This window comes from Grampus griseus (genome assembly GCF_964374135.1).
Source record: "Grampus griseus genome assembly, chromosome: 13".
Lineage (NCBI taxonomy): Eukaryota > Metazoa > Chordata > Mammalia > Artiodactyla > Delphinidae > Grampus > Grampus griseus.
The window spans coordinates 41,673,348-41,817,526 of NC_139007.1; the positions used below are offsets into that span (position 1 = coordinate 41,673,348).

General features: G+C 40.6%; 4 protein-coding genes across 4 annotated transcripts in view; 2 read left to right on the top strand and 2 right to left on the bottom strand.

Moving 5' to 3' along the window:
• Positions 1–49,327: 49,327 nt before the first annotated feature.
• CCN6 (cellular communication network factor 6) lies at positions 49,328–74,365 on the top strand (the record flags this gene model as incomplete). The annotated part of the gene is made up of 5 exons (XM_082668925.1): positions 49,328–49,375; positions 65,127–65,424; positions 69,289–69,531; positions 72,772–72,965; positions 74,013–74,365. The coding sequence occupies 5 exons, from the start codon at positions 49,328–49,330 to the stop codon at positions 74,292–74,294; spliced, it is 1,065 nt and encodes a 354-aa protein (XP_082525051.1). The 3' UTR covers positions 74,295–74,365.
• Positions 74,366–74,623: 258 nt separating this feature from the next.
• On the bottom strand, positions 74,624–95,087 carry TUBE1 (tubulin epsilon 1). The gene is made up of 12 exons (XM_082669104.1): positions 95,009–95,087; positions 94,841–94,914; positions 94,155–94,207; positions 91,614–91,671; positions 87,852–87,967; positions 85,149–85,270; positions 81,767–81,954; positions 81,373–81,548; positions 80,409–80,549; positions 77,292–77,432; positions 76,487–76,661; positions 74,624–76,168 (listed from the first exon to the last, which is right to left on the bottom strand). The coding sequence occupies exons 1-12, from the start codon at positions 95,031–95,033 to the stop codon at positions 76,010–76,012; spliced, it is 1,428 nt and encodes a 475-aa protein (XP_082525230.1). The 5' UTR covers positions 95,034–95,087; the 3' UTR covers positions 74,624–76,009.
• On the top strand, positions 95,032–103,916 carry FAM229B (family with sequence similarity 229 member B; the record flags this gene model as incomplete). Its single annotated transcript, XM_082668704.1, has 3 exons — positions 95,032–95,127; positions 102,500–102,615; positions 103,790–103,916. 3 exons carry the CDS (start codon positions 95,032–95,034, stop codon positions 103,914–103,916), a joined length of 339 nt encoding a protein of 112 aa, XP_082524830.1.
• An 8,346-nt stretch (positions 103,917–112,262) lies between these two features.
• Positions 112,263–144,179, bottom strand: part of LAMA4 (laminin subunit alpha 4) — a 151,159-nt gene continuing 119,242 nt past the window's right edge. The window contains exons 22-39 of the mRNA XM_082668705.1: positions 143,464–143,626; positions 142,447–142,580; positions 141,813–141,984; positions 138,622–138,753; positions 136,842–136,984; positions 135,107–135,245; positions 134,514–134,651; positions 132,739–132,872; positions 131,437–131,601; positions 129,446–129,599; positions 124,323–124,510; positions 122,840–123,029; positions 121,943–122,098; positions 120,394–120,553; positions 118,306–118,436; positions 117,155–117,248; positions 116,561–116,680; positions 112,263–112,730 (exon numbers count right to left, since the gene is read on the bottom strand). Coding sequence (XP_082524831.1) covers positions 112,585–112,730; positions 116,561–116,680; positions 117,155–117,248; positions 118,306–118,436; positions 120,394–120,553; positions 121,943–122,098; positions 122,840–123,029; positions 124,323–124,510; positions 129,446–129,599; positions 131,437–131,601; positions 132,739–132,872; positions 134,514–134,651; positions 135,107–135,245; positions 136,842–136,984; positions 138,622–138,753; positions 141,813–141,984; positions 142,447–142,580; positions 143,464–143,626 — 2,659 coding nt within the window. The 3' untranslated portion in view covers positions 112,263–112,584. The remainder of the gene's footprint in view (positions 112,731–116,560; positions 116,681–117,154; positions 117,249–118,305; positions 118,437–120,393; positions 120,554–121,942; positions 122,099–122,839; positions 123,030–124,322; positions 124,511–129,445; positions 129,600–131,436; positions 131,602–132,738; positions 132,873–134,513; positions 134,652–135,106; positions 135,246–136,841; positions 136,985–138,621; positions 138,754–141,812; positions 141,985–142,446; positions 142,581–143,463; positions 143,627–144,179) is intronic.

Genomic DNA, 144,179 nt, shown 5'->3' on the forward strand with positions numbered 1-144,179 from the left:
TTTGCTGCTATGAATATCCTTGGATGAACATCTTGGTGAACTTTCATTCAGATACCCAGAGGGCAAGTTCCTGGCACTAAGGAGTTAAGGGAAATGTATAAGAATCATGACAGGTCATAGCTACCCTTTATTGAACAACTACTTTGAGCTGAGAAAAATTCTAGATATTATTTTTAATCCTCACAATAACCTTGCAAGGTCTTTATTTGTGGTCACAGGGGAGGGTGATCTGAAATTCAGGTAGGAGGAGGGTCCTGCCTTAGGTAACAGAGCTGCCAGTGGCAGAGCTGGAATTCGGTCCCGAGTCCTTCTGACTTGGAACTGACATGGCCATCTAAAGGTTACAGATAACATTCAAGAGGAGATCATGAAACTTTGTCAAAGGCCTTGACAATCTCCTAGCCTAAAGCTTTCAGTTTCATATGTGGCAGGGAGACTTCAAGCTTAGTGTTTTGCCAAAGGCCACGGAGCTAGGTTGGACCCAGGACCTGCCTTCCAGGACAAAGCCCTTTCTAGTTCACTAGTGGGTTTGCATGTTTGGGGCCACAGATGCTCTTCTAAGGAAAAGCGTGTATGAAGCATAGAAATTCAGAGCTGCTCTGTTTGAAGGGAAGAAGGCCCAGTGCCTGTCTCTCCTTTGTTCTCCACCTATTCTGTCTCTGTCTCGGCACCTCTGGGGAGCACGGTTTGAAAACCACCCGTCTATACCACAGCTGCCTTCTGTGGGCAGAGTCGATAATCCGTGTTGTACTGGACAACCTCCAAAGCCCTGACTTGATCCTCCATATGGCTGTGTAGGGCCTGGGGGGGCCATCCTTCGTGCTGCAGTTCCCTTGGCCTCGTCCTCCTGCCTTGGGGAGGCCTTGTGATGGGCCTGTTCGTGCTTCTTGCTCTTGGACAGGCTATTTCAGATGTATTTAGGACTTTACAACCCACAATAGTGGGTTGTAAAAACCCACTATTACTAATCCTAGAAAAAGAGAGTAAAAGTATAAGAAGAAATAATCAAAACATTTTAAAATGTGAAACTGTCTTCTTCTGCCTGGGGTGGCGTCAGCGGAGGAGTACAGCTGCTAAACTGACAAGCGCGGTAAGTTTTCTTGGGCCGGATGCACCACGAGAAGATGGGTAAAAACACCAGGAGCCATGCTTCTATAAAAGAAGACAAACAGGAAATTTGATATGAATCATCAGAAAGCAGACTGTGCAAAGAGGGGCCGTGCGGCTTCATCAGAGTTGAAATGCGTGGTGCTGTGTCGTTTAGGGCAACGGACGGGAGAAAGCACATTCGCCAGGTCTAAGATAGAGACGCGGGGTGGCTGGGTTGACCTGAGCTGAAATTAACAGATTCCGCTGCTGGAGGTGGGACAGTTTAGGAAATTGAAAATGAACTTCAGCTTTGGGCACTGTGAGATGAGGCCATACTGATGCATCAGTAACGTCAGGTGTTCTGTGTCTGAGGTGCTGTGAAAACCTTCTGCAGACCATACGGCCTCAGCTCATTTTCTGGTCATTTATCCACCAATTTCTGTCCCCTGCCACTGTGGGAGCTGGGAGGCAGTTAGCCTTTTCATCCTTGTTGGCAGGCACAGAGTAATCAGAGTTACACAAAGTTAAGCATGGTTCTGATCAGAAAGACCACCATCTGATGTGGGTGAAGCTGCCTGCACTCCTGGGCCCTGTGTGTGGGTCCCATGGGCCCTAGCCTTCTACTCTAACTGGCTTCCCACACGTGTAGGAGGTAAGGGGGAAAGGTGGGAACAGGTCATCTAGGACTGTGATGCCGTCTGAAAGCTGGAGCGCCCCGAACACTGAGAGAGGCCAGGGTTCCTTTTCTCCAAAATGGAATTCTGGAGGCAACACTGCCTTTGGCTCGCACCAGCTTGCCGTCCCAGCCTCAGAACTGACAGCTTTCGCAGGCCCGTGGATGAAAGCTTGTGATGCCAGTAAGAAGAGCTTCAGGTGGTTCTGAAGATGTTCAAGTCATTTCCCACGAAGACATTAACAAATGCCGCAGGCTGAAACGAAGGCAGAGAGGGAAAGTGTGGTAGAAAAGTGGTGTAGCTGCTGTGGAAACCAGTTGGGTAGTTCTTCAAAAAGTTAAACAGGGCTTCCCTGGTGGCGCAGTGGTTGAGAGTCCGCCTGCCGATTCAGGGGACACGGGTTCGTGCCCCGGTCCGGGAGGATCCCACATGCCACGGAGCGGCTGGGCCCGTGAGCCATGGCCGCTGAGCCTGCGCGTCCGGAGCCTGTGCTCTGTAATGGGAGAGGCCACAACAGTGAGAGGCCCGCGTACCGCAAAAAAAAAAAAAAAAAAAGTTAAACACAGAATTACCATATTGATCCAGCAATGCCAATCCTAGGTATATACCCCCAAAGAAGTGAAATCAGGGACCTAAACAGATACTTGTAGAGTAATGTTCATAGTAGCATTACTCACAACAGGCAAAAAAGTGGAAACAACCCAGATATCCATCGACAGATGAATGGATAAACACAATATAGTATATACGTACAATGGAATATTATTCAGCCTTAAAAGGGAATGAGTTTCTGACACGTACTGTAACACGGATGTGCCTTGGAGACATTACACAACATGAAATAAGCCAGACACAAAAGGACAAATATTGTATGATGCCACTTGTATGTGATACCTAGATCGGATGAGGTCGTAGAGAAAGTAGATGACAGGTTCTCAGGGGCTGAGGGAGGAGGGGATGGGGGGTTATTGTTTAACGGGTACAGAGTTTCTGTTTGAGATGATAAAAAAAAGTCCTGGAGGTGGGTAGTGGTGACGGTTGCACAACAATGTGGATATGCTAATGGCACTGAATTGTACACTTAAAATGAGGAAAATGGTAAATTTTACGTTGTGGATAGTTTACCACGATAAAGGAAAAGAAGTGTACAGCCAGACTGCTCATCATGACACACATCGTGCCCCTCCTGCTCTGGCACTGTTGGTGGTTCCCTTCTTCCCCTCCAACTCAGATACAGCACCTCAGCCTGGGACAAGAGCGCCAGCTGGGCTGCAGGCGGCCTGCCTCCTCAGGAAAGCCATGCTCCCGTTTACTTCTCTGGCCCTGCTGTGCTGCTCCCAGCCCCATGTGCTCCCACCTCTGCTCGCAGCCTGCAGGCAGAAGGGTCTAAGCCCCACTCTTCACCAAGAGATCTTTGCCGTCTACATCAGTGCTTTGGGCTATATCTTTTAGGAATTTCTCTGAGAGTTGGAGCCTGTGCTACGATCTTAACGCTGAATTATACATTGTCTTGTAGCAGTGTCTGCCTGTGTAACGACTGTGGGTCACCATCTAGATTTTACTTTGGATCTAGAGTAAAGGACAGAAGTGGAAATGCAGCAAACAATAAAGAAATGCTTTGTGACTTGCCTGGAAACAATAACGCCGCTGATTTTTATGTCAACTCCGGCCTCTGTATTGCCTTTGGGATTGGTCTGTGTGGAATGAATTGCAGCTTACAAAGTCAGGACTAAAGAAGGGACAGGTGAACATAAATAGGAGAATTAGGAAAGGAATAATAGGAGTCAGCCAGCCTGCACTCTGGTTCATGGGTGATGGCCTTCGACTAGAATAGTATCACTCTTTGAGTAGCAGTTCTAGAAATCTCAGCATCAAGAGAAGCTGTAATTGCTTACAGTGTAATCTGCTTTGTTGTCTTGTCATTTTATTCCTTACCCGTTTTATATTCTGGGCACAGAACCAGCTGGGAAGGATACCAACACGGTGGTGTCAGTAGTGGTGGCTCACTGCAGGTATGATCTGTTTAAACTTTGGCTTTTATTTAGGTCCTTCTTCTTGTACATGATGGGTCACTTGGAAAGAAGTGATTCCATTGGGTAGTTGAGGAAGGGAAGGTGTAGGAACAGGGGAAGTATTTAAAGGTCACCAAGTATGCAGTACTTCACAACCAAATTCAAATTAATTTGAAGCACCTTGGGTAATTTGCTTTTTTCCCTTTTTTACTTCTGTCTGTGTAACGAAGGGCAACGTACTTGCAGGCCCCTGCATCCTGACATACCTGGCCTGGGTGTGACCAAGCAGATTTCCCTGCCGCCGCAGCCTGCAAGTTGCTTCCCCTACGGTGGAGAGGAGAGGCCGTCAGGCCTTCCCCCGCCCGACTTCGAGATGAGGTTGGAGTGTAACGAACAGCGACCTCCAGTGTGTGGTTCAGGATTTGCGTTTGGCTAAGAGCACAGAATGAAAACAGCAGAGATGGGAATGCTTCTAAAATTCCCTGCAAACAAAGACGAGATAGACGTTTCCTTACTGTTTTCCCTGGTAGAGAAGATCAGGACTGAAGTTTTGTTTCACTTGCATCGCGCACAACCATCAGTGCTGGAGATGCTACTCAAAACGTTGTCTTTTTATTTCTCCAGCAGATTTCCTCCAAAAAGATCACTGGGATTTGTTTTTCCTAAGCCTTATTGGTTACCTTTAGAGTTCACTCCGGATGGCATCAACCTCTCTGACTGTGGGGTGTGTATGCCAGCTGGAGGGAGGGTTGAACGGGAGAGGTTGGAGTGGGGAGCTCAGAAAGGGGCGACGGGCAGTGTCTGTGGGGAAGGTCAGGGGCCCCTGCTCACCCTTCCTTGGTGACAGTGACTCTCAGAAGGTGGCCGGCTCTCCACTTCTTTTTTTTTTTTAAAAGAAGATGTTGGGGGTAGGAGTTTATTAATTAATTAATTTATTTTTGGCTGTGTTGGGTCTTCGTTTCTGTGAAGGGCTTTCTCTAGTTGTGGTGAGCGGGGGCCACTCTTCATCGCGGCGTGCGGTCCTCTCACTGTGGCGGCCTCTCTTGTTGCGGAGCACAGGCTCCAGACGCGCAGGCTCAGTAGTTGTGGCTCACGGGCCTAGTTGCTCCGCGGCATGTGGGATCCTCCCAGACCAGGGCTCGAACCCGTGTCCCCTGCATTAGCAGGCAGATTCTCAACCACTGCGCCACCAGGGAAGCCCCACTTCTTCTCTTGGCTATTGGCTATTGAAGACTTCTTTCCCCTGACCTGGTACTTCAATAACAGTAATCAGCCAGAGAGGGTTCCTGCCCTGTCTCTGTTCTCTCCTTGTCTTCTGCCCCTCCCACTCTTCTGAAGCCAGGTTCTGAGTCTCAAGGGTGATGTTTAGGCCAAGTTAGCTCACACGCTGATGGTGTTCATTCCCTCTGAAAAACGGGGCCAAAGGGTGATCTCCAAACTCTGTCAGGAGCCAGAGGGAGGGTCTTCAGAGAAAGGCTAAAATCACAGTTCCTGGCCCATGACCTTGCTGTTTTTGTGATGGGAATAGGGATTTGGGGGTGGGGGAGGGAATATTTTCCTGTAACTTCAACCCATTGAAGGCTGATACAGTCACAGTACACATTTGCAGTAATAACTGGGCTTGCCCTGCTACTGCCTTTTAACAAAACTTCAGGGTGGAAATGCTGCCTTTTACTGTTGTTTTTAAAGTTGTGAGCACATCCCTGTGCTTGGGCTTCCCTGGTTTCATGAGGGCTTCCTCCACCCTACATGTTTAGATCTAGGACCTAAGCAATTGCTTCAGGTGGAAACCGTCCTTCGAGTTGACAGGCTAGAGCCATAGACTCAGGCCAACCTTGGCCATGTGTTCCCTTAACATCACACTTATCTGCCAGGAGTGGGAGTGACAGATGAGGATGAGCCCGTGAACAAGGTGAAAAGAAGATGAAGGGAGTGGGGGAAATCACATGACCAGGTAGAGCCGGGGAGGCCTGTGTGGGTACTGGATTGGTCCAGCAAGTTTTCCCAGGTGGCCTGGCTGAGCATGTGGTACAGCTTAGGAACAGGTTTGGGGCAAGAAGAAGGTCAGGCCAAGGGGGAGGGACACAATGAAGAGGCAAAGTGGGCAGAGCTCCCTGTCCTTGGATACAAAGGGTCAACACTTTGGCTCTATCTTTGGTGATGTGGAAAGCTGCTAGAATCCCAGCCCAAGATGGGTAAGAAAAGTAAAATAAGAATGCTGATTCAATAAAAAACAATGCCAACAGGGGAAGATAATTCTGGCTGAGGTGGCAAGGGTCAGTGGAGGAGGGTAGTAGATTTAGAGGGAAGGAGTCTGGGGTGGAAGACGGTTCCCATGGGAAATGACCAGTGTCTGTTCTCAGGCTGTGACGGTACAAAAAGAAAGGTAGGAAGGCTAAATATCGAGAGACAAAAGTGACAGCAGGATTTGTGAATGGATTAATAAAGACTAAAAATGAATTAAAGATTTCTCTGAAGTTCTCTGTCATGGAGTTGGCGAAATGGTGTTATTGATGAAGTGGGCACTCAGGAAGGGCCACCTTTTTCTGGAGGTGGATGGTGATCCAGGTAAGGATTGTGCCTTGGAAGCAGAGCCCTGCTGGAGAAAGGCTGGGCTCATTTCCAATTCTCACTCTTCCCCCTTCGACACTCCTTTGCCTCTGCCTGGCATAGCTCCATTCATGCGAAATGCGCGTTCACCCAGCAGATGCTAATGGCAGTTTCAGGGCTTCTCTCCTTCCTCAAACCTCCAAACTGCCTTCTGCATCTCATCCTCCCACCAGTCACCGGCCAGAGCAGGTGAAGGCACAGTTAGTTTTGGTTCTCCCATGACTTGTAAGCTCTTCGGGGGAAATGAACCACATCTCATGTGTCCTTTATTTTTCATAGTCTATTGCTTGGCATGTCACTGAACACCTAGCGTGTTCTTTATGTGCCTGTGTCACTCAGGGTTCTTCAGAGAATACACACAAAGGGATTTACTTTAAGAATTGGCTAACATGATTGTAGGGTTCTGGAAAGTCCTAAATCTGCAGGGCAGGCAGCAGGCAGGAAGCTCAGGCGGAAGTTGATGTTACAGTCTTGAGGCAGAATTTCTTCTTTGAAAACCCTCAGTTTTTGCTCTTAAGGCCTTCAGCTGATTGGATGAGCCTCACCCACATTATCCAGGGTCATCTCCTTTACTTAAAAGTCAACTATTGTAGATGTTAGCCACATTGACCAAATGCCTTCACAGAAGCCCCTAGATTAGCATTTGATTAAATAAGTGGGTACCATAGTCTACCCAAACGGACATATAACACTAACCATCACAGAGCAGCTGATAATAGAGTCACATTGAGGAGTACAGGCACAGCTCATTTTTTGTGTTTTGCTTTACTGTGCTTCACATATACTGCCTTTTTTTTTTTTTTTTTTTTTTTTTTTTACAATTGGAGGTTTGGGGCAACCCTGTATCGAGCAAGTGTATGGTGCTATTTTTCCAGTAACATTTGCTCACTTCATGTCTCTCTCGCACATTTTGGTAATTCTCCACATATTTCAAACTTTTTCATTATTTTTATATATGTTATGGTGATCTGTGATCAGTGATCTTTGATGCTACTACTACGACTTAGCAATAAAGTATTTTTAAGTTAAGGTATGTACATTTTTTAGACATAATGCTATTGCACACTTAAAAGACTACAGGATAGTGTAGACATAACTTTTACATGCACTAGAAAACCAAGAAATCTGAGGTCTACCTACAATTTGTTGTACAGTATTCAACAAGGTGGAGTCTTCAGAATAAGAATGGAGAACGTCACTGAGGGAACTTGATAAGAAGCAGCGAATCTCCAGGGTGTGCAGAGTGGAAGCCACGTGGTGCTTCTGGGCCAGCTGGTTGTCAAGGAGTTTGCAAATCAGGAGGAGCTTGAAGATTCTGGGTTTTTTGAGGGTTAAAAGGAAGAGAGGAGGAGATCACTCTTAGAAGGTACTATGCAAAGAAAGGACTGGGGTGGGGTTGGGGGAGAGATGGGGAGAGAGAGAAAGGGGGGGAGAGAGAGAGAGAGAGAGAAGGAAGGAGAAGGAAGGAAGGAGAGAAGAAAGGGAAGGGAGAGGGGGGGAAAGAGAGAGGAGGACAAGGGAGAGAAGGGGGAGAGACCTAGAGTTTTAAAATCCCAAGTCATCGTTTGTTGTCTATGGTTAAATGAAACTGAGGTAAATTTAAGTGACTTCAAAATTAGAAAGAAATTTTGTTTTCTTATCAGGCAATAGGAAGAAACTAATGAGAGACTTTGGAAATGTGGGAATAAGGTCAATAGGAACCTAAGAAAGGCAAAGCAGATGCCTCTAGTGAGGAGAGAGAGGTTTTGACAGATTTTCAGATGACAAAAGGCCAATTTTTATCTGGAAATTGGTTAATTTCAAATAAATTTGTGTAGATAAGACCTTGAGGGAGTTAAAAAACAACAATAAACAAACAGAAAAGCCAAACAAAACAGCTGACAGCAGAAATCCAGATATTTGCTGCAAAACAATTAGTATTAGCATTGCTGGAGCATTCCCGAAATAGATGAGCTTCACCATTAGCCTTCTGTGAACTCAAGCAAAGAGGCATCATTACCCAAATTACATGCCTGGAGAAGGGGCTTCTGCACCGAGATGAACTTGTGAAAAGAACATTTAAACCAACAGCAATTTTGCCTGTCTGTAGTTTGCGCTCTTCCCTTTGCTATCATTAAAGATATTTATTCTTGAGCAAATTTCTCACTCTCAATCTGATTTCTCCTTTTTCTTAATCCAGCCATGAAGTCATAAAATCCCCTGTTTGGGACAATATGATTTGCTGCCATGGAAACAATTACAATATCATAAATTTATCTTGCCCCATGAGATCAAAGAGGAAAAGCAATGATACTAATATTTTGCAGTTCGATAGTGCCACTCATCTGGCAGTCACTGGCTGGTACATATCATCGATTTGCAGATGGGGAAAACTGAAGCCAAGCTCTCATGCTTTGGTCTAAAGCTCTTGAATTTTAGACTGTGGCAAGAATGTCCAGATCTTTCTAATTCCCACTCAGATAAGCAGCTAAGGCGCCAGACTCTTGGTCTCCATGTCTCTTGTTTTTTAAAATTTATTTATTTAATTAATTTATTTTTGGCTGCATTGGGTCTTCGTTGCTGTGTGTGGGCTTTCTCTAGTTGCTGCGAGCGGGGGCTACTCTTTGTTGCGGTGCGCGGGCTTCTCATTGCAGTGGCTTCTCTTGTTGCGGAGCATGGGCTCTAGGCACACGGGCTTCAGTAGTTGTGGCACACAGGCTCAGTAGTTGTGGCGCATGGGCTTAGTTGCTCCGCACCACGTGGGATCTTCCAGGACCAGGGCTCGAACCTGTGTCCCCCGCATTGGCAGGTGGATTCTTAACCACTGCGCCACCAGGGAAGTCCTCCGTGTCTCTCTTTGGATGAGGATGGAGAGCCAGCTCCCTTCCCAGTGCCTGTACTTCACCAACAATTCCTAATTATGGGAGTATTTGATGGAATCTAGTTTGATAAAATATACAAACAAAAAGTCTTTAGCAATTGCCACAGTAGTGAAAACATTTATATACATAGGAATAGGAAAGAGATTCTGGAAGTGCATTAAAAAGTGAGCACTCATATCCGGTCCAGCCTTGGCCTGACACCACCCCCCCGCACCCCCCGCCTCAAGTCTCACCTAGGTGCTCGTTCTCTTGGCTCCTGGCCATTGATGGATTTACCTAGAAGCTAATGGCACTTGAACTCCAGGGCCCCTCACATGTACAGACTCCTTTCACGGCTCTGGGAGGGGCCCTAGCATTGTGTCCACTGGACAGACTTTAGAAAGATCTACACTCTTACTTCCTCTGTGTTGAGTATTGTTGGAGTGGCCTTTTGGGTTCCTGGTAAAAGAAAGTGAGGTAGGGATGCATTTGGATTAAGTGGTTTGCATTCATTTCTGTTTATGGTTAAGTTATTGCTGGCCATTTCTGAGCAGCGGTGGCTTCCAGGAATACTCTTATTGCCCACTTTCCCCAACCCCCATGCGTGGTGTGAAGTATTAATAAGTCTGAACCAGGTTCCTGGAACCAGGCATTGTTGGCCTTCTTTCTACATGGAGCAATGTGCATGATGCAATAATTTATCTTTTATTTTGGACGGGACACCGTGGCATTCTTCAGATCACTGGAGACCTGAAATTTTTACTGATGTGGTGGATTCCTGAATCTTCATGGGGTTTATCTCCCACCCTCCAGAGCGCATGTGGCTTAGCCAGGCCTGCAACACATTAGCCACTTCTTGCCCATCCAATCTAATTAGCATGATGTTGTTAGTATAATGGATCAGTGTGATATTCTGTGGGCTGTCTAACGACTCCAGGCTTTTATTTTGGACTATATTACGACAGCAGGTGGGAGAGTTAATCTAGCCTTCAAACCACAGTATAAATATACACTGTTATCTGTTTCTGGTCCTCTTTTTTGTATTTGCCAGCTCAGTGGCTACATTCCATGTAACCAAGGCCATGTTCATCTGGTCCAACAAATATACCACATCTGGTGCAGCAGCTGCATTTGGGCTTGGTTGAGTGGTATTATCTACGGTCATCCTTCAGGCCCTGTCTGGTTTTTGCAGAGGCCAGGCTGGTGAAGTAAATGGAGATAAGATGCATCCTTTAGGGTTTTCTTCTGCCATTCCTCCAGGAAGCTTTATTGCTTTTGATTTACTGTTTTGAACTGGGTTTGGGAAGAATGCTGTTTCAGAGTTTTCCACTTGGATTTCCCCACAGATCAAGGCATCAATGTGGGTGTATTTGTACTGAACTGTACATTTAGGAACTGTGGGAATGACCATTGGATGGGCCCATGGATTCGCTGGGCCCACTGTAAGCCAGACCTGGGCCAGGCTACCTCCACTTATTACTTGGAACTGATATGTCCTCACTCTAACAGGAGGGCCATGCTGATGCTTTGAGTCTCCGGTTATCAATATCAAGTCAGATCTTATGTTCAATAGACCTCAGAATGTTTGGGCATTTCCCTTCCTCATTGTATGTGTGGCAAGTGGTCACACCTCTCTCTGGGGGAGGATTGGAGGAATCATTACTGGGTACACTTGCCATGATGTTGCAGGGTCCTTCGTCCCGGGGACCCAACTTCTCCTTCAGTTACTAGGTTCCAAGTCCACAGAACGTGCTCATATCTGGAAACTGGGCAAGGGATCATGGCTTCTTATTGGTACGATAGCCCCCAGCCTCCTGATCATTCGTCCTTGATTTCTTTTTATTTCAGATTGAGTAGCGTCCTTGCCAAGTACCCATTAATTTTGTCCTAGGGATATTAACCCTTAATAGAGAAGTGTGGGATGCTTCTGAAGTCTCAGAGGGTTCAGAACAATCTAGAATTCCAAGATTTTTGAGGGCTTTAGCCTAACTATCCCAATCCGGTGTATCACTTGGACTAGATGGACTCCAAGGTCCATTTTAACCCTGAAACATCTTTCAAGAATGACGTTTTAGATCTAATTCTAACCTTTCCTCAAGAAGCAGCAAGGCACAGCCTCTGGGGGCAGACCACAAATGTTCGAATTGTGGCTCTGCCATTTAACTAAATGTGAGACCTTGAGCAAGTTACTGAATATCTCTAAGCCTCGGTTTCTTCATCTGTAAAATGGCAATAACAAGATACCTCCCTCAGAGAAGGAAATGAGTTAATCTGTGTAAAGCATTGATAACGATGCCTGGTACATGTTAGGTAGTTTTGTATAAGTATTTGCTGTCCTGGCTCCTGCATCCAACAAGCTCATTTTCGGATGTGAGCATTCATTTCTGCCGCCCCTGTGCCCTGCGTGTACCACATGCCGTGTTTACCTTTAGCACAGTGCTGAGCACATTCACTATGGTGACCGGGGCCTGCCTGGTTTTCCTGCCTCACTTTGAGCTCCTCAAGGGCCCAAGTATGCCTTGTTTCCTCTCCGCTCCTGACACAGTGCAGCTGTTTAGTAAATACTCCTGCGAGTGAATAAGTGAGCTTGCAGTCCAGAAATTGGCCTGTCTTCGGCTGGGTCCTGAAATGATTTTAGGACCCAGCTTTTTCTTACCCAGCTGCATGCAGCTGGGTTCTCTGTTAGACATGCACATCCGCATCCCTCGGTCTGAGAGTATCTGCTGCCTGGCTCCTCTGGCAAACAAATCATCCTCCAGGCACTCACACATCCTGATCACTGCTGCTGTCGTTCCTTTCCCCTATTTACCTGCGTCCTGGCCCCTTGATTGTTTTGGCAATTGAGAACCACCTGTTCCTACCTCTTTCCTGGCCTTCCGGTTATCAGTTAGCTTTTAAAAACCAGCACCTCAAGTTCTCTGCTTTAACCTCCATGCTCCTAAGTTTTTTGTTTTTCTCCCCAGGCAAATAACATGAAATCCCTTGTTTCTGTTCTGGCTTCTTGTACTGAGACCCTTCACCTAGCTTCTGGCCTCTCGGTGGCTGAAACACCCTTGATGTTTCCCATCTCCAAACCTGGGTATTTGATTGGTACTGCCTGACCTCCTAGAGCAGGGATGAAACAGTCATGGCCACTCCCCATCCTGTGTTCAGGGCAGACAGAGCTAATCAGTCTCAGCTGTCTTTCCTTCGGGGTGCCCATAAGGTTGCAGATCATGTTCAACTCCCAGCAGCCACTACCAATCAGCATTGGCACATGAGTGCAATCCTGTTTGCCCTCCCTGATTAGATCATGGCCCTTGCCCACATGAATCTATTTTGCTAGTTTCACCTCTGCCTCTCGGGACATGACCTTTCTCCTGCCCATTTGACAGATGCCTACCTACCATTCTTCTTAGTCCCTGGCCCCTACCAGACAGCTCTGGGGCCTGTTGGACTTTAGCTACTAGGACTCTACAGAATTTGGCACAGTTATGCCTTTTAAGGATCAAATATGACTCTTGGCCCACAGTCCCTCTACCACCACCATTACTGCGCTGTACCTGGAAGCAGCATCTCTAACCAAGTGTTTGAAAGAAGCCCAGAGAAATAACAGATCTTTTCTGAAATGTACTAGTTTCTTCTCTGTGCCTATTTATAGGATTTTCTTGGGGACAGAGCCAGGTCCGATTGATTGTGTTTTCCTGAAGATCACTCAGAATTGGGCTTCTGAGTAGGCTCTTTGGGGACCCAACTCTCCCATGCATTCCTGTGTCCTCCACACACGCAAAAAAAACAACCCATACTCCATCCATCTATCCCTGAAGACAGTGGTGCTGATGTGAGTCAGTGAGATCATTGAGCCCTGGTGCTGGGGGTGAAGCTTGTGGCGTGAAAAGCAACAATTTTAAATACTTTGACTTCCACATAATAGTTTGTTCAGTTTCCCCTTTGGGCTACTTGCCACGTGGTGTCATCTCCTGCCCTGGAAAGGCCAAGCAGAACCAGGTTGGGGCCTGGGGCAGGATGCTACACCCCAGAGCCCGGGCTTTAGGGAGAAATGCGCTCTTTCTCTTTCCACTCTTTGCTGAGGCTGGTCTTCCCTCAGCCCTTCTCTCCATTGCAAGGTCAAGATCAGCACGTTATTGGGGGAAGAGGCCCACGGGGCTGGCCAGTGAATATTTCGCAGCTGCTTAGGCTTCCTAATCTCAAGCATCTCAAGTGGCCATGCCCACTGTGGGGCTCCAAGGGGAGCCACATGCCTCACTGAAGAGGTCATAAACTGGCTACCCCGGGGACCCCTACAGCCCACATTTAAGAATTGAGGATTTCACGTGGACTTCCAGATTTCTGCTTTCTCCTGAAAAATAAGATGTACTGTCCATGTTGGACCCATCTTATGACGGCACACGTTAGCAAGAGTCAAGTAATGACTCCTCTTTTAGATGGTGTCAGGGGCTAAACCGTGTCCCCCCGGTTCATATGTTGAAGTCCTAACACCCAGTACCTCAGAATGTGACTAGATTTGGAGATAGGGTCTTTAAAGAGGTAATTAAGTTAAAATGAGGTCTTTGGGCGGGTCCTAATCTAATATGACTGGTGTCCTTATAAGAAGAGGAGATTAGGACACTGGCAGATAGAGAGGAAGAGCATGTGAATACAAAGCAAAATGATAGCCATCCACACAGCAAGGAGAGAGGTGTCAGAAGAAACCAAACCTGCCAGCTCCTTGATCTTGGACTTCTATCCTCCAGAACTAAGAGAAAATAAATGTCTGTTGTTTAAGCCACCCAGTCTGTGACATTTTGTTATGACAGGCCTAGCAGACTAACACAAATGGGCGTGTTCTCCACTGGGCCACGGTTCCCACCACTCCTCTTCCTGGTCCACTTCAGCCATTTCCATCACCTCTCTGAGCCCTGGAGGCATACTGTTTGTGACCCAAGTCTTACCAGAACAGAGAGAGTGCTTTTTCCTGGTTGCGGGGAGGGGACCTCCATCTCCTTCCTTCACATTCTTACAGAGTGGCAGGTTGTGAGATTCTGAATCTGGGCCAAATGTCTATACTTTTCATCTCGATGATGCTTCTAGATACTTAGAATTCATTTATATTCAGAGTGACCTTGGGTAGCATGATCAAGCTTGATACTTCCTAGACTGAGGGTTCCAGGACTTCCGACCTGGCGTGTGGGGAGGTGAGGCTGGCTCTCATACATGCGGTCCCAGGAAATCCAAAAGAAAACACTGAGGCAAAGTCTGAAGTGAGGGCCAAGCAGAGGCAACACAAGAAGCTTTAATCTGAGGAGACAAAGTAGCATGCTTGCAAACTAGGGAAGAGGCAGCAGGACAGAGAATGCAGACACAGAACAGCACAGATATGCCCAGAGTGAGGGACTGAGGTGACAGAGCAGGCCTGAGCTGGAGAGAAGCCATCAGATTTTCTGTAGAGTGCCTATGGCTGTATCCCTGGTGATGTATGGGAGCTTAGACATCCGGAGGAGAGCCATATTGCTCAGCATGCTATGAAAAACCCTCCTTTTGGCTTCTCAGTATAACTTGTACAGGTTTTAGGCCTATACTGGGGAGGCATAAACCAAATTAAAGTGTACCAAGTTCACAGAGGACAGAGATCCCCACTTACTCCAGCACCTGCAGGCCTCAACAAGTCACATGCACAGGAATTACAAGGAACTGGCATTGGTGGTGATCACATACGCCTCTCCACTCTACCATATTGCTTTTTCTGAGAATGTAATACTTTTATTTTGATACCGTCTATGTGAGAGGATAAAGAAATGTTTCCTCCTTCTGAGGTTTCTGTGAGGGTAGATTTTGTTTATGCTATTGGTGGAAAAGCAGGGCTTTTGAGTAATATGTTGACTAAAGGCCAGCCTTTACTTCAAGTGGAGCAGACCATGCCAATGCTTGTCCTCATCGTCTTATGTCATGGGTTTACCAGCGCTCATGAAGCACTGTCGGCACCATGTCTTTATTATTTCAACTCTCCACTGTGTATGGAGAGAATAAATCATTTTTTAAAAAATATACATCAGGCATTTTATAAATTTATTTATTTTATTTTTGGCTGTGTTGGGTCTTCGTTTCTGTGCGAGGGCTTTCTGTAGTCGCAGCGAGCGGGGGCCACTCTTCATTGTGGTGCGCGGGCCTCTCACTATCGTGGCCTCTCTTGTTGCAGAGTACAGGCTCCAGACTTGCAGGCTCAGTAGTTGTGGCTCACGGGCCCAGTTGCTCCGCAGCATGTGGGATCTTCCCAGACCAGGGCTCGAACCCGTGTCCCCTGCATTGGCAGGCAGATTCTCAACCACTGCGCCACCAGGGAAGCCCCTAAATCATTTTTTCAATTGAAGTATAGTTTATTTACAATGTTGTGTTCATTTCTGGTGTACAGCAATGTGATTCAGTTATATATGTATGTATTCTTTTCCATTATGGTTCATCACAGGATATTGAATACAGTTCTCTGTGCTATACAGTAGGACCTTCTTGTTTATCCATTCTATATATAGTAGTTTATATCTGCTAATCTCAAACTCCTAATTTATCCCTCGCCTCCCCCCTTTCTCTCTTTGGTGACCACAACTCTGTTCTCTATGTCTGTGAGTTTGCTTCTGTTTCACAGGTAAGTTCATTTGTGTCATATTTTAGTTTCTATATATAAGTGATATCGTATGGGATTTGTCTTTTTCTTTCTGACTTACTTCACTTAAGAGACTAAATCATTTTTGTCCTCTCTGTAAAGTCACTTTAATCACTTAAAGACTCATGGCTCCCCTTCATCTCTCTCCTTAAAAAACAAACATAGGCCGTTTTTTTGGTATTTTCTCATAAGACTTATCTTTCAAAACTTTTATTATTCTCATTTTCCTCGGAAACTTCTCTGATTGGTCTACATTGGTTTTGAAATTTGGAACTTGAAGAATATACTTAGTATCCCCACCGGGTTTGTACTTAGTGAAGGCCAAATCCAAAGTAATGAACACATGCCTGTTTGACCTTAGAGTAAAATCCCTGCAGCCCAGCCCAACACACCACGGTCTGCTGTTGCCGTGAGGCCCTCTGTGGATTCCAAACCATTTATGACTTGTGCTTAGCTGGACCAACAGTCCCAATTCTCTGCTTCCTCCATATTTGTTCATATGGGAACCACTTTGTTTTTCTTCGTTGAGTCTCATTTGATTGATCTGAGCCCAATCGCTAATAAAACATGTTCTAATGAACATGTTTTATTATCCCCACTCACACAGGAAGCCGTCATTTTCAGTGCCCTGATACTTCATCAAAAATGTTTTGGTCTGGGACTTCCCTGGTGGTGCAGTGGTTAAGAATCCGCCTGCCAATGCAGGGGACACGGGTTCGAGCCCTGGTCTGGGAAGATCCCACATGCAGCGGAGCAACTAAGCCCGTGCACCACAACTACTGAAGCCCATGAGCCACAACTACTGAGCCTGCATGCCCAGAGCCCTGCTCCGCAATGAGAAGCCACCACAATGAGAAGCCCGCACACCGCAACAGAGAATAGCCCCCCGCTCACTGCAGCTAGAGAAAGCCCGTGCGCAGCAACGAAGTCCCAATGCAGCCAAAGTTAAAAATATAAATAAATAAATAAATTTATTAAAAAAAAAAGAAGTAATCCATGCATATGGTAAAAAAAATTCAAAAGGTGTAAGAATACACATTAAAAAGTACGTCTTCAAAAAAAAATGTTTTGGTCTGACAAGAATCACATCTTCCAAAAATTCACATGATAGAATTCCAACCTACAGAATAAATGTACCAGTTGTCTTACAATCCCCTGGTCACATCTATTTTATGAAATGAAGCGTTTACTTCATTAAATAAATATTAAGATATATTATAAAATTTGAAAAAAATCACATCTTTTGAGTATATATTAAGTTGGCTAGAGAGGAATATTCACTAATTTATTCATGCTTTCAGTAACTGTTGATGTTCCATTATGAGCAAGTGTATGGAGGATATAACAGAGAATGAGACATGACTTTTCTGGCTTTAAGGAGGAGGTTCCTCCTCTCAAATGGCCATGAATATAATAGAGCTTGAGGCTATATTTTCTCCCCTCCTTGGACATCATTCAAATTCAGAATGTTCAATAAAGGTTTATTCTGAGCATAGTGAACTGACTGCTTCCAATAAACGACCCCTTCTCCATCCTCTCCCGCAAATGCAGACCACCGCCGTGTTTGCTTCTCATCTAACGCATGGGAATTTTTATTTTGTAACTGGGAGCAAGAAAAGAAGATGAGGGAGATGGAGGAGATACTGTAACATGTGTCCCCACCCAGTCCAAGGAGCAGGTGAGTGCTGTGCTTGGTTGGAACCACTCAGACTGTGGACATAAGCTCAAGTAACAAAGCATGGCCCAGTGGTGAGGGAGAGGGACATTCTCCCAGCCGCACTGGGAGTCTCACACAGTTCTGGAGCTCTGAAGACTGGACATATTGGGACCAGTAGAAAATAATACCCTAGACGTGAGCTTTAGGTTTTCATGATAAGTGAGGCCATTTGGAGTGTATGGGAGAGGCTGATTATTGCTAACTTTGCTCCCCTCCTGAGATTCCTAATAAATGCAGGAAACGGGGGTGTGACAACTAGCTTGGAGACTTAATGGGTTGTATTTGACATAAAAGTTGACGATTGCTAGCTACAGTTGGCATTGCAGGTAGAGGGGAATGGGGAGCAGGAAAAAGGGAAGATGAATATTATCTTGAGTTTATGTGACATATCAGCATATTGGGTACTTGATGTATTTTGTCTTACCTTATCCACACAATAACCCTGTGAGATAGAGATCATCATCTTTATTTTCAGATAATTAAAGTGAGACTAAGAGAGGTTAGGTGACGTGACCAAACCAGGATTTGACTATAAGTCTGCTTGGCTAAAATACTATCTTCTTTCCATTATATCATTGAATTGTTATTATGAATGGGATTGCCTTTTATACTCTTCTACTGTCATGTCATATGACCTAAACACATAAACCTGGTCTACTTTGGGAGTGAGGCCTCACTCTTGTTATTTTGAGATGATAATATGACTCGTCATCACTCTCCTCTTATAGAAAACTTCCAAGGAAACAGTGAGAGAATATGATGCTTTAGTGTACTTCTCTTCTGTAATAGAAAAATTGTTCCAAATCTGGTCTGGAGCAGACTTTTCTATGTGATAAAAATCTATAAATTCCTCCTAGAAAAGAAACGCTTATGCAGTTTTCTGCTGAATTTTAATGAGATGAAGATTGGGTCTAGGAAATTACTTACTTACCCACCCAGTTGACTTCAGCTGGTTATCAGAAAAGAGTTCAGAGACCTTTAACCAGGCGTTCTTTTTCTTTTGTATCTAACAATGATATTTGCCCCATTCTCTTTGCCTTTAGAGTGTCTCTGACTTGGCAAACTATGGGCCTTTTGCCCTTGCAAGCATGATTATAGTGATATTTTGATACTTTCTCATAAATAGATTATCAGAAAATTTTTCTTTAACACAAACAATGGTAACTATTAATAGCATTGATTGAATTCTCACAATATGTTAGGCAAGGTTTTAAGCACACTACATGTATTATCTTATCCTCAAAAAACCTGATAAGGTAGGTATGGCTAGTGCCCTCATCTCACAGATGAAAAAACTGAGACCTAGGGAAGTGAAGTAATTTGTCCAGCATCTCACAGTTAGTTAAGTGGCAGAGCTGGGCTATAAATCCAGACAATCCGACTTCAGTCCTGTGCTTGTTACTTCTTCCCCATAATGCTTCAAGTCTCCTCTCCTTTTATTTTAAAATGTTTGATAGCTTTTGCCTTATGAACCTTTGAAAATCAGTATACTAGTATTCTCTGTTGGGTTTGCACTTTCAACTAGAAACAACCAAAATGTTGCCCTTTGCTTTCATTTCTTTATCTGGCTGAAATGTGTCATAATCATTCTTTGTTCTGACCCTTCAAACTTTGGCTTTTCCTTGGGGAGATGGAGCGGTTTCTAGCCGAGGAGTGACGTGATCTGACTCGTGTTTTCAAAGGCTCACTCTGTGGTCTATAGAAGCAACTGTAGGAGGGCGAGGGTGGAAGCAGGGAGACCAACCAGGAGATGCTCACAGTAACCCATGTGAGGGCTGATGGTGTCCAGGACCTAAGGGGGAGAATAAGCTACGGTCTATATTTTGAAGGTAAAGTCAAAAGGATTGGGTAGATTAGCTCTGGGTAAGGAATCAAAGAGCCTGACTGGAGGCTGTGTCCGTGGAAAGAGAAGAGAATACGGCTCATCTTCTGAGCCTGGCTTCTGAACCATCTGCATGAGGGTAGGAATCATCTACACCAGCTCCTCCCTATAGACTGGAAGATTCCTCCCTGTGGGAATCTTCCTAAACCCTGAGATACAGGATATCAGGTTTTTCATGGTTTCCTCTTCTTTATAAACGGTCGTCTCTCCTGCTTGGAGCAGTTTATAAAAACAGCTTTCTCATTTGCCTGTTTCCAGCAACGTATATTCTCGTAACGTTCATTGTTGATTCTCAATTTTGTTTTAATTTGCCCCTTTTAAACTGCATTTTCCATATTGTATGAAACCTCTTTTGGGGTGTCTTCCCAGGGCAGGATCCCTCCTTCTGAGAAGTGTTTCCCCAATTGCCTTGTCTGCCACGTAATTCTTTCTAGACATCTTATGTAATCCTTAGTTAATAAATTAACTCCCTAAGTTATCACTTGATAAGCCTGGATTTACTTATGTAAGTTTTGCCCATCAGTGGGATAAACCTTCTTACTAATACCCACAAGAAGATTGCCTTCATGTTGGTAATTATCTATATTTGTACATACACCCATATCTATATATGTTTATGCATATTATGCATATTTATGCATATTTACTTATTTAAGCTGTCAAACTTTAAGGTTAGGGGTACCACGAGTAATTCTCAGTTAGGATCTCCAAACCCTCTCAGTTTTAACAATACAAGTTCTCACTCAAGTCCCCCTTGGGAGCTTTAGTATCACAGGTGAGGCTGGAATCATACCAGCGAGATGAGAAGTTGCCCAACTTGGGCTTTGTGATTGCCTAGGCATAGGGTGATAATCTCTCCATCTCTTTTCCTCATAAATTCAAACTCAGGTTTGTTTCTATTACACAGCGATGTAAGCTATCTGAGCGGGAACCACCCGTCCACATGACTGAGTGCTTGGGTGAAAGTGACAGAAACCCAGTTGAAACTGACTTAAGCACAAAAGTGAATTAATGGGCTCGTGTAACTGAAATGTCGAGGTTAGCCTGGCTTCAGGAATGGCTGAACTCAGGCACTCACGCTACACGATTGGGAGGAATCTGGATCTCTCCGTTTCTCGGCTCAGTTCTCCTGTGTTCTCAAGGCAGGATCTCCTGACCGCATGTACCCCAGCAGCTCCAGGCTTACATCCCACCGGCTGGACACTTCAGTGAAAGTAGTGGCAGGCCCAGCAACTGGGTCTCACTGGGACTTGGGTCCCAACTCTGTTCCCATCACTGTGGATGGTGGGACACAATACCATTTGGCTGTATGGCATGGGAGTGGAAAAGGCAGAGTTCCCCAAAGAAAATCACCAGAAGGAGGGAGAGAGATTCCAGACCGCTCCACCAGCAGGTGCCCTATCTTAGATTTAAATTCCATTTCTGCTCCCTTGGGCTCTGGCCTTAGGGGATGTGCATCTTCGTTGGGGTCTGAGTTACCAGTGCCCACTGAATTCCCAACTCAAGACAGAAAGTGCCTTTTTGAAAGTGAAACAATGAGGTTGTTTCTTCAGGAGCTTTAAAAAAATACTTCCTCCCCCACTCCCTGCTTGAATTTAATCTTTTATATTTCCATCAGAAATAATTTCTAGTGTTCTTTCATCTGCAAATAAGCACTGGTGTTGTCTTTGTCTGCATGTATTATTTATCATTCAATTCATGGTGTCTCTGTCGATCAGCCTGTAGGTGTACATGCCTGAATTGAAATGAGAATTTATCTGTGTGGTCAAAGAACTCCTTTAGGAAATCAAAAAAGAGGCTGGGGAGGCAGCAGCTTGGCCCCATGCTGCCCTGGGAGCAGGAAGCCGCCTTTGGAGTCGTTGCCTATACAGATGGCATGGAGCCCTTCTCAGCTCTAAGGTCACCAGGCAAGTGGAGGGCAATTCACAGATCTAATGCCGCCTTGGCTCAGCCCAATGCAGAATTTCTAGAGTACCTAATGGCAGCGATACAGCATAGATGGTTAGCTTGCAGCTCACAACTGTTAAGAACACATTGCCCATTCTCCTGCTTTATCATTTCTACTTTCCCTCAAAAGGCACGACTGCAAGGAAAGGAGCTGAAATGCAATTTATTTGTTCCCTTCTACTCTTAAGTGGTTATAACCACTTTTCAGAGTTTGTTGGTAGAAATGATAGGTGCTATTTGCAAAAAAAAAAAAAGAGAGAGAAAAGAAAAACAATACTAATAATAATGCTTCCCAACATGTAGCCAGCCGCTGAAAATAATAGTTCTCCCGCCAACTAAAGGGCTTCTATCTCCATGGCAACAGGAGAACTACTCCCAAATATAAGGTGGAACGGCAAACACCTTGGAGGCCTTTTACTTGCTCAGTGGACCCTGGGTTTGGTTTTGTCCACTTGGCCAGGAAACGTCCGCAGGGTCAGCAGCTAATAGTTTTGGCTCCTGGAGCTGCAGTCTAAAGGTAGAGCAAGCCCAGACTTTATCCTGATGAATCCCTGGGTGCAGATCTCCTCTTTTGATGCAAATTTAAAGAGATTTTATTAAAAGATGAGATGCTTTTTGAAAAGAATCACAAGTTGGAAAATTTCCTTTAGAGTTATTGAAAAGAAAACTTCAGGCAAATCTCCACAAAGGGTTTTCTTTTCCCCTCCTTCTTTCCTTCCCCTAGTATCAAATGAGTGAATTAAATACGAGGCATATAGCAGCATCCAAACTGGAGAGACAAGACTCGTGCATTAATAAATACAAGTGGGAACATATGCTAAATGCTGCCCTGTGGCACACACAGTAATTCACACAGGTCATTGTGGCCTAATAAACCTGAAGGAACGTCAAACAACAAGAATTCCCTTTGTGAATCTCGTTCAAGAAAGCATTTCAACATCCTACAGGTCCTTAGAGCATTGTGTATTGTGTGTACTATTGGCAAGGCCGTCCCCATAAACGCTGCCAGATCCTGTGCTGCGTGTGAATTACGACTCCAGGACTATTACTCCCTTCCCTCCTCCCTTCTGTTTCCTTTTCCCCTCCTGCCCCACCCTTCTTTCACTAGCACTTTTTATAGAATATCTCTTTAGTCTCTGACTTCATAGTGACCTGTGTTCATTTCTGGTGAGGAACATTGTCCCCTTAAATTTCACAACTTTATAGAAACTTGGACCTTAACTTGCAGATTTGAGAACCACTCACTTCCAGCTGGCCATGTAGAGTTGATATTCTCCCAGTGGAAGTCTCCTCCAGGCTCTTGAATTGCTAATTCTGTTTTCCTTTTGGGGACAGAGTTCACATATAATCTTCTCTTGGCCTCACAAACAACTTTTCTTTGCTATAAGATGGAGTCCAACTTGGTGTGCCTTCGAGAAGCCCTCATCAGGTGCAGCTGAGCTTGGTGGTCCTAGTAAAGAGTGTGAACCCTGGAGCCTGACTACTAGGGTTTGAGCTGTAGCTCCGCCACTTGCATGCTGTGTTGCTTTGGCAAATCGCTTAATCTCTCTGTGCCTTCATTTGCTCCTCTTTCAAATGGGGACAATGTACCTACATTGTAGGACTGTGACAATTAAATGAGTTAACCTACGTTCCAAGCTTTCTTGCTTAGAACAGTGTTCGGCACTGGGTAAACTACACAGTAAGTGTAGCTATTATTATTCAAGCAGTGATGGTACTGTGGCCAACATCTTCTGAATGTTCACTAGAAGCCAAGTGTGGTACTAAGGGTTTCACATGAGCTATCACATCTGATCTGCACAAAGCCCTTTGGGGCATATATTATTACAACCTTGGTCTTGTAGTTGAGGAAAGTTGTTGCCTGATGTCAGTCAGTTATCCTTTAACAAGTAACAGAAACAACAGGAAACTAACCTAGTTCTGTGTGGTAGCGAAGCACAGACACTGAATTACAAGGCTGGGCTGTGTGCATATGAGTTGCTTTTTTGTTTTGTGATGTGGGGGAAGGTTTGAGTAGGAAAAAGCAACCTTTTCAGAGAGTAGTTTTTGTCTTATTAGTATCTCACTTGGATTTGAGAAACTAATTTCTATTAAATAATGATCAGATCTGTGAAGATCATTTTATATAAATGGATCCTCCCCCTGGACCTCTTGCTTAGCACATGCACACCTCTCACATGCTCAATTCACAGCCTGGGAAAGGCGTGGCCAGTTTCGGAGGTGGGTCCAAAGCAGGATAAAGGAAGGTGAGTTGGCAGTGGCTTGAACAGCACCTAAGAGTGCTTTTCCTCCCACGAAAAACCAGCCCTCTGTTCTAATCAGTTTGGTGATCACCTCGGAGGGAGCTCACAAAATTGAGTCCAGGACATGAATTCTGACGAGAGCAAGAAGGGGCAGGAATAGGGGCCTCCATGGGGGAGAGGCCGCTGGGATTACTTGCAGGTAGCAGTCACCTGAGGCTGTCTGGGGTCTCCTAAATGAAGAAGGTGTCGATCAAAAGAACTTTTGAAGATCACTCTTATTTGAAACTTTTGCCTAGATCTGGCCTTCGGTAGCCCATTAAGGCTCTGGAAACCAACAGCTACTGCCTTTATATGCCAAATGTCAGCCTCACACGCACCGTTTACTCTTTGGTGGTATCTAGTACTGGTGTTGTATTAAATTTCACCTTGTTAAAATAACTACCATAATAAAAAAAGAAAAATCTTACTGGGCACATGGGCTGTAGCAAATGGAAGCTGTCTTTTATTCTTTCCCTCTTTGACATGCATGGTCTAGCTGAGCTGATAACCAGACCCCAGCCTCCCTCAATAAACAGCGGACTGCTCTGTCCAGAAATGAATGTCGTATTTACAAGGTTTCTTCTATATAAGGAGCAACCCCCCTGCTCCACACCTTCTAGGCCATTTGTGGCTCTGTCTCAGTTCACAAAGGAAGCATTTCATTTTCTTTCTCTAATGGAGGCTTTTGAAGGATGTTGGCTATTGCCAAAGCATTTTCAGATGCAGGGCAGTGAAGCAGGTTGGTTTCTTCGTGAAGCCCTGGTTCCATCTTCCTTGGTGAACTGCAGGCATCTTACCTCCACAGACCAGGCTCTAACTGTCGTGCTTTGCATAGTCACCTGCGATTCCCATGGGAATGGCACGAAACCGTGAGACTTCACTCAACCTCATTTCCCACCAACTTTAAATTGAGTTTAACAGAAGTAACTACTTCACAAGACTCTTGTGAGGATGAAGCAATAATGCACACAGAGCATCTTGTGCAGTGCTTGTCACAGAGTAAGCGCTCAGTAAATGACAGCTAGTATTACCCCTCCAGCCTTGTTGGAGCCTGGTCTTGTGTCCTCTTAGGTGTCACAGTTATGAAAAGTATGCTATGGTGTCTTCTAGAAACTTGTGAGAGAATCTTATAATTTTCCTTAACTCCTTGCAAGCTGGTGCTCATTTACTCATGTTGCTGTCCATTAGCATTAATGCCTCACACCTTCTCAAACGTAGAACCAAAATCAAAGGCTGCCGTCATTGCCCTCAGTTATATGAGACATAAATAAACTTCTCTGAGAGACTTGGAAACTTGCCTAGTTCAAGGTTAATTAGCTCTCCATCTCCAGAGTGTGTGTACAACAGTGCATTGCTCCCACCAGCTTAGAAACCTTGTTATTTAAAGACATTTCAGTGCCTGGGAGGGAGGCTGCACAATACATCTCTCAGGGTCAAGGCATCCCTGCTTATGTTCGGGGCTTGAGTGAGGGTGTGGTTCATTTGACCACAATGACCGAGGGTTTCAACTTCAGGGACAAGCCTTCTATGGGGAGTTTTCAGAATACAGTCAGCCTTTGTGGTGGTAAGAAGGACGCACAAGGCAGACTTTGGACGAAACAGTCAGGTGAAATCTTCAGCATCCATCCTCTCTTCTTTGGATCCTAGAATTCCAGCTAGAGAAGTTCCAATGGCCATTCTCTCTGCTGTTCTGAAAGTTAAGGCAGGTAAAAGGATGGTTTGGGGTATTGCCTCCCAGGGCAAAGTATCTTGAAAAGTTGTCAGTGCTTTCTCCATTCTCTCCCGAGACCTCTCCCATCAGACTTTTGTCCCCACCTCTGCATTCAAACTGCCCTTGTTGAGATCGATAGTGACCTCCACGTTGCCAAACCCAGGGCTCTCAGATCTCATGTTACTGGACTCATCAGTGCATTTGACTTAGTCGATCACTGCTGTTTCAGAAACATTCTTTGGATGCCTCTCAGAAGCCTCCCAGTTTTCCCAGCCTCTCCAGCTGCTCCTTCTTCGTTTCCTTTTCTAATTTACTCCTCAATATACAGTTTTCTACACAATTCTATGTCTTTGACACTATCAAGATAAGCAACATATATTTGAAAGGATTGGGGGGTCAGGAAGGCACAACGAATCATGGCACTTAAGACTCGGTGGTCGGCAATCCAAAAATGGGCAGAAGACCTAAATAGACATTTCTCCAAAGAAGATATACAGATTGCCCACAAACACATGAAAGGATGCTCAACATCACTAATCATCAGAGAAATGCAAACCAAAACTACAATGAGGTATCACCTCACACCAGTCAGAATGGCCATCATCAAAAAATCTATAAACAATAAATGCTGGAGAGGATGTGGAGAAAAGGGAACCCTCCTACACTGTTGGTGGGAATGTAAATTGATACAGCCACTATGGAGAACAGTATGGAGGTTCCTTAAAAAACTAAAAATATAACTACCATGCGACCCATTAGTCCCACTACTGGGCATATACCCTGAGAAAACTATAATTCAAAAAGAGTCATGTACCACAATGTTCACTCCAGCTCTATTTACAATACAACTACCATATGACCCAGCAATCCCACTACTGGGCATATACCCTGAGAAAACTATAATTCAAAAAGAGTCATGTACCACAATGTTCATTGCAGCTCTATTTACAATAGCCAGGACATGGAAGCAACCTAAGTCTCCATCAACAGATGAATGGATAAAGAAGATGTGACACATATATACAATGGAGTACTACTCAGCCATAGAAAGAAACGAAATTGAGTTATTTGTAGTGAGGTGGATGGACCTAGAGTCTGTCATACAGAGTGAAGTAAGTCAGAAGGAGAAAAACAAATACCGTATGCTAACACATATATATGGAACCAAAAAAAAAAAAAAAAGGTTCTGAGGAACCTAGTGGCAGGACAAGAATAAAGACACATGTAGAGAATGGACTTGAGGACACGGGGAGGGGGAAGGGTAAGCTGGGATGAAGTGAGAGACTGACATTGACATATATACACTACCAAATGTAAAATAGATAGCTAGTGAGAAGCAGCCACATAGCACAGGGAGATCAGCTCTGTGCTTTGTGACCACCTAGAGGAGTGGGATGCGGAGGATGGGAGGGAGGGAGACACAAGAGGGAGGAGGTATGGGAACATATGTATATGTATAGCCGATTCATTTTGTTATAAAGCAGAAAGTAACACACCATTGTAAAGCAATTATACTCCAATAAAGATGTTAAAAAAAAAAAGACTCAGTGGTCGGTCGGTATGGACCATCTTTTGCAGAAGTGGCTGTTGAGCAGGGATGCAGCAGGGGCGATGGTGAAGCTCCTTTCCCAGGCTGCACGTTGCCTGTGGCTGCTCTCCTGGGGCCATTCTTGAGCAGAAGGAGAATTTGGGGATAGCAGTGACTTCTCTTTCACTCATCATCTCTCTGTACTCTTGTCTTTCAGATTTTCCTCTGTATCCAAGTGATCATAGATTCAGGTAGTCAAAAGTCACTGTCTTCAGGAAAAGTATAGCCCTCTGTCCTTCTCTAATCTCAGAATAATTCTACAAAACTGTGAATATCACACAAGTGTTTTGACACAATGTGACACCCAGGACCCAGTGCTTTAGAGGAGATGACTGTGTCCTGGGTCTGGAACAATACGCTCGTTTTAAATCATTCATGCATGGGTATATTCAACAGATTTGGATACTTACTGTGCCACCAGACTTTAGTTAAAGCTTCTGACTTAACTTCCTTCCTCTTTAGGCTTTTTGTGATATGGCCCCGCACCACCTATCTGATGCTGCTTCCCACTCACTTATAACCTCTTTTGCTGAGTACATATACCCACAAGGGTATATCACAAGCGCACTGCTGCAAATTAGCACACAGTACTTGATGCCGGCAGCCTGCTGTCCGCGATACTGTCCATCTGTTCTTATCACAGCCTGCCTCACCATGGTGAGCCCGAGGCTGATCTCCAGTAAATACTTGGCTCATTGATTCATCTGTGAAGCCACCGTCTTTGAACAGCCACAAGCTCATCAGTGAGGAGCATCTTCAGCTGCCCTGGTGCAACAGAAAAGGGAAATTTTGAGAAACAAAGGAAGCTAGGGCAGTTTCTTCCTTGAATTTGGGACTGAAGCTAATTTAAAAGGCTGCCAGAAATCTGGAACCACTTTGCTGGCTGCAAGTTTTTGGTGAAAGCACGAAGAGTGTTTCCTTTTTCCTGAGGCCAGTTTGTAACATCCTGGAAAGGGTCCTTGGACTCCATTAGAGTCTCTGTGCTCTAATGCCTTCATTGGGCCCCACGTCCTTTGTGATGGGCTGTCCTTCCCCCCAGACTGAAATCAACCTCACCCTCATTACTTTCCTTTAAGTCTTGCCTGTCCTCCCTAGCACCCCTATACACACACACATATTTGGACAAGTATTGTTAATCTCCTCCTTTTTTCTGGCTCCTGGAATTCATTAGCATCCTTTTTCCCTTCCCCGACATAACCTGAAATCTTACCAACATCAAAATTACCTTCCTCCAAAGTGTTTATATAGTGACTCTTTGCATGCAGTGCTGGGCTGGGCAAAGCAGCTCGTAAGTTCAGGGATCAAGGTCCATGCCCCTCGGGTGTGTCGTTTTCCTGCCAGCACCAGCTTGGATGGGATGTTCAGAACCTTTGGTCAGTTAATAAATACTTCTTACCCCTTTACTTTTTCTTTGCATTATTTCCTCTTACTTTTCTTTTTGCCTGTAAGATGGAAATAAGATCACTTTGTTTCATGGAGCTATTTAGAGGGATAAATAAGGTAATTTACCCAAAAGCACTTTGACAACAATAAAGTCCCATGTACATGCTTGTTATTATTTTCCATCACCTAGCATAATGCCTGGCACTTTGGCACTTTTTGGTTGAAAGAATGAGTGAATGAATGAATGAATGAAATAAAAACCATAGTCTCTGAACTCTGCTTAAAATCAGGTTGGGAAGAGGCTACACTCACTGAAATACCACCAGAACAGTGTCTAACAACACCTCACTAATCGAGATGCCCTTTTTGGGTAGTGGCAATGATCTAGAACATAGTTGAAAACTAGTGTCCCCAGATCAGCCAGAATAAATGTCCCTGAACTCTTGCACCAAAGCACATGCCCTTTACTCATTAAGGAGGTCTTCAAACATGACCTATTTATTCTAACGATTTTGTTCATTCTTTTAACAAACATGCTTCTCTGGGCTGCCAGCCTCAGAGCAGCATTTTGGAGCAAATGGAAGATGGGAACATCTGACTAAAGGAAACTTGTCATGGGCTCAGAAGGTATCTCAGTGATCCAGCCTTGTGTGATAATTGATGTTTTTAATGATGGCCACTTGTAATCAAGTAAAGCCTCAAGTAGATTTAGTATCTTCTGAAACCATTTAAGTTAAATAATACATTTTAGAAATGTTAAAAAAAACTTTTTCATGCTTAAAACGTTAACTCCAAAGGTTGGAAAAATGCAGGGTAAGTGTAGCGTGACTGTGCCCACAGATGTGGAAGGACACTGTCTAGGTTCAGTGCATAAGTGCTGAGAAGGTCAAGCATAGGCTGTTCACAGTGGGTGTCTCTTCCCAGAGGAGAGGGTTTGAGCAGTAATAGCTGTTGTGGTAGCAGGTGCCTTAATCTGTGCTCTGCAATAATCTAAGTGCTTTTTCTGTATCAACACATTAAATCCTTGAAACAGCTTTATGAGGTAGCCTTGTTATTATCGTCATTTTACAGATGAGACACAGAGAGGTTCAGTAACTTGCCCCAGGCCAGGCCACGCAGTAGTGGAGGTGAGCCTGGCTCCAGACTCTATCATCATTGTGCTAATTGCTTCCCTAGGTTTTAAAAGAGGAGAATAAAATCCACTGATAGGGAGAAGAACCGTAGGAGCAATGCACTGAGTGGGAATGATGAAGGAAAAAGGAATTATTAAAATAGTACTTTAAAAATTGTGAGATCAGAAAAAAGCTGCCATGTAGTTTTGTTGCTGTTGTTAAAGAAACATGTATGAAAATATGTGAGGAGCTGTCTGAAGGATGCATTGAAGAGACCATCACTAAAAAACAGGGCACGTTATATAATAGCAGGGTGACAATGATTTCATAAAGCTCTGGTTTCAGTTGTGCGTGTGCCTGTGTGTGCACGCTGGGATGTGGTGTAAAATATTTTTCTTACTAAGAGTCACAGTCAAGAGACTTTGAAAGCCCTTGCTCTGTAGAGTTTGCTGCTCTACCGGGACAAAGCTGGCTGGAGCGGCCAGCGATCAGGTCCAGATTTGCTGTCTCACTGCTGTACAGTCTCTTGTAACCTAAGAGCTCCGTCCGTGCTGCCCACTCCTATTTCCAGGGGGAGGGGCCATCATTGACTGAGTTGCTTGGGCAGCATCCAGAGTGTGAGTATGTGGGTTTGTTCACAAGGGGCTCTTATTGGAGGTTATTTCCTTAGGTCAATTGTGAAGTGTACAGAAGACCAGTCAGGCAATCAACAAACGTGGATCAAGTGCCTACTATGTGAAGGGCCCTGTGTTAGGCTACTTGGGCTCTGGCATTTTCGATTTAACAGATATAAGTCTGATGTAAATTTAAGAAACGGCAGAGAGAAAAATCTGTTTGGAAATGGGAGAAAGAAAACCAAGTCCTCCCCCTGTGTAGCTCTGTAGCTTGACAAGCTTCAGTTTAAGGGCTGGCTTCAACTCTGTTTTCATTTCCAGTGGGTATGCTTTGAGTTGGCACACAAATTCAATGTGTGAATGGCGTGGGAGTTGAGAAAGTTGCATTGCTGTTTCTCTTCTTAAAATTAACAGTGGAATCCTTGTGAGAGCTGTGTAGGCCCCGGAATGTGCCACACAGGATTCTCTAACTGCATAATTAGGGAGTTCTCCATAATAAAATAGATAAAATAGTCCTCATTCTTGCCGAAATGTGTGCGCCTCCTCTGCAGCCTCCTCTGAGAAGCAGCTGACTGACAAAAGCTCTGCAGGCATCTCCAAGTCCTAGCATCTTGCTGTCAGCATAGTATCCACACCCTAGCCATTAGGACTTGCCTGGTGAGGTTTACAGATGTTCCTGCTTGCCCTGAAGCCCTGTTACCTTGAGCTTCCTGGCTTTTCAGAACCCACAGTGGATGCCTCACTGATCTACGATATGTGTGTACATGTTCCCAGGAGAGGTCAGTCCACAGTGGCTCACGGCTGCCTTCCTACATAAACGTGGTTGGTCATCGTGGGAGCTTGTTAGAACTGAAGACCCTCAGGCCCCGCCTCAGCCCTACTGGATCAGAATCTGCAGTTAATAAGATCTTCAGGTGATCTGTGTGCACATTGAAGTTAGAGGAGCACCGAGTAGACACTTGGGAGCAGCTCGGAGGCAGTCTAGATTTCTATGTGGAGCCTCAACCAACTCTTGGCCTAAAACAGACAGACTGATTGTTATTTCTCCAGCAAAAATGAGTTTATTTGGGGTCAGCAAAGAATTGCAATTGGGGTCTGCAACCACGATGAGCCACACGTTAGTCCCCACACAGCAAAGAGAGGAGAGCTCTTTGAAAGAAGGGAAGAGGAAGGGGCGGGGGAGGGCAGTGGGGTTTACAGTAAACAAAGAGCCCATTAGAGGAACTGACAGTTCAAAGTATAGTGGTTTTTCATTGGCTGAGTGTGACAGCCTCTCATTGGCGGAGCTTTTGCCAGGCAAGAAGAGGAGGTCTTTCTTCTTCCTTTTGAGCTCTGCTATGGTGGTAGGGGGTGAGAGTTCCCCCTTCTGGCCTCTTGGGTCTATTTTAATTGAGGTTTCTGTTTATTGATTTTTACACAACCAACCAACTAACCAGCCAATCAATACCTACATTTCTATAGACCATCTACCATGTTTACTGTGATAACCAATACTCATGATTACCAGTGCAAAGATCGAAGTAATAAAAAAGGGGAGTCCTTGTGTTTCCCAAGTAAAAACTTTCATCACAGTGGTAGCAGGATCAAAGGCAATAACTTGGCCCAGGGCAGTACTAAAGTGGGAGGCATCTGATAAGTCTGTGGTCCCTGCAAAGTCGGAGGTTGGAATGCAGCTTTGGCTAATCGTGATTCCATCACAGTGAGCGGTCAGTGCTGACAATAGAGAAAAAAATCTGGTTTTAGTTTTTTGACAAAAAGCAATTGTTGGAACAGGTGGACAGGGGACATGAAGGTAGGCGCTGTGTCCTGCTGTGGCTTAAAACTTTTCCCAGGAGTCTATCAACCAGAGTCTGTAGTTATACAATGGTTATAAAACCATTCCTCAGGGATACACCAGTTATGTATAGTTTTCCCTCAGCATCCGTGAGGGGTTGGTTCCAGTACCTCTTGTGGATAACAAAATCCACAGATGCTCAAGTCCCTTGTATAAGATGGTGTAGTACTGTTGGCCTCTGTATCTGCGGGAGAGTCTGACATCTGCACATTTTGATCCATGATTGGTTGAATTCACCTACGCGGAACCCATAGATGCAGAGGGTGGACTGTATTTAAAGGATTCTTTTCAAGTTCTTAAGGCCATGTTTGACCCTTCACTTTCCTACTGGCCCAATATCCAGCTGCCTCCAAGGTTACTAATTCTTCTTTGGAAATGCTTTTCCACTCACTTCTCCCCGCTTCTCCCTCCACTTCCGGTGCCATGACTACAGTCCACACTATTTAGCTTCTGATTATAGCAGTTATGAGATGATTTTCTTGTTTCCAAAATATTTCCCCAAACACACCTTGAAAACTTCTTTAGCTGTACAGAGTTTCCTGAGATGATGTGAATCAGGCCACTTCCATGCTCCATAACCAGATGCTATCCCATCTGTGAATGAAAACTGTTACCTGCCATATCAGTAAATGAGGGACATTGCAGTCCTCAGCCACTGCAGCCACCCCCAGCAGTGAGCCCTGAGGGGACACAGGCTGCTGGCCCTAGATAGCTATGGTGCATAGCAAAGGAATGATTTCAGTGAGCCCAGACTCTTGCATCTTTTTTATTTTTTAATTTTTATTGGAGTGTATTTGCTTTACTATCTTGTGTTAGTTTCAGGTGTACATCAAAGTGAATCAGTTATACGTATACCTATATCCACTCTTTTTTAGATTCTTTTCCCATATAGGTCATTACAGAGTATTGAGTAGAGTTCCCTGTGCTATACAGTAGGTCCTCATGTTGCATCTTCCCATACATAGAAAAGCGCTAAATCATTAACTTGAGATATCTGGTTTTCTTTTTATTAATTAATCTTTTGATGTTCCGACTACCTGGTCTTTGAGGCAAAAGCCCCTATATTTCCGGGCTCCTCCCTTACCTCTTCCCTCAGAGCGATCTGACAAGCTGTCTTCCTGGCTTGAGGTCCTCAGAAAGGCCACCGAGTCAAACATAACGCTCCGCTTTGAGGCTGTGCATTTTTTCAGTTGACACATCTAACTTCTCTTCTTGGTCTTCAACGTTTCAGTGACCTGCTCTCACATCACCTGGACAAACTTACCATTTATGCCCAAAATACTAGTGAAGATTTCTTCCCCAATAGCATCCTTCAGAAAAAGAAAAGTCACTTTATATTTGTCTTTACAAAGTTTGATGGCTTTTGTAAAGAGCACCAAAATTTGGGTGTTTCCTGAACTACTTTATTTGGAACACGACTGAGAGGACATAGGATTAGACTAACATCGGTGAGAGTTCGGGGTGTTTATTGAGGCTACTTGCTAGAATCATTTTTTTAAAAGGAAGCAAAGAAACTTAACATGGTTTAGTAATTACTTCTAGGAGTATGACCTCACTTTTAAGATTTTTAAAGTGATTTGTTTTTTAAAGATGACTTAGAAAAATACAGGATGAGGTTACTTTGTGGCGATCATGAATACGTAACCACAAGAAGAAGGTTAAAAAAAAAAATGACCTAATGGGATGGAACTGGTAAATTGCAGCTTGGATAAAATGTTTAGTGACAACTTTGCACACAGATTTAAGTCACGCTGTATGTCCAGCATCTTAGATGAATGTAAAGATGGTGTGCTCTGGAAAATTGTGATGCATAACTCAAAACATAGCTGTAAGTAATGATGATGATGTATATGAAGATACATAAGAAGTGTTTCAAGAACTGGGTTATAAGAAGTGAGAATGGAGAAAAGCAGTGTTTGTATGTATGTCTCTGAGACACGAAGACGTGCTGCCCAGATGGTCTTTGAGGAAGAACTTGCTGTCTCACCATCAGCACCATTGAGCTGCAGACAGCTTCCCAGCCCAAGGTCTCACTCTTGGGGGCAGCCCCTGTCCTGGAACCAAATGAGGTAGAGACACAAGGGCCTGGCCCTGGGGCATCACTTAGGATGTCTCTAGTCAGCACCCTTGGCTCCTGAGCTCCCTGCAGGGCTGGCGGAAGCGCTGTCAGGCCTGTAGCTCAGTTACACGTCTTCCTCTGCGCAATCCTGCTTCCTCCCTCGTCCTTTCACAGGTGTTGATCTCCATTAAACCTTGTGCACCCCAAACTCCCTCTCAGCATCTGCTTCCAGAGAACTCGCCCTGCGTCAGGAGGGTACCACATTAACAAACATTGCAGGAAGACACTGGCTAGTTCATCTATATCCTTGCAAGTTTATACATTCAGGTTGGCGAGTAATATTTTAAAAAAATTGTCTCATTGGGAAAACTGGATATCACCTTACGAGTAAATGTTTTTATTTGCATACCCTCAGTATTCCCATCAGTAGCGTATGCAAACCTGTCCACTTGCTGTCCTTCACACCCATACCCTACTCCCTATATCACATCCCACCCCACTCATTCCTGCTCTTAGGTTTTGTCTTATGCTCTTCCCGCCACTGTAAATGCCTTTCCTTCTGCTCTCTTTCATACCTGTCTAAATCCGACTCATTCAAGGTCTTCAAGGAAGGTACCACTTCTTCCACAAAGGCCTCCTTGCCTTAAGCTGCACTCTTTTATTATTCCTTTATGTTTTAAATTGAATTACATTTTATTGTAGTTTAACAATACAACTCAGTTAAGCACAGTTATTCTCTAATTGTTTCATGTGAAGCAGATACCAAATTCATATTTCCTAGTACTCGATATAGCCCAGAGCATTAGGTGGTTACCTGTAAGACACTAGTGAGTTGACTAAAATACGTGCATGATAACAACAATATTGAAAAGATTAGAAAATGTATCCAGGAAAATTTTAAATTTAAATCATACCCTGGAGCAGTATGTTCCAAAACCTGTTTCCTGAATTTGTGCTTTAAAAAAGTTTTCGTGGTCAAATTAATTGGGACAACTGTGCCTCTAGTGTCTTCCTATAAGGGATGAGCACATTGGTCAATTAAATAGTAACGGATCTGAGAAGTCCTAGAGTAAATAAATCTGGTTGACTTTATTTAACCCAAACTACTGTCATTTTTAAAAATACATGTATTTTCACTTTAAATAGCATCTATGAGCATCCCCGTGGTATTTGTGTAAAACAGACTCTGGGGGCCATACCCCAGCAGACAGCAGAGTGGGTGTCAGCACCGACAGCACAGGTAGGCCTGGAGGCCAGAAAGATGGACTCTCCATGGCAAAACGGGCCATGACCTGTATTCCCAAATTTGGGGAGAGGAACAGGCTCCACAAGCAGGTGGACGATAGCACTATTCCAAGCACAGGAGGCACCATTCCAAGCAGTAGAAGAAGCAGCAAGAGGCAGGGCTGGCAGATCGTACCAATGACTCCTGGGCAAACGCTCTCTTTGGGCAGCTAGTCTCAGCTCCAGCTGCCAACTGGAATCACCTGGGGAGCTTGAAAACATCTGGACGCCTGGGTCTTACCCTGCAAGATGCTGATGCCACTGGTCTGAGGTGAGGCCTAGGCCCTGGGATACTTAAAGCTCCCCAAGTGATTCTAATTGCAGCTCAAGTTGAGAGCCACTGCTTTAGGGGAACAGGAATGGAAATGTTTAAAAGAATGTCTGGGCTTCCCTGGTGGCGCAGTGGTTGAGAGTCTGCCTGCCGATACAGGGGACGCGGGTTCGTGCCCCGGTCCGGGAAGATCCCACGTGCTGTGGAGTGGCTGGGCCTGTGAGCCATGGCCGCTGAGCCTGTGCGTCCGGAGCCTGTGCTCCACAACGGGAGAGGCCACGGCAGTGAGAGGCCCGCGTACAAAAAAAAAAAAATGTCTTCTTCTGCATGCTAGGTTTCCTTTATTGAGTGTATCTGCCATAACAGAAGTTGCTCTGGAAATTGTCAACTCCAGATGGGGTCTGAGGACCGCCAGCACTGACTCCACCTGAGGGCTGGTCCGAAAGGCAGAATTTCAGGCCCCACCCACATCCTGAATCATGATCCCCGGGAGATTTGTATTTGTCCCAGAGGCGCTGAGCTAGAACAGCAGCTCCACTACGTGTAGCACCTGCCATCCAGAGAGTCTGCCTGTGTGGTCTTCATTCATCTTTGTACTGAAGGCACGTCTCTCCCTGTCAGTAGTCATCGGCCTCCTGTACCTCAGGTCTGCTACCCTGGAGGCCAACTGCCTCTCTCGAAGGAGGAGGCTTCAGAGTCCCCAAATTAGATTTTCCAAAGACCAGTCAGTCAATATTTTGAGTTAGGCAATCCCGAACTGGTGGAAATCTGTCCAGCTGCATTCCCCTGATGTGGTCAAAGCAGAAAAAACCAGAAATGTAGTTTGATTTATAGAGATGACAAATGGTGTCCGAAATGGCTCTTTTCCTTCTTTGTTTTGGATTAAAGAATGGGGGAAAATCAGGAATGTAGGTCCTAAGTGACCAGCCAAGTCATCCAGGTGAATCTGGGCCAGGACAGAAGAGTCTGCTGTTCCGGGGGCTCCTGGGGAGCTGAGCTGGACGCGTGAAGAGGGGGCGCTCCGTGGCACCCCTCCCACGACAGAGGCGAGCTCCCTGTGGAGGGTCATGCCAGCCTCACACCACACGTGATCGCACCCTGCCCCGTCAATGACTGTCCTACAGCTTGAGCCCAAGTCTCCCACTGGCTGTGCTTGTTACCTTCACAGAAGGATTTAATTGTCAATTCTCCTCATGACGAAAACCAGACCAAAACAGCCTCATATTTCTGTAATGAGTAGATGTTCTGGATCCTCAGCTGTGCTCTTTCCTTCTCCATTCCCAAGCTCACGGAAGGTCTGTCCTTCCAGGGCGAATGCAAATGGCTGCGCCTCATGCTTCTCCTGCATGCAACTTGCACCTTCACTCGTGAGTTAGCTCCCTCACTCATTGTCCAACAAACATTTATTGTCTAGTGTTCATGGAGAATAGCACTGGGCTCTGGGTACATACGCTCCTGTCTACACACAACTGAGAGCTGAACACATGTGGATAGACTATTGGACAACAAGTTTCTGGGAAGAACTCTATGTTAGAAGGTGAAGCTATAAACACTACTTCATCAAGAGAGAACGCCTTCCTGTAAGGTCGTTATTAGAGGTGTTCTGGCACATCCATTCAAAATAAAAGATGAACAGTTGACTTGTGTATAAATTCAGTCATTCTGAAGACAGCTTACTTTCCTCTCTCCACAATACGACATCAGCCTCAAACCTGATAATGGTAACTTTGGAAGCAATGCAGCATGTCTGGTACCTGCTCAGTCGTTCTGACCTCTTCCATCACACGCTGTGCCGTGGTACAAGAATCAGGCCGAGTGTGGCCAAGCGGCAGTCCACGCACCACAGGATTGTGCACGAGTTGATAGAAACGTGCCCATTTGGGGGGCTGGAGCAGGAATATTCGTTGAAGGTGATGCAGCAAGAGCCCAGGGAGAAAGCTGTGTTTAGTTTTGGTCACTTAATTTCTCAAAGGGGCCAAAGGCCCCCTCCTGGCCAGCTTATGCAGAGGAGGAGTTCATTGGCAACATACTAGGTAGCTCACAGAATGCACAGGAAATTTGCAGAACTAGGCTTGGAAGATGGGAAGCTGGGCAGGGGGAGCCAGTGAGGGTCAGGTCTCGGGAGCCATCGGGTCAGCACATTGGCATCAGTGCCGCCCCCTCCAGAGCAGGGCTCTGGATGTCAGCATCACCGTCACCATGACAACGACAAGTCACATCTGTGTCACTCCTTCCAGAGTCCCCATCACAAGCATTCGATTAGCCCAGCCCAGGTCATGTGTCCACACTGTATCTGCCAAGAGGTGGAGAAGAGCATCATCTGGCAACTTCCAGCTCCTGTAGTAGGAAGTGGGACCCTATCTCCCTCCAAGACACGTATTCTGCAAGGTTTATTCCCAAATAAAATGGTGTGGGTGCTGGGCAGCCAAAAATATGGCCCGTTCCACTAAAAATCATAACTTTAAAGTTGTGTCTATCTGAGCTCTCCTATCCATGCCCCTGCCTGTGGTAAGAGTCTGAGGAAGGTTAGGTCGACCTGGCCATCTGCACAGGGAAGAAGACAAGGTAGCGTTCCAAAAGATGGCCTACAAGTTAACACTCTGCTTGATACAGTTACTAGAAACCCAATCCGAATTCACTGATGCAGAACAGAATATTATTTTAAGAGTAAGGGGAGGAGTGTGTCTCATGGAGCCCAAGGGCTGGTAATTGCTAAGACTTTGGCAATGACACAGTCCAGTGACTTGAGTGCTGTCGGGATTCTGACCCTAATATTATTATAATTAATAATAATATTTGTGAAGCACTTATTATGTCCTTGCATTTATTTGTACAACAACTCTGTGAAATCTGAACTAAAATCACTCCCCTTTTAGAGAAGAGGAAGCCTGGAGAAGTTAGGGCATGTGGCCAACGTCACACAGCTAGTAAGTAAGACAGCAGTTGAACCCGGAGCCTGTGCCCATGACCGTCGCCACACTGTGTTCTCCTGTCTTGGTGCCAGACACCGTCTTCTGTCCCTCAGCTCCACAGACCCCGGGTTTCACACCTGTGTCCATTGGCCTAGGGAGAGATCACACTCTCCTGTGTCCCAAGTCCAGTCTCTCAAGAGGACAACTGTGATTGGCCAGTAGGTGCCAGAGGTAGAGTCACCCCCAGTGGCTCTGCCATAAGTAGATGCAATGGGTGAGGGCTGGGGGCTTCAGAGGCAGGGCAGCCGTTCCCAAACAGATAAGGGTTGCTGGCAGCCAAACGCTTGTTAACTACACATTCCAACGGTGCCTCCTGTGTGACCTTCCATTTTTGCCTTACTTTCCAGCAATTTACAAATAAATTTATTTTCAAAGGCAATGACTAACTCATTCCATGTGTCTGGGAACACTATTTTTCGGCTCTCTTTTACAGAATGACTTTCTCCTTTTATTATGAAATTTTTTTCAATTTTGCCGTTTCACGCTACGCTTGATTTTTTTGGTAATCCGTTTTAGAACTTTTACGAAAGTAGATGAGGTACAAATCATAGATTAAAAGAGAAAAAGACCGCAGAGATGTGCTGTCCAACATGGGAGCCCCTAGCCACGTACAACTATTTAAACTTAAATTAAATTAACCAAAGTTAAGTAAATTTAAAATTCAGTTTCTTGGTTACACTAGCCATATTTTAAGCTCCCAGTAGCAAGCACACTGTAAGAGCAAACTCTGTATTATAGAATCTTTCCATCGTTGCAGAACATTCTACTCTCCAGTGTTGCTGCAGAGGGTTGTCATAATGGCATGGACTGTCTTCTGAAATAATGAGCTCCCTAACGGAAGCGGTTCGCTGACCAGGACCTACCCTTCTGCTCCCAGGGGGCTGTGGGTTCCAGCCTTCTTTCCCATCACTATACTTCCTTCGGATTCCTTTCTGAGTTGCTCCCATATTCGTTTACTCAAAGCCAACACTGGAATCATGTAACTGTGAGTTATTTCTTTTCTATAGTAGAAAAGGTATACAACTATAATAGAAATTTCTTGTGCTGGAGGGACATTTATCGCTGATACTGAAAATTTAATGCACTCGCTTAATTAGAGGTGGGATGGAAGGAATGTATGAGCTGGAGATGCTCGTTAACAAGATGAATTGTCTGCATGTGGAGATGCTTGCAGAGCCCAACAGCAGAGGCTCCGTGTTCTCCATCGTAGGGAAGTATCCATCCCTCCTCTTTTTATAACTGTCCAGAAAAGACAGGCTATTCTTGATGAAAGCTGCTTTGAATCTTTAAAATTGTTTTGTCCACATTAAAACAACTCATTTCCATTCAGCGCCAATCCACAAATTGTTTTTACCGCCCCTTGGGGCCAAGGCGGGTCACAGCTGCTCCTGTTTAAGGTAAATTCTGCCCTAGAGTGGGAGGAGTACCTTTGGAGGCAGCTGGGTGATGCGGGAGAGAGTTCCCCCTGAGACTGGTCAGAGGTCTTGTGAGGGTGGGGCTGCTTGCCATTCCTTGTCTGTGCGCTGAAAAGAGGGCAGGATGTCCCCAGAGTGTCCCTAGCGAGAGAGGTTGGGCCCCAGAGGTGGGACCTTGCAGCTCACCAATGATTCTCATGCCCCAAGCGAGGTCTTTAGACCCCAAGGAACCACAGGGGCTGGGACAGTGTGGCCTGTGAGCTGCAGGAACCTGGAACCCTGATACAAATCAGGACAGAGCAGGTGCCCGGTAATGATAATGATTCAACTGCCCATCAACTCAGTGGAAGGGGGACTTAGAGTCACATTTAACTTGATTTAAGGGATTCTAAAAATATATATTTCTTGTGCACCTGAGTCTCGGGACTAAAATTCTTGCTGCAGTTGGATATACTAAGTTTGGACATAAAATCCGAGGGGCTGGTAAGGACAGTGTCTGTGTGACTGGAAGGGGACACAGATGGCATTCCAGCAGCCAGGACTGAAGAGCTGCTTTCCACACTCTGAAAATTTGACACGGACTCACTGTGGGGAGGCCTTTGTGGATGAACCTCGTCAACTGGCAGCCCCACTGGGGGTGAGAGGAGCTCAGTTTTGTTCTGCCAGGTCTTAAGTTAGGATGGCATGTGATTTCACAAGGACTCAATTACGTTGCATGTGGATTTGGCTAAGTGGTAGATGATTAGTATGTATTTTTTATTTTTATTTTTTTAAAAACAATGACTATTTCCTGAATTCAAGCAGAAGCTTTTGAAAATGACCTCCGTGAAAGTGATGGGCCAGATTAACTACCCATTTTCTTTGTGAAGCATACTGACTGTAATGGGCTGAATGTTTGTGCTCCCCCAAATTCATATGTTGAAATCCAACCTTCAATGTGATGGTGGTAGGGAGCCCAGAGAGCTCTCCCCGTCTTTTCCTCGTGTCAGTGTACAGTGAGAAGACTGCTGTCTTTCAACCAGGAAGTGGGCCCGCACCAGAACCTGACCATGGCCCTGATCTCAGACTTTCAGTCTCCCAAACTATGAGAAATAAATTTCTGTTGCTTGGAAGTCACCCAGTCTATGGTGTTCTTTACAGCAGCCTGAGCTAAGAGGTGGACTGATGTCCACAGCTCATCGAGGGCTGGCGGCTGGCACTGCACAGGCTACTGTTTAGTGGGCCCACAGTGTGTTGTTTGCTTCTTTCCTAACCTGTTAGTTCCAATTGATTGTTTTCCGGTAATTACACAGTTTGACCAGATATTATTAAAACTAGTGATACACCAGTACACAAAGAAAGAGGGATGTGCTACCAATAAAACTTCAGCTTAATGCTTTGGAAAGACTCAGTGAAGGAAAGTCTATTTTAAAAGCATTGCTGAATTATATTTGATGGTTATCAGTACAGCATCTAGAAGGATTCTTGAGTCAAGATGCTTTGTACTGTCTTTAAATTCTCATCTCAGTAAGGAAACCCAGTGAGACAATACAGAGGATGCATTATGTGTGTGTGGTTTGCAAAGAAAGGAAATAATACAGCCCTCTAACCAGCAAACCCAGATTCTAAGAAGAGGCATTGGGTCAATAAAAGGATTGGTGAGTGAAGATAGATTTTTTTTGTGTGTGTGTGAAGATAGATTTTAAGTTCCCTGTTACAATAAAATGTTGGCTGCGTAAAGGTATCGTTTGTGCGCATGATTCTCCTTTTTGTCCGAATGGATTATCGCCCTCTACTGTTAGCAGTGAGGGATGCCAATCGTGACTTGCACGGCGACCCCACCCACGGTTTACTTTCAGAGCACCTCCTTTCAGTTAGAATGTGCAGGTAGGTGTCCGGTTACAATGGGGCTGAAAACGTAGCCGCGCTCACACATCAATATAACGAAATTATTTTACATCCCAAGTATTTTCATCTATTTATTTTCAACTGTTTCATCTATTTATAAAAGAATGTTTTATAATTGAGTGATGAACACCCTCATCCCATCCCCACACGATTTTATTGCCTTTTAATTACACTCGGTAATATTTAAGCGTAGATGTCGATTTAAAAGGCGGTGGTCTTCAAAAAGGACAGCTGCTATTCTTTGGTGCCACTGTTCACAGTGACAGTGTGAATTAAAATAATTCTATGGAGAGGTCCAATCTTCCTATGAATGAGAAAAATAATGTGTGCGACAGACAGCTCTCTCCTCCCACATCAAGGGACTTGGCAGGGAGTGGAAAGCATCTTGAAGGGACATCCCGGATACTGCGGGAGACCTGGCGAGATGGCGGCGGGATCCTCCCACCTCTGCGGCAGCTTTGCAATCAATAACGCAGGGCTCTGCGGCAGCGCTGCGCCTTCTTTCTTACCCGCCTCCCGCAGCGGGGCGGAAGGCCAGTACGTTAGTCCATTGCGCCATCTATCGTCTATCAGTGTTCATTGCAGGTTGGGTCTGGAAAAGTGCAGAACTGCAGTTCTGAACATCAGAATTGAACATCAGAAACTGCAGTCTGAATTGTGCGTGGGGCAACGCTTAGCCTTCAAAAGGCGACCTAATGTTAAAAGGCAAAGAAAAAAATTAATGCCGTGTTTATTCATTTGCCTGTAAAACGAATAACTTGTCTAGAAACTCCAGGTGCCAATCATGTAAGGTAAATAAAGATTATCAAGCACCTGCCGGTCATTTTGTGTGTACCAAGGCTGTATTGATAGGTCTCGTCAGTCTCCACCCTCTTGTGACTCGGTCCAGTAGGGACAATCCATATAAACGTAAGTCCAGCTAAATCTGAGGTTCATGTTAACAACGAATAGATTTTTAATATAAAATATGTCCCATATATACTAAAAAAATAATTGGGCATCCTATCATTATTATTACCCTTCTTTTTATTAGCTAAATCTGGCAACCCTCCAAGGAAACACATGATTGCAATACAGGTTTTACACGGCCATTAGCTGTGCACAAAGGGCTTGAGGACCTTTGTTCAGAGGTGCTGGTTAGGAAGGCTTCTCAGCAGAGAGTCACTAATGCGAATGGTTCACCAAACCGGTGAACAGTGGGCGGGTTTCTCCTGGTAGAACTTCAGAAGCAAAGGCAAGAGTCTGGGGGAACACACAGCACAGCCCACACACAGCATTTCTGTGTTGTGTAAGTGCAGGGGTGAGGAGGGGACAGGCCCGTGGGAAGGCCGCTGCATCCCAGAGCGCTATCTACCATGCTGGCCAGGAGGTGGATTTTATCCCGGGTGCAAGGGGGAGTAAAAGAAAGGTACTGAGTAGGAGAGTGACTTGGTCAAATTTGTGTTGAAGGAAGATAAATCTGCAGCAGTGTCGAGGATGGACTGGAAGGTTAAGAAGCCTAGAGGTGGGGAGACGTGGAGGATATTGTCCAAGGTCAGCGAGCTGGTAAGTAGCAGAACTTGCAGTGTGAACTGGGGTCTGCTGGCTCCAGGTCAGCCCACGGACCTGCCCATCTAATTGGATTATGATTCCCACGTGCAATCATTTTCAGGCTCAGGAATAACACCACATTATGCACATTTTCCTTCCCTGGAAGATGAGCTCCACCCACATTTGGAAATACGGGAAATACGTCGTCCTCCTCTTCTCTCCCTTCCTGCCTCTCAGGAGGCCCCTCAGCTCCTGCATCTGATGAACTCAGCCCTCTTTCCCACACAGGGCTCCCCCTGCAAACCCGTCTAACAGGGCCAAGTGACAAAGTGAGTTAGATCCTCTGAGGTAACCTTGCGGGCCTTGTTTTTCTTGGGCCGCAGCCTGACTTTCTGATGCCCTGGAATGAGGGCACCTGTTCCTTTTCAAGGAGACTCTGCTGTGAGGCCCACGCAGATGGCAGGCCTGGCGTTCTGCGGTCGTCAGGGGCTGCTCGTTCTTGGACCTGGTTCACTAAAAGCTGGACAGGAGGCCAAGCAGAGCCTGGCAACCCTTCCAACCTGCCCTCCGAGGCTGGGGCATTGGCAGCACCTTAGCACGCATGGTGCAGCCCCTCAGAGAGTGCGCAGGTGCTGGTGAACTAGGCTGGTAGGTTAGTGGGGGAAGAAGAGGGAGCAAACTTGCTCTCCCGGACATGTGTCGTGAAATTCATGTCAGGATCTTGAGGCTAGAGCTTTGCAAAAAAAAAAAAAAGGGGGGGAGGCGCATTTAACAGAAGACAAAGATACACATGTAGGAAAAAGGTATGTGAGAAGTGCAACAATTAGTTTAAAAAGGTCACATAAGGATGCAGTGGATAAATTATGCAAGAATAGAGACATGCATAGATTTGGTAGTTTTGGGGCGATTTTAAAAGGAGTGCTTTTAAATAACCAACAAGTTTTTATTGAACACCTGCCATTTGAATGCCCTTCAGCACCGTTGGGCCGGCAGTAGCAAGTTGGTTGGAAGAATCCCTGATTAGAGATCTAGTTGCTGGCCCAGGCAGAGCGGACGGAGAGCCAGAGGAGATGGTACAGAGGTTCCCGGCATTGGTTTTGGTTCTGAGGCCTGTGAATTTTCAGGGGAGAATATGCGCTCTAGGAGAATGGTGATTTTGTGAGACTTACGGTATTCGTAGCAAGCATGAATATGAAGCCACAAACCCAGGCATGTAGGAAATATCCGTTTCTTCATTTTCTTCAAATTCAAATTTTAATTTGATTAACTTAATTTTAATTAAAGTTAAAATTTAAATTAACCCTGGCTCTGAAGCACCCTCCCCCATCTCCATCTGGAGATAAATTTATTATTCGAAGCCGTCATTGGAGGGCTCCTCCCCGTTCCACCACTGCCGCCAGCAGAGGTTGATCAACAATCCAGGAGGCCTAGCTGGTGCCTGGAGAAGAGGCCAGGCCTCTGGTCTTCCCTTGCTGAGCTTCCTGCCCACACCCTGACGGGCCACGTCTGCATAGGCACTGAAGGCTCTGTACGTGCACGGAGGTCCTCGGGGAACTTGTGCGGAGGTGACCCGAGTGTCCAGTCCTTACCGCCCACCCCTCCCCACCGGCCTCCCGAGCTTCCTCCTTCTCTTGGCTGCCTCAGACTCACTCCTCTCTTCTCTCCCAGCAGCACCTCTTCAGTGAGATCCAGTTCCCTAAAAGACGAGAGAAAGCATTGCAGTAGCTTCCTTCTTCTGCTTGGAGGATGGAGAGAGGGACATATAAATGGCCTCTCTAACTTCTTGAAACTAGAGAGGTGAGCAGGAAAGGAAAAAACTTTGAAAATGCGGTGCAAATTAGTTATCTCAATAAATCATCCTGCTGCGGTTTCTGTGTAATTTACAGGCCAGGCAGAGGGGCAGCAGAGCAGGGGATTAAATGCTTGGATTCTTGGTTCTACCTTTTGCTATCCACGTGGCCTTGCCTCAGCTTCCTCAGAGATGGTGATAACTGTACCTCCCCGGCAGTGATGCAGTGAGGGGCAGCGGAGTCCACACGCGTACAGCGCTCGGCACAACGATGAGGTGCCCTGAGCACTTGGTAATTGTTAGCGGCGGTTATTATTTTTTTGGTTTTTTGGTTTTGGTTTTTTTTTTGCGATATGCGGGCCTCTCACTGTTGTGGCCTCTCCCGTTGCGGAGCACAGGCTCCGGACATGCAGGCTCAGCGGCCATGGCTCACGGGCCCAGCTGCTCCGCGGCATGTGGGATCTTCCCAGACCGGGGCACGAACCCGCATCCCCTGCATCGGCAGGCGGACTCTCAACAACTGCGCCACCAGGGAAGCCCAGCGGCGGTTATTATTAAAGCTCTACTTTCACTGACACCCACGTTCAGCGCCCGACTACACCAACAATGTCGGTTCTTTTCTCGGACTAACAATAGCTTCCTCTCCACAACCAATAAGCGAGGAAAAGAAGGACGGGGTGAGGAAAGGGAGACTCATCCCATGCTCAGTGCACTGACGGAGGTGTGGAGGCTGATCTCTGCTTGCCCAGATGACCCAGGAGAAGGGACTATTCTAGTTGTGATGCTGTTAGAACAAGCTCAGGAATCTTACAGGAAGGGCAGTGGCACATGTTCTTCACAGATGGAGCTTGTCACCACCAGAGGTGTGTGTTTTGCCAGTGGAGAGACCACTGGACCAGGAGTCTTCCCGACTCTTCAGCTGGCTTCCTCTCTCAACTCTTCTTTTTTTAGTAAATTTACTTATTTTATTTATTTATTTTTGGCTGTGTTGGGTCTTTGTTGCTGCACACGGGCTTTCTCTAGTTGCGGCGAGCGAGGGCTACTCTTTGTTGCAGTGCGTGGGCTTCTCATTGCGGTGGCTTCTCTTGTTGTGGAGCACGGGCTCTAGGCGCACAGGCTTCAGTAGTTGTGGCACGTGGGCTCAGGAGTTGTGGCTCACGGGCTCTAGAGCGCAGGCTCAGTAGTTGTGGCGCACGGGCTTATTTGCTCTGCGGTGTGTGGGATCTTCCCAGACCAGGGAACGAACCTGTGTCCCCTGCATTGGCAGGCGGATCCTTAACCACTGCGCCACCAGGGAAGTACCTCTCTCTCAACTCTTCGTGTCACTGCCTTACAGGTGTCCTCCCTGCCCCCTGATCTAAATTAGCTCTTACCTATCATTCTCTCTTGCAATTTCTTGTTCTTTATTATTAGCCTTTAGCCTTTATTCAATTTTTAATCATGGATATTTTGCGTGTTTATTTGTTTAGCATCTTCGCTCTCAGTAGATTACATAGCTCTAGAGGGCTGGGATTAAGTGTGTTTTATGGACCAAGTGCAATCACTTAACCTCAACTTTTTAATCTGCTAAATGAGGATGGTAATACTGCTTTTGCATACCTCACTGAGCTGTGAAATTAAAAAAGATAATGCATGTGAACTTCCTTGTAAATCATGAAACATCTTGCAGATATTAGTTATGCTCAATGACATGTCTACTTGAATGTACATCTCAAGCTGAACACTTGTGAAATGAACTCCCAGGCAGATGAGCATTTTGTTCAATGAGATAATGTAGGAAAGTGCTCACAGCAAGACACACACTGTGATGGCTCTTGATGTCTACAGTAGAAGATGGCAGCCCCAACCTCTAGAAATATGATAGTCACTCAGTCCATCTGTAGTGGGCTTGAAATAGTTAAAGAGGAGCACGCCCATGGCTGGAGATGTCTGAACACAAGCCACAGTGAGTAACCCAGAGCCCATCCATCCTGCACACCGGAGGAGGATTCGCAAGTTCATTCTCAACTGAGATGTTCCTTTCCTACCAAGAGGCGAGGATGGGGAGTATGACACCTTCCCCTGCCCTGTGGCAGAGAGACTGCCAAGGGAGGGAAGACACTTCCAGAAGAATGGCTGCTGCTGCCAGCATTTCGCAGAGGGCACACGGGAGGAACATGAATCTCCTTAAGTTCAAACACTGAACAGATAGGTGCAGTATCACACTTGGAAGAGGACGGATGTAGTTGATGAATATGTTAATCCTGGGCGTAGATTTTTCTGCTTTTGATGGACCAGCGAGGAAATGAGAAATGATCCTTTCTCATGGCCGGTGTGGTGCATGAATCACTGAGGCTGGGAACCCAAAGATCAGATGATGTTAAACCAGAGAGACAAAAATAATAGATAAGATTGGACCGACACAGACCCATCTTCCTTCACTAGGCCGTTCTCAGGTGTTACTGAGTCCATGTTGATCCTGCTCATGGCAGGACGGGCAAATCAATCGAGAGACCGAGGTGTTGGGGCAAGGAGTGGCGACTTTATTCAGAAAGCCAGCAGACGGAGAAGATGGGCGGTCCCAAAGAACCATCTTCCCCGAGTTAGAATTCAGGCTTCGTTTATACTAAAAGGGGAGGGGGTGAAGCCTTAGTTCTGATCCAGCTCTGGAGGGGGTGTGTTAGTTTCTTCCTTCCTGCAGCCATTCACAGGTGGGCCTGGTCAGAATGTTTCCTGTGAGCTAAACAAAGGTATTTTAGCTTAACTCTCATTACCTGGGAGGCAGGGTTCCCAGAGATGGGCCATTATGTTAATTTTAGCTTATAGGCAGCATCCCTTTAGTGATTGACTTGTAATAGAATGCAGAGGTTTTTCCCTGTTACACAGGTTTTGTCCTGTTTCTCAGGGAGGAAGGATGAAGAGATGACACCAGAACTATGCTTGGTATTCCTTGTTGTTTGGTGTGTATGTAATTATGGCGTAACTGACTACTTAGTAAATTGTGTAGGGTATGTCTGCACATTTTATGGAGTCCCTGGCTCTCCCAGGACCCCAGATTCCCCGTTGTTGGCAGGCAGCCCAGTTTTTCCCCAGGTCTTGGGCTTGGGACTGAATGCGCGTCAGTCACTGTGTCCTTATACATAGAAACAAAGGTGAGCAGTGAGCCCAGGAGAGGCAACAGGTAAAGGGAGGATAGGTAACAGGTCAAAAGGGATAGAAATCGGCCCTAGGATGGGGGCAGGAAGATGGACCAGACACTGGATCCACAAGAAGTCGAAGCCCCGTCACAGATGCATGTCAAGACACACGGACAAAGACCAAGGTTGAGAAGCTGGGTAAGCCAAGGTCACACACAGCGGGACACAGGAGGACATGGGCTGGTGACCACACATGCCAGAGAGGTGAGAATTAGAAGGAGAGGGGGGTACAAATCTGTAATAAATTTAAAAATAATCTTTATTTGTTAAATGAATGATTGCTACTAGTGTAGTTGTCTTATCTTAGCCCCAAAAGATTGGGGTTAACTTTACTCTCATCTATCATGGGGCTGCAGCCACAGAAAGGGGCTTCTCTCAGGCCCTGCAGGCGTCCACCTGGGTTCAATCTACATTTTTCTTCCAAACCTAACCCACCTGCTATGAGGAACGTGCTGTAACAGAGATAAGTACAGGGCACTGTGAGTAGAAGCTGGGGAGTGAGGGGAGGCCTGTGGGAACCTGTTACCATGTGGAGGGAGAAGCCCAGACGCAGCAGGCTGTGATGGGGTGCTGTGGCCAGAGGCCAGGCTGGTACCCTGTGCTTGAGGACTGGGGAAAGCAAGAAGCTCAGAGAGGGCTTGGAGAGGCAAACCCAGACGAGAGGCTGAGGGCAAGGCGGGTAACTGCGTCTAACTTCACCATTTTGCCCAAGGCGGGCTCTGATCTCTAGAGCAGGTGGGACAGCTCCTCAAACAGAAGTCACCCCTGATCTGCCCTTCTCAGTCCCGAGAGGAGTGCGCTCCAGGCCACCGCAAAGGTAAATATGAGAAGAGTCGCCTGAGAGTAAACAGGGCAGTAAAAGGGATCTGGGAAAGCGAAAGCAGAGTCTGAGAGCGGGAGCACGAAGTCAGGAGCCGGGAGAGGTGGAGGCGTGGGTCCTTTCTCCTGGAGAGACAGGGGAGCTTTGTGCGCTGGCCTCGCATCTCCGGCTGCGCGCGGCCGGGCCGGGGCCATGCGAGGGCCGCTCCTCTCCACGCTTCTCCTGGCTGCTCTGTCACAGGTACGTCCTGGCTCTCCCACCACTCCTTCCCCCAGGGGATGCGGCGACTCCTATTTCCTCAGGTCAGAGATAAAAAGGAAGAGAAGATGGGGGAAGAGGAGAGATGCATTCCTTGTGGAAATACTTGCAGACGAACAGGGAGCCATTTTCTTCTCCAAATCGAGTCCTGTTTAGGTTCATTAGCTTCGGGAAAGAGTGAAAAACATTTCTCCCTTTCGGGGAAGGGCACTTAATCCTGCTTCCGATATGTTTGAACAGCTCCCAGATTTTCATACGGTGTATTTTTTACGGGAGTCTGCTGGCACACGCACTTGGGGAGCGGCAGCCCTGCGGGCGGGGTGGCTGTGGTCCTCTGCGGGCGCCAGCCCGGGCGGAAGGCACAGAGCCGCTGGAAAGAGTGATCCTAATGGCTTTCTTCAGCTAAGCCTGTCCTTGTAGGAAAGAAGCTTTTCAGAGTAAACATTTATATTTTTAAAACATTCTATTTCTTTTTTCTTAACCCATGAGTTTTTCACTTTTCATGAAAAGGAATCAGTCCACGGGATTTTTAAGTATTTCACACAGCAGACCAAAGGGAAGTTTAATTTAATATGAGCAATTCTTTGCTTTAGTAGTTTTTATTAAGATCATTAAAACAGGGTGACTTATTTATGGATTTATTTACATGGTGGAGGTTTTCGCTAGCCCAGAAGACAGAGCTTTTGAAACGTGGTTATTTAGAGTACAGGGATGTGTCTGTGAGTTAATTTGATTGAGGCAGTAAGTAGTAGATGTATTTTAGAAAACAAGGGGTAGAAAATTGTTGTATGTGGAGAGATTGAAGATTTTAAAAGGGTCATAACAAGAATGTCAATGGTACCATTATGTGGAGGGGTGCTTTTCTCCAGTAGGGGTGAGATGGGGCTGCCTATTGCCTATTCCACTGCTCTTGAGAAAAACCCTGTCATTTTTGTTGACTGAGAACTACAGCATCTCCCTAAACAGCAAATATTCCAACAGAGAGAGATGTGCCCAAAGTGAAAACAAACACAAAAACGGGTTATATAGCGAGCAACAAGAAAATATTATGCTTAATGGCAAAGTTAAGGGTCTGATAATACCTACCATTTATAGAAAATCTATGTGCCATGCACTGTGCTATGCACTTTAGTCATTTTCTTAATCCTCAAAATAACCTTGCAAAGTGGATATTATTAGCCCTGTTTTACAGAGGAGGATTGAGGCTCAAAGATCAAATAAATGAAAGTTATCGAAATCCCAGAGTTATACTAAAGCTCAGCTCTGTGGTCAAGACCCCTCATTGTTTCTGTTGTATTATTCTGATGATTCTTTTGTGGTCTTGAGCTTTTGATTTTGAAAACAGTCAAAATGTCTGAAGAAAAAATTATATACAGTTTTTTACATTTACCCACATATTTGCCATTTCTGGGACCCTTGATTTCTTCCTGCATTTCTAAAGTACTATCTATTGTAATTTTCCCTTCAGACTGAAGAGCTTCCTTTAGTATTTCTTGTGAGACAGGTATGCTAGCAACAATTTCTCTCAGCTTTCTGTATCTGGAAATGTCTTTAATTTTACCCTCATTTTTAAAAGATAATTCCACTGGAGAAAGAACCTCAGGTTGACAGTTTTTTTTCTTTCAACATTCTGTCTGGGGGCCTTGTTCGCCTTCTCCACCTCCTCTTTTAAAGACATAGTTTTTTTTGGCGTAGTTTTAGGGTCACAGCAAGTTTGAGAGGAAGGTACAGAGATTTCCTGTGCACTGCCTCCCTTCCACCCGGATTATCTGTGTCCCCCACAAAAGTGGTACACAACTGATGAACCACACTGGCACATCGTAACCATCCAGAGTCCATCACTTACGTTACGGTTCACTCTTGGTGTTGTACCTTCTGAGTTTGGACAGATGTGTAATGACATGTATCCACTATGACAATACTGTACAGAGTATTTTCGCTGCCCTAAAAATCCTCTGTGCGCCACCTGTTTATCCCTTCCCCAACCCCTGGCAACCACTGATCTTTTTACTGTCTCCATAGTTGTGCCCTTTCCAGAATGTCATATGGTTGGAGTCATACAGTATGTAGCCTTTTCAGATTGGCTTCTTTCACTTAGTGATATGCATGTCTTTTCAAGGCTTGATAGCTCATTTCCTTTTAGCACTGAATAATGTTCCACTGTCTGGATGTATCACAGTTTATCCACTCACCTATTGAAGAGCATCTTGGTTTCCTTCTTTTGATGAGAAGTCAGATCTCATACTTATTGTTATTCTCCTGTGTGTAATACTCCCCCTTTCTCAGGCTGATTCCAAGATTTTCTCTTTATCCTTAGTTTTCAACCGTGTTACCTTGTGACCTCGGAGATCATATAGAAATGCTTCCAGACTGGAAAGATAAACAGGTGTCCCCAGGTGGGAAGTTTGGGGAGCGGGCACTTCATTAGAGGGAGCAATGTGAGGAAAAGCCTGACCTCAGAGGAGGAGAAACTGACCTGGTGCCTCTTGTCAGGTGCATGGCATAGGAGGGGAGTGCATTGAGTGCTACCGCTAGAGAGGAAGGCGAGGACCAGCACACAGAGGGTTTAGATACCATGCTCAGAAGTTTGGACCATATACTGTTGACAGTGGGGAGCCACTGGATGGGCTTCAAGGAGATGAGGAGTAAAATCAGATACAGTGGTTTTTTTTAAATTAAAACAATTTTAAATTTTATTTATTTTTTATACAGCAGGTTCTTATTAGTTATCCATTTTATACATATTAGTGTATGCATGTCAATCCCAATCTCCCAATCCATCAAACCACCACCTCCACACCCCCCTTGGTGTCCATACGTTTCTTCTCTACATCTGTGTCTCAATTTCTGCCCTGCAAACAGGTTCATCTGTACCATTTTTCTAGGTTCCACATATGTGCGTTAATATACGATATTTGTTTTTCTCTTTCCGACTTACTTCACTCTGTATGACAGTCTCTAGATCCAACCATGTCTCTACAAATGACCCAATTTCGTTCCTTTTTATGGCTGAGTAATATTCCATTGTATATATGTACCACACCTTCTTTATCCATTCATCTGTCAATGGGCATTTAGGTTGCTTCCATGACCTGGCTATTGTGAATAGTGTTGCAGTGAACACTGGGGTGGATGTGTCTTTTTGAATTATGGTTTTCTCTGGGTATATGCCCAGTAGTCGGATTGCTGGATCATACGGTAATTCTATTTTTAGTTTTTTAAGGAACCTCCATACTGTTCTCCATAGTGGCTGTATCAATTTACATTTCCACCAACAGTGCAAGAGGGTTCCCTTTTCTCCACACCCTCTCCAGCATTTGTTGATTGTAAATTTTCTGATGATGCCCATTCTAACTGGTGTGAGGTGATACCTCATTGTAGTTTTGATTTGCATTTCTCTAATAATTAGTGATGTTCAGCAGCTTTTCATGTGCTTCTTGGCCATCTGTATGTCTTCTTTGGAGAAATGTCTATTTAGGTCTTCTGCCCATTTTTTGATTGGGTTGTTTGTTTTTTTAATATTGAGCTGCATGTGCTGTGTATATATTTTGGAGATTAATTCTTTTTTTTTTTTTTTTTTAGCATTTGAGAACTTTGGTTGATTGAGTATTTATCATATGTCATGCACTATTCTGCCTTAAAATTGCTCACAATTTGCTGTAGGGAGACAGGCAAAAAAGTGCATTCAAATGTTACAGTTTCTGTGATAAAAAATATGTATGGGATACAACAGGGTACAAAGGAAAAATGGTCATTTCAATCTGGACAGAGCTCATTAAGTTTCTTGAATCTGTGGGTTTGTAATTTCCATCAAATTTTGAAAAAATTTCAAACAAAATTTCTCCAAGTATTTTTGGTCTCTTCTATTCCTTCTGTGACTCTAGTTACATGTATGCTTGAGGTTGTCCCATAAGTCACTGAGGTTCTTTTTTTTTTTTTTTGGCTTCTTTCTTTTTTTTTTTAACATCTTTATTGGAGTATAATTGCTTTACAATGGTGTGTTAGTTTCTGCTTTACAACAAAATGAATCAGTTATATATATACATAGGTCCCCATATCTCTTCCCTCTTGTGTCTCCTTCCCTCCCACCCTCCCTATCGCACCCCTCTAGGTGGTCACAAAGCACCTAGCTGATCTCCCTGTAATATGTGGCTGCTTCCCACTAGCAATCTACCTTAAGTTTGGTAGTGTATATATGTCCATGCCTCTCTCTCGCTTTGTCACAGCTTACCCTTCCCCCTCCCCATATCCTCAAGTCCATTCGCTAGTAGGTCTGTGTCTTTATTCCTGTTTTACCCCTAGGTTCTTCATGACCTTTTTTTCCCTTAAATTCCATATATATGTGTTAGCATACGGTATTTGTCTCTCTCTTTCTGACTTATTTCACTCTGTATGACAGACTCTAGGTCTATCCACCTCATTACAAATAGCTCAATTTCGTTTCTTTTTATGGCTGAGTAATATTCCATTGTATATATGTGCCACATCTTCTTTATCCATTCATCCGATGATAGACACTTAGGTTGTTTCCACCTCTGGGCTATTGTAAATAGAGCTGCAATGAACATTTTGGTACATGACTCTTTGAATTATGGTTTTCTCAGGGTATATGCCCAGTAGTGGGATTGCTTTTGTAGTTTTTTAAGGAACCTCCATACTGTTCTCCACAGTGGCTGTATCAATTTACATTCCCACCAACAGTGCAAGAGGGTTCCCTTTTCTCCACACCCTCTCCAGCATTTATTGTTTCTAGATTTTTTGATGATGGCCATTCTGACTGGTGTGAGATGATATCTCATTGTAGTTTTGATTTGCATTTCTCTAATGATTAATGATGTTGAGCATTCTTTCATGTGTTTGTTGGCAGTCTGTATATCTTCTTTGGAGAAATGTCTATTTAGGTCTTCTGCCCATTTTTGGATTGGGTTGTTTGTTTTTTTGTTATTAAGCTGCATGAGCTGCTTATAAATTTCGGAGATTAATCCTTTGTCAGCTGCTTCATTTGCAAATATTTTCTCCCATTCTGAGGGTTGTCTTTTGGTCCTGTTTATGGTTTCCTTTGCTGTGCAAAAGCTTTGCAGTTTCATTAGGTCCCATTTGTTTATTTTTGTTTTTATTTCCATTTCTCTAGGAGGTGGGTCAAAAAGGATCTTGCTGTGATTTATGTCATAGAGTGTCCTGCCTATGTTTTCCTCTAAGAGTTTGATAGTTTCTGGCCTTACATTTAGGTCTTTAATCCATTTTGAGCTTATTTTTGTGTATGGTGTTAGGGATTGATCTAATCTCATAGTTTTACATGTACCTGTCCAGTTTTCTCAGCACTACTTATTGAAGAGGCTGTCCTTTCTCCACTGTACATTCCTGCCTCCTTTATCAAAGATAAGGTGATCATATGTGCATGGGTTTATCTCTGGGCTTTCTATCCTGTTCCATTGATCTATCTTTCTGTTCTTGTGCCAGTACCATACTGTCTTGATTACTGTAGCTTTGTAGTATAGTCTGAAGTCAGGGAGCCTGATTCCTCCAGCTCCGTTGTTCATTCTCAAGATTGCTTTGGCTATTCGGGGTCTTTTGTGTTTCCATACAAGTTGTGAAAATTTTTGTTCTAGTTCTGTGAAAAATGCCAGTGGTAGTTTGATAGGGATTGCATTGAATCTGTAGATTGCTTTGGGTAGTAGAGTCATTTTCACAATGTTGATTCTTCCAGTCCAAGAACATGGTATATCTCTCCATCTATTTGTATCATCTTTAATTTCTTTCATCAGTGTCTCATAATTTTCTGCATACAGGTCTTTTGTCTCCTTAGGTAGGTTTATTCCTAGGTATTTTATTCTTTTTGTTGCAATGGTAAATGGGAGTTTTTTCTTGATTTCACTTTCATATTTTTCATCATTAGTGTATAGGAATGCCAGAGATTTCTGTGCATTAATTTTGTATCCTGCTACTTTACCAATTTCATTATTAGCTCTAGTAGTTTTCTGGTAGCATCTTTAGGATTCTCTATGTATAGTATCATGTCATCTGCAAATAGTGACAGCTTTACTTCTTCTTTTCTGATTTGGATTCCTTTTATTTCCCTTTCTTCTCTGATTGCTGTGGCTAAAACTTCCAAAACTGTGTTGAATAAGAGTGGTGAGAGTGCGCAACCTTGTCTTGTTCTTGATCTTAGTGGAAAAGGTTTCAGTGTTTCACCATTGAGGATGATGTTGGCTGTGGGTTTGTCATATATGGCCTTTATTATGTTGAGGAACGTTCCCTCTATGCCTACTTTCTGCAGGGTTTTTATCATAAATGGGTGTTGAATTTTGTCAAAAGCTTTCTCTGCATCTATTGAGATGATCATATGGTTTTTCTCCTTCAATTTGTTAATATGGTGTATCACGTTGATTGATTTGTGTATATTGAAGAATCCTTGCATTCCTGGAATAAACCCCACTTGATCATGGTGTATGATCCGTTTAATGTGTTGTTGGATTCTGTTTGCTAGTATTTTGTTGAGGAGTTTTGCATCTATGTTCATCAGTGATACTGGCCTGTAGTTTTCTTTCTTTGTGACATCCTTGTCTGGTTTTGGTATCAGGGTGATGGTGGCCTCATAGAATGAGTTTGGGAGTGTTCCTCCCTCTGCTATAGTTTGGAAGAGTTTGAGAAGGATAGGTGTTAGCTCTTCTTTAAATGTTTGATAGAATTCGCCTGTGAAGCCATCTGGTCCTGGGCTTTTGTTTGTTGGAAGATTTTTAATTACAGTTTCAATTTCAGTGCTTGTGATTGGTCTGTTCATATTTTCTATTTTTTCCTGATTCAGTCTTGGCAGGTTGTGCATTTCTAAGAATTTGTCCATTTCTTCCAGGTTGTCCATTTTATTGGCATAGAGTTGCTTTTAGTAATCTCTCATGATCTTTTGTATTTCTGCAGTGTCAGTTGTTACTTCTCCTTTTTCATTTCTAATTCTATTGATTTGAGTCTTCTCCCTTTTTTTCTTGATGAGTCTGGCTAATGGTTTATCAATTTTGTTTATCTTCTCTTGGAACCAGCTTTTAGTTTTACTGATCTTTGCTATCGTTTCCTTCATTTCTTTTTCATTTATTTCTGATCTGATTTTTATGATTTCTTTCCTTCTGCTAACTTTGGGTTTTTTTTGTTCTTCTTTCTCTAATTGCTTTAGGTGCAAGGTTAGCTTGTTTATTCGAGATGTTTCCTGTTTCTTAAGGTAGGATTGTATTGCTATAAACTTGCCTCTTAGAACTGCTTTTGCTGCATCCAATAGATTTTGGGTCGTCGTGTCTCCATTGTCATTTGTTTCTAGGTATTTTTTGATTTCCTCTTTGATTTCTTCAGTGATCACTTCGTTATTAAGTAGTGTATTGTTTAGCCTCCATGTGTTTGTATTTTTTACAGATCTTTTCCTGTAATTGATATCTAGTCTCATAGCGTTGTGGTCGGAAAAGATACTTGATACAATTTCAATTTTCTTAAATTTACCAAGGCTTGATTTGTGACCCAAGATATGATCTATCCTGGAGAATGTTCCATGAGCACTAGAGAAAAATGTGTATTCTGTTGTTTTTGGATGGAATGTCCTATAAATATCAATTAAGTCCATCTTGTTTAATGTATCATTTAAAGCTTGTGTTTCCTTATTTATTTTCATTTTGGATGATCTGTCCATTGGTGAAAATGGGGTGTTAACGTCCCCTACTATGAATGTGTTACTGTCGATTTCCCCCTTTATGGCTGTTAGTATTAGCCTTATGTATTGAGGTGCTCCTATGTTGGGTGCATAAATATTTACAGTTGTTATATCTTCTTCTTGGATCAATCCCTTGATCATTATTTAGTGTCCTTCTTTGTCTCTTCTAATAGTCTTTATTTTAAAGTCTATTTTGTCTGATATGAGAATTGCTACTCCAGCTTTCTTTTGGTTTCCATTTTCATGAAATATCTTTTTCCATCCTCTTACTTTCAGTCTCTATGTGTCTCTAGGTCTGAAGTGGGTCTCTTGTAGACAGCAAATATATGGGTCTTGTTTTTGTATCCATTCAGCCAATCTGCGTCTTTTGGTGGGAGCATTTAGTCCATTTACATTTAAGGTAATTATCGATATGTGTGTTCCTATTCCCATTTTCTTAATTGTTTTGGGTTCGTTATTGTAGGTCTTTTCCTTCTCTTGTGTTTCTTGCCTAGAGAAGTTCCTTTAGCAGTTGTTGTAGAGCTGGTTTGGTGGTGCTGAACTCTCTCAGCTTTTGCTTGTCTGTAAAGGTTTTAATTTCTCCATCCAATCTGAATGAGATCCTTCCTGGGTAGAGTAATCTTATTTGCAGGTTTTTCTCCTTCATCACTTTAAATATGTCCTGCCAGTCCCTTCTGGCTTGCAGAGTTTCTGCTGAAAGATCAGCTGTTAACCTTATGGGGATTCCCTTGTGTGTTATTTTTCCCTTGCTGCTTTTAATATGCTTTCTTTGTATTTAATTTTTCACAGTTCGATTAATATGTGTCTTGGCATATTTCTCCTTGGATTTATCCTGTATGGGACTCTCTGTGCTTCCTGGACTTGATTAACTATTTCCTTTCCCATATTAGGGAAGTTTTCAACTATAATCTCTTCAAATATTTTCTCAGTCCCTTTCTTTTTCTCTTCTTCTGGAACCCCTATAAATCGAATGTTGGTGCGTTTAATGTTGTCCCAGAGGTCTCTGAGACTGTCCTCAGTTCTTTTCATTCTTTTTTCTTTATTCTGCTCTGCAGTAGTTATTTCCACTATTTTATCCTCCAGGTCACTTATCCGTTATTCTGCCTCAGTTATTCTGCTATTGATCCCTTCTAGAGTATTCTTTATTTCATTTATTGTGTTGTTCATCATTGTTTGTTTCATCTTTAGTTCTTCTAGGTCCTTGTTAAATGTTTGTTGCATTTTCTCTATTCTATTTCCAAGATTTTGGATCATCTTTACTATCATTATTCTCAATTGTTTTTCAGGTAGACTGCCTATTTCCTCTTCATTTGTTAGGTCTGGTGGGTTTTTGCCTTGCTCCTTCATCTGCTGTGTGTTTCTCTCTCTTCTCATTTTGCTTATCTTACTATGTTTGGGGTCTCCTTTTTGCAGGCTGCAGGTTCACAGTTCCCATTGTTTTTGGTGTCTGTCACCAGTGGCTAAGGTTGGTTCAGTGGGTTGTGTAGGCTTCCTGGTGGAGGAGACTAGTGCCTGTGTTCTGGTGGATGAGGCTGGATCTTGTCTTTCTGGTGGGTGGGTCCACGTCTGGTGGTGTGTTTTGGGGTGTCTGTGGACTTATTATGATTTAGGGCAGCCTCTCTGCTAATGGGTGGGATTGTGTTCCTGTCTTGCTAGTTGTTTGGCATAGGATGTCCCGCACTGTAGCTGGCTGGTCGTTGAGTGAAGCTGGGTGCTGGTGTTGAGATGGAGATCTCTGGGAGATTTTCACCATTTGATATTATGTGGAGCTGGGAGGTCTCTTGTGGACCAGTGTCCTGAAGTTGGCTCTCCCACCTGAGAGGTACAGCACTAACTCCTGACTGCAGCACCAGGAGCCTTTCATCCACACAGCTCAGAAGAAAAGGGAGAAAAAGTAGAAAGAAAGAGTTAGTAGAAGGAGAAAGAAAGAAAGGAAGGAGGGAGGGAGGAAGGAAGGAAGGGAAGGAAGAAAAAAAGAAGATAAAGTAAAATAAAATAAAGTAAGATAAAATATAATAAAGTTATTAAAAAATAATTATTAGGAGAAAAAAACAACGGACGGATAGAACTCTGGGACAAATGGTGGAAGCAAAGCTATACAGAGAAAATCTCACAGAGAAGCATACACATATACACTCACAAAAAGAGGAAAAGGGGAAAAAATCATAAATCTTGCTCTCAAAGTCCACCTCCTTAATTTGGGATGATTCGTTGTCTATCCATGTATTCCACAGATGCAGGGTACATCAAGTTGATTGTGGAGCTTTAATCCGCTGCTTCTGAGGCTGCTGGGAGAGATTTCCCTTTCTCTTTGTTTTCACAGCTCCCTGGGGCTCAGCTTTGGATTTGGCCCCACCTCTGCATGTAGGTCGCTGGAGGGCGTCTGTTCTTCGCTCAGACAGGATGGGGTTAAAGGAGCCGCTGATTCGGGGGCTCTGGCTCACTCAGGCCGGGAGGAGGGAGGGGCACAGAATGCGGGGCGAGCCTGCGGCAGCAGAGGCCAGCGTGACGTTGCACCAGCCTGAGGCATGCAGTGCGTTCTCCCGGGGTAGTTGTCCCTGGATCCCGGGACCCTGGCAGTGGCGGGCTGCACAGGCTCCCCGGAAGAGGGGTGTGGGTAGTGACCTGTGCTCGCACACAGGCTTCTTGGTGGTGGCAGCAGCAGCCTTAGCGTCTCATGCCTGTCTCTAGGGGTCCGCTCTTTTAGCTGCGGCTCGCGCCCGTCTCTGGAGCTCCTTTAAGCAGCGCTCTTAATCCCCTCTCCTCGCGCACCAGGAAACAAAGAGGGAAGAAAAAGTCTCTTGCCTCTTCGGCAGGTCCAGACTTTTCCCCAGACTCCCTCCGGGCCAGCCGTGGCGCACTAACCCCCTGCAGGCTGTGTTCACGCCACCAACCCCAGTCCTCTCCCTGCGCTCCAACCACAGCCCGAGCCTCATCTCCCAGCCCCACCTGCCCCGGCTGGGGAGCAGACAAGCCTCTCGGGCTGGTGAGTGCCGGTCGGCACCGATCCTCTGTGTGGGAATCTCTCCGCTTTGCCCCACGCCCCCCTGTTGCTGTGCTCTCCTCCGCGGCTCCGAAGCTTCCCCCTCCGCCACCCGTAGTCTCCACCCGCGAAGGGGCTTCCTAGTGTGTGGAAACGTTTCCTCCTTCACGGCTCCCTCCCACTGGTGCAGGTCCCGTCCCTATCTTTTTGTCTCTGTTTATTCTTTTTTCTTTTTCCTACCCAGGTACGTGGGGGGGGTTTCTTGCCTTTTGGGAGGTCTGAGGTCTTCTGCCAGCGTTCAGTAGGTGTTCTGTAGGACTTATTCCACGTGTAGATGTATTTCTGGTGTATCTATGGGGAGGAAGGTGATCTCCACGTCTTACTCTTCCGCCATCTTCCCGGAAGTGATCAAGATTAATTCTTTGTGCATTGATTCGTTTGCAAATATTTTCTCCCATTCTGAGGGTTGTCTTTTCGTCTTGTTTGTAGTTTCCTTTGCTTTGCAAAAGGTTTGAAGTTTCATTAGGTCCCATTTGTTTATTTTTGTTTTTATTTCCATTACTGTAGGAGGTGGATCAAAAAAGATCTTGCTGTGATTTATGTCAAAGAGTGTTCTTCATATGTTTTCCTCTGAGAGTTTTATAGTGTCCAGACTTACATTTAGGTCTCTAATCCATTTTGAGTTTATTTTTGTGTGTGGTGTTAGGGAGTGTTCTAATTTCATTCTTTTACATGTAGCTGTCCAGTTTTCCTAGCACCACTTATTTAAGAGAGTGTCTTTTCTCCATTGTATATCCTTGCCTCCTTTGTGATAGATTTTTTGACGATAGGTGTGTGGGTTTATCTCTGGGCTTTCTATCCTGTTCCATTGATCTATCTTTCTGTTTTTGTGCCAGTACCATATTGTCTTGATTACTGTAGCTTTGTAGTATAGTCTGAAGTTAGGGAGTCTGATTCTTCCAGCTCTTTTTCTTTCCCTCAAGACTGCTTTGGCTATTTGGGGTCTTTTGTGTGTCCATACAAATTTTATTTGTGAATTCTATCAAACATTTAAAGAAGAGGTAACTCTCATCCTTCTCAAGCTCTTCCAAAAAACTGAAGAGGAAGGAACACTCCCAAACTCATTCTATGAGGCCACCATCACCCTGATACCAAAACCAGACAAAGATACTACAAAAAAAGAAAATTACAGACCAATATCATTGATGAATATAGATGCAAAAATCCTCAACAAAATACTAGCAAACAGAATCCAACAACATATTAAAAGGATCATACACAATGATCGAGTGGGATTTATACCAGGGATGCAAGGATTCTTCAATATACACAACTCAATCAATGTGATACACCATAGTAACAAACTGAAGAATAGAAACCATACGATCATCTCAATAGATGCAGAAAAAGCTTTTGACAAAATTCAACACCGATTTATGATAAAAACTCTCCGGAAAGTGGGCATAGAGGGAACCTACCTCAACATAATAGAGTCCATATACAACAAACCCACAGCAAACATCATTCTCAATGGTGAAAAACTGAAAGCATTTCCTCTAAGATCAGGAAGAAGACAAGGATGTCCACTTTCACCACTATTATTCAACATGTTTTGGAAATCCTAGCCACAGCAATCAGAGAAGAAAAAGAAATAAAAGGAATATGAATTGGAAAAGAAGACGTAAAACTGTCACTGTTTGCAGATGACATGATACTATACATAGAGAATCCTAAAGATGCCACCAGAAAACTACTAGAGCTAATCAATGAATTTGGTAAAGTTGCAGGATGCAAAATTAATGCACAGAAATCTCTTGCGTTCCTATATACTAATGATGAAAAATTTGAAAGAGAAACTAAGGAAACACTCCCCTTTACCATTGCAACAAAAAGAATAAAATACCTAGGAATAAACCTACCTAAGGAGACAAAAGACCTGTATGCAGAAAACTGTAAGACACTGATAAAAGAAATTAAAGATGATACAAATAGCTGGAGAGATATACCATGTTCTTGGATTGGAAGAATCAATATTGTGAAAATGACTATACTACCCAAAGCAATCTACAGATTCAATGCAATCCCTGTCAAATTGCCAGTGGCATTTTTTACAGAACTAGATACAGTGTTTTTTGTTTTGTTTTGTTTTTTTTATGTGGAGATGCTGGGGACCGACAGATATGTTTTTTAAGAGCTCCTTAAAGCAGTGATGTGGTAGATTTGTTGAAGTCATTCTTGAGGGAGGGAGACCGGTTAGGAACTTACTGCAGTAGTACTTGGTAGCAGTGAAAATGAGGGAAGAGTGACTAGTTTTAGGGCTATAAGGATGATAAGCAGGATTAGTTGTTAAATGACTATGGGAGGTGAGGGAGAGGAAGATGACCTGGACGACTCCTAGCTTCCTGTCTCCAGGGTATGGAGAAGCTGTCTCGGGTGGGTGGGGCAATGTTGAGTTTGGGACGTGAGTTTTTCCTGTAGGACGTTCTAGTGGAGACGTCCGGTAGGCAGCCAGCTATATGGGTCTGCACTCAGCGTGGCAGTCCTGGATGGAAATTTATATTTGAAGCTGCATAGGATCGAAAATGACGGCAAGGGTGTTGATGAGATGGTCAAGAGACAGTGTGCAGGGTGAGAACAGCAATACATTAAGGTCACGAAACACCAGTGAGCTTAGATCTAAGTCAAATGCAGGGTAACAGGAGCCTGCAAAGGAGATTGAGAAAGTATGTCCAGAGGTAGGGGTAGAACTGGGCAGGGGTGTGGGGCTGGTGTCATGAAAGCCAAGAATTGAGAGTCCAACACCTTAGAGAGGGGAGGACGGAAAGTTCATGAACATGAGCCCAGCTGAGAGGCCACCGAACCCGGCAAGGGGTGCCTGGTAACCACGTCTGAACCTGGGCAAGAATGCGAAGCAGGCGCTCGCTATGTGTAGCCTTGATATTCTGCCCCCCTACATTCGGGGTTTCCATTGTTCCTCCTCGTCCTTCAGAAGCCCAGAACTGTATCCTCAAAGTCTATTCTCACATGGTATATTCAACTCAAATAGTAGCTGAAAGTGTTACTCTGGGGAATACATGTCTCATCAGTGGTAAGAAAAAAGGCTGGGCTTCCCTGGTGGCGCAGTGGTTGAGAGTCCTCCTGCCGATGCAGGGGACACAGGTTCGTGCCCCCGTCCGGGAGGATCCCACATGCCGCGGAGCGGCTGGGCCCATGACCCATGGCCGCTGAGCCTGCGCAAAAAAAAAAAGCTTAAGATTTAATGGTGGAATTTCAAACAGATAGTTTTAAATGTAGGGTTGTTTTTGTTCTTTTTCTGATTCTGACTCTCTTTTTCATTGTCCAAACTTTTTCTTTTTTTATATTAGCTATCTATTTTATACATATTAGTGTATATATGTCAATCCCAATCCCCCAATTCATCCCCCCCAACCGCTTTCCCCACTTGGTGTCCCTTAAATGTAGGGTTTTTGAGTTGGAAAGAGGTTTAGCATGTCTGTATCAGTCCAACTGCCTTCAGTTCCATCAGATAAAAATTGAGAGTTAATTACAGAAATTACTTGCCAGGCACTGTGCTAAGTGCCACTTGTACACCAGCAAGTGAACCTCAACTCCCTGTGGTTGGGTAGCTTTAGGGTGAGTGGAGAAGACAGGCACTTATACACTAACTTCAGTACACCGACAGGTAAAAGGGAGCATGGAGAGGTTATAGAAAGTCTTCTGGAGAAGGTGGTAACTCAGGGAAGGAGTGGGGGCAGGTGAAGAAGGTTACAGGTAGAAGGAACAGCCTCAGATATGCAGGGAACCGCAGGCACTTTCACTCGCTAGAAGCTAAGGCATCTAAGGAATGCAAGAGATGAGGAGGGCCCTGAACGTTGTGCTGCAGGTCGCTGACCTTCGGGTGTGAGGGATGAAGGAGATGGAACAGGTGAGGTTGATCTCAGCTTCCTGGCTTGGGGAATTCAGGGGATGATGCCACCATTCACTAAAATGGGGACTAGCTGAGAGCAGTTTCTTGTGGGGAGGGAGAAAGTGAGGTGCTTGTGGGACATCAAAGTGGGATATACCCCGAAGAGATGAATGAGTTAGTTGTGAGCTCAGGGGGAGAGTCTGGGCTAGAGAGGAAAAACAGACGCAGAGATTCAGTGATCTGTTCAATATCAAAGCTGGTTGGTGGCAAGCCCTGGCCTGGGGAAGGGAGGAAGGTAAGGATTGAGAGCTCAGGCTCTGGAAGCTGCCTGCGTGGTGTAAGTCCCTCTTCTTCCACTTACTTGACATGCGACCTGGAGTAGGTTAAGCAATCAGAGCCCCATAGTCCTCCCTTGTAAAATGGGGTGTATTGTTTCCTATTGCTACAGTCTTCAAACAGCACAGATCTATTATCTTACAGTTCTGGCATCTGTAGTCTGGAAACAGAGCTAAAATCAAGGCAGGGCTGTGTGTTCCTTCCGGGGAGTCTAGGGGAGGATCTGTCCTTTGCCTTTTCCAGCCTTTATAAGCTGCTTGCATTCCTTGGCTTGTGACGCCCCCCTTCAGCAGAAGCATCGTGTTACCTCTGCTTCTAGCATCACATCTTCTCTGACACACCTGCTTCTCTCCTTCCCTTGTAAGGAAGAGTAGATTGGAGGGGAGAATTGGGAGTTTGTTTTTGGTCATGTGAAGTTTGCTATGCCTGTCAAACATCTAAGTGGAGATCTGTTAAGTAGGCAGTTTGAGTTCAGAAGAGAGGCCTGGGTGGAGACATGAGATGCAGTGAGGGAAGTTACTTCAGAGGTCTTTACCCACAGGGGGTTTCAGTGTTTAGAATGAAGATGATGAGAAGAAACTAGCAGAGGAGACTGAGAAGGAGCCATCAGTGAGAAAGGAGGAGAAAGAGTCATGTGTTGGAAGCTGAGCGCAGAAAAGTTTAAGGAGCGAGTGATCATGTCAAATACTGGTAGATACTATTATTATTACAATTCACCACACTATATTCTCGTACTCTGGGGGAAATCTATTTCCAGAAGACCTCTGAAATTAGTTTGAGGAACCATTTCTAACATCACCTTTGTTGTCAAATGAAGTTCTACTGCAGGGCCCAGGGCACTGGGCTGTTAGACACGGCGCCCGAAGGAAGGCCTGGTGAGGTAGCAGAAGTGCACCATCGTCAACAGTTTTGTCACTGGCCCTGTCAGTGCGCTCGCCAGAAGCCCAGCTGCCCTCCTGGAGTGAGCCTGGTGAGGGATGGCTGTGGATGCTGTAAAATCTGTGCCAGGCAACCAGGGGACACCTGCAACGAAGCTGACCTCTGCGACCCCCACAAAGGGCTGTACTGTGACTACTCAGCAGACGGGCCTACGTACGAGACTGGAGTGTGTGCATGTAAGTGTCTCCTTCTGCACTGGCTGGCGAATGTGGAGTCTAGACAGGATTTTTGCCTGCACTTGTTACTTTGGAATAATCAGCTTAATGTGACTAAATAAGAGGTGGGTTTAGTTTCCATGCACCAGTGAGACTAGCCTTCTCATGTTGGACACCATGTGAAATGAGCAGATGTTACACACACATTCAGAAACCTGTTACTTTTATTGCATTGAAATGATCTTGCAGTTCTTCTCAGGTAATTGCTTTTAATGATAAAAATAGGAGAAATTATGTAAACGGCCTGACTCATTAAAGTGCCACAAATGACAGCTTTTGTTAATACTGTCAGAAGCAATCTGAATTCAACCTTTTCTGTGACTAAAAAATAATCTTTTTTAAAATGTAAGGATGTATATCTAGTATTCAGACATACAGCTTTAATCTCAGTCTTCCCAACTAACCGTCAAGTTACTGTACTTTAAAATTTTATTTTATTTTATTTTTGGCTGTGTTGGGTCTTCGTTGCTGCACACGGGCTTTCTCTAGTTGCAGCGAGCGGGGGCTACTCTTCGTCGCGGTGAGCGGGCTTCTCACTGCGGTGGCTTCTCTTGCTGTGGAGCACGGCCTAGAGCTCGCAGGCTCTAGAGGGCAGGCTCAGTGGCTGTGGCGCATGGGCTTAGTTGCTCCACAGCTTGTGGGATCCTCCCGGACCAGGGCTCGAACCCATGTCGCCTGCATTGGCAGACGGATTCTTAACCACTGCACCACCAGGGAAGCCCAAGTTACTGTACTTTTTACTGAGGCACATTTGTAAATAGAAGGTAGGGGCACCCCACATCACAACAGGATCCTCAGCTTTATGGGCCTCAGCTCTGGAGACTGCTTGAGACCATCTAAACCTATGCCTTGCCAATAATTCAGGATACCGATTTATTGAGGATTAAAAAAAAAATTTCTAAGGGAAGAGAAATACTCATGTCAGCTAGGTGGTTAAGTTACTCTGTAGAAAAGTCTAAGTGGGAAGGAAAACTACTAGCAGAAGTTTGGTTGTAAGTATGGAATGAGAGCACATCTCTGGAGTTGGACTGAATGTGTGGAACAGTTCAAGTTGATAGCCTGATGCCCCTGTCAGCACTTGACTATTGTATATTGGTTAAGAATGTAGGCTCTGGGTTCAAATTCTGAGTTCTGTCTGCTGAGTGACCTTGATCAAGTTGCTTAACCTCTCTGTGCCTCAGTTATATTATATGTACTTCCTATTTTATAGTTGTTAGGAGGATCAATTGAAATGAAGACACAAAACCCAAAACACCTAACACAATATCTGGTATGTAGTAAATTCTCAAAAATGTTAGCTATTACTTATGGAAATTCAACAGGAAAAACGTGATCTATCAGACTCTGGCATTCAGGATACCCCTTTCTCCCAAACAGTGCCAGGCAAGGTATTTCATTAACCTAACAAACACTTAGTGAGCATCCACTACTGAGCTAGACACTGTGACCAGCAGGTGGGGACACAACAGGGAAAAAAGAGATACAGGTCCTGCCCTCGTGGAGTCAAAGTTTATTGTGTCAGACAGATCTTTCCACAAGTAATTTTGTGTACAATGTGATGAGTATTGTAACAGAGCACAGCCATGAGGATGGGGGTGGGGATGATCTATAACTGGGGTCACAAACTATGGCTCAGGGACCAAATCCGCCCCACAGTCTGTTTCTGTAAATAATGTTTTATCAGAGAACAGCCACACCAGTTCAGTTACATATAGTCTGTGGCTGCTTTACAATAGCAGGGTCTAGTAGTTGCAACAGAGACCGAATGGTCTATAAAGGCTTAAGATATAACTTTACAGAGAATGTGCTGATTCATCATTATAGAACAATGGTTTTTAAACTTTTTTTTGGTCTGAGGATCCCTTTAGTCTTAGAAATTAATGAGGAACCAAAGAGCTTTTGTTTATGTGAGTTACCTCTTGGTATTTAATGGATTAGAAATTTAAAAATATTTACTAATACGTTTAAAAATAACAAACCCATTGCAAATTAGTAAGAATAATATATTATTTGTGAAAAAATTTTACTTTAAAAACAAAGAAATTAGAGAAGAGTGGAAGTGGAATTGTTTTACATTTTTGCAGATCTCTCTAATGCCTAGCTTAACAGAAGATAGATTCTTACATCTGCTTCTGCATTCAATATATTGCTATATGTTGTTTTAGTTTGGAATATATGAAGGGATTCCAGCCTCACACAGATACGTTGTTGGAAAAGGAAGGAATATTTTAACAGACTTTTCAGATAATTGTGAATATTCTTTTTTCATATTATATTAAAACTTGAGAAGTGGAGTTTCTTAAAAATTAGCTGCATCACTGCTAATCGTGTGGAATCGGAAACCAAATCAATGACCTTTTCAGACTCTGTGACATTAAAATACTTTCCTCTATTCAAAGACCCACTTGGAATGGGGCTTTTCCTCGAGTATAATTTTGTAATACCATGCACTGGTTATCTGGAAAATACCAGTTTGGAGCAATGGGTTATATGGATATTTAGTTAGTACCAAAATTATCAGAAAAGTCTACATATTGGGTAGCTATAAAGATCTCAGGGGTGGACACAAATTTTCTAAAATTCTAATTTTTGCTCAAAAGCTTAAATTCTGTTACTGGCAACAAGTACTGTCAGTTGTTTTCCTTGAAGTGACAGGCTCGTTTCGTTGATTTTCAAGAAAATGTCTGCCAAATACCCAAGTCTGAATAACCATGAGGTATCCGTCAAGCATCTCTTCAGGGGAAATTACCACTAAAAAAGTGGTTACTTCGGCACACAACCCAAACAATAACATAGGTGCTTTTCCTCGAGATAACTATTGTACTTTGGTACACTATCTAGAGAAAGGCTCTATGTAACTTCCTGTTTTGTCACACAGAATATTAAAAAGACATGTATATTTGATCACTCAGATTTAATAAAATTAGTAATTTTTACTGTGTCATTAAGGACATTCTTAGGTAGAGCTAAGAACTGTAAAAAACAGTACGTTTATGTATGTATGGCAAGGAAAAATAGTGACTAACCTGTACAGTTTGATTCACGCTGAAGTGTCAGCAGCAGTTTTAGCCACTGCTGCTTTTGCACCATCAGCACAAATGTCAACACAGTGAAGTCAGTCACATCTTAGTATTCTGAAAAGGTTTTGACCTTCCAGTTCTGTGAAAGGTCATCAGCTACTGTGCAGTATTGTAAACAATTTATGATTTCTTCACCCATTCACTTATCCTAACTCCCTAGGAATATATCCTAGCCTGTTGGGCATCTGGGGATATCTGTCTCACCAGCCATCAACCCAGCTCTGAGGTTTACAGTCATTATCCCAGTTCTATACTCATAGTGATTTTTTATTAACTTTACTCAAGAACAGGGAACAGGGTCTTAATTTTGAAGGCGACTACTCAGGGCTGATAATCTACGATATAATGAAAATGTCTAATTTTCACTTTTTTTTTTTTTTTTTTTTGCGGTACGCAGGCCTCTCACTGCTGTGGCCTCTCCCGTTGCGGAGCGCAGGCTCCGGATGCGCAGGCTCAGCGGCCATGGCTCACGGGCCTAGCCGCTCCGCAGCATGTGGGATCTTCCCGGACTGGGGCACGAACCCGTGTCCCTTGCATCGGCAGGCGGACTCTCAACCACTGCGCCACCAGGGAAGCCCTCATTTTCACTTTTTACAGATGTTCTGTGAAGGGGGTTTCACATGTGGCCTAAAAAATTGAGAACTATATCTCATAAAGGAGATAGCAATTTCCTCTACGGTTTATAACTGAAGTCTAGACTATCAGTTATGGCTTCTTTGGTGATTTTGCTCTTCTCTCTTTTCAGACCTTGTAGCTGTGGGATGTGAGTTCAACAGGGTACATTATCATAATGGCCAAGTGTTTCAGCCCAATCCCCTGTTTAGCTGCCTCTGTGTGAGTGGGGCCATTGGATGCACACCTCTGTTCATACCAAAGCCGGCTGACAGGCACTGCTCTAGGGCTAAAGGTGGAAAGAAGACTGATCAGTCAAAATGTGGCCTGGGGTCATCACAACAGCAGCTGTCAACAAGCTACAAAACAATGCCAGGTACTCATAAGTAGAACTGTCTCTCATGTATGACTTCGCCTGGTTTTCTTTCCTTTTATGTACCACAGGAACTAAGGAGGTACTTACTGATTGGTGATCAGTGTGAGATTTAGTTTGAGTGTGCCACCATGCTCAGTCTCTACCTCAGGCAGGTATGCTCTGAGTATCTGTAAATGGAACTTTATGATGTTTTAGATTTTTTCCTTTTTTTTTGGCCGCGCAGCTCATGGGATTTCAGTTCCCTGACCAGGGATTGAACCCACGCGACGGCAGAGACAGCACTGAATCCTAACCACTAGATCACTAGGGAACTCCCCAAATATTCCAGTTTTTGAAAGCTCTACTAGGTCAGGAAAACTCTTACTACCTCTACTTATTTCCATTTAACCTCTTCTCAGGCAAACTGACCAAATATTATCCACATGTACCCTGGCCTGGAAAAACTTTTATCTGTATTGTTCTATTATGGGCAAGAAGTATGAACCATCCAGTTCCAAAAATGTCCAAAGGCAACTTTTCCATATGGTAAAAGCAGAAATGGAAGGCTATGATCAAAAATATTTGAGGGTACATTGATTTGTAAACATTTCTAAAAAGAGATAAAACTAATGTAAAATTACCCTTTCAATCACTGAAAATGAAGCTTAACAGTTACCAACTTCTCTAAATAAATGTGCACACAGGCATTTTTAAGTAGGTTACCCAGGTATGTGTGTAGTCAGAAACTTGTAATGAGGATCTTTATTACTCACCTGGAGCACCTGGCCATTTACAGTTGGCATCAGTATATTCACAGACCTTACAGTTTGGTCTGCTCTAAGCTAGCACCTTATTTAGGTGCCAAGGCTTTTTGGGGACAGGAGTTTCAAAAATGCCAGCAGATGAAGCACAGGTGAGGAAGGACTCAAAAAGGGCAATATTGATGCCTGGTTATTATTCACATCTGTGCTTTCATCCAGAAATTAAGAATGCCTTTTTCTTGAAATTTGGAGCTTAGTAAATGAAAGATGCCATGGAAATATGGAATACTTATGTATGCTAAAGACTCCTAAATTCACTTATGTGGATAGTTAATAAAAGCAACTATAATCAGAGAAATGAGTCTTAGATCTTTAAAAACGAATTCTTAAAGGAACATCCTCTGGGATTCCAATTATGCCAATTCAAAAAACTTTAACAGGTTACGGCAAATCGGCATTCACCATCCGTGGTTTTCAGCTAACCGCTCTAAAAGTTTTGAAAATATAAGCCAAATTGTTTTTTTTAACAAATGTACAAGAACAGTTGATTTTCTGCATTGGATCTTGGTGACCCAGTGTTAAGTTCTTAGAACCCATGCGTGAACCTCCCTGGTGAGACCACCGTAGAACAGCAGTTGTCCCCAAGGCCAGGCCTTTGGGTCACGGTCAAGTTGGTCTCATTTGTGAAGTCAGAGCAGTTTCAGTGGATTCAGTTGGAACCTGGTTGGAGGAGGCGTCAGATGGTCATTCTTAGTGGTCAGTACTTTGCTACAGAAAATGAGAAAATCTCCCAAGTGCACTCTAGTAATTAAAATATAGGCCTAGATATGTTTAAAAGGAAGTATATGTTCAGTCTAATGTCTCTCCTCTGCTTAACTTTGAAACTGTACTTATGGGCCCAAACAGGAGTTTGCTTTCAAAGTTGAGCACAATGACACACACATACTTTAAGATATATTTGTGATAGTAATTTATATACTTAATTCCAGACAGTCTACAGTTGGAATCTAGCTTTTGCTTTGTCAGCAGGAAGCATGCAATGACATAATGCCCCTATGCTTTTCTCACTGCTCACCGAACACTGAACTTGTACTTTGAAAATTTCTTCTAGTTTTCTTGCCCTTTAATGAATGTTAAGCAATTGCTGAACTGCAGCTCTTGGCTTAACTCTAAGCGGGGTTCTTGGTAATATGATAATCTAACCTACCTTTATTTATTGCAGATGCATGCCAAGCTTTTAACCTGCTTCCTGCGCTGAGGTCTTTAAACTGTTGTCTACCTTCCAGGTATCCCCATTTTTCTGCTTCCTCTCCCTCAGTTCTGTGTGCAGTGGCAAGATCCTACTGTAATAACACTGACAACAGTATCAAAGTATCACTTTATTCAAAGACAGCACATACTTCAAAGTGACTCTTCCCTATCAAGAAGGCATTTTTTTTGAGGGGGGGTGGGTGGTTCCTTTTTAAATTGACATTTTAATGTAGGCTGAATTTTGCTGTGTTAATTGCAGACTCAAATCTCCACCTTACTCCCAAAGCACCCACTTTAGGATGCATATTAACCTGAAGGAAATGCTTTGAGACATGAACCAATTAGTAGTTTGCTTAAAATGAACCAAGTGCCTGATTCATTCATGAGCAGAACAAGAGGGAAGCTCCCCATGGATTTACAAGATGGAAGAATTATTATGCACTCTTTATATTTTCATTATTCACCCCCTTCCCCTCCCTTGTTTCTCCTAAGCTGCAGGCAGGGGAGGGGGGCTCTGCCTATCCAACCCACTCACCCATAGATCCGTCCATGCATTCCGAAGTGATATGAAATGTCTAGACAACAGAGGGAATACCATAGGCCTGATACCATAGGGAATGTAATAGTTAAGCTGACTGAATAAAATGGATTGCACATTTTTCATGACTTAGTATAAGTATTTAGATTAGTTCAGTGTAACGTAGAGAATTTTCTAAAAGACTAGATTTTAAAAAGTGGAGAAGAAAATAACTGGTCTCATTGATAGCTGAATTCTCAAATGTAACTTTTGTATTTTAGATTTTAACATCACGAAATTTAACAGTAAGACCACCTTGTTCTGATTAATATCTTGAATTCCCTAATCCTACTGATGTCTGTTTCAACATCTGTTGAAAATAACATCAAGCATGAGGCAAGAACCAGGGAAAAGGCAGATATCCATCAAAGCATAAGCTTGTTTAGTACTCAGAGGATGGGCTACGCAGAAAGAAGCAAATGGGTACTTTACTCAGTTTTTCAAAGATAAAGTATTTTTATTCCTCCTAAGATACTGCACTGTAATACTTGATTGAAAGATAATTTGGGGAGTGGGAAAAAGAGAATAGACCATAAGCTCATTTTATTCTGAATTACTTTATATAAAGTTCAGATCTATTAACTATTAGCTTAAAAATAATGATTAAAAATTATCTACCTACATGAATACATATATATTTATACACATGCACTCCCTCCTCCTTTATTTTAGCTTATAGGAATCTCCCACTTATTTGGAAAAGAAAATGTCTTGTGCAAGCAACGAAGTGGACCCCTTGCTCCAGAACATGTGGGATGGGCATATCTAATAGGGTAACCAATGAAAACAGCAACTGTGAAATGAGAAATGAGAAAAGACTGTGCTACATTCAGCCTTGTGACAGTAATATATCAAAGACAGTAAAGGTAAAGTTTAAGTAGATTTAACTTCATGATAATTCAATATTGAAACTCCTGAAAAGTATGTGTGTGTCTATGTATGTGTGTGTTTTGGAAGTGTTTATTAATAAAACCACTTCATTATAACTCTTAAAGTCAAACTATCTTGGAGGAAAGCAGATATTAACTGCACTTTGTGGGAAAAATTTCACCAAGCAGAGAGGTAATGTTAGGGTATCTAGAATCAACAGGTTAACAGCTTACTAGTGTGGGTCTTGATCAGCCTGATTTGTTGGGGCACCCCACCATGTATATTGTTTTTCCAGAGAGGATCCTTTTCAGATTCTACCTTCTTTTTCCTATATTAATTTTATGTAGTGGAATCAGAGCAATTGATAAAAGATTTTGGTTGCTACATCATAATTATAAAAACATTAGGAACATCAGAGAAGTTCTGATCTTATGTATCACCAACTTGGAGAGGGAACCACACTATTTCCAAAATGCTTTGCTTAGCTACTACTTGCCAAAGGACTATGATACAATAATACATACTCTTAAGATTGCTTGGTATAACTAGAGCTGGTCCTGCTTCTGTGACTGTCTCGAGTAATTTTTAGAAATGCTACAAAACCAATCTTATCCCTAAGTAAGTTATTCCCTATCCTATTTATTAGAAAGCTGACAATTTCAAAGGGATTAAGATGTTCATTCATCTATCCATCTACTTAAAACTGTCTGAGCCATATTAGAGAATTTAAGTCTTGGCCCTTAATATTAAATAAAACAGAAATTTTCATTTATTGTGGAACTAAGTCAAGGGTAGATAGCAGAAAAACATTGGGGAGTGGGTCCTATAATATGATGGAGGAAGCACAGGGAGGACTTCCTAGGTCCTCTGGTGAGAGGGGATTTTAAAGGCAGAAAAGAAAGGGCTGGATGTCACTAAATGGCAACTATTAATGCCCTGAAATTATATCTGTGTATTTATGTAATAGTCCACAAAGTATCGCTTTTCTGAACTACTGTAATCAAGTTTAAAGAGTGACTTCTTAACGTTATATATCTTTTCAGATCCCCAAAGGAAAAACATGCCAACCTACTTTTCAACCTGTCAAAGCTGAAAAATTTGTCTTTTCCGGATGCTCAAGCACTCAGAGTTACAAACCCACTTTCTGTGGGATATGCTTGGATAAAAGATGCTGTGTCCCTAACAAGTCTAAAATGATTACCATTCAGTTTGATTGCCCAAACGAAGGGTCATTTAAATGGAAGATGCTGTGGATTACATCTTGTGTATGTCAGAGAAACTGCAGAGATCCAGGAGATATATTTTCTGAGATCAAGATCCTATAAAACCAAGCACATGGGGAAAAAGTTAAGGTCAATCATGTCATTACATCAAAATTTAAAATGGTTTTAAAAGGGTGGCAAATCTGCCTTATTGGTTTAAAACAGTAAGAATGCCTAGCTAATTCTCAGATAACTGTATTTAAGGCATTAGAAGCTTTAAAAAAGGTTCTCCTAAAAATATATGTAAAATACGAAAACCTTAAAATTGAGCTCTTAAAGTGTATAATTATGTAATACAAAAGTATTTGGTTCCATCTACATATTCCATAATGAAACGTTATACAATTTACAAGAGAACATTTTATTCTATAAAATAATCTGAAATGATCTGTTGAAGCTATATAAAAAGCATATTAAAGTTTTAAAACTGTACTTTGACAATACAGCCTAGGCTCCAATCACATAATCATTATAGGGTGAGCAAGATTTTCTAGATTAAATCTTCTTAACTAGGAATAAGACTAAGTTGTAAATATATTTATTATTTCCATTGCTCTATCCTGAATATCAGTTTACTAAGATTTCTTTTGGAAGGAAAAAATGGAACTTCTTTGGCCACTGTTGACAACTGTAATCTAAATTTTTATACCAAATACTGTAAAAAACTTAATTTCCAAGATAAAGACCAAGAGCAGTATCCTTACTCTGAAAAGGAAAGAAATTTAAAAAATAACATTAAAGAAAGCACCCAACAGATTTTTCTGGCTTGAAAATAAATTGTTGCTCAAAATTACTTCCTTAAATGATAAATCACCTATGAATTTTAAATATAAATTGTGATTAAAGATAAATTAATGTTGAAGACTAAAACTGGAGATTTATAGTAACTGGAACACTTTCACTAGACTATTAGTCATTTACTGCAAAGTTTCAAAGAGGATATCAAGCTTAGTAATGTTCTGTTTGCTTGTATAAATAGTGACAAGTGGGCCTTCTTTGGCAGTTCAGTGGTTAAAACTCCACATTCCCAATGCAAGGGGTGCAGGTCTGATCCCTGGTTGGGGAACTAAGATCCCACATGCAATGTGGCATGGCCAAAAAAAAAAGGGACAAGCAAAACTGATAAGTAGCATGGTTTAAAAACATGGACATTTATTGTTACAAAATTAACTGGTTTGATAAAAAACCATTATATTTAAAAATAATTTAATACAAGTTAAAATAATTGTAAATTGTGATTCTTTTGAGTGCAAACAAGTGGTTACCCAAAGAAGAAATGAAACCTCAAGTTGTAATAAAATCTATTCCTGAAGTTAGTGGGTATTACATAGAAATATTTATACTGTGTTCTTCTACTCCCGTATTTACTTTTAAAGAGTTAGGAGAATTTAAACAGAATGTGAAGACATAAATTATAAATAAATATAAAAAATACATCTGTACAAGACTTACTGAAGACATGATTATCTCTGTATAAATGCCTACATATGAGACTATAAATAAAATAAAATGTTGAAGGACTCTGTTCTCTCAATTTTAGAAAACACGACTTTTTGAAAGACAGATGTTTAAAGTCAAGGCACTAGGACTTGGCTAATTTCACACAGTGGGATCATCAACAAATTGTGATTAAATGGAAACTACTCTAAAGACAAAAACTTCCCAATATGAAAAACACAAATCAGCCTTTCTGAATCACAAAAATTCTAAAATAGAAAGGTAAGGGGACAAAACATGTGAAATTAAGAAAAAGAAATTGTATCTTTGGGGTTTCTTTCTCACACAGCTACGCTTAGTCTAGGTAACTCCTCGGCAGGCATGCTTTTTGTGGCATCCAGTTGGTTATATTCCTGTATGAGTGCTGATAAAGATGACAGGGCTTCTGTGAAACAGCTTTCCTCCATCCCTTCAATCTGTAGATAGTGATGAAGATGAGCCTATAAATAAAAAAACTGAATGATCTTGACCATTTTCAGGAAATTTAATACAGACAACTATCCTATAATGTAAATATTCATATTAAAATGATAGTTCACACTCAGCTTTACAAGAGAAATGAGAACCTAAATCCTATAAACCCATGAGATTTCTCATTTGGAGTCTGAGTAAGCCTCTCCTCTTCAGTTATAATCAATACACAGATATAAGATATAGCAGGCAGGATCACACCTGATTTGTGTTACTTTAATTCTTGAGCACACATCTTAAATAGCCAAAATAAACACATATAGTTAAAAAGGTGTACTGATGATTACCCTTTTTCTGTAGAGCCTCGTGAATCTCTCTCTCAGTTCTATGAAGGTAGGCTTGATGCATGTGTTGTTTGCTAAAGCTAATAATGAATGGGAATGGCCCACAGGAGGTACTGAACACAGGCTGGTCTTCCAGCCTTCTTGATTCCAGGAGACAAACCGTAGAGAAGGTTTTAATCTGAGATGCAAAAACTCAAAGGTAAGAATTAAGGTACTAAAATATCTGCCATATTATGGCAGCCCACATTAAACTGGGACATTACTAATGGTACCATTCTAAGTGCTTAGTATATAATGTAAGTTACCTATTTTTTAATACTAGCAGTATTATGGTACAGTCTAACAGTGAACTAAGGGACATTAAATTGGCCATAATGGTGATTCAAGAAGCTAGAAACACATTCCTTAACATTAGAAATCTGGGGATGAAAAGAAATGAAGGTATTATAATTTTCCTTACTTTGTAATTCAATAGAGCAGTTTTCCTAAAAAGTAAGACTGTCAAATAGTAAAACAAACTTAGAAGCAGTGTAGTGGTAGTAGCAATAGTAATAAAAACAATAATAGCTAAATTTCCTGAACATTTTCAGAAAATAACATCTCATCATTTAATGTGCATAACATAATTAACATAAACAACAACTCTGTACTATTATTATTCTTATTCTACATTTGAGGAAAATAGGCTCAGAGAGGCTAAGTAGCTTGCTCAAAGTCACACTTCAATTAAGTTCACAGTGCTACTTAACTACATGCTACAGTTACAAACAGTACACATAACATTATCTTGAAAAATATAAAACTGAACCTTTCAATATTTCTGCGAAGATCAGAAATCTGTACATTTCCTCTAACCATGAGGGCACAGGCGAGGTAGAGACTATGTTTGGGGTCAGCTCGAATTAGCTGGTGATCTTTACTGAAGGCATCTGAAAACATCTGATCCAACCTAAAACAATGAGACAGTCACTGTTCATACAAAATACTGTACTACATCTTTCTTCTATGTGTAACTATAAAATGAAAAGACAGTCATCTACAGGTAAATAAACTTCACACACAAATATATTCTGAATCTCAGCTATCATTTCCTCAAAGCAATCTGGATAAATATGAGAGAAAATCACGCAATATTTTTTTTTAGGGGGAATAAAAAGCTTCTGCAATGTATTTTATATATACCTGATTTCAGGTAGCTACAAAATATTGACTACATCATTAGTGAGCTCTATGTAGTACTAATTTCTAAAAATTGTGTCATTTTTACTTAGTTCAGTACGCTTATCTACTTCGTAGTATCAGAACTATCAAAACTAATTAAAAACCTACTACATTAAGATTACTTTGTCTATAAAATATATCATAAATTACTTAGGAATAATGAGGAAGCTATCAAAGGACAATGTTAGGCTCTCCAAAAAACACACTACTCTATACTACTATTCCTGAAAAGGGAGGCTTTTAAGTGAATAAAGTCTTTTAACTTCATTCTTTTATCATTCCTCTAAAGAGAGGAAGATAAAAGTGACCGATGAAGTTTACATCTAATAATACGCAGAATCCTAGGCCTTTAATATGACCCCAGTCTGGGGTCATATTAAATGCATTACACTATGCTGCCTATTCATTCAGTAGATATTTACTAAATGCCTATTATGTGCCAGACACTATTCTAGGTGCAAGAGACCCAGCAGTGAACAACAAAAATTTCCTACTCTAATGGAGCTTACATTCTATCCTGATTCTTCTACAGTAAGAAGGATAGAGGACTCTCTTAGTGGATGGTGAGCTTTGGGGAATTCATGAATCCTCTACTGTGCTCAAAATTTTGGTGTGTATGTGCTTTTGGGCATTTTTATGAAGTCAAGGAAACCCAGAAAAGGTTAAGAACCACTATACAACAAGTAGGCACACTCATTCTTTTGTCAAAAAAAATATAAAAACTAGCAAGGAGCTATTTATAGTTATTGGGATATTTCTCTTTACATTACAAACAAGGAATTTAATATACACACGCTAATATGTGCTTTGTCATTTTCATTGATAAAAATGGACTAGATGACGTTTATTAATAAGCACATCCAAAAACCATTCTCAGTTGTTTGTAAACTACTAATAAGAAATTAAAGTCTTAAAACTATGCCTTTTAGTAGTACAATTTAAAAACAATTTATTATTTGCTCAAGGATAAACGTGTCCATATGTGGATATGGCAGCCTTTGAAATACCTATAGTACAGAAGCAAAAAGAAAATAAAAAAGGAAAACCCCCACAAAGCTAGAAAGAACACTGTGATAAGTTCCTTAAGAGTCTAACATTGTTAAGGTTCCTTACAGAACAAACCTGCAACAAGCTATAAATATATAAACATTTAAATGCTGACACCATTATTTTTATCAAAATATACCAAGCACGGGACTTCCCTGGCGGCACCGTGCTTAAGACTCTGCGCATCCAATGCAGGGGGACTGGGTTCAATCCCTGCTCGGGGAACTAAATGCCATATGCATGCTGCAACTAAGAGTTCGCATGCCACAACTAAGGAGCTGGTAAGCTGCAACTAAGGAGCCCACCTGCCACAACTAAGACCCAGCACAACCAAAAAGAAAAAAAAATATGCACGCACACACACACACACACACACACAGACACACACAGACACACACACACACAGACACACACACACACACACACACACAGACACACACACACACACACACACACACACACACACACACACACACACACACACACACACACACACACACACACACACACACACCAAGCAGGATTATGCTGAATTTAATTAGAAATTACATGTTTTTATTTTTTTAAGGAGTAACTTTAAATGTCTGGATAATCACCACTGTACAATAAATAGTTTAGCACCAATTTACATTCTATGTGTCCACATTAAAGGTGTACCTTTTACTAAATATACTCATTTTTAATATGCTGGGCTGATAATAAAAGCAATCATTTAATGATTGATTCCCATGTTCAATAAACTATGCAAGTCGCTTAACTTGTTAAGCTCATCAGCATCCCACAAAGAAAGAGACCGCACCTATTAGTTGGCATAGTCAGTTATTTACTTGCTCAAATAGAAGTTAATCAGTATTACTGTGACATTCCCACAGTATAGAATTATGTTGCCAAAATTTAAACTATTAAAAAGATCTGTAATCTAGTTTTTACTTTGTCATTTACATAATTTCCTCTAGCAGAGTTTGACAAGACCTTTTCCCTCAGTCAACTGTGAATGTCAGTGTGACCTTTTCAAGCTCATCATCATTGTATATGATAAGAGTATGTTTCAACTACATTTTTGTTAAGTAAATTGATGTAAGTTTTATGCTTAAAAATGACACAGTTATAAAACAAGGTGTTCTGGAAGTGATACATAATAGCTATAATAGAGTAATATCTGTAAACCCTCTATGGTGCTAGACTGGGGTAAGAGCTTTAAAAGATACTCTTATTTAATATACCAACAAGCTTATGAGGTAGGTACTCTGACTCTCATTTTTAAAGATGAGAAAAACTAAAAGTTCGTCACCTGCCCAAGGTTCTGTAGCTAGTAAATGATAGAATTAGCATTCATATTTAAGTACATCAGACTTCAAAGCCTTTAAATCTTTTTCAATAAAAATTATATCTTTATTAATTTTCATAAGCTTAAAAATTTCGTTATTAGATTTAATTTCAAATAGTTTAATACTGACATTTTTAAACAATGACTTCTAAACAAGGAAGCATTCACTTAATGGAAAAATGGCTGTCATCACCTATATTTTATATAATTCTCACAAAGAAAATGGTATGAAGAAATAACTAGTTATTATAAACTTTTCTCTTAAAAATGTGTTTGCTTTTAAAGTAATTTGAGCCCTCAAGTAATTGGAATAAAGTTACTACATCTTACCTTCGAGAAGGAATGTTAACATCTGCCAGTGTATACAGAGGTGTTAGGCTTGACACAAGATAATGCAGTTGAGGAAAAGGAACTAAATTCATGCTGATTTCATTAAGGTCCATATTAAGGGATCCTTCAAACCTTGCAGAGCTAAAAAATTAACATTAAAGCATGAAAAATATTTAACTTAATGTAGCTTGATTTAGTCAGCAGGCACTTTCCTACATCCTTTCGTACGCTGTACTTCATTAGAGAATAGATGCTCTTTTTTTTCTGTATTAGTGAAATTTAGTATCATGAACATCGTGTATAAAGATAATCAAAATATAACATAACATCTACAGCAATTCTTATTTCAGGATTATCTGAAGTGTAACCACTCTACTACAGTTGCTAATTACCTACATAAAAATCTTACTTAAAACAGACTTTAGATTGAATTAAATACATACAGTTCAACAGTTATTTAATTATTCTATAAACCTTACTAAATTCCCCTGGGATTTGCTTACATGCTCTACAATTTGGAATATAATAATGCCAAAGCAATTTTTTAGATCAAAGTCGAAGAAATATTTTGGACCAGCTAATAAAGAGGTATAGATTAGCTGGTTTAAAAGGTTAAGACATTTCGCAGCAAAAAAAAAACAAACAAAACAACCAAGTTTGTTTTTGTCTAACCAAGTGTTTCTCAAGTGTATCTCCTTCAAAACCCTTTACCATTTAACATCTGTTAATATTCCATGGAACGTACCTGGGGAAAACAAAATGCTCCTCTGGAGTCAGAGAAAATAAAATTCTGGCCTATTACTCCAAGATGTGAAAACACTAGACAAACTAAAATTTTTATTTTAAATAAAGTTTTTAAAAAAGCTTCTACAACTCAGAATAACTAAAAAATGCTACTGCAAAACATTATCAAAAGCAAGGGAAATTTTTAAACTGCCCTTAAGTACACTGTCAAACGGATTACCTTGTTAGGTTGAGCAGCAAATTTGCCACAATGTTGTTCATTGCATCAAATGGTTTCTCCTGCCGCTTTTTAAAAGCTCCAGCACTTGAAGTAACCAGACTCTTTGGCTTTATAGCTGTACCCAACTTTCCAGAATTCACCATGAGGTCAATTTTGCTAATGATGTCAAATAAAGACTTTTAAGGGAAAAATATTGGGAGAGAAGCAATTAAGAAGAGAGGACATAAATGACATTCTACCAGGAAGAAAAAGACCAAAAAAAGCAATTTAAACTTATTTTTTCTCTTAGATGGGAAGGCTGAAAAGTGAAGAGACTGTTTCACGTACACACATAAGCATAACACAGGACTGAATGTATACATAGTATGTCCATAAATTCAATGCCATTTCTTACTTGGTTGTCAATGGGCAACACACAGTCTGCATGCTCGTTAAGTTCCTTCATTGCCAACATGCTATTATAAGGTGAGGTTATGACATCATCTTCACCAGAAGGATAAATTGAAGTCACGAATCTGTATACTTCTGGGAATTCATCCTCAAGCACCTTTAAAAGAAATGTGCCAAGTCCAGATCCTGTTCCTGAAGATTAAGATTTCAAAAAGAAAACAGCATAAATGGTTCAGAATATAACGGAATTCTGTTTTTGTGTTAAAAACCTATGTATTAAAGACATACAATTTTCAACTTATTCCTGTGATTATATATTAACTAATTAATTTCATATAAAGAAATGAAGACAATATAGGTAGTGAGACTTAAAGTCATGAATTCAACCTCTGGGTCTGACTGTGATGATGAGAGGCCTTTCTATGTTTTACACTTTTTTACATTCAAGTTATATCTCTATGATGTCAAAAGAACTGACTGAAGAGTAAAAATGCAACTAAGACAGTATTTAGTCTACACTTGATGTTAAGCAACTTAAGAAAAAACAAACTATCTTGACATCTTTAGTGCAGCACCTATATAATCTTAATGATGAACACTATCATGACATTAAGCAACTTAAATGCTGAGTTAAAATTTAAAGTTAAGCATGACCAACTTGAATTTACAAAAGTTTCAAAGAGGAAACTTTTTTACTATCTATCTAAAAGGAGAAACTCTAAGAACTTCATTAAGGTAATTTTCTGACACACAGAGTTACATATATATAAATTCAGATATTTTTAAGAACTAAAAGAAAACTGGAATCCTTTACCCTGGTGCTTTTCAAACTATGGCTTGTGAACCATCAGTGGGCTATGAAACTAATTTATAAGGTTAGGACCAGTATTTTCTTTTCTTAAATGAAACGCAGAAATATTAGTATGTCACATATAGTGTGGGTAAATAATCTTTTGTTTTAGTTTGTGTATGTTTGTGTGTGTGTTGGTTTGTAATGTAAAATGTATTTCTTGCTGTCCAGATGAGAAAAAGTTTATAAGCCAATAATGCTCTAACCCCATTTGGATAAATATTAAAAGGCTACGATGACGCGTTCATGCCCCGGTCTGGGAAGATCCCACATGCCACGGAGTGGCTAGGCCCGTGAGCCACGGCCGCTGAGCCTGCACGTCCGGAGCCTGTGCTCTGCAACGGGAGAGGCCACAACAGTGAGAGGCCCGCATACCGCAAAAAAAAAAGGCTATGATGTTAAAAATATTAGATGAAAGTGAGGGAGATTTTTTGGGTTAATCTTTAATGAGGACTTTCTAAGCATTATAAAAAACCAGAGCCATTATAGAAGATAGTTTTGATTCCATTAAAAATAAACAAAACTCCCCCCTCTCTCTATATATGTATATATAAAAACAAACAAAATAAAAAGGCAAACTAAGAAAAAATCTTCAAACATGATGGAGGACTAAATTTCTTTAATAAAGAGGGTCACAAATCAACAACAAAATAATACGAATAATGCAATGGAAAAATGAGCAAAGGATATAAATTGTAACTCAAAATAAATCAAATGGCAAATAGATGTAAAGACGCTCAACCTTTTCTCTAATTAAAAAATGCAAATTAAAGCAATATAATTTTGAACATATTGCATTAGACAGATTTTGTCTCATAATACTCAGCGTTGGTGACAGTGTGCGGAAATAAACTCTTATACATTGCTGCTAATCATACGGATTGATGCAATAATGTAGGAAGGTTATTTAGTAATATCAACCAAAACTTAAAATGTACATATTCTTTGGTTCCACTTTCCTTTCTAGGAATACTGCCTACAGCTATTGTGGCACAAATGAACAAAGATATAGGTACCAGATGTTCGCTGGGGATTTTATGTAGTAGCTAAAAACCATAAATAACTTGACATCCATCAATGAGGAACTGACTTTAAAAATTATTACATATTCTCACAATTGGACAGAGCTGATGAAAGATGTTCAGGAAAGATTTAAAGTGAAAACATTACAGGGTAGTATGTATTTCATGATCTTGTTTATGGAAAAACACACAATGGGCACAGGAAATATCTGGAAGGACAGACACTGGCAAACTTGATAATCTGTGAGGAGAGAGATTAGGGATTAGATGTGGGAAAAGACTTCATTTTTAGCCTTCAATATTATTTAAAGTATTTTTGCCATTTTCAGTGAATTATAAAGTACAGTCTACTGAGATTCTGAGTAATAGAGGGATATAAAAAAAAAGCACCATAATGAACTATAAATCAAATTGGTTTTTTTTGAAAACTTACTCAAAATCTGCAGGTTAATTATACCAGTATAAAGAAAATTAGTTTTTTTTTTTTTTAGCGGTACGCGGCCTCTCACTGTTATGGCCTCTCCCGTTGCGGAGCACAGGCTCCGGATGCGCAGGCTCAGCGGCCATGGCTCACAGGCCTAGCCGCTCCGCGCCATGTGGGATCTTCCCGGACCGGAGCACGAACCGCGGTTGAGGCGGACTCTCAACCACTGTGCCACCAGGGAAGCCCTGAAAATTAGCTTCTTAATTTAATGATTATGATGGTCTTCTAAAGGCATGGTTACATAGCAATTTTAACTTTAATTTTCAAATGCTATCATACTGAATAACAGATATGTATAAGAAAGTCAACTGTACATAACCTGCTGAATATAAAAATCTTAATCTCAGCTTGGAGGAAAAAAGCATGGCAAAGTTTTCTTTTAAAATAGGCTAATTCTCTTTTGAAATTATCAAATTATGATCTGTTTCTACTTCATGGAACAGGGGAACAAAATACTTCACTTGCAAGGTACAGGCTTCGCTGGGAAAGAAAGCAATGCAGATCATTTATTCTAGGTCAAGGTGATTAATTACCATGTAAGGAATGATTTAAGGGAGTTGACTAAGGATTTCTTTTACTTATTTCTCTTATTGGACACAAGAAAGGATTGAAGGTAGTTAAAGAAAGGGTACTGATATTCTTTTGCAAACGTATCTATGAATATGCCACAAATACTTAGTTCTAGTCAGCATATGAAACTGCATAAGCAAGCTCTTAGGAGAAAGGCAGCATTACCAAAAAGCTTATATTGAAATCTACCTTCTACTAAAGATAAAAGAAAAAAGTTTTTCAGATTCATTTCTACTGACTCTTTAAAAGGGTTTAAATTTTTAAAAAATGGTCAGAGTGACACAATTTGACAAAAATTTAAGATAAAAAGCTGTTATGTACATACATTCATAAACATACTCTTAATTCTTAATAGTTCTATATTTATTAAGCAAAGGTCTGAAAACAAGGCTTATGTTGGCAAAATGAATTCTCACTTGCATTTTCACATTGTTATAGACAAATGAATAAATAATTTTACCTCCTCCCATGGAATGTATTATAAAAAAACACTGCAAACAATCACAGTGCTCTGCTGACTTTCTGAGTTTCTCTAGAATCTGTTCCTGATAAAGACTGCCAAACACTTTGTGACCCACAGCCCTGGAAAAAAGAATATAGATTAAAAAAAAAAAATCCTTGCATTTATTATTTCAAGATTTTATTATTTCTGAACTAAATGAAAAGACTACAGATAAGCTTCAAAAAGTATTTTTACTGTAGTATGTAAATTTTATTCCTGTTTAACATCAATAAATCATATTATGATATCTCAAGGATATAGGAAGATAATTTAACAAATATATATACCTATAATCCTCAAATATGCTGATAAAATAGTTCATTATCAATGGATATTAAACTATGTTTTTTTTTTTTTTTTTGTGGTACATGGGCCTCTCACGGCTGTGGCCTCTCCCGTTGCGGAGCACAGGCTCCAGACGTGCAGGCTCAGCGGCCATGGCTCACGGGCCCAGCCGCTCCGCGGAACGTGGGATCTCCCCCGACCGGGGCACGAACCTGTGTCCCCTGCATCGGCAGGCGGACTCTCAACCACTGTGCCACCAGGGAAGCCCTAAACTATGGTTTTTAAAATTTATCTGCTCTTAAGGTATAATTACGACAAAACAAGGTTTTAGTTAAGTTTTTTCTCATCTTCATTGAAAGTAAACTGATTGCACTTTCATGTATTAAAAAGCAGAATGTGGTCAACTAGAAAGACATAAAAGTAAAAAATTTTAAACTGACCTACTTTGGTTTAAAACATGAAAAAAATATTGGTCATATCATGTTATTACTAGATGAAATGCCACACAGTAGAAAACTGATATTCATGAGGTTCTGCAAGCCTTTTTGGTTGCCCAAGTTTGCAAGTATTATTATGATGAATTGAAATGTAAGAACGATTTCCATACAACATGTAGTCAGGTGTAACTCAAAAGTTGCAGAATAAGTTATACGACAATTAGAGAAAGCTGGTTGGATGGTGGACACACTTATTTTAGTGACTGGTTCTCCCCAAATAAGTCTCTCAGAACACAAGACTCAAATTCATGCTTTAGTAAAATTACACAGTATTACACATTATAAACCTGAGGGACTAACTGCAAATAATTTAAATAACAAATATTAGACTGGCAAACAAGAACCTACTTACTTTTTAAAAAACAGCAAAACCAGTGTCAATGTAAATTTTAAAATGATCACTGTTGGAGCTTTTTTCCCATTAAGGAGAAGAGACCATTATATATTTAAGGGCCAAATATAGCCTCAGACTGACCTTGAATGCTGGGACACTGGTCTGGCTTGCATCTCTATCAATTCTATTAAATCTGACTGATGGGAAAACTTTGACTGAGTCGAATACTATAGGTAAGAGAACAGTTTATAAAAATACTTACAACTTTTAAATTGATACAGCCACTATGGAGAACAGTATGGAGGTTCCTTAAAAAACTAAAACTAGAACTACCATATGACCCAGCAATCCCACTACTGGGCATATACCCTGAGAAAACCATAATTCAAAAAGACTCATGTACCACAATGTTCACTGCAGCACTATTTACAATAGCTAGGACATGGAAGCAACCTAAGTGTCCATCAACAGATGAATGGATAAAGAAGATGTGGCACATATATACAATGGAATATTACTCAGCCATAAAAAGAAACAAAATTGAGTTATTTGTAGTGAGGTGGATGGACCAATAGTCTCTCATACAGAGTGAAGTAAGGTTCTGAAGAACCTAGGGGCAGGACAGGAATAAAGATGCAGATGTAGAGAATGGACTTGAGGACACGGGGAGGGGGAAGGGTAAGCTGGGACAAAGTGAGAGAGTGGCATGGACATACATACACTACCAAATGTAAAACAGCTAGCTAGTGGGAAGCAGCTGCATAGCACAGGGAGATCAGCTCGGTGCTCTGTGACCACCTAGAGGGGTGGGATAGGGAGGGTGGGAGGGAGATGCAAGAGGGAGGAGATATGGGGATATATGTATACGTATAGCTGATTCACTCTGTTACACAGGAGAAACACAACAACGTAAAGCAATTATATTCCAATAAAGATGTTAAAAAGAAAAAGGTAAGGGTTTTCATATACAAATTAGTATGCTAGCCACATTGTTCCATGCCTTAATACTTTTGATTTTTAAAATGTTAGAAAATTTCCATACAGATATGTTACATTTTATAAGAGTTGCATGATTTTCCATTGTATGGATATACTATAATTGATTTAAACAAGCCCCTGTTGAGTACTATCTGATGTTAAAAACAATGTTTCAGTGAACAACCTTTCATTTGTATCTTTATGGACAAGTGAAGAATTCTATAGAATATATAAATGTGGAACTACATATCAAAAAAATAAATACAACTTTTGTCACTACTTAGCAGTTATGCAAGAATCAAATTACAATGAGAAATTTAGTAAATCAATTTTTCATGATTCATCTTTTTCTTAAAAAAAAAAAAAGAGAAACAACTAGGATACAGATGGCTTCCAAGCATTGTGAACACCATCATCTATCAAGGAAAAGATGATGGGCTGAAAGGCCTAGAGTTAGGTATGGCAAGTTGTATCTTGCTTCATGTCAGCAGGACCTATCAGAATAAAGGAAAGATTCCTTTTTTTTTTTCAGATGACATTTAATTTTTACATCCAGCATATTCTCACCAATTATTCCCTGAGCCAGAAATATCAGTGATGAGCTGCTTACTATCAAATACATCTCTCAATGGTCCCTGAAGAATTTCATTTACTACCCCTTCCTCCATGTCAATCAAGACAGCCTGAGAAAGACAAATAAAATGTAATTAGCATATTTTTCTTTAGTCACTCTGTAAATAAAAAGAATTTTTGAAGTTGCATTGTTCTTTTTATAGTTTAAGTTTGATCAAATCTTTGACTCTCTTTGTGGAGTCTGTTATAAAACTTAAAAAATAATATCACTCTGCTCCAAAGGTGGAATCCAATGAGAAGATGGATTCTAAATTCTTACCCTAAGAATAAGAAGTAAAAAAAGGAACTGAATAATTCTGATTTTCTAATAATTTCTAATTTCTAATAAATTTCTAATAAAATTCTTTTATTTATGTGCTTATGTGACTATAAATTTCTTGAGAACAAGGTCTCAGAAGTTTAGAAGGTAACCTTAACCAGAAACAATTCTCAATAAATGTAGGGTTCATTAATGTATTTGGTCACTAGGAATAACCATGCTGCTCTTTATGAATCACAGCCGAAAACTGTCCAAATCAAATCAGTAAACTACTATTACATGCAAAGCCAAGGCACTGGATAGATGTCAAAGATGACAAGTGTCCCTTCCCCTAAGTAACTCGCAATCTAAATTCACAAACTCACTAAATATCACAAACTTTATTGACATGGGAGATAACCTCTATTACTAAGAAGAAAATGAGAAAATAAAACATAAAATTAGCTATGGAAAGAAAAATAGAAAAGACTGGATGGAAATACAGCAAAATGTAAGCAGAGATAGCTTGGCAGTAGAATTATATACCCTCTGTCCCCACTGTTTTGTACTTTACTTTCTATATTTCCTACACTGAGGAAGAAGAATGAAAGAGTAAAATAGAGTTAAATAAATAAAAAAGCAAAGTTGAAAAAAGTAATCTGAAATGATGTTAGGGTCCCCTTTAACCTAAGTCTTTGATTCAGAGTCACAGAGAAAGTGCTTGATTTATGGGCTTTTTCAGTGCTGGTGAGCATGTAACATTAAGCACTTACTACATGCCACGGTACATGTATCACCCCATTTAATCCTCACAACCCTATGCACAGGTACTGTAATTACTCCCAGTTTACACATGAGGAAACTGAGGCCTAGAAAAATTAAATAACTTGGCTGTGATCACCCAGCTAGGAAGTGGTAGAGCTGATTCAAACCTGGCTAGCCTGGCTGCAGAATCTTCACTCTTAACCACCAAACTCTATGCTCTATTATTTTATCAAAGGGAGACAGTCAAGTTTGACACTTACCGAGTACTGACTACAGTGGAGTCACAATTTATGCCCATTTAAATTCTGTGAATTCAATTATTTGTGTAATTAAGTATGCTACTGTAAGCTGGCAATTAAAATATTATTACACAGTACTTTAGAAATATATTTCTAATTGTATGACAGCATACCACTTTTTTTTTTTAAACATCTTTATTGGAGTATAATTGCTTTACAATGGTGTGTTAGTTTCTGCCGTATAACAAAGTGAATCAGCTATACATATACATATATCCCCATATCCCCTCCCTCTTGCGTCTCCCTCCTACCCTCCCTATCCCATCCCTCTAGGTGGTCACAGAGCACGGAGCTGATCTCCCTGTGCTATACAGCTGCTTCCCACTAGCTATCGGTTTCACATTTGGTAGTGTATATATGTCCATGCCACTCTCTCACTTTGTCCCAGCTTACCCCTCCCCCTCCCCGTGTCCTCAAGTCCATTCTCTAGTAGGTCCACATCTTTATTCCCGTCCTGCCCCTAGGTTCTTCATGACCTTTTTTTTTTTTTAGATTCCATATATATGTGTTAGGATATGGTATTTGTTTTTCTCTGACTTACTTCACTCTGTATGACAGACTCTACGTCCATCCACCTCACTACAAATAACTCAATTTTGTTTCTTTTTATGGCTGAGTAATATCACATGTTATATCATCATGTTACAGTGGTATATTAGAAAGACTGTAAAATTCTGTTTTATAAATGTGCTCCTTTAAATACAGCATCAATATACATACACAGGATTATACAGGGTCATTTCTTGGCAATTTTAGGGATTTTCAAGGATTTTTTTGATAATATGCAATTTTTATCTTAAATGCTGACTTTAACACCCGATCAACCATGTAAGAGGGATTTCACTGTTGTATAAGATTACAAAAAAGAACAAAATTAGCTTCTACTGTCCTTGTTCCAAAATAGATTTACTGAGATGATTTGTGGAAGATTAAACATATTTAAGACATGCTTTCAATTACTTTGCAATCAGGCAAAGGAAGGGGAATACAGAATACAAACTGACATTCAAGCACCTCCTGAAGTCAGTTTTGAGGGAATCATCACTGTCATAGTCACTTAGCATTAAACCCTGACAGTCTGTAACTCTTTCAATCTTTCCTTAGTCACATAAGACCTCTGATTTGTTTTTCCATAGGAAATTAATTACAAGGAATTATTCTGGATTCCTCACTTAGTCATCCAAGATCTGGAGTCACAACTTCCAAGATTCGATGTTTATTATTTTATTCCAGAGCTACCTGGTGATAGCTTTTAGGCCCTTGAGCTTCCCCTTAATTGTAATACAGGATTTACAAAATTTTGAGTGTTTGCCTATTAACACAGTGGAGGAACCCAGCCACCAAATTATCTTTTGAAGCCTAGACTCTTCAGTGATCAGAGCCACATGACACCAAGACTACTAAGAAGAAATGGAAGAACACCTTCTAGGAAAAAAGCCAAAGGCTATAGAAACATACTGATTTATTCTCTTCCAGCAGTGTTTCCTCCATTTGCCAACTTGCTCACTGGTAGGGTGGTGGGAAAGAGCTCAAATTGGGAGTGGTCTAGGAAATGTCAATGTTTCTTTATCTCTGAGCAAGATTTGGATTGGGATGTTAGCACTCTCCAAGGCATGAACTATAGCAAATGTTAATCAATTATCCTAACAGACTACAAGCACATAGTCTCTGCCCTAAATTTGTTTCCCAAGGACACCGGAGATCACAGATACAAGGCGATGGTTCCCAGATACTACAACACTACTGCTCTTTACTCTTTCAGCCGCTACTCCCGGTCTGATCCTTATCATCTCAATTACTTCCACAGCACCAAAACTGCCTTTCTTTTCTGTCATAGTCAAACATTACTGATCAACAGCTGGAAAAAGCAGTTTGTTGCAGAGACACAATCAAAGAAGAGAAGTGTTAACTGCAATGAGATTAAGACTAAATATGGGCTATTGACTAGAAGTATTTTTGTTCAGGAGGTCTTACATGGTTATGTTATGTATTCACTAGAATGTGGTTGAATCTATGCTTTGTACTGGGAATAGTAACTCTGGTGCAAGTAAACCTTTCATCATTTTTATATGAAAATTAACCTTCATTAGAATGTATTTTAGGCTTAGAGTTAAGAAAAGCTTTTGTTATCATTTATCTAGACATATATTTCCCCTAAAACATTTAGAAAAATGCCAAATATGCAGTATTTTCACTTTAAGCACAAAATTTTCCCCCTAAAGTTTCATGGAGACACAAATGTCTGCTTAATTATATTTATATTAAATGTGGCTTAGCAAATACCTTTTTTTTATTTTGAGAAGTTAAATTAAAATTTTATTCTTATGATAGTTACGGAAGTAGAGTTATTTTAAAAACACATGCAATATAAGAATCCAAGTGTATAAGACTTACTCGTGCTTTTAAAGAACAAATTTTCCCCTTGGAAATACTGCCACCATCACCAACCACTCTGAAAGGTAAAAGATGAAAAAAGGTCATAAGATCTTCCATGCTAATAGTGCTATCAGGTAATAAAATTAACTTCCATTCACATAGTAAAACTACTTATAGGCCAAGTGAGGCAGACACAAAAGGCAACAAAGAAGCCATTCGTAATCTCCCACCTCCCAACAGGCTGAAAAAGTGAGGTACTTATTTCCCTGGCTTTCTTTGTAGTTTGGGCTGGTCATGTAATCCAGTTCTGGATAATGAAATAAAAAGGAGATATTCTGGGAAGCTTTCTGATAAAAAGGACCAGATGCAGTTGGTCCTTTTTCCTACCTTGAACACGAATCTAGATGGGATTCCTGGCAGTGGAGGCTGTCATTTTACGGTTATGAAGTACAAAAACATGAGGACAAAAAACCAACACGTGAAACAATATGACAGTATCTTGGTCTTTAGGGCATGTCTCTAAACACAGATTTCTTTGTATGTGACATAACTGGATACATCTATTGTTTAAGCCACCATTAGTGAGGCTTTCTGTTGTAGCCAGACACACATCAACTAACATACCAGTTACATACAGTTGAGTATCTAAGGCTGTTCCTAGAATTTCATGTTGAAGATAAGTCACCAAAGTAACTAAGTCTATGACTACAAACAGTGGACAAGTCAATATAGTTTACAAGACAGAATATATGAAGTGAAGCTGAATTGAGCATAGATGATGCTATAGGTCGGGGGTTGATAATCTATAATCCTCAGGCCAAGTATGACCAGCTACTTGTGAAAACGAGTTTTATTGGAACAAAGCCACACTCATTTGTTTATGTACTATCTATACCTACATTCACACTACAATGGCGGGCTCAAGGAGATGTGATATGGACTTTACGGTCTGCAAAACCTGAAATATCTACCATCTGGTCCTTTACAGGAAAGGTTTGCCAACCCCTGGTATAGGTAAATTCCTATCATGCTATTAAAAAGGTATGATAATTTCCTCAAATAAATAAGTATATACAAAGGTGTGGTCTTATTTTTGAAAAAGAATTTTTGTACTAACTTGTGGAATAGATGCTGCATGTGTTGATACTATGTTGGAAAGAAGAGCAAGATGCCAAGGCTCTTCTCCTCAAACTTGATATTGGAGAAATAAGTATGCTCTTAGGTTAAATTATAAAACGAACCGAGTAGATGAGAACAGAGTTAGGTAAAGTCAGCTGATTAAGAGAGAATGGCTTCCAGCTGAATCTCAACTATGTAATATTCAATGAAAGGCGTTATTACAGAGGGAATGGAAGTACAGATTTAGTTAGAATACTACCTACAAGGAAGTATTACAAAGGCAAATTTGAGTCTCTTAATAGTATGTAGGGGAGATGATGTTCTAGTTTACAAACAAGAGGTAATCTAGTCTATGTGACAGATATCTCCATATTAATAAAGATAAATAACACCAGTCATTAAGGTAATACACCTAACTTACCTTGGTCTGATTCCACGGTCACTAAGTAACCTTTTATCACTTAGCTCTCCTGATAGATTTCCTACAGAAGAGAATGTGCTTTTGAAAGAAAATGGGTGTCTAGTCTTTTTGAGTTATAGCTCCTACTGTCCATGACTACACTGACTTTCTGCTTTGTAATTTCCTATCTGAGTTTGGTTTATCTGCCTGTACTAGAGAGCACTGGACCCATTATCAAGATGTCATCGAAGTTCCTGAGTTTGCAAGCGTGAGGGTCAGACTCTGAAATTCACTAAGGAAGTGGGGCCTAATTAGCCTTCCCAGGGAGATAACTGCCTCAAACACCCAACCAACTAATTCAAACTAGAACTGAAATCTTTATTAGATTAAAACTGGATATGAAGTATGCATTTTTCAGTTCAAGCCTGGCAGGTTTAGTTTTATTAAGCATTTTGAAAATGCATGAACTTCATGATTTAATGTTAAAAGCTTAGAAACACACCCTGAATGTCAAATTACTCTTTCAGGTAAAAGATATATACTTACATATACCCTTTATTAAGTAAACAAAACTAATCTGACAACAACTGCTCTGCTCCTTTTTAGCACATTCTATTTGTAGAGCAAATACTCCTGACCACAAGTAATATCACAGGAATGTAAACAATGTATTTTTCTTTCAAAAGTTAGCCATTATTGAATGCACTAACAAGACACTCTCAGGGAAATTTTCAGCATTCCTTTTAGTGAAACTTTACTTCAAGGTCAAGTTAAAATTAAGCACACTAAAGTTTCCTTTTATTCCTTCATATGGCTTTAAAAGGAAACCTGTTGTCCTGCTCTGCTCTGCCTAATGACATGAGAATATTAATGACAAGAGAATGACAATATGCTTTCAATAATGAGAAAAACAAACAAAAAAGCCAAACAACTTCTTTACAGTTATCAACTGCTTTTACTGTCCTCTGAAGAGTTTTCTCCCAAACTGCTGACATGAAAATAATTATTAAGCTATGTGACAGACTTTAACCCCATCTTACCTGGTATCCACATTTCTAAAGAAGCTGCTTATTGCCTCATCATAAATCGCTTTCTAAAAAAAAAAAAAATACATTTATTAGCGCTTGATTACGTTTTGCCTCTTTCCCAAACGAAGTCCTTTTAATTTAATAATCCCACAATACTTTAAAGGCCGGCATATGGCTACAATAAGAAAAAGCAAACAATCATAAAATGGTTATACTGATTCTTCCAATCTAGAGAAGAGCAAATACCGCGAGATCTATGGATTAAGTGCAGCTGAAGGTACTGAGAAAAGGCGTCCCCACAGAACTGTAGAGCAGGTGCATCAAATGAGAGCTTTCCCTGCATTCTTGGTGATCATTTAAAAAGCTGACTGGTTAAATTAAGGAATATAATGCCACACATGGTACCTATTTTACAAAGTACTTTCACATATGCTATCTCATTGCTCCTCACAAGAACCCTGATAAAGATGCAACCCTGAGAATTAAGGAACCTTAAAACTAAGATCTCCGGCGAGTGTTCGTTTGGACTCTTGTGTCTAACGCCAACAGAAGTTTAAAAACCAGTTTGCCCTTTACCGAGAAGATCCCATACAACTTACATCGGCCAGATAAAAGCTCCCAGAGTATTAATGCTTATTTTTTGGAAGAGCCTCGGGGACAGGCGGGCATGGGGGTCTCCCGCGCGTTGGGGACGGTACCTGGTTGACTGCGGCGTGCTCCCTCAGCGCCAGGTCCCAGAAGCAGCAGCCAATCTGGTTTCCGCACTGGCCGACTGCGCCCAGGAAGGTAAGAGAATAGACATTAGGCAGCAACAGGGCCACTCGCCTCGGCGGCGACCAGGTCCCCACCCTCCCGGGGCGGCTTACCCTGTATGACCACCGACTGGGTCATGCTGCAGCGCGGCCGTCCCGCTGCATCCAGGAGCCCGCGCCGGCCTGCGTATTTCCTGCCCACCAACGGCTCTCTCCGAGGCGGCAGGGCGGCCGTAAGTCACGCTGCTGCCGCAAGTCGCTGCCGTAGCTCCGCTCTGCTCTAGCTTTAGGCTAAGATTTTACGTCCCAAGGCCGCGCCAAGTGCACGTGCGTCTCACCGTTACCATAACGACTGGTCCTCCCGACAGCAGATCTTCGCTGCCCTATGAATGTCTGAGCAACTGCAGCTCCGGGGGCTCGGGTCATTGGCTGGTAACTAGGCTTTGGCGTGGGATTTTAAAACGTGTGTCTTTAAAGCTGTTTATGATCTATCAGAGGTTCAGTCTTCATTTACAGCCTCAGTACCTGGGGCGGCGGGTCAAATTCTGTTCATTCCGATTCCTCCGGACGCTGCGTTAATCTGTTTAACAAGTCCTTTGTTCTAATAGAAAACAATGTCGATGAGCACAAAGAAACCCCAGACAAACAGACGTGTCAGGGTACAACCGAAACTAGGTGGTTATACAGATTGACAAAAATGGCGCTTCAGAGGCCCAACCAATGTATGTTGAAGCTGTATGCTCCCAACATTAACTTCTAGGGCCTCTGCAGGATTCAAAAGAAATTAAGACATAGATCCAGCTCCAGAAGGCTTACAATCTGATTGAAGATACACACGAAATACTCAAAAAATTGTGACGATTTTGTGGCGCTAAGTATAATAGGATTCAGTGGATGAGAACGTGGACAAGTAAATAGAAGTCTGATGGAAGAAATGAAATTAAAACTAGGCATTTTATTTATGTACAGTGTTTAGGTGGGACAAAGGAGGAGGAAATTGAAAAATCAGGTATTCCTGAAAATGACCAACTCCTAAAATTTTCAAACATTGAAAAATACTGTAAACTCTTATTAATTTAGACCAGATTTCAATTAAAAACTCAAGCACTTTTTTCGTAAAATTAATATTTTCCACAAAAATTCTGAGGAACTACAAAATACTAGGAAGCCTCCTCCCACCAAAAAAAAAGTTAAAATTACATGTGCAACTAATGTGTGGTAATAGGAATTGTAATATTTGATTGTTTGGAACACCTTATTCCCCTACCAATACAAATAATAGTTGTTACTATATCTCTGATATCTGGTAAGTTTGAAGTTGCGATGGGTGGTTTATGAGGCTGAGGCTTTCCCACATTTCCATTTAGATTTTTTTCACCTTATTACTCACATATCTTATGATTAATAGGTAACTTTCAGTCAAGAATTTTTTGCATTTGCTGGATTTTACTCTTAACTGCTTATTAGTGAGCATGGAGTCAGTGTTAGAAGTGCAGTCAGGTTCCCCTAACACTTCACTTAGGTCTTAACATTAAAGTCCTAAAGTCTGGACTTCTAAAATTTGCAAAGCTTGGTCCAGTTTGTGAGTAGATCTGTATCTGTGAGCTGTGGTGCCAGCTCATCTGGTATTCTGGCCTCTGCAGAGCTGTACCCTTCATGCAGTGGTTAGGTCCTAGTCATGACTCCCTAGAGGTCATACATAGGAACAGAATTAAATTAAGAAAGTTCTAACAAGTCTCATTAAAAACTTCAGTCTGGGGAGAATCAGACTGAGAGGAAATTCTGCTTGAGAGTCAAGGTAGAGCCTTACCTACCAGCCACTTTAGGACTTCAGTAGAAGCAGAAAAAACATTTTAGAGTTTATACTTTCCAGGAGTCCACCTTGAAGTCATATATCTGAACATATCCTAAAGTTGAATGCACTCCTAATTAGATGGACTGAAACCTCATTTAAAATATTCAACAAACTTTCAGAAGAGCAAGCAGAACACAGGCCACCCAGAAGGCTACACACAGCTCTCGTGGAATTCTCTCTGATACATCTCCTCTGATAAAAACACAATGAAAAAGAATATATGATTTACCTTTCAAACTGTCTGTGAGTGGAAGAGCAGATTTCAGATAAGTAGGAAAGAAGTCAAGGAGAATTTACCCACAGAATAGCAGAGTATGGTAGATTGGAGTATTGCTCTGAATTCTTTACTCTCTCCCTTTGCACATGACTGTGCAGTACCTCCTGGAATAGGAGGGTAGGCAGAGTATACGTCTTAGTCCTATTGGTCAGGCTTGGTCAGGTGGCTTGCTTTGGCCTGTGGAATGATATCAGGTATCAAAGCTTTTAGGTGTGCTTGCATGCTTTTGCCTCTTGGTCTTTTCTATTTTTCGTAAGAAAAACTACCTCAGGTGGCTGCTGTTTCCAACATGAGGAAGACATGTGGATCAGATCTGAATCTGCATCTCAGTTGAAGTGTGGAGTACTGCTAATCCTAACCAAACCCAGGAGAGGCAAGTGGAAACCAGCTGAACAGCAGGCTCTCCACAGTCTTAACAAGAAAAAGGGTTTTGGTTAAAGCTGTGAGATTTTGGGGTGCAATAGTATTGGAGCAATAGCTGTCTAACACACCAAGCAAATAGATTGGGCAAAATTTTATATGTTAAATGTGAGCAAGAGAAAAACATCAATGAAAATTATAAAGACTACTCCTGTAAAAGGAAGGAAGGATGGAAGGAAACTAGCATGTAAAAGATGAATGAAGTACATGACCTGTAAAACTTAACCTAAGGGGAAAAAAGAAAACTCATATAATTTTTGTGCTGTAGAGGAACTTATTAATAATAAGAATATGAATTTGGTAGTACAGGAACTTAAAGGCAAGATGCTAAAATAATGTATTGAGGGCTGAGTCTTGCCTTGTTTTTTTCACTACTATATCCTTAGTACTTAGAACTTTGCCTGGTGTACTATAGGTAATCAATAAATATTGGGTGAATAAATGAACTAAAATGGAAATAAAAGAGAAAGGAAACTAAAGACCAAAACATGTTAAAGGACTAATGAATAATTAGAAGCACAGAGAAGCAGACTAGAGAGCTGAAAATCAAATTACTGATTAGAAGAAAGGATTGAGATAATCACAGAGAATACTGAGGCAAAGGACAAAGGTATAAAAGCTCTTGGAAGATAATATATGTGAAAGAGGTAAAGATGGTTCAACATAAGATTAATAAGTGCCCCTGAAATAGAGAACACAGCAAATTGAAGAAGAATGTTCTTATTGATATAAAAAATAATAAAGGAGGAAAAATCTATAGATTAAAAGCATATACCATGTTACATGGAATAATTTCTATAGAACAGTCAACACTAAGGGATATATCCTGGTTCAGTTACTCAGTTTTCAGAATAAAGAAAGAATTGTTTACGTACACAAGCAAGAAACAAAAGTTGGGGGGCGGCATGGAGAAAAAACAAGGCTCCTTTAGATTCATCTATAATACATTTAGTATTTGACGACATTACAAAGATACTACAAATTTCTGAGAAGGAATAAAATGTGTTCCAAGAAAAATATACTCCTATGGCTTTCAAAGTTGTCATTTAAATATACTTTGAATTTGTGGGCACTCTATCAATTTTTATTCCTGCTTGCACACTGCATTTCTGAGCCCATCTCTTTGTCATATAACTTGACAGACACAGCCAACAGCAGCTAACATGTTACTGACATTCTTTCTTCCAACCTCTTCACCTAGCATTCACCAGCAAATCATCTGCTTTCCAGGTTATCACAGAGTTTTCCAAAAATTTTTTCAATAGGTTTGCCCCTGAATAACATAGACAACTATCCTCTCAGTTTCCAATACCAATTTTCTTGACACTCGCTGCTTGACCACTATGCTGGTGACTTATATTTTATGTTTTGTTATGGCAGTACCTAAGTCTGGACCTAAGTCTGTATAAGTCAGGATAAATTTTATTATGCTGTGGTAACAGCCAACCCCCAAATCTCAGTGGTGTAAAATGACAGTTGTTTATTTTTTGCACATGATACATGTCCATTGGAGGGGGGAGTCTGGTGGCTATGCTTTATGTTATCTTCACCCTGGCACCCAAGTTGCTGAGCTACCACTCTTTGATAATTCCTGGGTTTTGTGACAAAGAGAAAGACAACTCAGGAGGGTCTTGTACTGCAATTAATGGCTGCTGTTAATTCACTGGCCAAAACTAGTCACATGGGCTCCAAGTAATCATAAGGGGACCAAGAATTACAATTTCTGGGAGACAGCCAGGAATATTTGATGAACAACATTTGTAAGTGCATCACAAGCACTCTCGAACATGACACCAAAACACAGTATCTGTGATAGGCAGCCTCTCAGATGGTACCCAGTGATCTCTGCCTCCTATTTTTTTTTGAACTTCTCTACAGATGATCTGCCTCCTATTTTTGTGTAATCACCTTCCATTGAGTCTGGGCTGGACCTAGTGGTTTCTTTCTAATGAATAGCATCCAAACACAGCCCAGCAGCCATCCTGAGTTGGGGAGACAGAGGAACGAAGATAAGAATGACAGCAGACTTTCTTGTTGGAAACAATGCAAGCCAAAAAACACTGTAGAAGAATATTTAAAGTCCTTAAAAAAAAAAAAACCCACAAAATTGTTGACCTAGGATTCTATACCCAGCAAAAAGAATGTTCAAAAATGAAGATTAAGGAAAAACATTCAAAAGGTGAATGAATTAATCACCAGAAGTCCAAAATTTAAATGAAAACCTTCAGATAAAAGGAAAATTGTTGGATGGAAATCTGGACCTACTCAAGGGGATAACACTGAAAATAATTATGGGGGTATATATAAAAGAGTTCTCTTGAAAAACTTCCTAAAGAGATGATTGCTTAAAGAAGAACTAATAATAATGTGCAGTGGGGTTTATGGTAAACGTAGATGTAAAGTACATGACAACAAAGTAATACAGGGTGTGAGAGGGGAAATAGAGTATATTCTTGTAATTTTCTTGTGTTGGAAGTGGTATAATGTTACTGAAGGCAGACAGTATAAGATGTATTCTTCCTTTCTCCTTATTCCTGTCACTTGGGAATTTCAAGCCCCTTTTGAGGAAACAGGAGAGAAGAGGTAGTCCAGGCATTAGAGAGAGGGTTTAGAGAGTCCTACATAGGAAGAACGATAAAGAAATTTGTAAAGGTGCAGTTTGAGGCTTTTGGCATAGGATGAGGACATGGCTAGATTGGATTAATTTGGGTTATTGGTCAAGGGAAAGTCTGGAAGACAAAGGTAATGAGGAGACTGGGATATAAAGTGAGGAGAATCTCGTGATTTTGTGCAGATTGATTAGACTGTCGGTTTAGAATAGATATAGATAAAGTAATTCATAGATTAAAATATTTAATGTTGGAAAATAAACAAGGCAATGACAACAAGAATAAAACAAACTTTAGAGACCATTTTTTAGCTAGGTTTCAGCTGGTTGCTGGAGCTATGAATCGTGATATTGGTTAGCAGGTAGGAAATTATGTGAAAGAATCTTCTGGTGTCACAATTTCTGGGTATCACTGGAACATTTGATCATCATTCCTTTGGCAATTCCAGCCTTCTCTGGAAGGTCAGTAGAAGCAATTGATTTATTCACCTCTACAGGAATCAGACTCGGCCTATTTTGGTAAGTCTGTGTATCCTTGATCAAGTTAGCTGAAGCTTAATACTTACATATGATAGCTAGTTATACTAAACCATAGTTTTTACTATGGTTTTACTAACTTGTCATTGAGCATAACACTTTTTTCTTTGATAATGGACACACAGTCTATAAAAACTGTTATATAATATTCAAATTCCAAAACTTTTAATAATTTAGTTTTATTATTACCACAATAAACACTTACTTATTGGGCATAGAAAACTGCACTAGGCATAAGAAACAGTTACAAGACATTTTTCATTTTTCCTGCCCTTTGCTGAAGACATGTAAATTTATACAAGATAGAGCTATTAATTACTCACTGTGTCCCAGACACTGTTCTAGGTATTAAGGATTTAATCAGTGGTGACAAAGACAGACATGGAATGGGAGTCGGGGGGACAATGATTAAGCAAAAACATTTACAAAAAAATTAGAGTACTGGTTCTCAACAGGGGGAGATTTTTCTCCCCTTTTCTACCAAGTGATATTTGGCAATGTCTGGAGATATTTTTGTCGCAACTTTGGGGTGGGGTGCTACTGGCATGTGAGTGAGTGAGTGGAGGCCTTGGATGCTGCAAAACTTCCTACAATGCACAGGACAGTCTCCTCCCTCCTAAACAAAAAATTATATGACCCTAAATGTCAATAGTGTCAGAGTTGAGAAATCCTGAATTAGAGTGATAATAACTGCTATAAAGCAGAAGTAGAGTGCTAAGAAAACATATAATGGAGGGTTTATAAAAATCTTCTCCGAGAAAGTGAAATTTAAATTCAGACTTAATGAATGAGTTGGCCCTAACAACTAAAGTGTGGGAGCAGTGAGGTGGGGAAGAATTCCAAGCAGAGGCAACAGTAGGCAGTGAGGAGCTTATTTTGTGTAGTTGTGTGTGTGTATGTGTATCATATATATCGTATGTATCTCATATATACATTACATTGTATATGTGTATGTATATATTTAATCATGCTCAGTAGTATCTGCTGAGTAATAGCAGTTAACATTTATTGAGCCTGTACTACGTGTTAGGCACTGCATTTCACATGTATTACTTTATTTAATCCCCACTATTACCCTGGAGGTAGATAATATTATTAAGCTCAGGTTATCTTTTTTTTTTCTTTTTTTGTGGTACGCGGGCCTCTCACTGCTGTGGCCTCTCCCTTTGCGCAGGCTCAGCAGCCATGGCTCATGGTCCCAGCTGCTCCGCAGCATGTGAGATCCTCGCGGACCGGGGCACGAACGCGTGTCCCCTGCATCGGCAGGCAGACTCTCAACCACTGCGCCACCAGGGAAGCCCCAAGCTCAATTTATCTTTGAGAAGCATACTTGGTTAAGTACCTTGCCTAAGATCACATAGTTGGGAAGAGCCAGAGCCAGGATTTGAATCCAGGTCAGTCCAGCTCTTCCAAGGCACTTTCTTAACTAATGCACTGTAAATGTAGAGAGGCAGGGGGTAACAAATAATCACCAGGAAGAGAAGGAATAGCTGTAGGTATCAGGCAGATGTGAAACTCCTGTACTTCAAAGGAAGACAAGGGTTTAGATAGGCAGAGAGGCAGTGGGAGCTCAAGCTTGTCAATTGCCATAACCATTCAAAGGAAAACAATTTTTTTTCACATAACATAAATGGACTTCAGTTATGTTAACCATGGGGCACAGTTTACTTTATCATCTAGTGGCTATTTTATATTTGCTCAAGACTTAAAATTGTATGTAAAGGAGAGTTATATAATAGAGTATTTATGTACTTTTATAGATATTTAAGTATGTCGTTTTCAGAATGTTCCTATATGCCTATAGCAAAATTAATATTAAGAATTTCAAAGAACTATTTAAAAACAACTCACCCCTCCTCTCCATTATTTTAACTTTCTAATCTAGGTTTTCAGTGAATTGTGCCTTTTTGGTTTGGGACCCAGCCAAGGAGGTTTCCAATGGAAGGGGGAGATCCTTCAGTTGGGCTGGAGCCTGGGCTGAGCTCCAGTGCTTCCTGTAACGGGAAAGAGATGTTACTAACCAGGTAAAAAGGCTTCTTGTCCTAACAACTGAGGAGATATGTAATGGCTATCATCAATGCAAGCTTTAGCTGACATTCAATTAGTAAGAAAGAAGCCTAGGAGCATTGCTATTATTAAATTAGTATTACCAGAGCCTAGGTTTTCTTAGTATAGAGTCTGTATATTGTAAGTCTGAATGATAGACCAATTTTGGGGGGTAAATATTTAGCTAGTTTTTTGTTAATAGTTTCAAGATTATATAACATTCAATCAAATAAGCAAAGCCTTTAGTGCTGTTATGTGCAGGGCACTGTGCTAGGCCTAAGGCTACAAAATATGAAAAAGACTCAGACCTCAGAGTCAGTGTCACTTTGGCTTTGACTTGACCTTTGGCAGAAGGAGAGTGATAGAGAGGTGAAGATTCTATTTTTGCAAAATTGAAGAAAACTATAATAGGATTTATTCCACTTTCCTTCTGTTTACCATAGTACATTGTTTGATTTCTCATGGCTTGGAATTTTCAGAACACAGATTTAAGCTTAATAAGGTAGGTATTTTAAACATCAGAGTTATTCAAGGATAAAATAGGCTACTTCGGGAAATACTGATCAATAGTCTTTAGAAATGTTTAAGGTTGGGTTATTATTTGATGAGGATATTGGAGAGGAAATTCAAGCACTAGGTGTATTTTTAGACTAGATGTTATTTAAGGGCTCTTTTAAACCTGAGATCCTATCAACATTTGAATAGTATGTGGAATAATATGTTCAGTTTTATATTTTTCCACAAATAGTCTAGTTTTAAAATCACTCAATTGGAGTGATTTTAAGGTGCATTTATGTATGAATTGCCATAGTATTATCACTTATGTTTATAACTATTCACTCCCCCCTGCCCCACTTTTCTTTGCCATTTAGCAATCACTGCATACCTTTCAAAAGAACATCTGGAGGGTTGTCTTTGTATTTATAAGTTTCTTTTGATTAAATGTATGGCACAACATTTAACAACAATTTCTTTGCAATGTAAGTCTAAAATGTCTGCCTCATTAGTGCCACTGTGTTATATTTATTTTGTGACATTCAGAGATTTCAAAAAGACTTAAAACAGTTGAATGAATATACACTCAAACTTTGGTTCTCTGAAAAAAATTTCCTTTTTCATATCTAAGTACATGTCATTTTCTCTTTTATTTAGGCAACTCCGAAGATGCCCTGGAAATCATTGCCTGACAATAACTAATGTTCCCATCACTGTCTTTGCAACAATGAGAAAGCCACCTGCACAAAGCAGCAAGGAAATGCATCCTAAATGCCACCATTAAGTCTTTTGTAGAGGTTTGACTAGGTCAAGGGTAATGGACCAGTATCATCTTATGATCTGGTAAGCAAATAAAAGTGGTGGCACCTTTGGATGGTGACAGTAGTTGAAATATTTACTTTTTGTAGGGAAAGACCGGAATGTAGTCTGTAAAACATGTGTAGTGATAAGCCATCAGTTATGTTTGATAGATAAGACAGAATAATATTTCACCTTTAGAAAGTGCCTTAGAGATCATCTTGCTCACAGTGGATCATTAATATCAACAATTCACAATGAAGCTTAAGCCACCTTGATTATCAGTCAGGAAGGGCCCATTCTAAATGCTTAATGTGTTTTGCGCTGATTTCCTTTGCTTATTTTTGGGTTGCTACTTAGCCGAATCCTTTCACTTGAATAGCCTAAGCCAGTTTCCGTCTTTCTGTCTTTTGATAATGTTCTGCCCAGGAATGATTATATTGGGTGAGAAATGGAGCCCTGTGGCTTATGCATTTTTAAATAATACCCAAGACTGAAGGAAATTCTTAGTTCATGGTTAATCTGCAAAGCATATACACTGCTATCATATGGGAGCTCAGGTTATTGGTTAAATTTATTATAATGAGGTCAAGGCTGTGATTCTAACCCCTATTTTTCCAGGAAAAATGATGTCTCATCATCACACTGTTACCTCAAGTCCCAACCAGTCATCTTGAAATTGTCTACAGTTAGTATTGAGAAACCTCAGATTTTATTTTTTAATTTTATTCGATTAGACTTAAGGTTCAGTTTTGAGGTGTAGGCCAGCTCTTTCTCTTTTCTTTTTCTTCTTGTAATAGTTCCAAGAAAGTCAGCTTGCTTTCTTTACCTCTTGATGGTTGCCACTCTTCATCCCATGAAATTTTTTTTTCTCCAAAAGACTGACTTTAGTGTCAGATATAGTTTCTCCAGTTTCTTGTCTACTTTTCTGCTCCTGAAGATATATACATATATATATAAACCTTTTTAAGTGAAAGGTTTATTAGCTTATAATTACATGCATATAGATGCATGTGTGCTACATGAGGTGAAAAGAAAAGCTTTTCATCAGGGATTTATAAATGGAGAAATTCTGAGAGCTCACACAGTGCTAGGAGATGTTTGAATTCCAACCAGCCAGAGTAGAAAGACCTTATTGAACCTGTGGGGCATTGAGTAGAGTCCTCAGAAAGGTCATGTCTTAGTAGGAGGTCTAAAGTAGCACTAGATTAAAGGTTAATGTATACTAACCTTAACAAAGTTTAAAAATAAGACTTGAGAGAATCAAGATGATCCATGAGTAACTTATTTGCCAAATAAAAATTTAATACTCCTCAAAGGAACAGAAAAAAATCCATTAAGGAAATTGCCCAAGGCTGGGGAAAGAATCATGGGAAAGGAGAAAGGAGTTATGAAAAATTCCTCAGAGCTCATACAAGGCTGGGAATAATTTGTGATTCAATCATAGTGGAAAGAGCTTTTAATATATGGAGTAGAGTCCTCAGTGAGATATTGCCTCAGTGGGGGTGGGTTTGGAGTGGAGGATAGCTTTAGACTGAAGGCTGCTCTGGACCTGCCCTAACAAAGCTTAAGAGCAAGAGTGGAAAGGGTCAAACTGATTCCAAGTAACTAAATTGCATCCAAGGAGGGAAAAAACCCTCAAAATTTAAAGAACTACAGTAAAATCCAGCACCAAAAATGTAAAATTCACAATGATGGTGTCCAATAAAAAATTACCAGGCGTGCAAAAAAGAAGGAAAATGCAGTCCATAGTCAAGAGAATCATTAGTCAATAGAAACAGATTCAGAGTGCTGGATGATAGCATTAGCAGACAAGCTACCATAAGTGTTCAAGTAGTAGATGAAAGCATAATCACAATGAAAAGAGAAATGGAAGGTATAAAACGGACCCAACTGAACTTCTAGTGATGAAAAATACAATCTCTGAAATAAAAATATACACTGAATGGGATCAAGAACAGATTACACACTGGAGAAGAAGAGATTAATGAACTTGAAGACATAGCTATACAAATTATCCAGAATGAAATATGAAGAAAAAAAGACTGGAAAAAAGAGCATAAATTTTGTGTTTTAATAGCAAGCAGTCTAACATATATGTAAGTAGCTTCTCAGAAGGAGGAGGGAGGACAATAGAAAAATACTTGAAGAAATAATGGCCACATTTTTTCCAGATTTGATGAAAACTATAAATTCACAGGTCCAAGTAGCTTAACTGACCCCAAAGAAAACAGACATGAATGAAACAAAACAAACAAAAAGCCATATAATTAAATGGTCTAAAAACCAGGGATAAAGAGAACATCTTAAAACCCGATAGTACAAAAGGACACATTCATTCAAAGGAACAACAGCAACAAAAAGAATGAGAGCACTTTTAATCAGAAAGCATGCAGGCGAGAAGGCAATGAAGTCATATCTTTAAAGTATCTCTCAAAAATGGTGAAGTAAGGACTTTTCATCAGTACTAGAAGCAGATCAGTAGATCAGTACTATAAGACATGTTAAAGGAAGTTTTTTCAGGCAGAAAAAAATGATACTAGATGGAAATTTGTATAAGGAAATAAAGAGCACCAGAAATAGAAAATATGTGGGTAAATATAAAAGACTTTTTTCTCATTTTTAAACATTTATTTAACAGGCAAATGACTATTTAAAGCAAAAATAATAACAATAATTTATATAAAAGTATAATGTATGGTAACAATAGCAAAAAAGACAGGAGGAGGAAAATGGAAGTTTACTTTTGTAAGTGTCTTCGATGATTTATGAAATGGCATAATAGTATTTGAAGATTGATTGTGATGAGGTAAATATGTAATTGTAAACTTTAGATTTATCTCTAAAAGCAAACAGTAACAGAGAGCTAATACACCAGTCAGGGAGATTAAATGGAATAAATATCACTCAATCCTAAAGAAGGCAGGAAAAGAGGAAAAAAAGAACAAAGATAATAGATGTAAACCAAACCATATTGACATTTGCATTAATTACAAAAGGTGTAAACACTTCAATTAAAAGACAGATTATGAGATTGGCTAGAAAAGAGGATGGTGTCTACATGAACCTACGTTAAGAGTCTCATGCTGTACTGATTGAGCTAACCAGCACTACATGAACCTACTTTAAATTAAAAGTATAAAAGGATAGAAATGGATATCCCATGTAAACATTAATCAAAAGGAAGTTGGAGTAGCTATATTAATAATAGACAAGAAGATTTTAGAGCAAGGAATACTACCAGAAATAAAGAGGGACATTTCATGATGATAAAAGGGTCATACAATCTTAAATGTTATGCAGAGCTTCAAAGTACATGAATCAAAAACTGATGGAAAGAACAAATAACTCCACATTTATAGCTTAACATTTTTAACAACTGGTAGTAGAACAACAGTACAGCAGAATACTATACATTCTTTTCAAGCACACATGGAAAATTTACCAAGAATAGACCATGTTATAAGCAACAAAACAAAGTATGCAGAGTGTGCAAAGTACGTTCCACAACAGAATTAAATTCAAATTCAACAGAAAAATGTCTGGAGACTCTCCAAATATTGGAATACTAAATGAAGCACTTTCAAACAACTCATGAATAAAAGAAGAAATTACAAGAGAAATTAGAAAGTATCTTGAAATGAATGAAAATGAAAACAACATATCAAACACATGGGGTACAACTAAAGTAGTGCTTAGAATTAAAGCCTTAAATTCTTTCATCAGAAAAGAAGAAATGTAGGGGAATTCTCTGGTGGTCCAGTGGTTAGGACTCCAAGCTTCCACTGCAGGGGCCACAGGTTCAAGCCCTGGTTGGGGAACTGAGATCCCCACATGCAGCACGGTGTGGCCAAAAGGGAAAAAAAAGAAAAAAGAAATGTCTCAAGTCAATTAATCTAAGCTTTCACCTTAAGAAAGAAGAAAAGATGAGCAAACTAAACCCAAAATAAGCAGAAAGAAAGAAATAAGATGAAAAAATTAATGAAATAAAAGACAAATAATAGAGAATAATCAATGAAACCAAAATCTGGTTCTTTGATAAGACCAATAAAATTGATAACCTCTAGGCAGAATTAACAAGAAAAAAGGACACAGATTACTGATATCAGAAATGAGAGTGGGACTTCACTGCAAATTTTAAACATTAAGAGGATAAATAGAGTTTTTCACTGGGATGAATTCTTTAGTCTTCTAAGGCTTCTACCTTGAATAAATGCCTTCCCATATTCCTTACATTCCTAGGCAGGAGCTTTCTGTGAAGGGAATATTACAAACAGTCTGAGGGCAACCCTGTGGCATCATGCTTTCATAACCTTCCTTTAGGTTGGCATCAGCTCACGAATCATCCATCTTTAGACATGATCATTTGAAAACGTGTTCTCTGAGATTGCTGATTTAGCTCACTGTAAGCTCACGGTGGTCTGGCTGGGCTAGTGAGGGACTCAGTGCCAAGCAGCTACCATCACTACACTTCCTTCCTTGAGGGATTCAGTTGCTATTCTTCTGGTTGGTAGTGTCATGTTACATTCCTCTTCAGTGTGAGCCTCTCTGTCACATGATTTGGCAGATTAGCAGGCTTTCACCCCTAAAACTCATCTATGCTCTGCCCACCCCATCCTGCCCCCTAGCAGTATCCTCTGCGAATGGTGTCCTCTGGTGTTGTGAAGTTTACAAATTGAGTGGCCTTATCCATGGTAGCTGATCTTTTCCTCTACTTTTCAGGACTTGAAAGGTTACCAAAGACTTGAGGGAATGCTTCTTGTCTCTCTGATCAGCTATGCCATTTTTTCCCGTAGTCTTCTCTCCATATCTTCAGGCAAATCAGAGATCCCTGGGGCTCAGGGGAACCCAAGTGGAGAAGTCAGTATCACTTTTTCCTTTCTGAAGATTGCCAGGCACTTTGTAAGTGATTGCCTTGGGAGGTGAGATGAGGGGGTAACTTTTATGGAAACTTGGCTTTCCTGAAATTTACTCAAAGAATATTTATTGAGCATATACCTACATGCCAGGCATTGTTCTAGGCTCTTACAACACATCATTGGATGACAGACAAAAATTTGTGGAACTTACATTCTGGACAGTGCCTCTTCTGTTGCCTTTATACAGACTGTGTGTGTGTGTGTGTGTGTGTGTGTGTGTGTGTGTGACATGTATGTAGTGTGTTGCGGGCATTGTGGTTTTACATTGCTAGTTATACTGAAATGACTTCTTTGAGCCAGTCCTAAAGAGAAGGGATTGGCTTCACACCTCAAAGTTTGGTGAACCTAAAATGTGTATTTACTGCTTTATGGTCCTAGTTATAGGCTGTAGTCACCAATTAAGGTAAGCAAAGACCCTACTTAACACCCTCTACTACCATGCTATGTACAAGGAAGTGGGAGCCCAGAGAACAGAAATAGCCCAGTGTCTTCTGAGATGCCCCCTTATACAAACTGTGTGCTGAGAACTGAGGTGGTTCTTACTGGACAGAGGGTAGGTGGATATATATTATTCTGTGTTTACAGAATGGGAAGTTTGTGTCTATAAATGTGTATGGTAAACACTTAAAACCATTCTTCTAGGTAAGATCATTTTGGCTTCAGCTATTATTGCTATGGGCTTGATTCTTTCTGTGTTTCCCAATTCACAATTTCAAGAGAAAATTTTCAGTTGTTGGAACTCATCTTTTCATACCACCAGATAGTGGGATGTTGCTTCACTGGAAAGAAATAGGATGGTGCCCTTACCCAATCAGCTGTGGCCATGAGAGGAAGAAGTGGGATACAGGCCCAAATAGGGCTGCTTCTTCAAACTGGGGCTATGGGAGGCCTCTTGATTTCCAAGGTGCTCTAAACTGGCAGGGGCCATGAATGACTAGTCAAAATTACTCTGAACATCCAATCTATATCTATATCTATATCTATATCTATATCTATATCTATATCTATATCTATATATATTTTTTTGCGGTACACGGGCCTCTCACTGTTGTGGCCTCTCCCGTTGCGGAGCACAGGCTCCGGGCGCGCAGGCCTAGCGGCCATGGCTCACGGGCCCAGCCACTCCGCGGCATGGCTCACGCGGCCCAGCCACTCCAGCACTCCGGACCGGGGCACGAACCCGTGTCCCCTGCATTGGCAGGCGGACTCTCAACCACTGTGCCACCAGGGAAGCCCCTCTAATCTATATTTCTATGTATGAAGTTCCAATATACTGTGATTAACTAAAAGAAAGGAAATCATACTTCTTTCTCCCTAGACAGTTGAGAGAAGATGGGGTCCCATCTAAGAACTGAATCAAGCTCTTATAAATGGTAAATTCAAGGTTGCAGAAGGACATTGTGGTTAAGAGGGTCAGCAGATATGGGTCAGTAGATTCTTACTTGCTGAGCATAAGAATGTGAAATAATAACTGCAAAGAAGTGGCCCTGTAAATTGCAGAGAAGGTAGAAGAATTTTTGTGACTTTAGTCTGCATATATGTGAGTCTGCGTACACACTTGCTGTAGTTACTGGAGGTCTGGCCAGGGTCTGGGCCACTGCTGAGAATGAAGGGCATAGAATGGCCCTCTAGGATGTCTCGGGAAAATCTCTTGGAAAAGAAAATGGCAGGCTGTTCCAGAGCTGCTGCCTCCATCTTGGGTCTGTTGTAGGGAGGACTGTGAAGGCGTAGTGTGTCTTAAGCATCGGTCCAATCTGTACTGGTTAAGGCCCTCGACTATTGGATTCAGAGTCTTTAGCTCAGAAGCCACATAGGCCCAGAGGCCATAGCTCTCAGAAGGTTTTGTTTGGTCAGCCCAGTATTTTGCTCTTGTGATTGCTGTTGTTTTAATTTTAATTACTTACTAACTGAAAAATCAGGCCATTTCAAGCCCCTCAAATTTCACATTTCCAGCTTCTTTTGGAAATTTTGGCCCTTTCGATTTTCTGTCAGACACCACCAGGTTCACGCCATGATACCTCTCTGGCTGTATAGGTGGTTGAGTCTGTGACTCCAGCTTTAGAGACCAGTTGAGAGTTGGCCTGAAGGCAGACAGTCTCCTGGGGGCAGGAAGCAAGGGGACAGTCATACTGCCCCTGGGGGCAGGCAGCAGTCCTATTTCCAATTCTGGCTCCTCAGTCTAGCTGAATGACAGGAGGCGAGGTATTTAATCGTTCTAAATCTCAGGCTTCTCATCTGCAAATGCCACCTCACAGGATTAGTGTGATGATCAAGTGAAATCTGCTTTAATTTAGCTTACTGTGGAGGCTGTCACTGAGTAAGTCCTCTATGGATATTAGCTATTTTTGTTGATCTTCATCATTATTATTAATGTACCTGAGACATGAGGGTAGTAGGGGAATGTAAATAATTACATATATATGTAAGAGATTATTTTATTCCCTTGGTAATTCCTCAAAATACTTTATACTCCCTCCCCATACCCCAAAAGTCACTCCTCTTACGTACCTTCAATCCTGTTGATATGAGGGTCTATTTTCTCATTTTGTCTTCATTGTTGATTATCTTTTCATGTATAATTCTTTTATTTCAGTCTGTATATTTTAATATTCTACCAGCTAGTCAAGCCTATTTTTCCTTTTCTAGACTTTATTAATATATATATATACCTAAAAAATAATTATAAAATTTTAGAAATAAGACTAGTTGTGTTGCAGGTATGTGGGGGAAAAAACTTTTAATAAAAGGACTTCTATACTTTTAAGTGGAATTGTATGACTTTGTCTTATTCTCTTTGCTATAATGTCCTTCATGATTCCTACAGAACACACAGTAACAATATCCTACAAGAACCTCCCCTCATGCACAATTTTAGTTTTCTTTTAAGGAAGAAAGGAAAAAAAGTAGGCATTTATTCGATTGAGGCTTTCTTTTCTTTCTCTCCTGGAAACATATTACCATTTTCTGATAATTTGTTAGAAATTTACTTTATTAAACCTTGATAAAACTAAAATATGGGGCTTCCCTGGTGGCGCATTGGTTGAGAGTCCGCCTGCTGATGCAGGGGACACGGGTTCGTGCCCCGGTCCAGGAAGATCCCACATGCCGCGGAGCGGCTAGGCCCGTAAGCCATAGCCGCTGAGCCTGCACGTCCGGAGACTGTGCTCCGCAACGGGAGAGGCCACAACAGTGAGAGGCCCACGTACCACAAAAAAAAAAAAAAAAAAAGCAAAACTAAAATATTCTTGCTATACTGATAGACCAAACAAAAGTGCTAAAAGCAAATCTATAATCTAATTTTAGATTTTATGTACATTAGTATATCTTTTCAAATAAAGAAAGTATACCAAAGATATTTTGGTATAGGCTGAATGTTATCTTACCTAAATGAAAGATGAATCTGAGAATCTAGCCACGATTTAAAAATGTGTGCCAGTGTTTATTTAGAATCCCTTCTATTTTATTAGACACAGGAACAGTAATTTCGCCAGCAGGAAGTAATACAATACAGGTAAGTTTAACGCTCCTTTGATTGTTATCCATGGCAGACATTTTGGATCCAAGGTGTAAGAATCCAAATAAGAAATAATAAACATCCAGTCCCTGATGATTCATTTAAGTCCTGCTCAACTAGATGAAAGCTTCTACCAAGAGGAAGAACTGCCACTCCTCCTGGCTGGCTTTGTGTTTCTTTCAGTGCTCTAAAGAACTTTGTACTTGAGTAGCTCTGCTGTGTCAGGCTGCTGGACAGGAGTTGATGCTCACGGCACCGCTGACCAGGGCTGCTTTACTGAAGCTCACTGGGCGCCCGTCAATCACAAAGTGACGGATGCAGCCTGTGAAGGGTCTGCCAGGGGCCAAGCGTGGTGTCAGCAAAGACTCTGGAAAAAGAAAGAAATGAACACAAAGACTGCAGTTGAGGCATTCCAAGCCCAAATATTACTTTGTGGCAAAAATATACATCATAACCGCTCACATTATCAAGATGATTTTCATGTCAAAGACGGAATATAGTAATAATTTACGCATTTTCTCAGAAATATTATCTGCTTTTGAAGTAATATGAACATGTAGTAATTTTAAAGTTTTGCCATGTTTTCCATGATCAAATTTCAGAGTATAATTCAGCTGTGTATTTACCACTGAAATTTACCACTTACAAGTAAAGCCTCAGCAGTGAATTTTCGGGATCTACATATGCTTTTTAGAGTTCATTTCATCTGGGCCTCACTTATTTTGTGTGCTTTACTGAGACAGAGGAAAGAAAATTTAGCTTCCAAACTCTTCTTGGAATTGGTTAATGTTTGTTTAATTTGTATCATTACCCTTCATCCTTAATCCTCCACATTTTTGCCAAGCTCATAAAATATAATGAGAAAATAATGAATTCAAGTAAACTAAATTTTAATTTTTCTGAGCTTAGGGCTGAAAAACTATAAATAGGATAATGATAACTAGCCTAGTCTTTGTGTGGGTACAGGTGCCCTGGGGTATGCCAGGGGACTTTCCTCCCATTATCTTAATTAGAGATCTAGAAGCAGCCTTGATGCTTATTAATTGTACAGACACAATTAAATGTGTTGAGATGATAGAAGCAATATAATTTAAAGCAATTTAGAGAGCTTAGAAATATCATGAAATTAAAATCCATTTAGTGAAAGCTTATTATTATGTACAAAACAGCTATGTGAGCAGTAGCAGATAAAAGATGGAAAACACTTAGAAATCAGTAACTCAGGAGGGAAGATAAAAAAGGACAGCAAATTAAATACCATCAAGCAGCTGTAATAAGTTTTCCAAGCAATGTAGATTAAGAATATGCAGAAGCTTTGTACTGAAAATAAATCATGGAAATAACATTTCATATTTAGAATGATAATTATCAAGTCTTAGATTTGGAAGGGGCCTAAGAGATCAATTCCCTTTGTCTCTAGATTAGTATGACTATATATATTCTTCAAGCCTGTTAAGTGTACTTCATCATCAGAATAAAGATGAACAGGAAAGAATGTAAGAGGTAGAAACATCTATTTCTTCTGTTCATTTTGGACACTAGTTTTAGAACATGGATTTTGATTCTGCCCAAGCTTACCACCCTGTGGTTCATGGGGGACAAATTCTAGAGGAAATAGTTCATGTAGAAATTATGGTCTGCATAATTCACTACACAATTTATTGCAGGAGTGACAATAAAGTGCCCCAGAACCCTAAGTAATTGATTGATAAAATCAACACATGATTTTAAGAGCAAACATTCCCCAGGTTGAAAGCTTGACTATATACAGAATAATGCAGGATCTTCAGTACAGGAATGAATCGTCCTTAACTCAAAAAATTAACTTCTAATTTTGATTTTTAAATGATCATACAATGAAGCTGAATTTTCTGGTATAAAGTTCATTGAACTTCAATGCATTAACTTTTTATTGATAGAAACAATGTGTTACCAGGGTTCTGCCTTGTATAAGAGAGCTGGTTGGGATTCTAAGAGATTTCAGTGCATATAGGGGTTTTGTTTATGCCTAATTTCCTTTAGTTATTCTTTTTCATGCCCCAGTTTCTGATGTGATTTTAGTGGAATTAATCTTGAACAGCTCAAAATTATGTGATTAATGATGTTCAGCTTAAATTATAATTGCTTCTGTTCTAGGCTTGCTGGCATGATTCGTAGATGGAATTAAGGGCTGCAGTGGTGCAGTGGGCTGGTGGGTATGCTTTGCTAGCTCCTGTGTGTTGGCTCATTAGCTAAAATTTGCTATTCATTGCATGTCTCAGGCAGGCAGAATTTGGCTTCAGGTATATCTTTCCCACCCAGTCTGTAGAGCTTAGCCAAGTCTTACAGTGAGAGATGATGGCAGTGTGTAATGCTGGGATGAGACTCTGAAAACAAACACAAATCAGAGAGACAAATATTTGTTTGAACGAGAGACAAATATTTGATATAGTAAGCACTCTGGGTGCAAAGTAAAGAACAAATACCATAACTTCCGTGAGCCCACGCTTGTTTTGTTCATCTCCTGGAGCCTAGCACAGTGCTTAATAGACACTCAATACATATTTGTTGTGTGTTGAAGTCGTGTTCTCTGGCAGCAAGAAGTGTACAATTTAGCTTCAACAATATTCTGCAATAAGTGCCACAAAGGTGGTATGCATAGCACACTCTAGTGGGAGGGAGGCATGTGTGTAAAAAGTCTGAGCTGGATCCTCAAGGTCAATAGGAGTAAAGTTGGGGGAAGAGTGGGAGAAGTTCCTTGAAAAGGTACTAGGGGAGGCAAGAAAGAACATCTTCCAGAAACTGATGCCTTGTGCACTTGTGCAAAGGCCTGGAGCAAAGAGACCATCACTGAACATCCAGAGGACTGCAAGTCCCAGCAGGTAGGGGGAGGCCCCAGAGGCAGGGGCAAGGCGGGGGTGGGGGGGTGGGCAGATGATCAGGACCTTGCATGCCAGGCTGACTTTGATCCTGTAGTCCCCTGGGAACGTGTGAAATATTTTAGACTACGTTGTGATTTCCCGGAAGAAAGCAATGTGCAGAAATGGAGGAACTGATAAGACACATCTTCCATACTGTACCTGTATGAAGTGCAATGTGGTTTCTGCCAGTATTTCTTTCAGAACCAAAGCCTGGAGCAGGAGGGGAGGACTGAGAAATGGAGATGGGAGTGGACAGCGGGAGTAAAGGAGAAGAAGCGTTGCTTTTTGAGGGTCTCAAATATTTCATCAGTGAGTTACTGTTATTGTCTATACTGGTATTTGAAAAATTCATATTACAAAGCAGAAGAGTGCTTTGTTGCTACTATTTTGTGAGTACGCAAGACTGGATGCTTAATCTTTCTCACTCTCTTAAAGCATTATTTGCCTTTACATGGGTCAGTCTAAAATAGTCTAGTTAGGATGCAAGGTAAAACCATGTTAAGTTTTTCCTTAAAATCCCCACCAAATTCAGATGTAAAAGCTTGATTTTTCCCTCTTGCTACCTTTATCATTCAATTTTTCCAAGTTAATGAAGTGTGTGAAACAATCACTTTCAACATAAGGCCATGGTCCCTGCTTCAGAGGTTTAAAGTAATTGTGGAGGGTCCATAAGTGTCCTATCACCATCCTGGATTATACACCATTCTTGGCAGATGACAGCAGTGATGTCACTGATGATGTTTACAGAACTGCAGCTGGGAACCTCTCAGGGAATTTGACTACATAGGAACAACAGAACTTCTGGTCTGCAGCTGTTTTCACATTTCAAACTAGTCCTGGTTGGGAAGAACTGTGTATTCTCTCTTAGTGTGGAAGAGGAGCAACTATCCACAAACTTTTAGTTCTCCAAGGTTCTTCCTCAGATCCTAGAGCAGCAATAGTGTATGAGTTTTCTTTGTGTCAGAGGTAAGATAGAGTGTGTTTCACTGTGTGTATGTGAGGAGGGTATGTAAAGTGAAGAGAAAAAAATTAAGCAGATACAGCAGAGGGAGAGAAGTTATCTACTGTTTAGAATGCCGTGGTGTAGTTCTTATGTGTTACTTTGTTTTGATCCTTGGATAACGTTTCATAATTGTCAGTATACTTTTTCCTATGAAAGGATATTGTATATAAAATCCTTTGAGTTATTAGGTGAATTATGAAAATACATAGCTCAATTCTTAATAGTATAATAACAGTTATGAGAACTTAGTGTCTTTTTGGATTTGGAAACTTGTCATTTTAAAATAACTCTTACCTGGAACACCTCCAACAAACACAGGCTCCCTTTGATCAACTGGTTTTGGATTCAGGGGTCCAACCACATGGTTCACTTCAGAGTCTACATCCAACTGAACCACATTTGAATCTCTAATAACTGAAATACAGAGAAAAGAGTGGTCATAAGTGACACTAAAGTGATTAATTTTCACATGAAAGGTAATAATTCATTACAGTAATGGCTTTTATTTATTCCGGAATAAACCATACACTTTCCTCTAATCACTGAAAACATCAATGTCTAAGCAAAAAATAACTAACATTTTCCTTTGAAAGGGATAATAGTTAGGATACTCTTTCTGCTACATTTTTGCTCCATAAGGTATGCATTATTTAAACAACTCCCGAAGACTATTCTGGCAGCATTAATATTTTCAAATCACATGTGGATTCAATATACACATTTTAGTACAGTCACATTTGATTCTCTTCTCTTGGCCGCTTTTAGACTGTCATCTATTACCTATTCTGTCATATAAGTTATAGTCTAAGTTCTGCCAAGCCATCATGCCACAGGTGGGTGTGTAGGCTCACTTTATTAAGGAAACCCAGGACACTCAGCTTTTCTCACCTGTAATTCTGTGCCATCTGCCATCACAGAGACTCTGCTTGGGTGTCACTAAGGTGGAAAAGTCTCTGATACCATTATTGACTTTCACTATGACCTGCAAAAGACAAGGCACATTGTGGAATTTAATTTCATTTCTCCTCATTGTGATAAAATGAAATTTCTTACATTTACCACAGGGAAGGAGAACTTTTAACATCCAGACATGATTAGCTTTGCAATTTGAACACAAGGGGTCACTCTTCAGTAGGCTACAGAAAGTTTAAACTGTTCCTCAGAGAGAGAACAAAATAATGACACAGGAGAGAAGAGGGGGCAGAGGAACAGTAATATAACACAATAAATTCCTTTAATTTTAAAGATGAAATGTGTTATACAAGGCAGGCTAAGGTACTGATGAACAGCATGGACTCTAAGAGCCAGACTGCCTGGGTTCCCACCCCAGCGCTCCCACTTACGTCACTCTGTGCCATGTTTTCTCATTTGCAAAATAAGGGTGATAACTATAATACTTACTTCATGGAGCTGTTGGGGGGATTAAATGAGTTAATCCATATAAAGCAACTGGAATGGTATCTGACACACAGTAAAGCACCATACAAGGATTTGTTTTATTATTATATGGTTTAATAGAATATACGGGAACGCAAACAAAAATCAGTTATATTAAGTTAGGGACATCATTGAAAATATGCTTCATATTTATTTGAGTGCTCTCATGAATGTTCTTTAGTAATATTATTTAAGGATGAAAGTGGTGTTTATAACAGAAGTTTTTGTTTTTAGTAGTTGAAAATATATGCATATAGATTATAGAGCGATGTTTTAGTACTTGTTGGTTTTGATAGTTGAACATGTTTGCTGCTTCCATTTGTTGTAAAAAATTTCTCTTCCGATTCTTTTGTTAAAACCTTTTAATTACTGATTTTTGCCACAATTCCGTGGCTCTTTGCTCTAATCAAATCAATTCCCAACGTATGAATCTGAATCCAAATATTGCCTGCGTTTTAATTTTATGTTATACCTTCCCTGTTGTTTGTTCTTTCCCCCAGTTAGGAAAGATTGATGAAATAATTCTGTGAAATAAATCTGCTTCAGATCCAGAATCCAAGATCAGAGGAGACAGACTGTTAAGACAATTTTTAACACATTACCTGCCCATTTTTCATGTGAACATTTAGGTACTCCCCATTGACACTGTGGCCATGAACAAGGGTTCCAGAACTGCTTCTGGGACGGACTTCAAATGCAATCTCAAACTTTAATCCAATATTGAAAGACTCATCTATGGAGAGAAATACTATTAGTTCTCAAGAACAGCAACCTAAATTTTGTAACCATGGTTTGATTGCAGATTTTTGTACTTGTTTTTGAAAGTTTGATGCATTTTTCAATAGGTAAGCAGAAAGTGTTGTTTTCCATGTCCAACACACTGTGGAAAGCTCCGTGGGGGTCTGAGATAACTAGCACACCACTCCTGCTCTGGGGCCTGGGGAGGAAACAGCTTGCTGAAAACACAGCATGGCTATGTGAGCACAGGTGAGGAGAAATTGATTCCAACTAGCAGGACCATTTAGTATCTCAAAAGTGAGAAGGAGGAAAGAGCAAACTGGGAAGAGTGAGTCGTCTGAACACAAGTACAGAGGCTGGAACATTTGGAGAGCACTGTGAACGCCAGTGTGGCTGGACTGTCCCCTGTAAGGGTAGACGGAGGCAAGGTGAATGGGGAAGGCTGGTGGGAGCCACACTGGGAAGGGCTCTAGTGCTCCAGTATGGAAGGCAGACTTGACTTTGCAGTCATTGAGCAAGGGAGCTGACTTGATCAGATCTGTATTTAAAATAATTCTTAAAAAAGTAACTGGTGCCAGTGCTGCAGAGCATTTGGGAGGAAAAACAAAGTGAGAGCAGCAAAAGCAGTTAGGAGCTGTTATTGCAGTGATGCAAGAAAATGAATTCTTCTTAAGACTAGCTGTGTTCACTCCAAGAGACTCATTGCAAACCTGGGCATCTTAATAATGTTCACTTGACGTGTCTCCTCATAGATAACTTTTTAATTTTTCCTGCTATTAATTAATGTTTATTGAGAACATAAATTGTGCAGGTTGCTATGCTTTTCAGGCTGTCCAAGTCTTTGAGTTCTTATCACCGAAATTCAATGAAGGGTTGAGAAATGTGCCTGTAGGTGTTTTAGTAGGGATAAAGGATGAGAAAGGAAAGTAAAACCACGAGCTAGACAAAGAGAGGATATATTACCTCTGGTTATTCTATTGGATATGTGGGCGGTTTAAGAAGGAATACTTGGCTGCACTGTAATGTCTTTATTCAGAGGATGCTGAGGGCAGGGAACATGTGGTTTTATACCCTTCTTCTATCTTCTTTCCCAGCATCTGTCCTTGTACCTTCCTCACACCTAATGGTTGCTCTATAGAATGTTGGTGGAATGGATTGGTTGGTGATTGTGTGCAGTCTGTTTAGGATTTTATTTATTTATTTTTTGGAATTATTGATGCTTTTTTTTTTAAGTCTTTATTGAATTTGTTACAATATTGCTTCTGTTTTATGTTTTGGTTTTTTGGCCGCGAGACATGTGGGATCTTAGCTCCCCGATCAGGGATCGAACCCACACCCCCTGCATTGGAAGGCAAAGTCTTAACTGCTGGACTGCCAGGGAAGTCCCAGGATTGTATTTATTTATTTTTAGAACTATTATGTTCCATCACCTGGCATAGGGACTGTCATACCAGAGGCACACAATAAAAACTTTGTTGAATGAGTGAGAGAGTAAGAGTTGAGGAGAATAAAAATCCAGAAATAAAATGTTTTTGGGATAGTGTTGTCTGCTAGAGTTGCTGGCAAGGGGAAGAAGTGGACCTTTCCTTAGTAGGAACAATGGGTGATGCTTAGAGGGAGCAGAGAAAGACCTAGAGACTGAGGTGGCCAAGAGCCAACACAGGTTAGACCATGGTGCAGCATAGGAAATTCTAAAGGGGCCAAGATGGTCTACCTCCAGAGGTCTGGCAGCTGTGGAGAAGCACTGGCTGGGGAAAGCAAACAGGGATGGGCACGGTCCATGTGTCTAGTTTGGAGGGTAGGAGAGGAGAAAGGTGGTTCTTATGGAAAGAGGCCATTTTCTAGGGCTGAGTTAGATTTTCTGGTTTTTATCTTTGGGCCCAATATCCCTGTTAGCCACCTCTAGGAATGAAGTATTTCATGATTCACGTTTTAACATAAGTCATTGTTACCTAGAACCACGTATCCTCCTTCTGTTGAAAAGTATGTTCCTGTTTCCATTGGGCCTTCAAAACAAGGAGTCACGCTAAATGTCTGAGAAGCAGAGGTGATGGAGGCCCCATTGAGCTGGAGGTTGCTGAGGCAGCCACTGAAGCTGTAGACTGAGTTTATCTGAGAGAAGAAGACATTTCTTAAAATCCATTTTCTCAACACTCACAGATGTACCCAAGGGAAACAAAATGAAGGGATTTGAGTCCAGAGAGAAACCAAGTAATTTCTTGCCTTATTTATCTTAGCTATCTGAATGATCAGTAGTTTTCCAGGTAGTTGCTTTATAACTAGCTCTTTGAAGCTGGAATTTTGTATTTGATAATGACAGCCTACCATAATTAAGGTAACAAAAATTTTTACGTTTTTCAAGACAAGGTAAATTGTAGCTGTGGTTTTCAAATTGAACATTAGAAATATCCTCGTTTGTTTCTCTTCAAGAAGAACAGCTGTGCCCTAGATCACCTAATGCTGATGAGGGCTAGCAAAGTTCTTAACTGTTAAATCTACCATGGCTAAATAAACAGCAGAAAGCTTGCTTCACTGTCTTCATTGTTGTGGTTGAGCATTTATCATACTACAGAACATGGAACACGGGCCACTTGAGATAACTGATTTCACACTGCTTTGGAAATCTTTCTTTTAAAGAAGTTATCATGGAATTGGGGGTACATACCTAAAATCTAATTAAACATGAACATTTTCCCCCTTTTTTGCTTTATCCACATATATTAACAGATCTTAGAAGTATATTAATTCTTTGTGTTAAAGTCAAATCTATATTTATGTTAAAAAAACTTAGTCCTTTGATGCATTCCTTTATTGCTAGATAATTTTTAAAGGTCCAATATTTTAAACTTTTAAATTACAAAAATAATGTTGCTGTTGTTTTCTACTATATACTCACGTCTCCCCAGGGGTAACCACATTTCCTTGCACATTTACAAATTGTGTGTATGTGTGTGTGTGTAGAAACGAAAATGAGATCATAGTTTACATAAGGGCCTGAAAGGTTTTTTTCATCCAATAATATATTGATATAATGGAATGACTTGCTTTCTTTTTTTGGTTTTTTTTTTTTTTTGGCTGTGCCACATGGCTTGCAGGATCTTAGCTCCCCAACCAGGGATTGAACCCAGGCTATGGCAGTGAAAGCACTGAGTCCTAACCACTGGACCGCCAGGGAATTCTTTCTTGGGTATTTTTTTAAGATTAAAAGTATGGTTACTTGCTGAACAAATAAGCATCTCCTTGAGACATAACTTTTCATGATAGTTTGTATCTCTGAAACATTTTTCATCTCACCTCTACCCTAGAATCAAAAGATCACTCTGGGCTTTGTAATGTCACAGGGTGGACAGACAACCTCAGGACAATACCCACTTATGTACCCCATCTCCAGTCAAACTACAGTTTTACTTTTGCCAGTTTCCTAATCGTAAAATGAGGGCCAGAGTAAATGATCTTCCAGCTCTAAAGGTCGATGGCTCTACCTGGTCATGCCTGGCTTACCTGGACATTTTTCACAGCCTTTCCAGGAGCCACACCTCCCAGATAAATAGGACCCTTGATTTTCCAGGTAGCTCCAGTAGGGGGAAGACTTTCTTCTAAGACTCGAAGACCATCAATTATCAGTCGGCCGCTGCTCTTTTCCCGAATAAATATCACCTGGATGGAGAGAACGACAATAGAGAAGGCTGTGTTGCCTCTCCTCCCAACTTTGCAACTGCAATGCCACAGAAGTTCTTTAAAAAAGTGGTCCTTTCTCTGAAGGTTAGGAGTCTCTTCCTTTAACGCTTGATTTAAAATTACAGGCTTAATTTCCGAATACAGCTTATGTTTAGCAGAGTTCTCTGAGGCTCTGCCCAGCTGGCCAGTCCACGTGCTCTCTCTTGTAAATTTAATTATAATTAATTGTAATGCAGCTGACATTGCTTACTCTTTCCAGTATATACACACTGAATTGCTTTGATATTTAGGTTATTCTACCTGTTGTATCCTGTCGTCCTAACAGATTTACTCTTCACTTTGTACCTCCCATAGCTTAGTCTACGAGACACTCAGCAATCATTGAAAATTTAGAACATTATAGGCAGTGGAAAAAAAACCCAGTCGAGTGAAATATCCTTAAAAACAAACTTCGGTTTATGTTGGCCATTGATCTTTTGTTTAAAATAACTGCACTAAAGAAAATTGATCTGTCAAAAATATTATACTCAGACTGTATTTCTTTTAAAATAATATGCGTCAAGATTTTTATAATGAGTTAATGAAGGCTTTGAAATTGAACATATAGCAACAGAATTTTTACATGGATGTTTCTAGAAAAACCCCTGGTGGGTATTAGTGTCAGTCCATTTGACAGTGGTGGACATTGGCTGATAATAATATTCTCTGCCTTCAACTTACATCATGCCACAAACCATCATTGTATTTCTCTTGGCTTCTAATCTTCAGTTTCTTGTGGCCAACATTAAACATGAAAACCAAGCGGCCGTGGGCTAAGAAAAGAGCCATGAAGTCATTCTCTTCTTGATCCGAGACATAGAAAATCATCCCATGGGAGGAACGTGTTTTCAGACGAATGGAAAACTGGGATCTGGTAAATGAGAAGAAAAAGCTTACCACCTGTCAGAGGAGACTGAGGGTGATCTCTAACTTTCCAAGGCAACAGAGTGTAAGGAAGAATAAAGCCATTCGATCTAATCCCAAGCAACATTCTTCTAATTATTAGTATTATTAGAAGATTAGAATAGAATACTATTAGATTAAAGATTAAATTAGAATACTAACATTCTTAGTATTATTAGTGAGTATCGGGTAAGTACCGCTAGTTCAAAAATGTAAATCCTTCTCCATTTCCTCACACAACAGGGATACATCCCACATTTAAGAAAGTGTTGTTTCAGTAAAGGATAATCTCATGTCTTCCTTTTAAAGTATGGTTGCAATTAGTTTAGTAAAAATCTTTATGTTAAAGAAGCTTCATGTGGACAAAATAGTAGTAATTAATATGCATATATAATTTTGCATAGAAACAATATGATTTGTGTACTGTCTAAAATACAGATTCAATTTTCTCCCTGTAAAAATAAATTAATGGATATCACATGCTAAAAACAGCTACCAGAATGTGTAGAAATTAAATAAAATTTTCTAGAAATTTAGCTCTAGGCCATAGGTAAGATACATTTATGAGGCTAATTTCCAGTCTGATTAACTCTAAATTTTTCCTGAAGAATACAAAATACTGATTCTGCCCATTAGGAAAACAGGAAATTAGAAGGCATTAGGAGTTTCTTATTGAATGCACTGCTTGTATGAATGTTTGAAAGAGCTATATAAGACCTATATAAGAATATTTGGGTGCTAACAGTTTACAAAGAAATCTTCAATAATACTAAATAACCTGGAGATTTGTGAAATACCAGGAAGAGTGATGAACTTTAGAGATAGCTTGAGGGCCAACAGAGATACAAGCGCATTTGTATTTTCAGTGTCTTTCCTTATTAACCTTCTAGCAGTTCAGATGCATTCCCATTTACAATCTGAAAGCAATTTGTATGGGGGAGGGAAGGTGATAGCAAGGTTAAATGATGAGTCATTTAAAATTTACCCCATCTTCCTTTCTTTGATTGTCTTTTCTTTTTGATAAAGTTCAGCAAACTCCTAGGAGAATGCTGTTTTATGCACCTTACTTTTGGGAAGAAAGTCACAGAGAATGTTATTTGTTGGACAGTATGAATCATGTACTGTTTAGTATTTGTTTTGATGATAAACGAATACGATTAATTTGGCACAGAAAAATTATAGGAAAAGGATGACATATGGCAAATAAGGATGCAGCCCAGCCATGGCATCAAGTTTCTGAAAGGATAGTATGTTACTTTACTTTTCACCAAAATCTCCTTTTAAGTGTTCAAACTCTTGGCGGCTGTTGGCTGTCCCTCCGTACTGATAGGCATGCTCTATTGCTCTAGGGCTGTTGGAAAGGTGGCAGTGAGAGTCTCTTGGAACATTCCTCTCTAGGAATTTCAGGCCAACAGGATCCCATGAAGGAGCATCTTTGCTTTTCTCTCCCTATAAGAATAGGCAATGAATCATTTAAGGGACAAAACTGACATACTAGTAGCAAAAATTCATTTTTGATTTTCTTATCATTAATAATGATGATAAATAATTCAAGGGTATATTATCTGTGCATTTTCCACTCATAAAATATTAGACCTCTCTCTTCCTTCCTCTACCACCATAAGCAAATGCCAGCAGTAGCTGCAGCAGTAACAACAACAAACAACAACAACAGAGTATGTTAACAAATCCAAAATTCTAGTCTGTGATAGTGAAGCTATAGAGACAAGTGCTCTGTGATTTAAATTAAATGCACATCTTAATCAATGATGAAAAATGAAAAAGCTGGCAATAAAATAACCCTGAGACAAATCAATAAAATCCTCATATCATATGCAACAATATCACTCGAATACACATATTATTATTTACACATCCTGTATAAAAAGTTAACAACTTAGTAACATCTTCAAAATATTTAAGAATATTTTTGGTGATACGTAGCAAACCTATGTGACAGGATATAAAACAATTTTTAAAAACTATCTTGTGCTCTTAAAATTGCACTACTGATTTTAAAATTTAGAATTGTGAAACTATAGACTACTATTTAATGGTCATTTAGTCAATTTCTGAAGCAAAAGTACATGCAAGTAAATCTGAGCATTCATCTACTTATTTATTCAAGCAAATGTTTATTGAGTACCTAATAGGTAGGAGTGAAGGGGAAAGAAATCAACGTTTCTGCGTGCCTTCCATGGGCAGTGTGTGGTAGGGAATAGAAAGGTGAGTGAGACATGCTTCCTGTTTTTTAAGGACTGAAAATTGATTTGGAAGAATAGGCTTTTAAACAACAAATTGGAAGACAGGTTGTTGCTGGACAGAAAGGACCTTAGATGACTTGGTAAAGAATGGAGTCTTGTGTTTTAGGTGATGAGGAGACACTCAGGTTTTAAAAGCAGGGAGTGGCCTGATCTGACCCACTTGGGAAGAAATCCTGCAACAAAGCAAGGGTGGAGAGAGAGGAAATGTTTGGCACTAGGGAGAACTGGAGAACACAGTAAGAGTCAGGATGAGACACAGGATTAAAGGAGAAAAGACAATTCTGGTTCAAGTTGTTGAATGAATGCACACATTTAGTTTTCCTCCTCCCTAATTCCCACTGAAATGTCAGAAGAACTATACACATAAAAATAAATCCACAATAGTCCTGGAAGTCTATGAGGCTTTCTACTAGTCGAACAAAGCAGTGTGGAATTTCCAGAAGATAATAATACAGATTGGAACAGACTGACAATAAAATTCCTAATCTCATATGGGCAAAATATAAGACCTCCAAAAAAAATCAGTGTTCCAGGCAAATCCCAGAATTACCCTCAAAATACAGGTATGGTGGGCAGAGGGCAGATGAATGAATTAAAGGGCAGACCAGCTGTGCCAGTGCCCTGCTCTCAGGGCAGAGGCTCTTAAAGTTGGGTCCTGATACTGGAAACTCTCTCAGTGGTGGTTAGATTGGAGAAAGTGAAGTGGTGCTCAGAGACTCACCTGTCCTAAAGAAAAGCCCACCTGGTTCTACCATCCCTTCTTCCATTCCTCACATAGTTGTCAGGACTCAGAACCTGATTCACTGCTACAGAAGCAAGCCTCCTCTCTTGGATGGAGGAAGTACATCCAGTCACCAATGTGTTTTTGGTTGGCCCAGGCTCTCACCTATAAATAACGGCCATAGCTTCAAGCTACGGGTGGACAGAACGGGCTGGAGTGGGGCTTCAGGGAGACTCTTTCCCTCTAATGTATCTTGGGAAATTTCCCCTGACTCCACACTGTATTCCAACCCCAGTGGAGTAACAAGCCTTATAATGGGAGATTGATCACCTTTGTCTCATTGAGGAACAAAGCTGGAAATGGTGTGCACGTGGCATGGAGGGTGCGGGTGAGAGATTGGTGGGGGTCGGGGACTTTCCCCAACTCTGGCCATTCTTCATTCTCTCCATTCCAGTGGAGAGGATCTCACTTTTTCTCAACCAGTGTATCCACTTAGCTGTGAGAGGAGAGTGACAGTAACTTAGACGACAGGGGCTCAGCAAAGCAGGGCTTGTTGGATCACGAGTCTCAATTGACCAGCCTTGCCTTTCTCTGCTTCACCGTGGGAATACATGGACTAGGACCTGTCTCTTGTCTGCTGCAAAAACTAATAAAATTTATATATGGCAACCAAATACCCTAAATCCTCTGTGGATATATGCTCTGAATAACAATAAAAAAAGAAAAGTTATAATTTAATCAATTGCTTTGCTACCATATAACACAGAGACTCAGTTTACTATCCCAAAATGGGTACGTGTGTGTGGATTCCCACTAAACCCCGCTAGACTTGACTTTACCAGTGTAATTTCTTTCTCTGAAGGTCTATTAGTTGCAATCCAACTGGTGGTACCAATTTCAATTTAGCAAGATTCTTTTGTTTCAGATTATAGCCAAACTGGTTGAGCTACTTAAGACAAAGAGGGAAATGTGTTATAAGGATATAGGAGTATCTTCCGCAATCCAAGAAAAGAAAGTGTAGTGGGGGTCCTACCACAGGCAAGAATCAGGAATTGGAAAGCTAGGAAGAATTAAGGCACTCCTTATCTGGATGTTTCTGGTATCTCAGCGTTGTTTTTGTCAGTGTTTGCTTTCATTCTCCTTTTCTCTGCAGGACAGCTTTCTGCCTTTTTCTATAAAGAGTATATTATTTGTGCATTTTCCATTTATGAACTATTAGGCCTCTCATAATAACCATAATAAATAAAGTCTATAATAAAGTAAAATGTGATAGGTGCTATGGAAAAAAGAACAGCTAGGAAAAGATAAAGGATCAGTAGTAGTGGTAGAAGGCAGGAGGTGGGCTGGGGTATAAAATAAGGGCTAAGATACATCAACATTGAAAAAACAAACAACCCAATTAAAAAATAGGAAGAAGACCTGAATAAACACCTTTCCAAAGAGGAGATGCCAAAAGCCAACAGGCACATGAAAAGATGCTTAACATCACTAATCATCAGGGAAATGCAAATCAAAACCACAGTGAGATACCACCTCACACCTGTCAGAATCCCTATCATCAAAAAGAACACAAATTGGTGAGGACGTGGAGAAAAAGGAACCCTCTTACACTGTTGGTGGGGATGTAAATTGGTGCAGCTACTGTGGAAAATAGTATGGAGGTATCTCAAAAAACTAAAAATAGAACTACCATATGACCCAGCAATTCCACTACTGGACATATATCTGAAAAAACAAAAACTCTGATTTGACAAGATACACGCACCCCAATGTTCACAGCAGCATTGTTTACAATTGCCAAGATATGGAAGCAACCTAAATGGCCATCAACAGATGAACAGATAAAAAGATGTGGGGTATATATATATATATATATATATATATATATATATATATACACACAATGGAATACTAATCAGCCATAAAAAAGAACAAAATTTTGCCATTTGCAGCAACATGGATGGACTTGGAGGCATTATGCGAAGTGAAATAAGTCAGAGAAAGACAAATACTGTATGATGTCACATATGTGGAATCTAAAAAATACAACAAACTAGTGAATATAACAAAAAAAGAAGCAGACTCAGAGAGAACAAACTAGTGGTTACCAGTAGGGGGAGGAAAAGGCAGAGGGACAATATAGGGGTAGGGAAATAAGAGGTACAAACTATTAGGTATAAAATAGGCTACATGGATATATTATACAACATGGGGAATACAGCCAATATTTTATAACAACTATACATGGAGTATAACCTTTAAAAATTGTGAGTCACTATATTTATACCTGTAACATATTATACAGCAACTATACTTCAATTTAAAAAAAACAAATAAAATAAAATAGGGGTTAAGGCAGGGCTCACTGAGCAGATGACAGTTGGGCAGTCCTAGAAGGCGAAGGAGTTGTCCATGCAGATATTTGGGGGAAGAGTGGTCCAGGCAAGAGGAAAGCTCAAGTGAGGATCTTAGGCAGGAGTGAACATGGCCTGTTTTTAGAAATAGCCAGGAGATCAATGGGAGGAGAAGAGTGAGTGAGGGAAAGAGGCCTGGAAAATATGGGGCCTCTTATGACATTGTAGGAACTTGAGCATTTACTCTGAGTGAAGTGGGGGGCCACTTTGAGCAGAGGAGTAACATGATAGCGCATGTTTAAAAGGATCTGGTTGTTGTGCTGAGAATATACTATTGGGCAACAAGGTAAAAGCAGGGAGTCTTCTTGGGAGGCTATTACAGTAATTCATATGGGAGATGATGATGGCTTGGACCAGGATGGGAGCACTGGTACTTGAGTGCATTGTTAACATCTGACCAGGAAAGAGTAGGGAGGGTTAGATTGAAAGAATGAGAAGGAATTAGACTTTCACTTGTAATGAAGGCAAATAGTGTACATGCTAGGAGTAAATGAACGAGAAAGAATAGTCATCAGTGAACGCAATTTAGGGCTCAAGAATTTGATGAAACAGCTGCCCTAGTTGATGCCACAGGTCAACTGTGTGAGTGGTTAAAATGAAGGTCAAGAAAGGAGGGGAAAACAGGGTAAGATCAGAGACTAATAATTTCCATGACTGTGACAGAAACCAGAGATAGTTATGTGAAAGCAAATGATACTAGAGAATTAGCACAATAAATAATATATATTATAAAGTACAGAGTAATTTTAACTACTGTAATGAAAAGTAGTTGGAAGTATGAGTAAAAGCTTATTCAAACTGTTTTTCTGGGAACAAGAAATGATACAACAAATCTGGTAAACTGCAATATCAGATACTACAGGAATCGTATCTTTCATATGTACACAGTTGCAAACAAGAGTAAATTCTATAAAGCATCAGTGTCTAGAATTGTGTGTGTGGAATACAAGGGCAATCAAGAAGTTGGCACGGCATTATCTTTTACCTTTTTATTCCGACTTGTTTCAGGCTTTGAGGAATTTTTTCCTTTTTTGTGAAGGAGAAACAATGGCGAAGACTCAATGGGACACTCATAAAGAGAAGTATGGACCTTTTCAGAATACCGCTGGAAATCTTCGACCTCCACATCTCTATCCAACCTGTGTTTGTAATAGAGGAAAGAAAAACCTTAAAAATGTTGTTTAGAATTACATGATGAAACTATGGCAGTCAAAGAACCTTAGCAATTAAAATGTGTGTGTGTGCACACGTACATGATGGGCCTTTATCCACCAACCACTACCTTAATGAGAACCCTTGAAATCATCATTTAACCAATTAACCAATAACTTTGTACCTGGCACCAGCACATTCTGACAGATGAACATGTTTTCCCTCACCATGCTCTGGATGATGGGGACCTCATCTGTGTTACTTAATCTGTATTAAATTCCTTCCTTGCATGTTTTTGTACTCAGGGGGCCCTCACTGTCTTTGTTAAGTACAAAACAAAAATGGAGCATACAGAATGGGAGAAGATATTTGCAAATAATATATCTGATAAAGGGTTAATATACAAAATACACAAAGAACTCATACAATTCAACGTAAAAAAAACAAACAACTTGATTAAAAAAGGGGGCAGAGGACCTAAGTAGACATTTCTCCAAAGAAGACATACAGATGGCCAACAGACATGTGAAAAGATGCTCAACAACACTAATCATCGGGGAAATGCAAATCAAAACTATAAAGAGATACCACCTCACACCGTCAGAATGCCTGTCATAAAAAAGACAAGATATAACAAGTGTTAGTGAGGATGTGCTAACCCTCAATATAAACTGGTGCAGCCACTATGCAAAGCAGTATGGAGGTTCCCCAAAACATTAAAAATAGAACTGCCATATGATCCAGCAATTCCATTGCTGGATATTTACAGAAGAAAACAAAAACACTAATTTGAAAAGATATATGTACCCCTATGTTCATTGCAGCATTATTTACAATAGCCACAATATGGAAGCAACCTAAGTGTCTACTGATAGATGAATGGATAAAGATGCGGTATATATATATGTATATGGAATATTATTCAGCCACAAAAAATGAAATCTTGCCATGTGTCACATGGATGGATCTAGAGGGTATTATGTTAAGTGAAATAAGTCAGATGGAGAAAGACAGATACTACATGACTTCACTTATATGTGGAATCTAAAAAACAAAACAGACAACAAAACAGAAACAGAGCCATAGATACAGACAGCAAATGGGTGGCTGCCAAAGGGGAGGTGGGGGTGCAAAATCGGTGAAGAGGGTTAAGAGGTACAAGCCCCTCTTACAACATAAATAAGCCCCTGGCGTGTAACAAACAGCAAAAGGGATACAGTTGATAATACTGTAATAATGGTATGGGGACAGATGGTTAGCAGACTTATCTTGGTGAGCATTTCATAACATATGCAAATGTCAAATCACTATGTAGTACACCTGAAATTAACATAATACTGTACATCAACTAAATTTCAATAAAAGAAAAATGATGAAAAAAATGAAGTCATGCATTAAGTTAAAAAAGACTTTCTGAGACCTTTAAGGATGATTTGGGTATGTTGCTCTGTACTATACCATTGATAATAAGTACAGAAATAATCGCATTTAATATTTATAGTTTGCTGTACGCCAGGTGCTTTATGCACATTATCTCATTTAATCCTCATAACAAGTCTACCAGGCAGGCCCTGTTACTATTTGCAATTTGCAGGTGAAGAAATGAAGGCTTACTTGGCCAATGTCATACAGAAATTAAAAGGCAAAACACCTACACACAAACCCAAGTGTGTCAGTTTCTCAAGCACATGCAAGCTTTTAATTACTACCCTCTAATGCCTCTGATATTTCATAGCTCTAAGTTTTAACACCATAAATATTTTCATTATCGACTTGATCTTCTTTATCAATCATGCAGATTTATGAATAATAAAAATATTATACCTGGTAAAGTAGGCATTGCTTATACAGCCAGTGAAATTAGCATACTGGGGACTGATGGGTGAGCCACCGAAGTAGAACTTCTTTTCATCTGCTTGTGTCTGTTCCACTTTTCCTTTGGTAGGGTTCTTACTCCCAAGTCTGCTTTTATCTACTATCAATTCATACCTGTAAGGAAAAAGCTTCTTTAAGCACTACACAGCTAACATTTTACCTCGAGTTCCATTCTAGGTTGCAGGTTTTCTCATGGAATTGAAATGGAACATCTGGTTAATGACAAGATAACAAGTTGCCAAACTCTTCGTGAGACTCAGGGTAAAACGGCTGACTATGTCTATATGCAGAAAAGACTCTCCAAACTATGACTAGAATTTAAACCCATAGAAGCAAGTTCAGATGACTAGTCATCGGCAACTTTTTATTTTTTTTTTTGGTGTGGAAAAATCAGAACATAAATCATGGTGATCATTTAATCACACTTGTGGGAAACTATTTTCATTGTAAAGCACACTGATAGTGATTGGAAATGGTGTCTTGAAAAGACCTATTAATGTTTTTTATAATGGGAGGGCTCCATAGAAGTGGACATAGAATAGCAGCAGTCTACAACGGAAATTTCTTTCTTTTTCCAGAAAGACTTTCTTTTTATGAAAAAGAAACTCAGTATTACATATGTTAAAGATAAAGTTATTAGACTTTTTAAAATGTGGCCGTAAATGCAACATTCTCAATTGTTTAATTAAAACCTAATGAAACCAATTATTTGCTGAGCTCCTTCTAAGATGTGCAAAACACTGCACTCCATTTAGTAAGTGCTATGTGCAGGTACTTCTCTCAAGATTATAGCTTACGGTTTCACTGGGAAAAAAACTTTACATACCTGTTAGTTAATTTTATAGTGATTTATTTGGCATGTCTTAAAAATTAATATCAATTTTTTTTTTTTTTTTTTTGTGGTACGCGGGCCTCTCACTGCTGCGGCCTCTCCCGCTGCGGAGCACAGGCCCCGGACGCGCAGGCCCAGCGGCCATGGCCCACGGGCCCAGTCGCTCCGCAGCACGTGGGATCCTCCCGGACCGGGGCACGAACCCGTGTCCCCTGCACCGGCAGGCGGACTCTCAACCACTGCGCCACCAGGGAAGCCCGATATCAATTTTTAAAAAGAAGGTAAGTTGTTCCTTCTATCATTTTTTTAAACACTATAAAAGTAATAATATAGCCTATTATTCACAGTGGTCACTGGAAAGAATCATGCCCTACAGATAAAGCCATCTGGTAGAAAGAAAATAAAGTGAGGAGCTGTACCTTGCAGGGGAGACAGAGGTAATGATGAAGTGGGACAGCCCGTCATTATACTGCTTATCTGCCGACTGCACCTTGATTCCCTTTACATCCATGATCACAGTGCCATTATCCAATGAAATGGAGAACACGTCTGACTGAAATGCAAGCACAGGTTTTTTAACTAGGGAGGCCAGGCATCCAAAAGATGGACACATCTTCAACACTTACTTAATGGGATTGCTTAAAGGAACACCCATCGTGTGGGAAATTTGCTTGAAAAATAATTTCTATGAACAACAACAACAAAATACTCTATTGCTTGTATTGGTGTTACCTATAAAATCAGATACATTTCAATGGAAAGAGGAATTTCCTGTATTTTGAACTGAAAATTTCAGGTGATTTTGTCATGCTAAGTAGTTGTCATCCCAGCATCAGTTACTTTCTTAACTCAGGCATTTCTATTCTGTCATCAGTCTCACTTTTGAAAAGGCAATATTTGAATTTCCTTGGGGATGTAGCTAGATGACCAGGCATGGGTTAATTTGCTAATGTGGCTTTTAAAAATGTTTCACTTTTCATCTACAGAGGCAGAAAAATTTTAAAATAGCAGAAGTTAACATCTTTTTCTGAATTTGCTTATTGCTTGTCTTAAAATATTGGCAAAATGATAATCTTCCTTCTCTTCCCTACGTGGGCATCAACCTCTACAGTTAGCCCTCAACATAACTACTTTTTGTGGACAAAAGGTATTATTTAACTAACCATGGTAATCTGAGGCAGGTTTGGTGGCAGAGGTCCTACAAAGTGTTTTGGGTAAATTCTCACAGATGCTACTGATTTAAATTGGATATAAATGTGACAGATACAAGGTAATAAGAATGAAAAGTAAAAGCTGCTTTTATAAATCATATTATGACTTGGTCCATCAGTGTATATATTGGTGACGACCTTTTCAGAGATAAATCAGTTAGAACTTAAGGTCACCAAACTTTTACAAACCTTATTGTATTCTCAACACAGCATATCTTTATAAGCTGAGCTACAGTGTTCTATACCAAATTCAAGAACTATTTCACAAACTGAATCACACATGAGTTTGTATATATACACAGAGATTCTTAACATTTTTTGTGCTATGCACTCTTTTGGCAGTTTGGTGATACATATGGACCCCTTCATAAAATATTTTAAAATCACTGAACAAAATATGTAGGAATACAAAGGAAACCAATTACATTGAAATACAGTTTCAAAATATTGAACCAATAAATATGTGATATAGTTATATACGTACTTCTACATTAAGGCACTAAATAATAAAATCTATTAGCAGATCTAATAACTACTGCAATTTAGAAGTAGCAATGAGCAAAAATATTTTGAGATACCTGTGACTACTATAATGTGCAATGAAAAATACCTGTGATTTCTATTAATGACAAAGTGACAGGTACTGCTAATATTACTGTGGTTTGTTGCCAACATTCACAATTGAAGAAAATGCTAAATTGTAGTTAGAGAAAATAAAGTTGTAATTTTTTCTCACCTAGTTCACAGACCCACTGAATTCTTTCCATGAACCCCTGAGAGGTGGGTCTATGAAGCCCAGGTTAAAAACTCCTCATATACAACATATATAATATTTTACAAAGTGTCGGAAATGAGACATTTGTGTGTGTACACGAGTCAAAATTAATCTGAATTGAAAATCACTTTTAAGGTGCTTAAAAGTATTTTTAACAGACAAAACGATTGCCACAAAGAAGATTCCACAGGGAAAAACAAATACTTACCCCTGAAGCATAATAGAACAGTAACCCGTTTGGCTGTAATGTTCGGAAATTAAAACCTCCCTCAAAGCCATCGAAAAAAGATATTTTCTGAATTGAAGCAATGAAACTCTGTCCATTGAAATATGCTCTGCGAGATATCTGTGTGCCAAAGAAGGTAGGAATACAGTGTTTGGATAATTATCAAAAAGCTTAAAATGCCCATTTCTTACATACCAAAGGCCTTATCTGCTAGTTCCTATGTTAATAGTTATGTTTTAATTTCTGGTTTATACTGGAATTCAGGCATGCTAGCCTTCCTTCTGTATGCCTCTAAAAGATGGGGTTTCAGCTTCCCTACTTCCTCCACCATGAGTGAGTGAAGATGCTCACGCAGCCTCTCTGGGCTTTGGTAGCCCCAACCATTGAAAAGTGAAGCAACTGGACAAGTCACAGAGGATCCCCACAAGCCTTTTTAGCTTAATGATTCTTCTTTCCACTGGTGGCAGAAAAGAGCCCAAGGTGTACACAGGATTACAGAGAAAAGAGCTTTTTCAGCTTTTAAGAGCAGTAAGTTTCTTGTCTATTTATTAAAAACCTTTTGATCGTGTACTTACAAGAGAGTCTTCTGGGCATCCATAACCAACTCCCAGGGTTTCTGTCTGTTCTAATAAATTGAAATCTTTCTTTTGGAACTGGAAACCTTTCATACATCCTCTGAAATTGATATCCAGGGGAAGGTGTACTCTTAGGGTCCTGGAAAAGAAAATTAGTCTTTACTGATATAGCCATGATGATGATGGTAGTGGTGGTGATGATGATGTTACCCTACATATGTAGGATATAAAATTTTGATTTTATTTATAGTTATTTTTAATAGCTGTATAATTATTCATATTCTCATGCCTTCTTTCATAAGCACACAGTAATGTCTAATCTTTGCATACAGAACAGCTTTATTCTGCACGAAGCCAATTTGTTTACTTCTTTATAATTTTCAAGATCCTTTAACTTACATTAGCTCATTTTATCTGTATAACAATTCAGTGATATAGATGGTGATGTTATTATTTCCCTTTTACAGATGATTAATAGGTTGAACCATAATGAACTGACATATGTATGGGTCAAAAATTGGCAGTTTCACATGGTTTACCTATAAAGTGAAACTGAGAAATAGTAAGTAATTTTTTTTAATGTCACAAGTGGTAAGTTAGGATTTGAACCCGGGTCTTCAGTCTTCCACTAATCCACTTGGGTCATGAACTCATTTACTTGTCCTTAATGTATCTGCAACACACTAATCAACTAAGGCTAGAGAAGTTTTTAGTGAACGCTGGGCCTCTGGAGCAATAGGAAAGTGAGAAATCCTTTATCTTTAAGATTAAGGATGGCATTTTGCTCAAAACTGTAATCCTAGCACCCATCATTATGGCTAAGATAGGAAGTGCCCAAGAACATATTATTGGATATTGTATGAATATGAAGTTAATTTTGAGCAAGTTACAATGACTTCCATGTATTTTAGGTGAACACTGGCCAAATTAAGGGGTAACAGTCCCACTTTACTCTGCTCTGACAAGATCATACCTGCATGATCATGCTAATTGACAGACTGAGGTGCACATACAGCAACCATAATGGTTAAATATCCCATGTGGCATGGCTGAAGGAATTGAAGAGGATATTTAGTTTGGAAAGGAAGCTTACGGTTGGGGCCTCATCCCAGAACAATTAGAATTTCTGGAGAATGGTCATGGGTAACGATGTTTATAAAAGTTCTCTAGTTTATTCTAATGTGAAGCAGGGTTGAGAGTGACTGGACTGGAATATCCTAAAGTTGTCTCTCAGTTTTAAGAGTCTCTGATGCTATGAACTGATGGTAATGAGACAGCTGAAATTTTGAATATATTAATGTTTCATTATACTTAATTCACAACCCCCACAGGCTTAAAATTTTTGTTTACCCTAAGATGCTATTTGAGAGTTCAAATAAGTCTAAATTAATACTAAAACAAAAGTAAATGAACACAATGCTTCTTTGTTTTCACATAATACACATGCTCCACCTTTCCTCTTGCGGATAAGAAATACTGCATTAGACTATGTTCTAAGAGTAATAAATAATTAAAGAAATCTGTAGATCACATCTACTAGATGACAATTTAAGGGGGTCATGAGGACTAGCTGCACAGGGCCCACGGGTGAATGGCTGTGTGTGTGCTTCTGTAAACGTGTACAAAAATAGTAGGTGGGAATGCTCAAACATTTACTACACCTCTCCTGGATGTTGAATCCTCAGCCCAGTGCTTCGTTAGGAACAAGCAGCTTAACAACAGCAAAAAAGCTTACCTTGATTCTAAGATTTCTGGGGGAGCTCCTCCAATGTATATGTCTGTAAAAGGTATTTTCATCTTTTCATTGTCCATGCTCTTGACATGTCGTCTATCAACTACCAAAATCATTTTCTTATCATTGTGGTAAATGATTGAGATCTGGGAGAAATAGTGCATAGTAAGTTGATCACTCCTTAACAATCACCTTTTTTTTTTTTTTTTTTGCGGGCCTCTCACTGCTGTGTCCTCTCCCGTTGCAGAGCACAGGCTCCGGACGCGCAGGCTCAGCGGCCATGGCTCACGGGCCCAGCCGCTCCGCGGCATGTGGGATCTTCCCGGACCGGGGCACGAACCTGCGTCCCCTGCATCGGCAGGCGGACTCTCAACCACTACGCCACCAGGGAAGCCAACAATCACCTTTTTGAAGACTGCTATATATTTTAATTATTCTGGTTGTAAGAGCTGGGCCTCCATGTTCTTATGCTTGTTTGTTCACAAAGCGGGGAATAAGATCTTCCTTTCTTACTCACAGACATGAAAACTCTTTCTCAGATAACCAGAAGTTCATATTTGCTGGAGAAGGGTTTCCATATGGAGATAAGGCTAGCCCAAGAAAAATTTTGCTATGAGACCAACTGTTTTATTTTGCCCCTCTGAGGGGATTCAGGAAAAAAATTATAAACAGTTACCTTCTGGGCCCTGGACTGAATGCTGCCAGGTGTCATTTTTTTGTGGTGTAGTGAGATGCTTTAATGAATGTGGGAAAATGCCAGTCAGAGAAATAGTTAAAATATTCTTTGTAAACCATCCTCATGAAGGCTATGGACTTTGAACTGAAAAGAGAAATATAGCCTCTAGTCTCTGCATTTCAGTTCAACTTAAAAGATATTATGCCTTTTATATATTTTATTAAAGTGTAGATTTAAAGTAGTTGTTAGTGAAAATAGAAGAAATATATTATCAGTATACTTCACATCTGTTCAGGACTGAAGAGCACTCTTGTGGGTTTTCTTTATAAGAAAATCTGTGTTAGTATTTTCTAAGTTTTGGATAAATGGTTTAAAAGGAAATGATTTACTTATATCTACTCTTTTTACATTTAATGGGACTCAAGGAAAAAGCAAAAAAATGGCTGTGTATCTACACTCTCATTTTCAACAAATGTATAGAAGTGCCATCATAATCAAGAGATAGAGTATTAATGGGAGTCTTTTGATCAATGAAGCAATTAAAATGAATCTTCACTGACTCTTTTATTAGAAACTCCAATATGGGACTTCCCTTGTAGCACAGTGGTTAAGAATCCGCCTGCCAATGCAGGGGACATGGGTTCGATCCCTGGTCTGGGAAGATTCCACATGCCGCAGAGCTACTAAGCCCGTGCCACAACTACTGAGCCTGTGTGCCACAACTACTGAAGCCCGCGCGCATACAGCCTGTGCTCTGCAACAAGAGAAGCCACCGCAATGAGAAGCCTGCACACCTCAATGAAGAGCAGCCCCCGCTCATGGCAACTAGAGAAAGCCTGTGCACAGCAAAGAAGAACCAACGCAGCCAAAAACAGATAAATAAATTTATTAAAACAAACAAACAACTCCAATATGATAAAATATCCATTCTTTTAAAGGAAATGTTATCCTGGAGTTAAGTAGGTGAGGGCCTTTCACTTGGTTTTTATATGTGAAGGTGTTCAGTTTAATTACTTTCTCACCTATCTCATTTGACCATCTGATTAGATCAGTAGATCTAAATACAAATAAAACAAAACAAAATACTCAAACTGCAACCATCAGTACCTCATGGTATTTTGCATCATTAATTTGAGCTTTCTTCATTGTGTCTTCAAGATGCACAGGGCCGTTGCTAAACCCAAAGTCATAGGACACATGTAGGTAACCATTGCGCATTTCCAGGCTGAAAAACATACTCTGTGGAGAAGACAAAAAGTTATAAGATGTGAGCGTCTGCTATTATGAAAGAGAAGGTTTAGCTGAATTTGAGAAATAACACTGTATACTTTATTATTGAAACTGTTTTCAGACTAAAGAAGTCTCATGATATTCTTATTATGAAATAAAAATCACAACTACATCCATATCAGCAGTTATGTCTCATTTATACACCGAAATTTTAATATTTATCTACAATTTAAAACAACTATCTTCTATTGTTTTTCATTTACTTTGTGAATTAATGAAATTTAAAATTTACCTTATTGACCTTTAACAATCTTGAAAACAGAGTATTATAGACCATATGTATTCAAACTGCCCTTTTTTAAGGCAACATTTCAAAGTTATAACAGGCCAATAGATGTGATTACATTTCACTTTAAGAGCAAAATTGGTAACATTGAAAAAGAATTCCAAGGTATGCTGAAAAGAATCTTAGAAAATTATCAGCAAATATGGACCTAAGAAAAAGAGGGCCATTCCTGTGTTATTTTGAAACACTGGAGTTACGTAGATAAATACGGAATTATTATGCGCTTGGACCATGTGATATTCAAGAACCAAAGTAATTCTGTAACACTCAAGTAATTTACTGGTCAGGCTTGCTTGTTTTAGAAGATAGTTCATAGACACAAGAATTCAATGGATTTTCGGGACTTCCCTGATGGTCCGGTGGTTAAGACTCTGCACTTCCAATGCACGGGGGTGCGGGTTTGATACGTGGTCAGGGAGCTAAGATCCCACATGCCTCTCAGCCAAAAAACCAAAACATAAAAACAGAAGCAATATTGTAACAAATTCAATAAAGACTGAAAAAAAAAGAAGAATTCAATGGATTTGAAAAATAAAGTATTATGGAAAGTCCCTATTTCACAGAAAGTGATCTTTTGGGCAGAATTTATATACTCTTGCGAATGTGGAACAAAACGCACTGAGGTATAGAAAGAAAATATTTCAACTTCTATTTATACTCATTTTAAAACTCTAAAATAGAGAAAGAAGCTAACTTTTAATATTTAATACGTGGATTGACTCTGGGCCTTCATTTTGTCCTTTGGATGGATTTTCATGGGATTTAGATTCACACAGTATGTGAGGCTTTGAGAATGAAGTTCCACACTTGAAGGCAGGCCATGGCCCCCCCACTCATTTCTTTGTGTTTAGCCTATTGCAATTATTGACGTTTATGTGTGCCTGGTTACATGGATTTATGAGTGAGGTCACTTAATAATAGACTATTTACAGTAATTTTCTACTGAGATACAGTGATGTGAAAATATTTTGAGACATGTAGATGTTTGCAGATTATTTCCTGTAAGTTACTAAAAAGGCTGTTAAGTTTCAAGAGGGTTACACATTTTCCTTATAAAATGAATTATTCTAAATTTATTGACCTTTACTTGTGATGACAAATGTCTTTTAGTAGTATAAAACCTACTAGCTACTAAAAAAAAACCATACTTGATCTGTAATTTCAAGGTAGGGGCATTGTAACAATGGATGAGAAACTATTTTGGCAGGGAAGAAAGTTGTACTCTAGAGAGATGGTTTTTTTTAAAAAAATTATGTATGTATGTATGTATGTATGTATGTATGTATTTATTTATGGCTGCATTGGGTCTTGGTTGCTGCACGCGGGCTTTCTCTAGTTGTGGCAAGCGGGAGCTGCTCTTCATTGCAGTGCGTGGGCTTCTCATTGCGGTGGCTTCTCTTGTTGTGGAGTACGGGCTCTAGGTGCACGGGCTTCAGTAGTTGTGGCACATGGGCTCAGCAGTTGTGGCTTGCGGGCTCTAGAGCACAGGCTCAGTAGTTGTAGTGCATGGGCTTAGCTGCTCCGCGGCATGTGGGATCTTCCCGGACCAGGGCTCGAACCCACATCCCCTGCATTGGCAGGCGGATTCTTAACCACTGTGCCACCAGGGAAGCCCTGGGGAGATGGTTTTTAAAAAATGTATATGGAAAAGTTTTCTATTGGTAAGTAAATTTGTTGATGAAAAGAATGTAAGTATACTACCATAAAAACTCTCATATCTGCACTATTAAAACATTTCTGGAAAGAAATTTCTAACCTGTTTAAAAGTCTTTCAAATGAAGATTTTTAACGGTCTTGAATTCCTTTGTTAAAGTTTACAAAATGATACGATATCTGATTACCTTGCAAGAACGGACATCAGGAAAGATGAAAATCTGCCAGCTGAATTTCAAAGACAAATTTTGCCAACTGGTGAATGAGACTGAATAACCGTACCATGATTTAGTAAGTACAGCTAATCATATATTTCCTACATTTTTATTTATATGAGGTATCTTGCCTAGTTATGATAGCCAATAGAACTTAGTATTGAAATAAACTGGACTCAGGACAAAACTTGTATCACAATGCGTTTAATGAGACTTTCAAAAATACTTAAGCATGTTTAATTACACTGTTCTCACTAACACTGCCATTAATAATTCTTGTATCATTAGCAAAATAAAATTAATTTTATTTTACTTCATCTTTATTTTAAAATTGTATTTATTTTTATTCAGTTTTTATATAAATTATCTTTTTCCTAGTTTTGAATATTATATTCATATGTAGTATATGTATATCATTAATAAATAAAGAGATGTATGTGTGTGTGTATATATATAAATATACACACACACACACACACACACACACACACATTAAGCATGCAAACTTCTTTTTAACTGATTAGGGCATATGATTTAAAAAGTCAGTGCTAAATTTCTGTAGACACATGCTCGCCTAGATCTTGGTGCTGATTTTCCTTAAAGTTCTCTTAGTTTATTAAAGGGGTTATATTTAATATACATCCAAAAACGTACTGCAGGGAAATGCATCTCATGGCTGCTTTTACTTACTGCTGACATCATTTCCCTGAAGGAAAAAAACCCAATTTTGCTTTCTAAGCTAAAACTTCAGTTTGATGGCATGACACACTCAACCTGGGAAGGTTCCTAGAAACATGCACAGCAGAAAGTAAAGGCAATAAGGGAGAAGATGTAGGATTTTTATTTTTACTCACTCCATTGACCATCAGGAGCACAAGGCCGTTGTCAGCTGGTGTTCTAACTTCTATGTCAAAGCGAGTCACCTGACCGAATTTCCCTCTCCTTGTGATATCCCTCACCACGGCATAACTAGAACCATCGAAAAAATAGCTGGCAGCCCGACTCTGAGTAAAGGCCAGTTTATCTCTGAAATAAAAATACAAGGATCATATGAATATGACAGCTTCTGTTATGCTTTTCAAATGAGGCCCTTTTAACCCATTCTCACGACATTTTTCATGGACCTTAATAGCATTTAAATGAAGTCCTGATGTCTGCATGGGAGACACAAAGAAGCATTTAAACAAATTGTTTGTAATGGATTTTTTTTCTCTACCCTATGTGCTAAGATAACAGAAGGTTCCAGTGAGACTCCAGTCTCTGGAATCTGAAACCAAAGCTGCAAACAAGTAGTTTAACTTTTAATAATAGTGCATGCTCATTATGGTAGAGAAGAACTGAAAAGTTGTGTGCAGGCATGACTATTATGCAGTTTCAAAACTGGTTTCCCCCCAAAAAAGATTGAAAACCTGAATATTTACCCACACTTGTCTCATCTGCAGCTCTTGCATGGCTATCAAATTTTTAGTACTCTTAACACGTTCTTACCTGGCACAGGGCACTGATTTGGAGGGATCCATATTATAGATGTGCTTAAAGTTGTACAAGCTGATCACATCATTGTTCAAAGTGGCCAATTCCAGGCAGCCAACGAAGCCAGGCAGGTTTAAGCTGGCAGGGAGCTGTGAAACAAGGTGAAGTCAACTGTGCCATGACCACATCTCATCCAGTCCACACAGATCAGGCAGTGAGACAACAGTAGGTCAAGGGGACCTTCCCACTGATAGAAATATCTTCCTAGACCTGAGTTTGTGTCTATTCTATGCTAAACCATCTAGAATAACGAAGATTTTTCAGTTGTCCATATCTTAGCAGAGAGGGTGGGGTTTATTGAGCATATAATATGTGCCAGTCACACAACTGACTGTGGATTCATGACCAAAGTCAATCCTTACACCAGCTCTGTGAGGTAGGTATTCCTGTCCTCACATAAAGAGAGGGAAAGTAATTCTCAGAGAGGTTCACTAATGTGCCTCTCACTAGTGAGTAACAGTTCTGCAACTGAAATCCTGGATCAACTCCCTGTCTTCCTGGGCCTTTCCTGTATCTGCCCTTCAACAGGTCTCATCTCCCCTCCTAGACCCCACCCCCTCCCTCATCCTAGGTATTTCATTTCATGCCTGTATATTAGCTGAGATAACGGAATTTTTGAAACTGTCGTCTGTAAACCTGAAGACTAGCTATAAACCCACAAGGTACAGACATTCCTGCAGTAGGTAGGGGTAATTAATTACATATGCATGTATCAGAATGAAATAAATTGATATTCAAGTGTTAGATATAGCTTGAAAGTATTTGACACTATGAAAATGTGGGTAGCACAGACCAGATTTAAGCAGCAGATTTATAGATCCTAATTCAGAATTCTACCACCCACTGAGCTAAACTCTTTTTTTTAAGATATTAAGGTTTCCATCCAAGCGCTGAATCACTGTAGGCTTTATGGACTTCTAAAAACAATCACTATAGATTTGCAATAAGTCAAAATATAGCTGGATAGCTCACCTTGAAGTTTGAAGGCACGCCACCAACATAAAACACGGTGTCCTCAGGATCCAGATCCAGCAAGGAGTCATCTCCCGCAAATTCCCCCTTTTTAATAAACTTTTCTTCTGCGGTGCTACTTAGACTTGGGACTGTTAAAAACACCTTTCCGTGTTTTCCTACCCTGTTCAGATAAAGAATTTTCACTCTTTATTAGCCAGATAATTTGTAGAAAATATGTGTTTTTTTTTTTTGTGATACATGGGCCTCTCACTGTTGTGGCCTCTCCCGTTGCGGAGCACAGGCTCCGGATGCGCAGGCTCAGCGGCCATGGCTCACGGGCCCAGCCGCTCCGCGGCATGTGGGATCTTCCCGGACCGGGGCATGAACCCGTGTCCCCTGCATTGGCAGGCGGACTCTCAACCACTGAGCCACCAGGGAAGCCCGAAAATATGTTTGTTTGTTTTTTTAAATGTCAAAATGTGAATGTCCCTTCATCACAGAATTGGTGATTTGATTTTGTCACTTTCATAAGCATTTATATAATGTCAACAATCAAAGGGAAAGGGAAAAAAAGACATTCCATCTTGGAATCAATTCATGGATTGGCCAGATTAAAAAAATCTAATAATCAGATTGCTCTTTAGAAGTGATGACTATTCTTTCTAATTTTTTGTTTTCCACTAAGGTATTTGTGAAGGAGTACAGGAATAATGGAAGAAAGAGGAGCAACATCC

Excerpts from the sequence above, each read along its gene's own strand:
- TUBE1 (XM_082669104.1), bottom strand. The coding sequence starts at position 95,033 with ATGACCCAGTCGGTGGTCATACAGG. Across the intron at positions 94,208-94,840 it reads AGCACGCCGCAGTCAACCAG|AAAGCGATTTATGATGAGGC; the intron begins GTACCGTCCCCA and ends TTTTTTTTTTAG. Across the intron at positions 76,662-77,291 it reads CTTCGCAGAAATATTGAAAG|ATTAAAACCTTCTCTACGGT; the intron begins GTTCAGTTTTAT and ends TTTGCATCTCAG.